Consider the following 144,179-nt stretch of genomic DNA (forward strand, 5'->3'; position numbering starts at 1 on the left):
CCATGGATGGACGGAGGAAGGGACCGAGGCCGCCAGGGCGAGCAGGAGCAGCGCCTCGCAGCCGTGTCCTCCCGTGCGTTGGGCTCAGCCGTGGCTCGGCCGACAGCTCGCACAGCTGCGCCGAGGGCTGGTGCCGCATCCTTTAGCTTTCATCCCTTATCTCTTATCCCTCATCCCTGATCCCTCGCGGCTCCCGCCCCGCGGCCCCGCTCCCACCTGCGCTGCGCGCCGGCCACGCCCCTTCCGCCGCGCGCCCTTAGCCACTGGCGCACGGGGCCCGGCGCGAGCTCCGCCTCTCCGCCAATCAGCGCCGGTCGCGGGCCGTGGGCGGGGCGGTACGCCCGCGCCGCCGTACAAGGCGGCTACTGATTGGCGGCCGGTGCGACCAATGGGCGGGCGGCTCTCATGCGGCGGGGTGCGTGTTTCCGGAAGACGTGGCCGCCGGTGCCGCTCCCGCCCGTGCCGCTCCCGCCCGTGCCGCCGTCACCATGATCTCCCTGTCCGACACGCAGAGTAAGCGCTGCCGCCGCTCCCGCCGGGGAAGGGCGGAGGGGCCGCCCGCTGCGGGGCTGGGGGCGCTGGGGGCCGGGGGTTCCCAGGGCGGCCGGGCTCGCAGCCATTGTCCGCGGCGGGGCCTCCCGGGAGCGGCCGGGCACGGTCCGGCCGGGCCGCTGGACACCGGCGGGGGAGCTCTCACGGCCGCATCCCCGCAGTGAAAGGCGCGGCGGCGGCCCCGGTGCGGCGGGAGCGGCGGCTGGCGGGGAGAACGGGTGGGAAGGGGGTGGAGAGCGGCGGGGCAGCGCTCGGCGGGACCCCGGCCCTGGGAGAGCTCTGCCAGCACGGCCGGCCTGTGTCCGGGGCTGCGAGTGCTCGGTGTGCCGTGCTGCCGTGCGGAGGGGTTGGAACGGACCCTAAAGATCATCTCAGCCATGGCAGGGACACCTTGCACTACTCAGGGCCCGTCCAGCCTGACCGGGAGCGTCCCAAGGATCCAGGGGCAGCCACAGCTGCTCTGGGCACCCTGTGCCAGTGCCAGGCTAGCGTTACAGGAGAACATTTCTTCCTGTTACCTAGCCTGGGTTTGTGGGTTTGTGCCCGTGGTACCTCGGCTGAGCGCTGTGAGAGAATGAATGAAAGCTGAACGATAAACAAAGTAACACTCAGCTACGCTCTTCTCGTATGCCTCCCTCTGGACGTCGGTGGTCTGGAACCACTGAATTACCTAGACAGTAAAGAGATTTGCTGTGCTGTTCTTGGTGGTACCACTCAAAAGTCTGCAGGTGATGCTGAGGGGGCTTCAAAGTGAGGCCGAGACACTGAAGTGGAAAAAAGCAAAAATATTTGTATGTGGCCATAGTTTTGTTTCTACCAAAGTGCTTGGAAATAGAGACCAAAGAAATGAAAGTAAAGCAGTTCCTAAGTGTGTCCTTTGCCAGGAGCACCAGTGGTGTTGAGGGTGCTCTGGACTGTGTCCAGGAGCTCAGGGGCCATCCTGCTCCTCTGAACTACCCCAGCCAGGGCACACCTGCAGGGCTGGCAGCTCAGGGGCCATCCTGTCCCCTGCTCTGCCCCAGGGCACACCCAGGGCTGGGTGCACTGCTGGACTCCCGGTACAGCAGGGACAGGGAGCTGCTGGAAGGGGTCACGGGAATGATGAGGGCTCTGGAGCATCCCTAAAGAGAAAGGACTAGCAGCTGGGCCTGTTTATTTTGGAAAAGACTGAGAGGGGATCCTATTTCTGCATGTAAATATCCCAGATGGGTGACAAGAGAGTGGGGCCAGGTATTTTCAGTTGTGCCAGTAGCAGAACAAGGAGCAATGGCCGTGAAGTGAATGAAGTACAAGGAGTTTAATCTCTATGTGAGCCATCACTTCCTTGCACTGAAGGTGGCAGAGCCCTGGAACAGCTGCCCAGGGAGGGGCTGGGTCTCCCTCTCTGCAGCCACTGGACACATTCCTTTGTCACCTGTTGCAGGTGGCCCTGCCTTGGCAGGGGGGTTGGGCTGGGCGATCTCCAGAGGATCCTTCCACCCTAACCATTGTGATTCCCTGATAACAGCTTAAGCTGCAGGGTAAAGGACAATGACAGGCCTGTGATTTAAATGACCATCTCATGTATGGGGCATTTCTGGTATGACTGCCACAGAAGGAAATGAGTCTGCCTGTAAAGCACCACAGCATCAGTTATGAAGGAGGGTGTGAAAAATCTAGAAAAAAAGAAGTTAAAATAACTTTATAGCAAGATACTGGAAATGAAGGTACTGGAGAGCCAGTTAAGGCCAAGGATGAAGACAGGGAGCAGAGTTTAGCAGCATTCAGGTGCTAAATATCTCAATATCTGAGATACTCAGATATTGTACTGTTACTGGGATGAGTACCAAGCCTTGGGGTTAACTTTTAGCTTTCTGATTGATTAAACCCTTGTGGGCTTTGCTTTTGCTCTTAACTTCCAGTCTGGAGTATTCATTGGGCAAAAAGATAAAAACAGTGAGTCTCCTTCTGAAGAGATTTTTATTTTGCTTGGTTCCTCATGTGGGACCTTCAGCTGTTTCCAGTGCTAAGACTGTTGGTTGTAACTGTCAGAGACAGGAGTACTAAATAAAACACTCTGACATTTAGTGGTTTTCAGGGCGGTTTTTTTTTCAGTTTTTCTGAAATTCTGAAGATAGTTCATTGGATATTTTAAAATTCACTGCTGTCTGGAAAAATGTAGAGTTAGCCATAGAGTCACTGGTGGAATAGTGTGAAAAATACCTGGAGTGAACCACTGCTGATGTTTGGAAAGTTAATTCTGCATCTGCAGTCTAGAAGGTAATTTTAAGTGGTGCAGTGAATGGTGTTATAAACCACCAGTAATTGCAAGAGAATTCACTTAGGTTTTCCCAAATTAAATTTTCAATACTGAAAAATACTGCTAGCAAAATAATAGTTATGCATTGAATATAAGCCATATTAGGTTTTGTCTTCTAAAAGTCTATAGCACACAATTACATTTCATTTTGCACTATATTATGCTCTATAAAAGACTTGAGATGTGTATTGTCTGCCCTAATCTTTCACAAGCAATGTATCTTAAGTTTGAATCTTAAAATCTGCTGAGCTGTTTGTACACCGTGCTGCAGTAGTCTTGCACAGCTTATGGAATTTCTGGAGAAACTGATGATGATTTGCTCCCTTGTCTCAGGAAATCATAATTATCCAGGATAAATACAACCTGACCAGTGTGTGTTGCTGCATTTCTAGGCATTGATATGTTGTATTTGACTAACGTGGGAAAGCTCTTCTGGCACAGGAGAAACCATTTTAAAATAGTTTGCTCCCTCTATAAATATTCATCGTTAGTTGTTGAAAGGATTTTCTGCAAAATGCCAGCACTTTTTCTTTTCCTTCCTCTGAGAAGTGTAGTTAAATATATTTACAAATTCTGATCCAAATCAAGGCAGTAACTGAGATGTCAGCACTGGAGGATAATAGTCCTGGACCATTCATCTTCTTCCAGCAGTTATTTTGGGATAATGAGAATAATGTTCCTTTCTCTTTTTCCCTTTTCCTCCACTAACCAGAGCACACGGGTGACTTGTGCAGTGAATCAGAGCCCGTTGTGGCAGAAGTGCTCCCAAACCGGTTTGGGGTGGTTGCAGAGGTGTCAGAGAGGGAATTGCCGCAGCTGCTGGGAGGTGGCTCTGCCTCCTGCCCACATCCACACCTTGAGCTGTGCCTGGGGAGGAGCAAATACTCACCTCCAGGACTGCTTATTTATCTTGCTGGCAGCTGGTAATTCCTCTGGAGTCCTGCCTCCAAGTGTTTTCCTTCCAGAATGCAGATTGTTTCTGCTCTTCTGAAGTAAAGAGTACTGGAGAAAAGGGCACTTGCAATTGTTACATTGCCTTCAGTCAGCAGATCCATTGAAAATACAATTTGCAATTCTGTTTTTCGTTGTAAACCAGTACGGAGAGTGCCTGTAGTAAATTGATTGGATCGAGTTACTTAGTGCTTTTAATTGTGGGGTGCTAAAATGCTCACAGTGAAAGTTTAAAGTGGCAGGCTATGCCACACAACTACAGCTCTAACAGCCTTGCTAAAGGCAAGCCCTCAGAGAAGTCTGGGGAGTGGAATGTTGCTGTAACCAATTTGAGCTGTGTTGAAATTTATTTCCAATAACTACTTAGAAGTCCTAAAACAGGCATAATTATCCTCCTTTACTCCCAAGCTCATCAAGCAACAGCAAATGACCAACTGCATCAACAGAGTGCAGTTAAAATCCATGGAGGCAGATCTGGCCTACAGCAGCAGTGAGGGATGTGATTGTGGATTTTGTGGTCTTTGTTTGTTTCAGGACAGGCTATGCAAAACTACTTGGAACTTCAAAATACACGGGCATATATACAGGCATAGTATTAGGATGGCTTTTGCTAAGCTGTTTTTGTTTTGCAATTTACAAACCTGTCAGTTACTGTGTCTGGTCACAGTGAAAACAATAATAAATGCATGTTTTTGCAGCCCTGTTGCTGCTGTTCCTGGTTTTTCTCTCCCATTCATCTGTGTGAGAGTCAAAGGAAGGCTTTAGAGATTTAAAATTAAAAGCAGGATGTATTTCTAATAGCAGTCTTCAAGATACTATTGTGAAATGGTAGTTTTAATCCTTCCTTGACGTTTGTTTATCCTACAAACCTTCCATCCTACTCTTGGCTTCCCAGTTTTTCTTGAGCATCCTTTGCAGAACTCAAAGTTTATAGAACTGTTTATACTGGAAAAAAGCCTTTAAGAGCATTGGGTCCAGCTGTTAACCCAGCACTGGCCAGTCCATAATTTAAGCAAATAAATTAAGTACAAAAGGTATTTTTAGAAAAATCTGCAAGTTAAGATAATAAAATGAAAAATTTCATAAAATGGAACTGCTATACAGCACTAGCAGTCTAGTGATATTGTACCTATGTGTAATGTAAATCTACCATTTAATTAATAAAAATTAAATATTAAGCATGAAAATTATAATTGAACATTAATCCCTCAATATTTAGTATCTACCAGTTTTGTGAAAACTGGCAATTGTCTGGAGCCCCAGGCTAGTGTTTGATAGCTGTCAGCACATGTGCTACTCGGAAAAATCCTGCAGGATTCATCCAAGTTCTGTTCCATCTAGAAAATGCTGTGCAAGTCATGGGAGATGGAACATGACGTTTCAGGAGCATGGAGAGGACCAGGGTACTTACATTACTATGGGAAAGATAATGGGATAAGATCTGCAGATCCCAGAGTATTCTGAATTAAAAGAGAAGAATGACAAGGATCCACCCCTTCAGTGAATGACCCATATGGGAATCAAACCCCGACCCTGGAGTTATTTGTACCATGTTCTGACCAACTGATCTAATCTGGAAAACAAAGTTTCATTATCAAACAATCCTTTAATTTACAAACAATCCTGTTCTCCAAGATAGCAATTAATCAAAAGGGATATATGTCTTTCCTATATGTATGTATGCATGTATGTATGTATATGGTTGCATTCAATTCTAGTTCCAAACATGGCCTTTGTTGATAAACAGCTTCCAAAGATCTGTCTGTTGAAGTAACTGGGGTCTACAAGATTTATAATATTTGTACAGTCAAGGAAGTTCCTAAATTTAAAATGTCTTTAGAGTGGATGTTCTAATTTTTTCCCCAGTTTTTATCCCTGACCTTTTCTTGGTACCATGTTTTGTTACATGCCTAAATTTGTTTCTTTTTCAGAGATTGGAATGGGACTAACAGGCTTTGGCGTGTTTTTCCTCTTCTTTGGAATGATACTCTTCTTTGATAAAGCTCTTTTGGCTATTGGAAATGTAAGTGACTTTTCTGCAGTGCTTAGAATCAAGTATGTGATCTATTAAAGATAAACTCAAAATAGAAAATCATGTTATCAGTTTGAAGCTGAATGACAAAGATTACTGTGGTGATCTGGTATAAAAGAGGAGTGCTCAGTGATAGGAGTGAATCATTTTTGCTGCTTGAGGTTAGAACAGCTCACACTGATGTGAATATCACCGTGGGTCAGGCCTGTGGGATGTTGGTAGACAAGAAGCAGCTTGTTCCACAGTTATGCTGCTGCAAATGTGATTTTTTGCGGTCCTCTGAGATCACTGTCAATTTGACTATCTATTTGGATAAAAATCTTCTAAGTACATGCTAGCAAATGTAGTTTTGCAGCGCTGTAGGAGGAAAGAAAGAAATATGAATTGCTGGCACTTCTGGCATTAGAAGAGCCAGACCTCCTTCATAAAAGAGAGATTCAGTATCTGCAGCTTTTACCAAATCAAAGTTGTCACTCAAAGCAGCACAGAAAATAAGTCCTAGTTCTGGTACAGGAAATTTGATATTTGGATTGGAAATGCCAGGGTGTTTCCTGCATGTGCCAGTCTCTGTGCCTCTGCTGTTCTCACCTGTGCCAGCCAAAGCACAGCCTGGCTGGGAGAGGTTCAGCCCTTCTTTTGCTGATGCCTAAAAGTCTGCAACCAAACTGATCAGTTTCCTTCTCAAACACTGAGATTCCCTGAAGGGAAATATAAAATTGTGTATCTGAATTTGTTGAAGCATTTTTATGAACCATCAGATCAAGTGTGCAGTGGGAGAGTGGAAAATGAAATAATGCTTATTTTCTTTTTCTAATGTAAGGTGGAAATATGAGATCCTGTTTAGGGAAAATGAAAACGTAGGTAGGAAGAGACAATGACAGGCTATGTGGTAACCAAAGATAATGCAAGAAAAGGTACTGTATCCTTGCAGAGAATTGTTTTTATCAAGAAAAAAAAAAGTTGTATCAGAAAGGGCAGGAAGTTCTAAGAAATTGTTTTACTCAAGTTTAAGTTTTGGATGCCATTTAACAAATCAATCTTGAGTAAAACCTGAGATACTATTGCTTTCTGAGCAAAAATGTTGTTACAATAATTCCAAGTCCTTTTGCTACAGGACACCAGAAGTAGTTCTAACTACTTGAGACTGGTGTTACGGTGTTCAGTCTATACTGGAACAAATAAATAAACAATAAAAAGACTCTGCACAGTAAAAAACAACTGTTCAGCTTTTTCCTTCTCTGGCTTGGCACTGTGAGTTGATCAGCAGAAGCGGTTGAAGATGTCAGTGGCACAGAGCAGAGGTGCTGTTATGTGTGGTGTCAGTTTTTAGGAACCTTTGCTGTCAGTAGGACTGAGCTTCAGCACCACCTGTGGGTAAAGCTGTGACAGGGCAGATCCTCTGTCTTGGGTATGTTAAAAGGATAGACCCTTTACTTTCAAGCAGCTGAGAGATACAAGTGCTTTAAGATGGACCTTATAAAAGAAAATCAGAAATAAATTCATTCTCACCAACCGTCTCCTGGTATTAACAGAAGTTGTGCAAGAAAGGCAGTGTAATTTTATAAAATATGTATGTGTGTGTTTACATACTGTACTTGGGAACATAATTAGTTGTTTTCTTTCTTTGGTTTGGTTTTGTCTTTTCTAGGTTTTATTTGTGGCTGGCTTGTCTTTTGTTATCGGTTTAGAAAGAACATTCAGATTCTTCTTTCAAAAACACAAAATGAAAGCAACAGGCTTCTTCCTGGGTGGTGTGCTCATAGTTCTCATTGGCTGGCCTTTAGTAGGAATGATCCTGGAAATTTATGGGTTCTTCCTATTGTTCAGGTAAGTCTTGTTTGAAAACAACTTTGTGTTAGTTTTTCAGGAATAAATGTATTGTGTAGTGTTTGTGTTAGAGTTGACAAAGCAGCATCCTTTAAATGTTCCTTTTGGACATATTTTAAGTGAAATTATTTATTTACAAGTTGGTAAGTATTTTTCCAAGACTCAAAGCTGATAATGTTGGTGAGGCATTTACCAAAGTGACTTTCATAATGCTCGTGTCTAACCAAAGAATTGTAAAGCTTCAAAATGTGTGGGAGCCCAAATTGTTAGCAGTATGAAGTTTCAATATCTCCTTATGGAAAAGGGATACTTGGTCCTCATTTCAGTAGGGAATTTGTTATTTTCTTTGACAAATGGGGCAAAATATTTAGATACAACCATCCTAGGTTTGTAACCTTACCATTTCATCACTTTGGCAGCCCAGGGAAAAGCTGTTTTCTGCCATATTTCATTACAATTGTGCCTTGGAGTCAGAACTGCTTGTTTGGGTTAGCAGTATCTAGACTGAGTTAAGGAAAAATAGAAATTCTATTTTTTTAACAGCAATCTTGAAACATGTTATAACTTTCACAATGTGTCAATTAAGTTCTTCATAAATGTACTGTAATAGTGAAAGAATTTTACCTGTTACAACCTTCATAGATATCTATATTTTTATTTTTATTTCCATGGTTGAAGTTCTATGCTTCCCTACAGAACAAAGCAAAAAATATGCAAAAAAGTAGAAAGAGAGGCTTCTGGTTGTTCTTGGACCTCTCTCCAGATGCAGATTGTTCCACTAATGGTTATTGATCAAGTTTCAGACCCTGAAGTGTTCTGTGAATGGCTGAATAACACCGGTCCTGTTAATCACAGTGAAACCATTGTTCTCATGGAGTTCTTTTTGTAACCAGTAAAATTGTATGTTAATCTGATATTTAGTTCAGATAAAATATTTATTTTAAAAGTCAGTCTGAACTTGGCTCTTACTAGAGACAGTGAAATTTCAGAAAATTAAATTAGTGGGTTTAATGTATTTCTTATTGTTCTGCTCTGTGTTATTCTGAATCCTGTCACTGTAAGTGCTGTGATAATCTCAGTATTCCACTGAATACACTGTCACTTCTTGCTTGGTTTAATCAGCCTGTACACAGCAAGTAGAATGTGTTTCCAACAGAACACCCTCCTTTAAAAGATCTCAAAAGAATTATAAGTTAGTCTGTCTAGGCAGGTGTGGTTATGGATTATCTAGTGGTGCTTGCAAGGTAAAACACTGTTGAGAGGTTTATAAAAGATCAATAATTATCCCCAGGACTGTCCCTTAGCCTGAAGGGAATCAACAAGGGATGGATAATTCCAGATATTAATGTTTAGCTGATCTGTTTTAATTTAAAGCATCTGGAGACCAGTGGTTTGGCGTGAATGATCTTAAATGTCTTTTCCAACCTTGATTCCATGATTCTGTGACCATCTTTTCCAGGACTCATTAGTTGATAGAATCTAAATCCCTTGCTACAAGGCTGACTAGTGACTACTTCAAGCAAAGCTTTTTGTTTTGCTTCAGCCTTGTTCCGTTCAACCATCCTCCTCCTGTCTGCAACTTGCTCCCTTCTGAAAATCTTACAAATGAGGTCTTTCCTCAAGCACCATTTTCTACTGTTCGTCAGGGTCCTGCTGCTTGGTTGCATAGCAGAAAACTGCCCTGCTATTATGGGACAGCTATTGTAATCTAAGGTGCTTTTGGAGCCTTGTTCAGATGACAGCCCTGCAGAGTTATGGCTGACAATATTATCCCTGCTGTACTGACTGTTCCTTATTCTTGGACACAGCAGTTGTTTTAATCTGTTACAAGTGATTTGTGGGCCCTGCCTCACAATTTACTGGGCTGCTGAAATGAAATGATCTGGTCTTAAAACAAAACAAAACAAAAAACCAACAACAAAACAAACAAACAAACAAAAAACCACCAAAACTCCAAACCCCCCTTATTGGTGGATATTACCCAGCAAATAGTTCTTAGCAGGGTGGTGAAGAGGATGATGACTTGTGAAATTTCACAGTTTCACTGTGGCTGAGGCCTCATTGCACATTAATCCTTATTCCATGCAGGGAATGCTGAGCACAGGATTGCTGGGAATGCCAACAGCTGCCTGCAGACAGCTGAGATGCTGCCACAGAAAATTTGGTTATCTGCTGCAGAGGTTAGATGGAGAGTGCAGGGGCTGCACCAGAGCATATGCCAGGGAAGATCCCCAGGGTCACCATTCAAACCACTGACTTCAGTTTGGGAAATAAATGAATGCACAACTCTGTCATGCTTCATTTTCTTTAGTTAATGTAAGAGTATCATCCATGGCTTTAATTACTCAGAACTAACTTCACTTGTTTCTACATTGGGTCTTGAATGTATTTTCTATAACATAAAGCGGAATTATCTCAAAATATGTATGCTAATTTTGAGAAATCCATTTTGCAGACTAAATTAGGTATTCTTACATGAGTTATTTTTTGATGAGTTGACTGAGAGTTGCCAGCTATGAAGAAAATTAAATCCATTTAAAAATACACCATTTCATTCCTGGTTTTCTCTTTACTCTGATGACTGTGTACTGATATATTTGGTAAACAAGTGTGCTGCTAACAAGCTGCAAGGTTTTATGTAATCTTGGTTTAAAAATTTTTTAAATTAATTTTCTTTCATGTTACAGCAATATGAGGAAAGCTTAATTACAAAAACTAATACAATCTTCTGATGTTTTACCTAAAGGGGGTTCTTTCCTGTGGTGGTTGGCTTTATTAGAAGAGTTCCAGTTCTTGGGTATCTCTTGAATTTACCTGGTATAAGCTCGGTAAGTTTGGTACTTCATGCAACAACTGCAGCATGTTCTGGTTTTCATTCCACTGATATAGCACCTGTAGAAATGCATCAAAAATAAAACAAATAGAACTTTGGAGCAATGACTTCAAATGCATTCCTGCACTGTTCTTGCACTATGCACATCCCACTCATTCCCAGGGAGACACTCCTAGAGGTAAAAGGACAAAAGGAGGCGTTGGCAGGAGCTGCCCCTGCTCGTGGGCAGTGGAGTGGGAAGAGTCCTGCATTGTGAGGGAATGCTGGGTTCTTCTGCTTCCCTCTTGGCCCTGGCTGACCACACAGGTGAATCATCCTCCTCTCCTGTTGTACCATGAGGAGGGCACCCTACTTGGTGCAGTATTTGGCTGAACTTAGGAAAAGTGGCCTCTAAAAGTAAAGAGTGGAGTTCAGTGTTATGTTGCAGCTCGTATGGTGAATCCAGAAACTCTCAGCTTGCATAATCATTCATCAGATATATTTATTGAGGTCCACTGCACCAGGCCACATCTGTTTATTACTATAGATTTGTGTTTTTTTCAAATTGAGTTTTCCATTTTTAAACCAAATGGCTGAGGATTTGAAGACAACAGAAGGATGCTAAACTAGGGTGTTTCAGTCAACTGCTTTTACTGTGCTAAATTATTTATGTATTTTAACACAAGCATTTGTAATACTAGTTTTGAAAGCAACAGTTTTAATAGCTAGTGCTGAAACTTAATAGTGGGAATAACTTAGATGCATGCAGGCTGTTTTTTAAAAATGAGTGTTCCAGATCATCTGTTCCAGTCTCACAGTTAGGCCAAGTTGTGGCTCATAATTCATGATCAATTGAATGTTTCATCTGTCAATTGATCCTAATCATATTTAATTTGATCATAACAGGGTTAAATCTTGTTTTTAAAAGAATTGTTAATGTTTTATTCAAAGCCTACGTAGGCTCAGAAGAGAATCCACAGTAATGGTCAGTTGAAATATCTTCCTTGGTCTACTAATGCATGTGTGGCTGAGACTGTATTGTTTTGTTTTAACCATTAAGCTGGCAGTGTTATCTGCATTCTTCTATTTCCTTTCTCATTCTGTTGCATCTTCATGCTGCACTCTTAATGTCTATATGAGAAAAACATGTTATGCAGAAACACAATTGCAATTGTAAGAATTTTGGTTTTCACAAACCTAAACCATGAGAGCTCGGTGAGTACTACTTGACTCTCATTTCCAGTCACATACTAACTGTGCAAGTAGCAAGCAGTATTTGAGAGCAGCTTCACTCTACATAAATGTCATCAACCTAAAACCTTTTTGTCTCCTTTTCCACAGCTTGTAGATAAAGTTGGAGAAAGCAACAACATGGTATAATGACGAGAGGGTGGAAGACTGATCTAAACTTTTACTGTATTATTTATAAAATCCCTTTGAAGAATACTCAGCACAAAGATTAAGTTGTGTACAAAGGAAAAAGCTTGTTACATTCTTTACATAACAGTTTAATTTAAAATGTATAGTCAACAGTATACATTAGAAAAGAAGCTCAGCAAGTGTGCTTCTAGAAAAGTAACTCCAGAGTTCGAGAAGTAAACTGAAGAGGGGAAAGTCATGGAATAACCCCTGTTACAACTGTTCAAGACTATTTTTGTTGGTTTCGGAAAACATGGTAGAGGCAATGAACCCTTGTGGAATTAACGGTGCCTGTTCTTTACCTCCTTATTTTGAAGGTGCAGTAGAGCAAACAGGCCTACATTTTTAAGGGTGACCCAAACTTACCCAACCCTCTGCTTGCTATCCTCAGAGTGCAAAAAAATCAAACAGGAAACTTCTTGTGTAACAAGAGATGCATCTTTGCATGAAGGTTAAGATGACTATTCATCTATAACTGTATTATGACAATAAAAAGGAAACCCTACACAGTTCTGTTGTAAACATTTTTGTAAATATGTGGCTGAAATACAGCATTGTTATCTTAATGTTTCAAAGCCAAATGTTAGTTGATTGTATTTGCCTTCCATTTTGGAATATGCAAAAGGTCAATCTTTAATAACTTTGGTCTTAAATGTTGGTTCTGAACATGCAGAGCTTATTGGGGAACTCTGGAAGCTGACTTGCAGGCCTTCCAGGTTGTTCTCCTTGAGACATGTTCCATGTGCATCCTGATGAGAATGTAGCCCCTTGTCACTAACGTGCAAACTCTGTGAAATACGCTTAGTTCACAAAAAACTGCATTAGGCTGAGGTGCTGATGTGAACCCTGTGACATGTAACTTACCAGAACCTGGAGCTTTGTTTTTAACCAGTTTGAAACTAAGCTTTCTTTGTTTACTCTGGAACTACGAATTGACTTTTATTTTTTACAGTAATAAAATGGAAACTTAAAGCTCTGTGTACGTGAGTCTGTGGGGAGAAAACTGCTGAGTGACTGGGGCTGACTACAGATCAAGTGCCAATCTCCATGTGTTTGTAACGTGTTACTGGTTAGCTGGTTATCTTCAGACAGCTCCTGGTTACAGCAGCAGCTTTGCTGTTACTGAGGATTCTTGGCTAACCTGGAATAAATGTCCCCTCCTAATGCCCAGGTCCCATTTCTGCTCCTGTTGGGGTGTTAAATGTTGTGCACTTGCAATAGTCTCAGTTACAGTGTCCTCACCTACCAATCCTTGTTCAGTGAATTGTGTTTGTGCAGGCAGGGGGTTCTGTTCTGTTTCATTTTCTTTTCCCTTTCATGTACTCCTGAAACAATTACCCAATGTAGTATTAAAGGTAGCTAGGTAGCCTAAAGGTCTAATGACTGGGGGTGTGTTTTTTGTTTTGTTTTGGTCTTTTTTATTATTATGCAGTTAAAATTGGAGTTTTCTAATGTTAGTTTTACCTTTTAAAAATCCTCGTATACCAAGCCTTTTGAAACTTGCTGTGAAGTTTATTTGTATAAAACAAGGGGTTTTTTCACTACAACTGTATAAATAGCCACAATCTGCTATTATCAATATTTAATTTGCTTCCTTCTAAAACAGGCACAAAATTATTCAGAAAGAAAACCCAACCTGTTTTTTTGCAATTAATAGCATCTGAAAAATCAGTGGGTTTATTTTATAAATTGCTATATTTTCTTGATGGCATGTGCATTACAGTTTAGAAACAGGAGTGAATACAATTGTTGGCTCTACCTCAAGAGATAAAGCATTTTAGATAACCCAATTTTAACTGCTTCTGTAGCTCTGTGGTGTGTTCCAATGACTACAGAATAACACTCCAGCAGCTTAGCCAGCTCCTGTTTGCTGTGGTAGGGCACTAGGCTGTGCTGTGGCAACCAAGTGCTGTCTCAAGCAGACAGTGCTCACCTTAGAAATCAGCTACGTGAAGGTTTTTGTGCCTCTGTCTTGAAAAATAATGTGATGGAAAAGGTGGATTGCACCACAGGACTGTGGATCTCTGGCTGCAGCAACTTGCTTGGTAAGCTGAAGTACCTTCATCAACAAGAAATGATGATGGTGTCTTTTAGAGGTGGTTCATGTGTGGCTGTGGATGATCTTTTGCCTCTGAGAAGCCGGGGTGTAGGCAGGTCATCTCAGTTATATTTAGTTCATTGTTTTAAATCAAGTCAATTTTTTGTCACATGTGAACTGTTGTGGAAAGCATCTGAGGGAACAGAATTGTGTGTTGAATTTAGCATAGTCTATCCCTCAAGGTAACGTTGTTTTTGAGATGGTTTTGCCAAGATAAATGTGGGTGGCAGCAAAGGTCAAAACAACTTAGCCTTAAAGTGTTTCTGTCCTTGTAAAAATATCTCTAACAGAAACATGCTTGGAATGTTCCCCCTTTTAAATGTAATTTATAATTGCTGCTTTAAAACTCATAAGGATGGATCTTACTGTGAGCAAATGAATACTGTAAATATCCTTGTCATACCTTGAATAAATGGGAACCTTTTTCTATAATTTGTCTTTGTGTCTTCGTGTGCACATTTTAAGAAAGTCTGTTGACAAGTGTTGGACAAGTTTTCCTTCCCAGAGTGACAGGAGTACAGGGTGTTACTGCCTGGCTATCTTACACTGTTGTGACTTTTATGGTAAATAGGAGCTTGGATTAATCTTAAATGGAAAGGTTTCCTCCCTTTTTTACAACAAACCTTTTACATAAGCATCCCCCTAATTTTTCAAGTTCCAGTTTCGGACACAGCACAACAAAATACAAAATTTCAGTTACATGGGAAACTACCTCCCATGACGAAATAACTGTGAAACTTCAGGAGAAAAAGAGCATGTGTCTAGATCCTGGAGCAGGGTTTTAGTCTAGCTCAAGGATATGACCGTGAGTTCTGTGTATCCTAGAAAGTGGCCTGATAAGCAGGTTTACCATTCCGTGGTGCTTTGCAAGCTTGTGGCTCATTGTTGAGGATTTTCCCAGGAGAGGAGCAAAGGAAAGCTTTTAAATGGTTGTTGAGGTGTTGTGTTGGTGCTGTGAACCAGTTAGTACCCTAAAAACTTAATTTGACCAAAGTTGCTTGTCTAGAAAGAACTGGCACTTCCTAATTTGAAAGGAAAAACCCCACAGCAATGTCTGGTTACATCTGTTAAACTAGGAGAGGTATAATTTTAATCTGTATGTGGCTCATGGCCAGTTAGTTTCAGTGGCTAGTTGCCATTCATTAACCAGGAGTACTTTGGCTTAGTTACTGCTCACAATGTGGTACCACACAGAGTTTAGAGAGTGTCAAAAGCAGTGCAAATAAAGTAATCTTGGCCCTGTGGCAGATGTCAAAATGAAGGGGATGGGTTTTTTTGAATTGTTTAAAGATTTCAAGGGACACACTCATCCCCTTGTTCCCTTTCTGGATGACTGATTGACAGTCAGGCTGGAGAGTAGAGTCCATATCCCTAAACCACATGTCTGTCTCCGAGCTGGCTCTTCAGAGGACACTGCTACCCCTTGGACTCCATCTCTGCTCCTCTGGCTGCCACACCTCTGGCTGCTCTAGCCTTCAGAGGGCCAGTGCCAGCTGTGACATCAGTGGCATGTCATTACCAGACTGATTTACCAGCAGAACTTGGCCCTCATGGCCCATCTGTTCTCAGTTCTGCCCCTCTAGTATTGATCTTGGCACATTAAAGCATCTCTTAGAGGAGCTGGATCTCATGCTCAGCCCAACAAAGAGATTCTGCAGCTGCTGTAATCCCTCACCAAGCCTAATTCACCACAATTATATGTTAAAGCTGCCTCCTCAAACACAGAATAATTCACAGAAAAAATCAAATGGCTACTGTGGGGTAATTTAGTGTGGAATTCATTATCTTAGACTAAGTATTATGACTGGGATTTGGAGCAATATCTATGTATGGGAATGCATTTATGTGTTGGTTACCAGTCATTAAGGGTAGTTTAATTACCAGTTCACCTGCTGAGGAAGTGCATGCCCAGAAATGTGCTTGCCAAAAAGCATCTGTGCTGCTGCATGCTTTCTAGCAGGCACCACTTCCCACTGAGTACTGCTTTTCTGGGGAATGTGGTGGATCTCCTATAGAAATATATAAGTTTGGGGTCTCTTACTGCTCACAGAAGCTCTGGATTCATAACTGAGCACCATAGGCCATGCTGGTCCTGCAGTCAGGGTCCCTCTGTGGCCACCAGGAGGAACCAGGAATGTGGGGGTCCCAGTTGCTGGGGTACTAGTTGTTGGTTTTTCTGGGTCTGGATTGAAGGCACCTGAGACAGTAGTTCATGTTTGGACTCAGGTGTTTATTATTTCTTATCAGTAAAACAGTCCCACTACTGTGAATTCAGCAGCTTTTCATTAGAAGGCACAGAATGGCCAACAATCTCTTGGTAAAAGGTCTTTTCAGACTAAACTATCCAGTTAAGAACTGACACCTGGATTATTTTCCCCTTTAGCCCAATAACTGATCCCAAAGATCTGCAATGGGGACTTTTCTGCCCAATCACTGCCCAGTTACAAAATGCCACCCAAATCCATGGAGAAGGAGGAAGAAGCAGCACGAAGAAGAAACTCAGGATGACACCCTGTGCCCTCCATCTTGCTTCCATCCATAACACGCTAAAACCCCCAAAACCTCAATTTCTCACCCAGTGATACACCTACACTGCTCTCTATAATCTATTGCACACTTTTGTGGATTCCAGTCTGTCTTGAAGTCCAGGAAGCTTTCTCCATGCATGAGGGTCAGAGTCAGTGCTGCCCTGGGGGGTCAGGGCACCCCAGAGCAGACACAGAAATATTCCCAGTGCCCTCGGTTCCTCACAGGAAGAAATGAAATTCCTCAGGTCGGGGATGGCAGCAGGGGGGTCACCAGCTGCTTGGGAGCACCAGCATGGAGCCCATGTCCCTGCAAAAGAGGAGGGCAGGTGGGGATGTCTCATGCTCAAGCACAAACACACCTTTTATTGTGTTCTTTTTGGCACCCGCTATTTGCTCCGAGTCCTATTCCTGGTGAGTGGGACCTGGAAAACAGCTTGAAATTTCCTGCCTGTTTTTGTTTGTTTGTTTGTTTTGGTTTTTGTTTTTTGTTTTTGTTTGTTTGTTTGGGTTTTTTGTTTTTGTTTTTTGGGGGGGTTTTTTGTGCACTTCTTTCTGAAGCCTTTTTAGGCTCGGTTTAATTTAGACTGGTGAACCACAGTGCAGTTTTAGAGCACAAAGAGGATGTTAAGCTTTTTATAGAGCGCTGTTGGAGCCAAAAAGCTGAGCAGCTTTTCTCTGCCCCTCTCTGGGCTGGCAGGGTTTGAGGCAGCCAGGCTGCACTTGGGAAGTTGGGAAAGCAGGATTTCCACCTGGGCACAGCCCAGATGCCTCACTGCCTCCTTTTCTCCAGGCACCCCAAAGCTATTCCAGGAACATCAGAGAAATCCAATATTTCACATCAATTCTCACCATTTAATTCTACTACTTGGAAATAAAAGGCTTTTTTGGACCCAAATGTTTACATCACCAAACCCACACAACCATTAGGTCAGTGGGTTTAAACAACAATTTTGTTTTTATAATGAAACCAAGCAGTTCTGCATTGAATCTTCCAGATGCTCCAGCTGAGTGGCTTTTATAATTCATTACATGTCAAACTCTGTGATCTAAAGAAGGGTGACAGAGCTGGGGAAGGGTCTGGAGCACAATTCCTGCGAGGAGCAGCTGAGGGATGTTAAGCCTGGAGGAAAGGAGGCTTGGGGAGACCTTATCAGTTTCTACAAGTCCTCAACAGAAAGGTGTAGCCAGACCAGGGAATCAGGCTCTGCTCCCAGGCAACCAGCAACAGGACAAGAGGAGACGGCCTCAAGCCACACCACAGCAGGGTTAGGTTCAACACTAGGCAGAATTTCTCGACAGAAAAACCGATTAGACATTGGAATGGGCTGCCAAGGATGGTGGTGGAGGCACCATCCCTGGAGCTATTTAAAACAAGCGTGGATGTAGCACTCAAGGGCATGGTTTAGTGGTGGGCTTGGAAGTGCTAGGTAATGGTTGGACTCAATGATTTTAAAGGTCTTTTCCTACCTAAATACTTCTGTCATTCCGTGAACCCCAGTGGAGATTTATCCTCCACTCTCTTCTTCCCCCCTCAATTGCACAAAATACTGTTTCCTCACTTTCCCACCAATTTTTAAGGAGGGCTGAGTGGGGGATAAAGAAGTAACTTTAGGAGCCGTACTACATGGGACAAATGGGCCAGCTAGGACTCGTGGTGCTCCCTTTTAAAGGGGAAGGATGGCGTTGATTTTGGTGAGAGGTGGGGATTCACATGAGATGCTAAAGGCTCAGAGCCAGCTGGGGTGGGTTAGGTGCTGCTGTCCGCCCTGTGCCTCCTCCACGCTCTGGAGCACCTGGACCCCTTTAAAAGCCTTTGGAAGGCTGTGTAATGATAGAGATGTCTCTTGAGGGAGGTCTGTCCCATTCTACCAGGGCCGGGCCGGGCCGGGCCGGGCCGGCAGCCCTGACGAGGTGCAACCGCCCAGAACCTTCTGGAAGCGGCCCGGAGCAGGCAGAGGTGAGGTGAGTGGCTGGAAAACAAAAGGCTGCAAGAAATGTTGGAAACCAACTCTGTTCTTGGTTAATTCCCGGAGCCCGATGTTTTTCTTGTCTCTCCGGGCAGAAATAAGTGACACATTCACAAAGCGCTTGTTTAGGAGGAATGCGTAAAATGCTGGGTTTAGGGGGTGGGAACGGAACGGGGGGAGATGTGTTTGTTTGGTTCCAATTACTCTCATGCATGCAGACCTTTCCCTTTCAGCCTTTTTCCCAGCATTTCCCCGCTTGTCAGAGGCTGTGTGGCCGCTTTCCCTTTTATCTCCTGGTTTGTGGTGTTTCTTTTTGCGAGGTTTAATTGTGCAGCCCGTGCTCTTTGTGCTGAGGCTTTCAGCCCTTCAGCATTGCCGACAAACTCTTCCTACCTCCTCCCGGCCTTTTTAGCTGGGACTTTACACCCACATTCTGCTAATGGGTTTATTTTACACCCAGATTCTGCTCATGTCTTTTACAGCAGAGCCCGCACACAGCGGGGCTGGCACGGCCGGGGAGGTGGAAAACAGAGAAAACAGAAGCGAGGAAAGGAGCACCGGGCAAAGGTGCTGCCGCAAAAAGATCCTGCTGCTCTGAAAAGCACATCCCCTGTGTGAAAAATGCGTGCCTTATGATTGGCTTTTCGTAAATATTCAAATAAATATTGTATGTGTCGTGTTAGAAAATTATGCTGTATTTTCTTAAGTAGTGTGGTAAATATACTTTTAGGTTATAACAAACTGTTAAAACAGAAACTATGCTATGTAGGGTACTTTTTTTTGAAAAAAAAGGACTCTCATTGAGATAGCAGCCACAGGACACCTAAATCTTTCAGAGAAAGAGAATTTATTGTTCTTTTATCAGGAGAAACTAACTTCTCCCCTCACTCAGCCCTGGAGACGCCGTCAGGATTAAGAGGAAGAAGCTGACACTGACCAGACAGAATCCTGTGTTTGAATGGAATGCGTATTTATACACCTCATCATGTATGAGGTGTATAAATATGCAACAGGTTATTGCTTTTAAGGGTTAATCCTCTGTTAACGTGGGTCCTTTTTTGGGCTTATTTTGCCCAGAAAGAGGTACCCAGACTGTCCATAACTCTTTGTTTCTATTGTCTCATACTGTCCTAATGCAAATTGTCCAAATTACTGTTACTCTAATTATATTGCTATTTTTATAACCCTTTTATTACTAGTAAACTTCTAAAACGTTGAAAACAAGTGATCGGTGTTTTTCACACTTGAGACCCTGCATCCCACTCCAGCTCTTCATGAGGAGTCAGACCATGCTGCTTTAATCTTTTTGTTTCTGCAAACAATCCTTCTTCCTCCTTTTCCAAAGGAAGATTGGAAACCCAGGGTACTAGGAATATTTGTCTGCTCTGGGGTGCCCTGAACCCAGGGCAGCACTGACTTTGACCCTCATCCATGGAGAAAGTTTCCCAGACTTCAAGACAGACTGGAATCCACAAAAGTGTGAAATAGATTATAGAGAGCAGTGTAGGTGTGTCACTGGGTGAGAAATTGAGGGTTTGGGGTTTTTAGTGTGTTGTGGATGGAAGCAAGATGGAGGGCACAGGGTGTCATCCTGGATTTCTTCTTCGTGCTGCTTCTCCCTCCTTCTTCATGGGTTTGGGTGGCATTTTGTAACTGGGCAGAAAAGTCTGCATTGTGGGCTCTTTGGGATCAGTTATTGGGTTAAAAGGGAAAATAAGTGTCAGTTCTTAACTGGATAGTTTAGTTGAATAGACCTCGTACCAAGAGATTGTTGGCCATTCTGTGCCTTCTAATGAAAAGCTGCTGAACTCACAGCAGTGAGACTGTTTTACTGATAAGAGATAATAAACACCTGAGTCTGAACATGAACTACTGTCTCAGGTGCCTTCAATCCAGACCCAGAGAAACTGATAGAAGAGCAGTAATTGCAACCATCAGCTTCTCCTATTACTGTGGTAGTCCTGACCAGTCTTTGAAGGACCTCTCCTTCCCCAAAATAAAAACAGTTTAAAAAATCATCCCACCCTAACATTTTGTACATATCTGAACACGTTTGTATGTATAATTACATAATAAGTTATATATACATATAATAATTGCATAATATTTTTTCTGTTAGGAAATTTCTACAGCACCAACCTGATCCTTAACCAAAGGTGTGTTTTTTCCCTCACTTTAAAAGCTTTCCACAACTATGTTTCCACATCTGCAGGGCAGCCATTTGGGAGTCTTGTACTCCAGTTACCTTCCTAATAAGAGTTTTAGCTTTGTGGCTGAAATCAGTCACAGGTTTTCCCTGGGGAATATTGTAGATGAAAGCTGATGTTTCCTTATTTTAAATATTTGTGCTAATGCATGTACATGCAGTCATAGAAGTTATGCAAGATTGAGTTTTAGTACAAAAGCCAATGTAGAAGTGAAGTATTTAAAAAGATGAAAACATGGCATTCTGGTATTTCTGGAGGAGCTATATATTTTTTAATAAGCTTTGGAACACATTTCAAAAGGGCTTATATTACAAAGAGCTTTGAAAGTTTTAAAAGATCAGTATCCAACTGAAGCACAGACTTTGTCTAAATGATACCATTTGATTGGATTGAATTTGGTATCTCCACATTCTTCTACAGGAACATTTTATGCCATTTCAGAAGAAAAAAGAAATCCACAGAATCCTAGACATTTTACATGGAAAACCAGGTTTCTACCCACCTTCTCCCTATCCTGTTCAGAGGATGTCACCAGGGTTTTAGAGGAAACTTTGCAGCCTATCAAGAAGGGTTTGTGCTCTTTATTCTTACAGAATTATCGATCTACAAGCTTCCTCTTTCAACACTTCCCATGTGGCTTTATATCATACGGCCTTTTTATTTCCACAACAGAGGTTCTTTATATTTCAGTGGCTTAAAAGTGAATTTATTCAGGTCTGGTTTGGAAAATGTATGTGGCTTAGATTCTTCCCCTCGTGGATCCCTACAACTTGTGCAAACACTTTGGACTTGGAGCATATAAATTACCTTATTCTCTCATATGTATGAAGAAATTACTCATTAAAACTTCTAAAGTTTAACAGTCCTGTCAGGCGTTCACGGAATTCTTGGTGTTAATGAAAAAACTAGTGTTGAAATGAATAATGTTTTATCAAAATGAAATACTCAGAGTGTAGAAAATGTAATTTCTTACTGATGGAGCAACACAACTGAGTGAATCACCAGAGGTAATTGTCCTTATGTCCTTTGCCTTGTAACTTGTGGAGTATTACATAAAGGACTGTAACTAGACTGAGGCAATGCAAACTAGTCCTTCAAAAATACATCTTTTTGGCCCATTTACCAGTGTCAGCTTCAGGTTTGGGGATATTGCAGCAAGATGCAGCTTTTCAAGTAAGTTCTGCAGCTTCTCTGAGTTTTGGTCTTCTTTTCCTGACTTTTACTTGCAACCTCAGGGCCAGCTTGGCCCTGAATAAAAGCAAAAGATCAATGCAAAGATTTTTTTTTTAACATCTCCTAGATATGTAGTAAGCGGTGGTTTTGCTTTGCATGAATCCTCTGTAGTTCAGATAATATTTCTTCCTTCCCATTTCCTCCTCCTATTTCTCAGTTTTGCCCAGGCCATGGATTCTGCTCTGTACCTCAGTAGTTGGCAGCAGTTTAAGGATAATTTGAAATGCATCTCTATGGTGAGCATGTTGCACAGAACTTTGGTAAAAGGCTGATTGTTCAGACTGGTAAACTGAGCTCTGGAAACAGTCAAATTGCACTCAAACAGCTTCTATTTTTGGTTTTGTTGTTTTAATTGGTTGGTTTTTTTGGGGTGTTTTTTTTGGGGGGGGTTGGAGTTGTTTGTTTTTTTTTTGTTTTTTTTTTTTTTTTTAAAGGGATTCAGGCTACTGAAGGGAGAAAATGCACAACGTGTAACGAGAAATGCACAAAGATATATGGATAAATATGCCATTGAGAGGCAGTCTCAGCATGGCTTTTCTGAAAGGATATCCTGAGCTTCAGAAGAAGGAAAGCTCCAAGGGATAAAATCAAATTGGGTCTCCAAAGCATTTGACGAAGTGCCTTAGCAAAGGCTCATAGAAAAGAAAGGTGCTTTTATGGTTATTGTCTTTAATTGGGTAAAAGATAAGAAACAGAAGAGAGGCTGCAATTGAGAGAAGGGGAAATTGAGGCAAACAGAAAAGACAAAGCTTGCTGATAAGAGTTAAAGCCTTCAGGGTAAGGGTGTTAAAACAATTCAGCCAAACTAGGGCTATCTGCAGTTCAGCCAAACTAGGGCTATCTGCAGCAGGACCTTATGAAACTGAATATACAGTTGTAAAAATAACATATAATAATGTCTGTGAGTATGAAGTTATGCACATAAAAAAAAAGCTAAATTTATATAAATGGGTGGGTTATGAATGGAGAGTTGCCTTTCAGCAAAGAAATCTTAGAATTAAGTAGATCAGAAATAGATTGGTTCACTTTAGTGCTCATGAAGATCCCAGACATGAAACAGAACTATAATGAAAAGAAGTAGAAAAAAGGCAAATTGAAATAAAATATGATGATGTCCTTTTTGAAACTGTGTAGCTCATGTCCCCATCCTAAATCAAGGATGATCAAGATTATTTAACTGTTTTATAGTAAACAAAAAAGATAGAACTCAGCTGGAGGAAGGAGATGGCTCACAGAGGGTTTGACAATTGCCTGTAAAACCACAAATTATATGCAGGGGGTAAAGTGCTCTTCATTTGTGTTTGCAGTCTCTCAGTATCAGAAAAATTGAGAATGATGTGAAGTTTTCAAGTGGCAAATTCAAAATAAAGCAAAATTATGAGGTTTCCCCCAGAACAGAGCTAAACTGTGGAACTGATGGAGCACAAGATCTGAAATCCATCAAATTTTATGTAGGAACAAATTAATAGAACAAAAAGCCACGAGGAGCTGTTAAGCCTAGAGAATTCATCTTTCAGGAAGTTGATGTGGCACAAATCATTTGAGGATGAGTGTATAGTGGAAAGAGTGTATGAAGCAAAGTGCCTCTGTGTGCTTATTTTCTTCTGGAAACTGTTCTGCAGGCATTATTACAGTGCCAGGACATTGAGTTAAATGGCCTGACCCTGGCTGTTCCTATGTGTGGTTGTAACCTGAAGATAACTCCCTGTGAATGGACTGAATTGCTTTTATCAGCACTGGGTAGCACTGCCCTGATGAGTTGAACCTATCTAAAGCTTCTTTGCTGCTTTTTCTGCCTCCTGGTTTTTTGCTCCATCTTTCTCCTCTCCTAAATAGCTGCTGAAATATCACTCTTCATGTGAAGTTCTGTTTTGGATAGTGCTGCTCAGCTGTGTTCTTTTGGAATCCAAAATGCTTGTAAATCCACTAAACAGCATTCTTACCTGGCTGAAGAGCAGCAGGAACAAAAACCTGCTTATGTAACCAATCTCTGGTTGCACTGTACAGCAGAGAATAATTCATGTACATCGTGCAAAGCAGAACCTGGCACTTGTGACAGTCACACTGAGATGAAACAACTTCCTACAGCAACTTTGAAGGAGATAAGAGAGGGAAAACCTTTACAAAAATATTAGTAGAGGAAGAAAATGTAAAATCAGTTATGATGAAAGTAAGCACTTTGTGAACATTACAGCAGCATTTTCTCAGAAAAAAAATGTGGGTTTTTTTTTCTTCTTTTTTTGTATTAGTTTCCCAGGAACGGGTAGAAGCAACACAGTGGACAGGCTGCTGTATTTATTGTGTTCGGGTGCTGGCCAGCTGCCTGCCAGGGACCAGGACTCCAAGGTGGCTCAGAGCTCTGCAGGTACATCCCAGACCTTGAGCATGGCCTGGGGCACGGGTAGGCAGGGAAACACCTCTGTGGGCCCCAGAAATCCCAGCTACAATGGGTGCTGTGCCCCTGTGTTGGGTGGCAGTGCTGGGGCACGGGTGGGCAAAGAAACACCTCTGTCAGCCCCACTAATCCCAGATAAAATGGGTGGTAGTGCTGGGGCATGGGTGGGCAGGGAAACACCTCTGGCAGCTCCAGTACTCCCAGGTACAATGGGTGTTGTGCCCCTGTGCTTGGGTGGCAGTGCTGGGGCACTCAGCACCAGGGAGGGATGATGACTGCGAGGTGTTGGTGTGTCAGCCGAGTCGGACACAGCGAGACAGAGGAAATGACTCAGAGCACGATGAATTGCTTAGTGCGGGCTGCGGAGAACGTGTCTCAGTGTGAATTACAGCACAAGCCCTGAATGTCTCCGCCGCGCACCATGCGGGGCCATTTTGGGGCGGGGGTACCCCGGCTGCAGCGGGGGCTCGGCCAGCCCGAGGCTCGGGGGGCTCGGTGTGGGTGCGAGGGGCGGTGTGGGTGCCGGGGGGAGCGGTGTGGGTGCGAGGGGCGGTGTGGGTGCCTGAGGGAGCGGCGGGGCGGGGCGGTCCCGGCTGTTCGCCGAGCTCCCCGAGCGCCCGCCGAGCGCGCCGCCCTCGCCCGCTGATGCAATCCGAGCCCAGCAGCGGCAGCCCCGAGCAGCAGCATCGGCAGGAGCCGCCTCAGCCATCCGAGCAGCCGCCACAGCAGTAGGAGCAGCCCCAGCCGGCCCCGGTCCCCCTCCGCGCCGTTCTCTCCGTCCCCGCGGCTCGGTGATCCCGCTCCATCCCGGCCGGAGCCCGGCGGGACCATCTCCCCCTCCTGCCAGCATGAGCAAGGTAAGCGGAGTTTGCTGCCCAATCCGTCCGTGTGTCCTTCCGGCGGCGCGGAGCGGCTTCGGGGCTGCTCCTCGGCAGCTCGCCGGTTCGTGCTGGCAGATTTTAGTGCCACGATTTGTTTGTGCTGTGAGAAGGGGATTTCTGTCCCTGGCGGGTTTGTTGTTTGAGATTCAGAGGCAGATTGTGTGTGGTTTTGCCTCTTTCCTTGCTCTTTCATTGCAGAGAGCACGTGTGGAAGAGAAATAATGAGGGAGGATGGGGAAGGGGAAGCAAAGGTGTATGATTTCCTCTGGGGTGAATTTTATGTTTATGGGACTCTCAATGATTTAAAAACACCCAAATAAAACTGACAAAAAGACATCAAACCGCGAAGGTTACGGTGTCCTGGCAGACATCAAGGCTTTTTGTTTTGCCTGTGAGTTTGTTAAAGCTCTTATGTCTGTCCTCGTACTAAAATAGACTTTGGGTAAAATCCGGTAACGTGTGCTGAGCAATTTCAGAGAAAACTTTGAATCATGGAAGAGGAGTTTTCGGTAGCAAACACTGACGTGGCCGATGAGCATCTATGGACACTGTCCTTTTATAAATGCCATGTTTATGTTCTTCGGCTTAGTGACCTGATCTGGGGATTAAAACCAAGTCTTGCTGGTCAAGGCAAAGGGCACGGAGTTATCACGGGCGCCTTTCAGCTGGGAGTACCAAGGGAGCATCCCAGCCGCGTTCCACCCTGTGCAGCGGCTCCAGCAATGCTCGGGTTTGAGGCTGGGAGCTGCACAGCTGCAGTCTGTGCCGGAGCTTACAGCTGAGGAAACCACGGCTGAGGTGTTTGCTTTCCTGGGTCACGTTAGCAGATGGGGCATGGGCACAGCAGGTGACTGGTAGGTGTCTCCCCAGCTCCTCTGTGCTGCTGGTGGTGTGTTCCTCACACCAGCAGTGCTGCAGTTGCTACTCCTGGCGGCAGGGCTGGCATGGGGCAGCCTTGGGATGCTGTCCCAGCCCCGAGAGGGGCACACCAGCCGTGGCAGGAAACTGGTCTGAAACTACTCAGGGAAAATACCCAGGAGCTCACCCAGCCACAGTGCTCAGACAGAATGGAGCGTCTCAAGGAAGTGCCAGACTTGTGTTTTATATCACTTCTGATGTACCTGTTGTGTGTCAAGGAAAGAAGGCAGGGTGCTGCTTTCCAGAGTGTCAGAATTCAAAATTGTGATACTGTGAAATATATAAAGGTAGAATATTAATATATACTAGCGATAATATTAATATATAATATTCTACCTTTATATATTTATAATATCCAGTACCTGCCAGGAATGCTCTGGTCTTACATAAAGAACAAGTAACAGGGAAACCATGGACCTATCAACCTGTCTGCTCAAAGCAGCACTGACATCTCATTGGGTTCTCACCTGCACAAGCCCGACCTTCCTTTGTCTTTTTCTTGTCTTTTTCTTGTCTTTTTCTTGTCTTTGCCGTAGCAGTAGCTACAGCAGTGAAAGGACCCTCTTGCCACTTGGAAGTGATGTAGCCTTGGGCAAGTCAGGGCTGTCTGAGCCCTTTACCCTTTCCTTGCCTCATCTGCTCAGACGGTCAGCCCTGCAGGGTTCTGGCTGTCACTGTGTGTTTGTGGAGCATGTGTCAAAGGAACAGAAAATTACAATTTGATTATCACCATACTTACATAAAACCTGATACATTAATAAATAACCCAATCAACAGCATCATTCCATCTCCTTGTCCCTTCATCTCTCCCTTCTCTCCCGTGCTTAGTCACAAGCATCCATTTTTCCTTGAACTATTTCCAGCTCAACCACAGCCCTCCCTTTCTGTGCTGTTTAAAGTGATGTATAAGAAATGAATTGTGCCTCCAGTTTATGCAGTCTCTGCCTTGTCCACCTCATGCACTGATTGTTACTGGCAGGCTTGGTGCTTGTCTGTGATCCAGTGGATATGCTGGTTTTTCCCCATGGAAATTGAGCACTGAAATATGCTGCAAAGCCATAGGTAAAAGAGAAGATTGCAGAGTCAGGAGATAGCTTTAACTGATATCTTATTAAAATAATCCACAGGCTGTATCCTTTGTTTAATTAGACAGATGAAAATAATTCAGGTGGATTTCATTAGTCATTTATTTGTCCCTGGGAGGATAGCGTTAGGAAGGCAGGTAAATCAGTTAATTAACTGTGTAAACACTCAGGTGCTCTGCATTTATTCAGGCATTTTAGAACAAATTAGGAGACCTGGTAAAGTATTGAAACAGACATTTTCATTGCTTCCCTGTGTTATGCCATTTTCTTAAATTAATAATCACAGCTGAATGTATAATGCTGAAAATTACCAGTGGGTTTGAGGGCAGGACCTTCAGTGTCAGAATGATGGAGCCAGGCTGTAAATTCTCCCAGTGAAATTTGCACAATCAGCCTTCTCAGGCCACAGATGTGGGGACTGGCACGTTCACATCCCCACAGTGACACACCACGGTCTCTGTGCTGCTGGGGAGGCTCGTCTCACAGAGGCAGCTCTGGGAGCTCCAGGCACTCAGCACTGATTGTGGCTTTTGCTAATCAATTGTGGCTACCCACATGCAACCATGGCTGCAGTGGAGCCCAAACTGCATCTTAAAAGCCTGGCTGTAGGTGGTGGTTGAGCATAAATCCAATAGTATGTCACCCTAATATACCATCTTTGTGGTCATTTCCATGTTTGCACCTTGATGCCTCCCAATCTAAAACAGGATGAAGTCAATGGGTGGCCCCATTTACCTTGGAAACAACCTCATTATTTTATGGCTTTACACATTAAAGGTCCAGGTAAAATTACATCATAAAACAGAGCACCTGTTGCAGAAGGGCAATTTAGGAAGTATTGCCATATGCTGTTGCAGAGCAAAATCCAGTGTTGCACTTATGGAAAGCACCCTTTGTGTGTACATCACAGCACCCAAAACTTAACATGAGAATAGTTGGAACTATCTTTAAAAATGATCAGTAAGTGTTATCCATCTGGGGCTTCTTTTGCATCTTGGTCCATCTGGGGCTTCTTTTGCATCTTGGTCCATCTGGGGCTTTTTGTGCATCTTGGTCCATCTGGGGCTTTTTGTGCATCTTTTGGAAACTAATGTCATAATGTCATTCCAACAGAGTTGCTCATTAACTTTTTCCCTTGAGGTCTGCGGTGTGTTTTGGATTCTATTTTAGAATATACCTGAAACATTAATGAAGGGCAGCATGTAACTTCTCTGCAGGTACACAGCTCCTGCTAATTCAGTGTGTCTGTTAGAGCATATCACACACCACATTAATGAAAACATTTCTAGCAAGCACAGAAAAATGTTTTGCCTGGTATACAAACAGGGTTTAATTCCACGAGGTTCTGATCGGAATAATTCCCACTAGGATTCAGAGACATCATGTCCACTTGTTTAATTTCGTTTAGACTGTTGGGTTAAGAGTCATCATCTCTGTAATAAATGTTTGAATTCACATTACTCTTACTGAAAATGGAGTTTTTTAAACCTTTAGCACTCAGTTTGAAAGAACAGAGTGTGTTCAGTCTGGAGCCGGCTCTGGGGTGCTGAAGCAGCCTTCCACAGTCTAGAGGAAGATGATGGAGGTGGGGCCAGGCTCAGCAGGGCTGTGTGGCAGGAGGGCAAGAGATTATGGCATAAGCTGAAACAGGAGAAGTTCACATGGGGTATAAGGAAAAAGCTGTCTCCACAAGCACAACTGGGAAGTGAGTTACCGAGGGAGACTGTGCAGTTTGCACCCTTGGCAGCTCTCAAGACCCAGCTGGGTCAAGCTTAAGAACCTGGCCTGAGCTCAGAGCCTGCCCTGCTTTGAGCAGGAGGTTGAATTAAAGACACCCTCAGGTTCCTTACAGCCTAGGTTTTCCTGTGGTCCTGAAAAAAAGCTTAGAAACTAAATTTTTTAAAATGCAGTCTTAGTTTTTTTAATACACCCAGTGGTGTGGACCTTCAGATATTTGTCCAGAGCCCTGAATGCTTGGCTTTTAACAGCACATAGAAGTCTGTGTAAGGGTGGTGTTAAAAAGCACCACTGTAGGCAGATTGCTTTGCAGAAGGTATATTCTTAACATGTCAGTATAGCAGTGTTATTTTCTTTATTATCTTGAGGAAATCCATGTGCTTAACAGAAGAGTGTAAGCTGTAAAACTATAAAGCACTGAATAAAAGGAGATATTTTTGATTTTCAGGAATGTGAACTTGAAATTGCTGCATCTGAAATACAGTCTATAAGGTTACCACACAAAATTGTATATTCTACTCTTATAAAGTGATACAATTGCTTATCATCATGCAATTAATTAAAAATTATAGGTAGTCCACCTAAAATCAGCAGTAACAGTACAGTTTCTTTTGATGTAGAGTTTCTCAACCTCTATTAAAATAAAGGAAATTCTTAATCAAACAACTATGGAAAAGAATCTTCAAGTGTTAGCATTTACTATGAAGTTACTGTCAACATAGCTGCCAGGTCAATTGCTATGTAAATTTCTTAGCAGATGCACGATACAGGTTTTACTTCCCTGGTTTTAAAGTTTGAAGAAACTGGTGGAGAGGCTAAGTTTTTGATCCTGGATGAAGGGAAGTTTAAGTATTTTTTAACAGGCTCCATAGTTTACAGTTTGTTTGTTATAAACTGTCTTTATACAATTATAGTTCAGAGTAACATGATTATTTTTTGAGAACAGAACATGAAGATTTATTATTGAATTATCAATATCGCAGTCCTGAATTCTGCCCTGTGGCAATGCCTGCTTAAAATTTGACAAACCTCTTCCTAATTGCTGGAAAGTATTGCCTGAAAAATAGAGGGTAAATATAGAAAAAATGAAGAAATAGCCTTAGCACAAGGTGTTACTACATGTAATGGCTACACAGGCACAGTTTTGCCACAGATGCATGTGTACATGCATGCAGAAAAAAACCATAATTCTATTGACATGCTCATGTATTTGAGGCATTTATACATCTTGAGTATGTCATTGGTGTTTTTAATATTATCCTTTATCTTTTGACAGTTTTTGAAAGACCATTTTTGGCATTTACAATTTGATTCTCTTCTTGACACCTGAAGATAGAAGTTCAGTAACAGCATTCCTTTCTGATTGTTCACTAAGCTGAAAACTGGCATTTACACTTGTTTTCTTTTGAATTTTCTATTGAGGTGGTGTGCTGTAGCCAGCAATGTTTTCGTCATGTTAATTGGGCAAAATATTTCTTAGAGCATACATATGAAATGAATATTTTTTCAGATGCAATTCTAAGCTTTTAAGGGGCTCAAGATTAGCTTCATACCTTCTGAAATGTGAAAAACATTGTTCACGTGCACCGAAGCCTCCCAGACCCTTTGCTCATGTTATAAGTGAGTCATTTGTCAGTTGAGATTTGTGGAGCTGAGCAGGACTGTTTGATCATTGATACAGGTGTTGAATTGTAGGAGGACAAGCCTAGAGTACTTGTCATAGGCCAGTTTATTATCTTCATTTCCATTTCTTACCAGTTCAAAGCTGTCATTTTTCTAACAGAGACTGCATCACTCCTGATTTATGTTTTTTATAGCTTTAACCAGGCTATGGTGTGGGCAAAGCTCCTCTCTGCATTTTGTGTGCTCTGTGTGTGCTTAGTGCTGACACTTTACAAATATCTCATCTGTGCTCGCCCTTTTCTTCCAAGGCCACTTTTCATGTGCTGAGAGATATTTTGCTCTCAAATTCCCTGGGCAGCCTCCAGTTTGCTCTGGGCACTGTCAGCAAATGATAGGGGATTTCAGATGAAGGACTTGCTCATGTTATTTATAAAGGACACACAGGATAAGGTTAATACAGCTCCAGAATTTTGCAGTTTTATAATCCATTATTTTTCCCTCTCATACAGTTGTTTCACAGTTGAATACGTATTAAATGGGTGGGATATCTGGTTCTGTCACCAGCTTGGAATGTTTTACCTCTTTTAGCAGATGATATGAAGAAAAACAGTTTCTCGGTGTTATCTTGTTATTGTACCACATTGAAGAGAGCAGTGTGTGACACTGCAGTGATGCTGTAGTTGTGCCCAGCTTTTCCTGGCTTGTTAGTAAGCATCTATCATGTTATGCTCCCTCTCTGTTATTGGAACAAGAACATTATTCTAGATGCTGTCCTCAGACAGATCCCCAGGTTCTTCCCTTTGGCTTAGCTCTGCTCCTAGTGCCCTTTACATCAAGAGGAAAGCTTCAGTTTCCTTTCTGCTTTGTTGAACTGTGTCCACTTGAAACAGACCAGGGCAGTGTTTGAGCACACAGCAAAACACACATCACACATTAGGCAGGCTTTGGAGAGCTCTCCCATTGCTTCAAGCCAATTATGGCAGGCCTGAACCCTGCTGGAGCTGGTGTGGGCAGGAGTTCTGCAGCCACCACCTGTGTGCTGTTCGGCAAGAACTGGAATAGGTTACAGCTGTGAGCAGTGAACAGCCAAACCTATTGTAAATCAGTCATTTGCACCTGGTCTTTCTTGAGAAGAGCTGGGATGGATTTGATCTTGTATTTTCTGGGACCACCAGAGAAAGGGAGGAATGATGAATCTGAGTCCATTTTCTTAGAAGGCTACTTTATTATTTTAATGCTATACTAAACTACACTAAAGAGTACAGAAAGGATACAGACACAAAGTTAAAAAGATAATAATGAAAACTGTGACTCCTTCCAGAGCCCTGACACAGCTTACCACTGATTGACCATTAAGTTAAATCAATTCACATGAAACCAATGAAACAACCACCTGTTGGATAAACAATCTCCAACCACATTCCGAAGGAGCAAAATACAGGAGAAGCAAATCAAATAATTTTTCTTTTTTTCTTGAGGCTTCTCAGCTTCCCAGGAGAAGAATCCTGGGCAAAAAGATTTTTCCCGAAAATATGACAGTGACAGATTTGTTGTTTTAGTTCCTGGGGAGCTGTGCAGACCCTGTTCTGGCACCCCAGCAGATTCCCTGAAGCAGCTGCTGAGCAGGGTGAAGTGTGCCAGTGGGACAATCCGTGCCTCAGTTTCCTGTTTGTAGAAGAAATAAATATTTCTGCCTTCTTTCACCTGGCTGTTGGGACTGTAGAGCCAGGCTTACAGTGAGAAGATTCCTTTGAAGCTTATAAATAATGAAGGTCTTCATTCTTAATCTGGAACAAGCAGTTTCAAGCCCACCATCAGAATCCAGGAGAACACAGTATTTGCAGTATTTCTGTAAAGAAATCTTTGCAATATTTCTTGCTGTCCTTCTGGCCTAACAGTGCAGTTAAAAATACATCCTGCCTAATTTTACTATAAATTCTTAAAATGCTGATTTAGAATACATGAGGAAAGGGGAAATGTTAGAGAAAAGGCTTTTAGATGTTTGTGATGTTAGGGAATGTTAGGGAATGTTAGGGAAAAGGCTTTTAGAATACATGAGGAAAGGGGAAATGTTAGAGAAAACATAATGACACAAGCTTGTGGTAAAGAGCAAAGCCCTGCTACAGTGGTAGGGGAAGGCATGCAGTAGCATTTATGGCCTTTCTTGTTGGCAGTTCGATGCAGAAGATCTCATATCAAAGAATTGGGCCTAAACACAAGAAAACTGTGGCGTCTTTCAGAATTTAATTTATTTTGAGCAATCAGTGTATCATACAGCCATGAGACACTGTCTATTTAGAAAACAGGCAGGTATATTTTTGTAAGTCAGCTGATTTCTTTAACATGTTTTCCTTCATGCCATTCTAGCAAACAGTGTGTTTGTTAAAAGCTTGATTTCTCCCAAAATTGGTCTAGACTGGGGCAATGACCTGATTAAAGAGATACAGGATAACTTCACTGCATCTCTGAACAAGAGAATCACTGTGAGCCCTGAAACTGGAGTCAGGGTCCTGCTGCAGCATGGTCCAGGCAGAGCCCACATCCGGGTGTGCAGGGTTGTGCCTGCAAGCAGGGAAATGGGCTTTGCTCAGACATTGGAGAGAAACAACAGCAGAGAAACACATTTATAGGAGCACTCTGAGCAGTGGTCTGAGCCCATTCAGATGGCTTAGATAGCTGCTGCCATGCCTTATCAGCCTCATCTGCTGGGCACTGCAGGGGCACAGCAGCCTCTTGGGAAGCAGGGACAGGAGCCACAGCCAGCACACTGCACAGTCGTGCTCCTTGTGCTTTCCAGCAGTGGCATTTGGTGATGGGCTGTGATTAAATAGGCCATGCAGAGTCACCAGGGCTAGATGTGGTGTCAGCCCTGTGCACACCAGCAGCCACACATGTGCACTGCATTGAGCCTGCTGTGTCAGTCACAGTTCTGTCATCTCTAGTGGCACTTACACAGCACTTATGGTGGAAAAAGTAACTCCTCCTTCCTCCAAAAGCTCTTCTGTTCTCTTCCTCCACAGAGCCTTTGTGTTCAGTGTGCCATTCATCTTTCCTCAGTGTCTTATGTAAACCTTTATTCCAGGGCAGAATGGGCTTAAATGGAACACAGTCTGAGCACTCTGAGAATAGCTCCAAGTGACCCCTGACACAGGCCAGTGATTCAGGGCTGGCCTCGTGCTCCTCCTGCTGCTGCTGCACTTGTGGGCTGTGTCCTTAAAAACAGGTTTTTGTCTGCTAGCTTTTTTCTTTAGCCATGTCAGTTCTCATTTTGGAATCCATCACTGTCTCTGCTGTGGTTTGGTTGGGTTTTTCCCCCCCCCCCAGCAATTTCTAGTGATTTATTTGCAAGAATAATCACTGAAGAAGCTTCGGTCTCCCACACTAAATTGTTTGCTCCCAGTTCTAAGCCCTCAGTAACTCCTCAGACAATGATTTGATTTGTTTTTGCTCTCTATGTTTTCGTGTTATTTATATTTTCATTTGGTAATTGCATAAAGCCAATTGCCTTGGTCATCAGCTGCAGAATCTGTGTGGAGTTTCAGGCAATTTCACAAATAAATTGCAAGCTACGTTTTATGCATCTTTAAATCAGATCTGTCACTTTTCTGTGCAGCTGTCTCAGAATAAAAAATATAGCCAGTATAACTGAATCTTCAAGGAAAAGAAACAAATTAGTGTTTATTGTGCATAGGCTCATCTTTTCTGGAATAACAGTGCAGTTAAAAATGCATCCTGCCTAATTTTACTATAAATTCTTAAAATGCTGATTTACTACCTGGCTTTTAGAACACATGAGGAAAGGGAAATGTTAGAGAAAACATAATGAGCACAAGCTCGTGGTAAAGAGCAAAGCCCTGCTACAGTGTTAGGGGAAGGCATGCAGTAGCATTTATGGCGTTTCTTTTTGCCAGTTTGATGCAGAAGATCTCCTTTCAAAGAACTGGGCCTAAACACAAGAAAACTGTGGTGTCTTTCAGAATTTAATTCATTTTGTTTGAGCAATCACTGTATCATACAGCCATGAGACACTGTCTAGTTAGAAAACAGGCAGGTATATTTTTAGGTCAGCTAGATCCAGCTGGTTGCTTTAACATGTTTTCCTTCATGCCATTCTAGCAAACAATGCATTTGTTAAAAACCTAATTAATGCTAGACGAGACAAACAAACCAACAAAAGAGTCACTTAGAGCACTGCTCACAGGAGTTAGAGATGGAAGAGCTCCATGAGGTCATCTGCCTCTTCCCCTCATTGTACCAGGCTGTTTTCCCAAATCAGGAGGGCAGTAAACTGTGAAGACAGAGGAAATGGCACTGGGGAGTGACAGAGCAGCAGAAGGGTCACAGGGAGGAAAACAATCAGGAGCAGTGTGAGCAGTGCCTTTAATATCAGTGTTAAAGCACACACCTCCTGGGGGTCATTGGTGAAGAGGGTTGCTTTAGAGTCCCTGCCTGTTTCTGCTAAGAAAATAGGAAAGAGAATTGTCTGGATGTGCAGGAAATGTATTAGAGCCAAGTGAGTATTGAATAAAGGGGCAGCACACAGATTACAGCTGCTTTATGTCCTGTGGTAGATGGGACTGCTGGGAGGCTGTCAGGGATTTTCACCTGGGAGGGATCACACTTCAGACTCAATTCACAGCTCAAACTGTAAATTTTTCTGAAATATGTGACAAAATAAATTCAGCCTGAAGCTGAATGGATCCCTGGTCAGGTTCTCCTTAGGGTTAGTTTCAGCAAATTAATTTGTTTTGTGCTTCTGCTGGTCTCTTTTTTTCCTTTAGTGTTCTTGATAGTTCAGCTTTATCAAGCCCATGTTGTTTTTGGACTTCAGGAGTAGATATCCTTCACTTTCCCTAGCCTTGCTGTATTTCAAGTGAACTGAGACAAGCTTTCTTCTGCACCAGTTCAGACATTACTGAGCTTACTCAAATACTCATTTAAGCACTGAGTCAAAAAATTGACATTAGTTCTAGAAGAGGTTTCTCACCAGAGTGCTGCTTGTAATGGCTTTACTTTGCAAACACTGTTCTGCATTTATTTGCTCTTGTGGAACCAAGTTTGTCTGCTTTTACAGATGTGATTCAGCTGTAAATGTTATTAGACGTGAATCTGGGGTGGACTAACTGAATATTTCTGCTTCTTGATGATCTCTGTTCCAAGGCTTTTCTAACCAGCAAGTTGTGCTCATGTAATCTGAATTGTCTTTTATTTAAGCCTCATAAAAACAGTGATGCTTGTTTTAAGAGGAGCATATTTAAGTTTTATTCAAATCAATTAAACTGGTTTAAATTAAAGCCAATGAACTGCTCAAGTCAGAGATAAGTGCCTGCACAGTTTTTCAGACTAATTTAATTACAATCTATTTCAATTCAGCCCTTATTTCATACAATGCAGCTGTCTTGTACATAAAACTTTGTATTTTCTGTGCCCCAATGCCCTCACTGTGAGGCAAAATGATTATTAAGTAGTGTGGAAGCCCTGGTTTTCTGCTACACTAGTTGCCTTGTGTTTGTTGTGTGCTGTCATTGCACAGCCTCTGTTTAACTAACATTAATGCCAGCCCAAGGTTGGACAGGCATCTACAGAGAGGTGACAATGCCAGGCTGACAGGGCATCAGGGAGGATCTGTGTGAGGAGGAACAGTCTGAAAAATGTATTGGAAGTGCAGAAATTAGCTTTGTAAATTGTGTGCCACAATTAGCACTGTGGTTCAGACGTGTTGGATATGTTCGTGTTCACATACCTGCAGTATAGGGACAGGATTGAAGTGCTTTTATGGCTCTTGGCTTCCATAAATGAGTTTCTTAAACTGTGGGAATCTTTCACAAGATTTAATAAATAAATAAAATAAAAAATAAAAGGAAATTAAAAATAAAAAATTAAAATAAGTAATAACTAACTAAAATAATAAATAAAATAAACTCTAGTTGATAGTAAAAATAATATGCTATCACTTTTCAATATGATATCACAAAATTAGCAAATTTTCTCTGACTTCGTGTGGGTTTTTTTTTTGTTGTTGTGTTTTGTTTTTGTTTTGTTTTGTTTTTTTGTTTAGCTGTGAACATTGTTAGTGGATTTTTTTCTGCAAATTCATCTTTTATGTGATGTGGCTGCCAAATTGTATTACTGTTTCCTAGGGACAGATCAAAGCTGTTTTGAAGTCACGGCAGTGTTCTTGCCTGGCTGTCGCAATACAGAATATTTGGCATTTGTGCACATTGGATTGTGTTTTACCTTGGAGCAGGGGGGCAGTTCTGCTTTGTGTGGCTGTGAGTGACAGGATACCTGTCACCACACACCTCATGTGGCTTTCCTGTGCCAGTGTGAGTCCTGGATTGGATTTATTGATCTGCTGTGTTCCTGCAGCCTGGCAAGGGCTCTCATTTCATCATCCTTCCAGTGCAAATTAGAGCATGAAATATTTCTTAGACACTTAGTAGCCTGAAGTAAAACTTAGTGTAGTTCTACTATAGTGTTCTTTAATATAATATAGGAACATAAAATACTAAATTAGCCTTCTAAGAACATGGAGTCAGACTCTTTCCTCCCTACGATGGGGGACCATGAAAATACCACAGTGAAGGCACAGGAGCAGCTGAGGCACACTCGGGCAGTGTAGGAAGCCTGGAGGGTTTAGGGAGGAGATGAGCCTGGTTTTGTAGCAGGAGGCTGAGTGATCTGACTGCACAAAAGGAGAGGAGGTGTGCTAAAGGCACCAGGGAGAGCATGGACTGCAGCACCATGGTACCAGGAGATGTAGATGTGAATGTCCAAGGCAGTCTGAGCACCAAGTGCAGCAGCTGGATGTCCAGGTTTGGGACAGCTCTAGCAGAAGACAGGTGACAACTGTTTAGCCCAAGATTGCCCACAAGTGCAGTGTTCCATGCACAAATAGCCACTGAGGCTTTTCCTGTGCCTTGTGGAAGAGTTAGGTTGGAGCTAAGTGCTGATGTGAGGAGCACTGTTATCCAGCTGAGTGCAATGGGGTTACTCTGTCAATGCTAAAGGATTAGTAATGGTCATTAGAGCATTGAGATCCTCAGTTAAAGTAATAACAGAATTACTGCCCAGCACGTCTTTATTTCAGTGGTGTTTCACAGTGATGAAATTACATATAAATCCTATTTTCCAACCAAGTTTAATCTATTGTAAGATTTTTACACCTCAGTAATGTTAAAATCAATGTGTGTTTTCAGTATTTTCAAAGGAAACCTTTGAAATACTCATCTATTTCCTGTTATATACATCACAGAGAAAACACTGATCTCTCTGCAGCACAACATAGGAAATAATGTTATGCTTGTGTGATTGTACAGCTACTTGAGACACTCTTGAGTGACTTTTGAGAAGTTGTTCACCTAGTGGCTCAAGTGTGTCTTTAGGATAACATCAGTGTTTTAATGGGGGCAGGTTTAAATCTACCATGCTATTAAACATAAAGGGCACATTTGTGTTTGGAATATCTCTCTTGGCAACATTGGCACTAAACCGGGGAGCAATTTTCCATATTGAACTTAGCAACATGTTTCAGATTTGTAGGCCATGGAGCCATTAAAATATGACTCTGTTAATTAGAAAGTAATTGTGGTATTTCTTTCTAGTGCTGAGGGATTAACTCAGTTTAATTTCAGTGTGTTAACAAAGGCAGTTAGCTACTTGCTTTAAATATGAGTTCAATCTGTAAAAATTAATAATGACTTCATGGAGAGCAGGATTGGCCCCATGGCATGTGCCCAAAATGGGGCTGGAGACTTCACTGGGTTCAGTGGTAATGTTGAACTGAAGAGACACGTGATGGAGCCCCAGGGGCTGTTCTGTAGGTGGTCTGCACTCCAAATTCACATGCAGCCTTGGTATCTTTAAGAAAGATCATGAAAGAGAATATTAAGCTGTATCCAGCTCACTCCAGTCCTCTGTGCTGATGCCAGCTCTTGCTTTAGGGCAACTCCATGGAGCAGCAACAGGAAGAAAATGAAGCATAGTGGTTAAGTACTTGTCAGTATTTGCTGTCACCAGTAATTATTATTAGCAAATCCAGCTTGGCATGCTGGAAGTTAGACAAGAGCCAGCAGTGGAGCTGGAGCTCTCTGAGATATTTTTTTTCCAGAGGTGGGATGATGGCATTAGGGTATTTTTCTTCCAGAGCTGGCAGTTCCGATCCTGTTAGCTGGGAACCAGCAGGTTCTCCATCCTCATTCATTGCAGTGCAGAGAAAAATCAGATGCCTCCATTCATCTGTGGAATGCTTCACTGCTGTCTGCTGATGGTGTCAGAAAGGATTTCTAGGATTTTACCAGTGGGTTTGGAAGTGTTTGAAAAATTACAGGTAAAGCAAGGAGCTGTTACTGTACAGTGTCCTTGGCTTTGGGTGACACTTTAGTCCTGCTTGGGTCTGCCACTCTGCCAAAGTGTTATCTTTCTGGAGTAGAAAACCCTCAGCTCTAAGGCAAATAAAACATATTTTTAATGAAGGATAAAGCATTCTGGGATATTGTAAAGAGATTTGTGATCTCTCTTGGCCCATTCTCTTTTAGTGCATAGGAAGGGTCCTGTAGCCACAATTGCCTGCCTTGCTGTAGAGAATTACAAAAAAAAGAGGAACAGTAGGGTTAAAGCTGAGAAGAGGCAGCAGGAGGGATGTGGGGGGCTCCCTGGGGGGAAGGGGAGAGGAAGTGAGATCTGCTGTGGCTGGGACTTTGCCTTTTTTTTTTTGCTGGTAGCAAGGCGATGATCTGTGGAAGGTCCACTGAAAATACTGCTTCTTTTTTCTTTTCATTTTTTGTCTGTTTACCATATTTCCAAGATCTGTAAAAAGGGAAAAGAATCATGTTATTTGCCCTCTGTGTAAGCCTGTGATCCATGTGGTGCCAGCCCTGACCCCACAGTTTGGTGGCTGCTATGTTGCTGACACTGCCATCCACCTGCCCCAGCCCTCCCTGGGAGTGAGGGTTGGGATCTCACAGGCTGACCATGAAAGGTTTTCTTTTCATCTTCTTTCCATCAGGGGATTGTACGTTTGATCTGGGGCTTTCCCATCTGGACTGGGAGCTCTCACCTGAGATGCAGCAAGCAAGTCCTCTCCATCCTTCCAGTTGTGCTCCCTAAAGCCATCATCCCAGCCATCCTCCTTCATGGCCCATCACCCCAGCCTCTTGCTCCTGGTCCTCCTTCCCCCTCCCAGGCCTCTGCACCCACTTCACCTTTTCAGCTCCTTCTTGAAGGCTGCTGGGTAACAAGGAACCTTGTTGTGGCTTTGTCTCCTTTGTTCCGTGCTGTAACTGCAGGGAAGGTGCGGGCACTGCAGGAGGGCCCACAGAGATGCTGAGGTGATGCTGTGGGAAATGGGAATCTTATTTTTAGGTAGATGGCTTCCCCCTGTCTGTTGTTGAACAGAAGGATGTCTGGAACTAGCACTCTTTTTTTTTTTGTCTTCTTTCCCCTCCCAGTTTCTTTGCAGAAACCTGAAGTTCAACAGTGCAGATTATGCAAAATTATTACTCTCCTTATTACTCTCTTTGGTTAATGAAGGATTTAACAAAACCAGTTCTTTCTTTTTTCTTCCATTCTGCCTACTCAACCTTCTCTTATAAAAGGCAAAAGCAAACCTGTTAGTTGGTTACTTTAGTAGAGAAACCTGAGTAAAAACTCAGTTTATTTATTCAGCTCTGAATGAAAAACTCATGATGTTGTCCATAACCTTCTACACTACAGAGTAATGATCTAATCTAGGGTATTACGTGTGTATATATTTGTCTCATATATGAAGCCTTGAAGTGCAGTTGCACAAAATAAAGGAACTGAAGTAAAACTGAGAGCCCAGAAGATGGAAAGTTGTGCTAAGAACTCACCACAGAGTTCTTGCCAATACATTTACTGATGCAAAGCCTGCTGATTCAGTACAGTCTGAAATGAATGAAGTGAATGTGTATCACCTTTCCTGCACTGTGCACTGGATTTGATTTGCTCTGGGTTTGTTTTTCGTAGGGTGGAGGACTCTCGGGAGAAGCAGGAAAGCAAATGACTGAATCTTTCAAGGTATGTTTCAATGGCCTTCATAAAAAAGGGGGTTTCCATTGGATCCCAAAGCTGTAGAGCTGAGGATCACAGAAGGGCTCCAAAGCTCTGCAGCTTGGGAACATTATCAGCACTCCATAACAAACCAGGCTGGGACAGTCAGGAATGCTGAGCAGCTGCCAGGAGCTGATGTGAAATTGCATCCCTCTCTTTTTATTTTAATCTTATGCCTAGAAATGAGCTCAGTTAAGATACCATTCTTTTCCTCTGTCTCCTTCCTGGATGCAGTGCTAGGAACTAAGAGCTCATTTTAAAACTGTATGGGTACAGATGTCAGTTTCCAGTTTTCTGTTGGAAGTGCAGAGCCTGTCAGCATGTGCTCCTTTGAATTCTGCATCTGTCCTAATTTCCTTTTTCCTGCCTTTTCTAAGTCCTTTGCCTTTATTCTTTATGTCACACATCTGTAATTCCTTTTCTCTTATTCCCTGATTTACAGTCTTCAAAAAAGCCTTATTTATGTTTTGCAGAAATGCAAAAGCAGTACTCAGAAAAACTCATGATTTTTCAGCAGTTCCGTTCCTGTTATTTCTGACTATTGTCAGCAGTACATGAGATGAAATTTTGATGATGTGCTTTGTAAGTGTTGTGTTCTTCCTGACTTTTTTGGGCACTGCCACAGCTGTGCAGTCTTCAGAGCTATGCTTAAGTAATTATTTCCCCTTCAGTTGTCAGGCTCTAAACAGATATGAAAAATTAATGCTGCAATAAATATTTGATAGTATTTATATTATCAAATATAATACATTTAATATTATTTGATATGATAATATTTATATTATAGATATAATATATGCATATAATATGTATGATATAATATATAATTTTATATTTATATTTAATATATATAATTGTATGTAATATATTATATATACTTTGATAGTGTTTATATTATCATATATTATTAGAATAGAATAGTCTAAAATAAAACTATATTATAAAATAAAACCATAAAAAATATAATATGATATAATATGATATAATATGATATAATATGATATAATATGATATAATATGATATAATATAATATAATATAATATAATATACAATTTAATTAATTTATTTATTAAAAATAGCTTTGGTAAGGTTTATTCTGATGTTAATCTCATTGAAAACAGCAAGGAATTCTTGATAGTCCATGACTGCAGAATTTCACTGTGTAGCAACATGCCATTTAATTTGTATTTCCTCATTCTCAGCCCTTCCCAGTTCTTCTCTTCCTCATTTCTTCGTGTTGTGTCTCTCTGGCACTTCTGCCCAAGGAGGAAAATTCAGGATGACTTTTCAGCCTGAAGGTCTGTTTTAAAAAATGCTGACAAAGTCAGGAATGCAGCCCGTTTTGAAACCACAAGAACTCACAAGTCTGGAGTGCAGGGGCTGTTTTGTGGATTCACCTTCAACAAACAGATCTCAGTAGATTCATTCAGCAAAATGTGCATGGATATTTGCAAACAAGAATTGCTGTACAGGAGGAGACCCTTGTGTAACCAAACTGACCCAAACTTTCACTCATTGAGGCAGTGTGAGGAAGGACAACAAACTCTTGTGTTTGGCTCACAGGTGAACTTGGCATGAACTAAAGCACGCTTAAGGCAGATTTAATTATACCAGCAGTCAAGCAGGTGCCTTACCAAAGCTCCAAATACCAAGTGGCACAAAGCTGGATTTAGTCCAGCTTCCTTTGCACTGATATTTGTGTGTCAGCCAGAATGGTAGATCATGGTAGTAGAGATGGTGGGTGAGGGGAAAAACACATTAACAGGTGGGACAGATGGTCATAGAGGGAATAATGCTAGGAGAAAGCAGCTGGCTCAGGCTGAAGTCTAATTTGTGGGACTTCATTCTTGCCTTATGGCTCTGTTTCTGAAGGTGAGCTGAGACTTTTGTAGAAATCTGGAGGTTTCTAGAAAATACTGTACTGTGGGAAGCGTGGGTATGAAAGTTAAGGTGAGAAGATATGTCCTGGTTGCAGTATCATGCATTATAATAATTATTTTTCAGCCTCTTCAACTTCTTGGTAAAATTAAGAAGGAAAAACTTCATAAATTAAGAAAAAAAAAACAGCAACACAAAATGAAAATAAAACAGCCTGGATTCATTCTAGGGATCTTCTCAAACATTTTTGTGGCAGACAGTTATGGGGTTACAATTTCAGAAACTATAGCTAATAATATTTCAAAGGCATGAAGCTGACCCATGGGGTTGAGCAAAGCTGCAATTTTCTGCCAGTGACCTAAGCAATCCAAGATTGTGGGAGTGCAGAAAACAGGGTATGGTTTTGGTTAAAGCTTACATAAAACATACTGTTTCCAGCATTTGAATGCCAGATTAGCCCTCTGAAGACATTTCTGTTCAGAATGCCGTGCTGAGCTTTTTAGGTGGGGTGAGCTGCTTTGAGTTCTGCTGCAGTTTCTGCCTGGCTTTCAAAGGTGGAGTTAGTTCCTGTACACTGGGGGGAAGGCATGAATGTTACCACAATTTCTGGCAGGCACTGAGCCCCTCTATCTGCTGCTTTTTCTCTGTTCTCATGCTTTTTTAAAAGCAGCAGGTCAGAATTGGCATTTCCTGCATCCTCACTGCCCCTGAGCTACCTTAGTTTGACTCAGTTCTGCAGTTAAAAGTCTCATCCTGGCAGGTTTGTAGTTACATTTAATGTATGGCATTTAGGGTTGCCTTCTGAGCAGTGATCGTGGAACAGCTAAGAAGCAGTGATTATGCTGAGAGTGTCAGATCTCCAAAATTTATCTACCAAGCTCCTTCCATGGGACTGAAACTTTCTTCCCTCCCTGTTGTATGCACTTATAAATATTTATATAAGTGCATACAACAGCCTTGACTGTAGTATGCACTTATAAATATATAAATAATTATCTAAATTATTTTGTTCATTTAATAGCAGATGGTGATTTGTGGCCACACCTAAGTTGTAGTTTTTGTCTCTAGCCAGCACTGGATCTCTGTGAGGGAGATATCACACCAGTAATGGAGAGTACAGTCATCCTTTGTGCCAGTGAGTGGTTTTGTGGGAAGTTGGATCAAGAAATGCACATATCTGGTTTTGTTCTTATACTTGCATCCAGTAATACCACAAAACAGCAGCACACAATTATGTCTAAGGCACTTAATTTTTATGACTAAAAATCTGGTAGTTCCTTTAATGCATTCATTCTGCTCATTGTGCTGTCACAAGACAGAATAAATGTTTGGAGAATGTAGCAGTCTGTTTCCATATGTAACTCTGATTTGGTTTCTTTTAATGTGTGAATTCTGACTTGGAATTCCTAGCACTTGATGTTAAGAAACTAAAGGCATCTGTGATGCCTTTTATTTCTTTCATATCCTGAAAGATGACTTAACGTAGCCTTTTATCTGGGAATTTGTCTTTGTTTTGCCTTTGAGATTGATACATGGAGCACTTCAAAAAGGTTTTACCTACTCCTGTAATGCTTCTCTGACTTTCAGTGATCTGAAGCTCTGGAAATTTGGCATTGTAATGGTGCAAAGTTCAGTACTTTTGTTTTACTTTTTAACAGCCTGTTTAGTGAGCCAAAGTGGTGCAGACTTTCTAGGAAATTTCTAGGAAATACTGGCTGGTTTGCCACATTGGAGCAGAATGGAGTAGCTGTAGCCTACAAGTGGGCCTGGATTGAGTTGCTCATGTCAAGGCTTGTGGTGGCAGAAGGAGAAATGTTTAACTCTTTAACTCCTCTGCTATATCAGTGATATGTCCAGGAGGAATGATGATGAGGACTCCATCTTATCAGAAGGCTAATTAATTACTTTATTATACTGTATTATTCTGTACTATATTACATTACGTGTAAACTGAATCTGCCAAGCACTCCACTGCACTCATCTTGTGACTGTCCTGATAGTCCTGATGCACACATCTGGATTCAATTGGTCAGTGAATCAAACCACACCAGAATCCAGTTACCAATTCCCTTCAGGTAAACAATCTTCCTCAATACATTCCACTTGTGAGCAAACACAGGCACAACAAATGAGACAAGAATTGTTTTTCCTTTCTCTGACGTGCAGAGAATGTGAATCCCAGAATATCCTTGGGAAGTTCTGCCTTGCTTTTGTCTGTGAAGAGAAATGTGGCCACAGTGCCGCTCTGAATATGTGTGAGTGCTCCCACAGCTTTCTGCCAGGCTCTGGGCCAGTGAGTTGTGAGCCCTGGCAGCTGCTTGAGCAGGGCTGTGCTGCATCCCCTGACCCCTCTGGGCATCTTGGGCTTGTTAGGGAAAGTGCAGTGCTCTGCTGATACACCTGCATGGCTTCCAGCCCAGGCTGTCTCACCTCCAGCCAGGTGAGGTGCTGGATATGCTGAATTTTCCATAGGGATGTATGCCTTATTTGTTTCTTGCATTGCTCTAACATTTTTAATCTGTGAATTAGGTGGTGCTGTGCTAAGTATTGTACAAATCTGAACATAAAGATTATTTCTACTCTACATATATAAAGCCCCCCCAAAAACTCCTACCAAAAAATCTCTGACAATTTTCCCACAGAATCTAAAGCTCCAGTGTACGTTACACGAGAAGAAACTGAAATTCTTTTTCCAATGCAGGTTCAAATTTCCATTTGTGATTCAAATTGAGGGACTGCCAGTGACAGTTTTACATTACTGTGAGCCATAATCATTTTTATACTAAGTGAGCCTGTGATTTGTGGTAAATACAGTGGGATATAGTATTCCTTACTCTGGGAATTGGGAGAGAGAGCAATCCATTTTGAGAAAATATATAGTTTTAAGCTTTAATTTAGCAAACTATATGGTATGTAAAAGTTTTCTGGCAGTGATAAACAACAAACAGTTCTCTGATCCTAGGGGTTTTTTAAATGAAAGATGAAAATTATTTTTTTATCTATCATTCTTGTTTCCCATCAAATGCAAAGATCAAAGTGTATAAAATACTGAGTAGTCCAATTTTTGAAACATCATCTTAAAGTCTAAACTAAATGACTATCACATTTGCACAGGAGTGTGACAGGGTTAAATTTCCACTTCTGGAAGAGTTTAGGAAGTACTGAGCAGTTTTCCTCTATTTCCACTTTATAGGAGCAGTAGGTAAAGTTACTGACATACTCAGAGCATATGGATCAAGGAACACTCAAGGATTTTTGGAATGAGGAAATACACAGGCATAGTTACCATATTACCCACAAGGCTAATAAATATAAAGCAATTTACATGGTTTATAGGTTTTCAAATATATATTATTTCCTCCACAGCTTGTCCTCAATTTATCATTTTCTGCTGACATCAGTAAATTATTTACCTGCCAAAGCACATGTGCACCCAGTGAGGCCTTTTGTCACATTGCAGCTGTTGATTCTTCAGGGGTTGTGAGTGTTAGGGGGGGATATTAGAAGAATGCCCTGCATTGGCATTTAAAATTCTCTATTACACTCTATTTTAAATTTTGCTTGGTGAGATAGAGCATTTCCTTTCTATTAAATTGTATGGGGAAAGATTTGTTATAGTAGTGACATCTTGATGCTGTGATGAGCAGTAGCTCCCTGGAATGTGTGTATAGAAAATCTGCTGTTACATAAACTGTCTGGAAGCAGTAAAAGAGAAACATCCCAGTGGATGTGTGTGTGTAACAGGATACAGTGAGGATATCCAAATGCTTTGGAGGTGGGGCTCTCATCAGCCCTGGAGAGGCCTCTGTGCCTTTGCTGAATGGCAGAGCTGGGCTGCTCTCATAAAGAATTCCTGTTCTCCTGTGTCTGATCCCCTTCAGCTGAAGCCCCTCAGTTCCCCTGTGGTAGCTCATCTCTGCATCACCTCTGTGGAAGTACAGAGCTGTAGCCACTGTTAGATCAGGGATGCCCAGCTAGAGGCCAGCTCTGTTATTGTCATAAAATATTTAGCTTGTGTGGGGTTGGCACTGCCTTAGAAAAGGTCGTTCTGATTTTAATTTGGTTTCAGCTGAATATGTTTGCTTTGGGTTATTGTCAACAGTAACAAAAGTATTTGGTTTTTGTAATATGTTGCATTAAAAAAAGATTGGTGAGTAATAATGCTGTTAAATCACTGTACTTTCATACAACCTGGTTATGCATCCTAGCAGGCATGTGTATGCTGCAGAATTATTTCAGGTGATTTACAGTCAAATCCATTCCCTCATCTTTACCTGCCAATAGGAAAACTTTATCCAGTTCCAGAATAAAGAGTGCTGAATGGTTTCTGTGATATTTTACATCCACGTGGGCATGGCACAAACTCTTGAGTATTACTATTAATAGGTGCACCAGGCTGACACATATCTGCTGCTCTCATTCCAGTTATTAGGAAAGAATTTGGGATCCCTTTGCAGCTCCTTTCACTGTCAGCTCGATGGGAAGTGGTTCTGTGTCTCTCTTCAAGTGGGTAATGTTCTTCAAACAGTTGCAGGCTTTTAGCAAATAGATTTTCTGAGCTGTAAGAGAGGAACTGATGGGTTATCTGGAGCTGGAGGATTTGCAAATAAAGCTAATTGTCTTCGGGTGAGTAACAGGAGCTTTTAGCCAAGATAAAAGGAAACTGCTGAAAACACAGCCAGGGGCAGTTTGGCTGAGTTGATTTATAGCACAAGAAAGCGATGCTTTATCTTTTTTTACTAGGAGCTTAAGATGTGTCTGTAAAATCACTGAAATTGCACTGGAATTTTGGAGATTGTATTTAGCTTGTATCATCTTCTCGATTTGTTTTTCCCAGGGTAAAGAGTTGATTTTAAAATGCAAGGCTTAGCACCAGTCAGTGATCAAAGAAAATTTATAAACTGACTCCAAAACTTAAAAAATCCATAGTGTCCATACCTGTTTACAGGATTTCTTAAGTTTTCATGTAATTGTGATTTCTTGTACCCAGTTTTGATAGTAAATGTTTTCTTTGCTGAGCCACTTGAATAAAAGCTGCAATTTAGGAAGAGAATTAAGTTGGTTGTTTTTTTCCATAGGATTCTCTTTTCCTTCCTGCTTGCTTTTTGGAAGGATATCCTAACTTTCCATGAATTAACAGCTTAGAGAGTTGGAAGAGGTTTATTTTAATCCTGTATTTAGTCCCTGTTTCTAAGAAAATACTGAGTGGAATGAAATGGCAAACTGTGGCATTTTCATTGGCAAATCAGACACTGAATTTCATGGCAATATTTAATTTACCTTCTGTCTGCCAGTGTGAAAGGGAAATGGAATCTGAGCAAGAGTCAGGTGTGGTTAACTGAGTGTTTGAAATGGTTCCCATAACCTCTGTACAATATAGAGACTGTACCATGAAAGCATTTTAAATTTATATTCCAAAAGGTTTTGGGTGCCTGCATTCCATGAATCCACTTTCCTGCATGTCTGCAAGCTTATTAAAATCAGGGTAAGAAGATTTAATTGCAACTGCTCAGGACTTGGTCATACGAGATTATGGTTCTATTCTTGGCTGCTCCACTCAACATGTTTGTGACTGGCCAGGCTACTTAGGCAAAACACTTCCAACTTGTCTGTCTGAAATTTAGGTTTGCAGTTCATTTCTTCCTTCGGCATGGCTACTTCTTTCAGAGAAGGTTAGATGCAGTAAATCTCATTTTTTGTTCCAGTTGCTTCATGTGAAGTACAAATGATATTTCCCAAAATAGGAGACAGAAGCGTCTTGAATCTTGGTGCAAAGATGTGTTATTGGCGAAATGTCAGACCTCTCTATTCCAGTCTTGTGTCACAGGCCAGTGTGAGGCCTCAGCTTGTGTTAGACTCAAACCTTCTCTCAGGCAAACTCTTTCTAAAAATGGAACACTGTGTTTATGCTGCTGTGCAGAAATGCAGTGGTTGTGAGGCAAGGAGCAGCACAGCATCAGCAATTGCATTAACCAAGCTGCCAGATCTTTGAGAAAAGCAGTTTGTGTTAATGCTGAACCACACAAATTAGGTAACTAGCTGTGACTGCCATTAGTGAAGAATGGTCCTAGTTCTGGTTTTATGGAAATATTTGTGTACAGACATATGAGAGGACTTTCTGCTGTTATGGAATTGTAGTCTGTGTTTCCCTAAATGGAATTGCTTCTTTCTAATCTGAATCCCAGGTGTGTCTGCACTGCAGATGTGAAGTGCAGTTGTATGGCCAAATAGAGTTTTTAGCTGACTTGCCTAAAGGCAACAGAGAGCTTATAGCAGTGTGTTTTCCACACCAGTGTGTTTTTCACACCTGTGCAATGGCTGCATTCAAGCCTGCTCACACTCCCTTCTCACCACACTCAGTTGATGGGGGCAGCTGTTACCAAAAAAATGATTCATGACCAAAATACAGCCAGTGGGTCTGGTTTTATTCCAATGTTTAATACACTCATCAACGTCTTTGTTGTCTGAATTGCATAGAGAGAACTATATTTGAAATGTTTTAGGGAATTTTTTTTATAGGGGAGATAGTAAGTGACTGTTTTTTGTAGATCTGAAAATACAAATAGCTGGAGTAGAGGAGGTAGACCCCACTGAAATAAAGTAGATTTGTTTCTTAAGATTTCCTTAATATCAGGTGGAAGGTTTCCTTAAGATCTGTAGGAACCCCATCCCAGCATCTTTCTTAACCTTAAAAATACATCTTGTGAAATATGTCAGTGGAGAAGAAACTAATCAGTAATGGAGAGAAAAAAAAACCCCAAACCTAGCAATTTTAAATCCATTTATTTTTCCTCAAGCAGAAGAAAGGGATGAGGTTGTAAAGACTCAGGTAGTTTTTCCTGCCTTACAATCTAGATTCCTACAAAGCTGGAAAAAAGGGTCTTGATTAACTTAAATTGTCTCTGGATCAAATCAGTGGGAAGTTATGCAGGCAGCATTTCAGCAACATGGAAAAACTCTTAAAATTTAGCTAGTGCCATTGAAATTAATGATATGTTTTTAGGGCAAAAGAAATTTATTTTATGCTTTATCATCTAGCCTGACTGTAGCTTTCCAACATCTTAATTTCCCTTCTGTTGTGTTTTGAGTGCTTCAGAATATATTTTCAGCTGTGCTGCTGCCCTGGGTGCCCTTTTCATTCCTTTAGGCAAGAAGTTTATGTCAATTCCATCCACTTGTCTGTTTTCTTGTCAGAACAGGTTTCCTTCCCTACCTACTGCTACAGATCAAACATTCCTGCAGCAGAGCTGGAGCCTCTGTCAGAGCAGGGGAAAGGTTAAAGGAGCCAGCAGTGGGTTATGCTGCCCTCCTGTTCTTGCAGGGTGTAGCAGAATTTCGTTCTTTGGTGAGACAGATATCTGAGCAGTATCTGTTATGAATAGTTTGGGGGAGATGCCTTGCAGAGGATGGACTGGACATGGTCCTTCCAGCCATATTTCCTGCTGTTTCCATGTCTGTCTCACAGCTGAGTCAGAGCCTTGACTCTGTTTTGCTTTGTCATTTGTTCTATGGTTTATTACCCAATGTACAGCCAACCTGATGCAATGGTTCCAGCACTCAGTCCAATTACATGTGCTGACATATCTCAGATGAAGTTTCAAGGAAGCTTTATGTTGAAAGATTTCTGTTATTTTTGATATTTACCCTGGGATTGCAGAAGACTGGTTTTTGTTTTGTTTTGTTTTTCCTTTGGTGATAGTAGTAGTAGTAATAAAAACAGGGCTTTTTTTCCTCCTCAAATCTTATTATAATATCTTGGCACACATTCCATTCTCAAGCCTCAGGCTCTGTTGTAAATTTAAAATAGTATTGATGGTAAAGGGATCATAGGATGGCTTAAATAAATATTACTTTATTAATTCTCTCCAACTCTCCTCAACTATGCTTTGTTGCCTTTCCCCATCACAGTAATTCCTTGTGCTTTTTGTAATCTGTCTCCTTCTCAGTATTTGTTCCACTGCTGTTCTCAAGTGGAAGGGCAGAACAAGTTCCTTGATTTTGCCTGTGCTTCTGTGTTTGTTGTTGCGTGAGAAGGCCTTGATCTTTCCTAGGATATGCTTACAAATTCAACATAAGATAAAAAAATTATTGCAGTAGCTTGTGATCTTGAATTAATCACCTAGACTGGAGGTCAGGGAGGTTACTGTTTTCATCAGAGGAGATTGCAGTCAGTCTCACTTGGGTGCATGTTAATGTTTTGGGGATCTCTGCTGAAACTTGCTGCTGTTTTTAGGTGACCTGTGAGTTATTTTACAGCTGGGACTGCCAGGTCTGGTTTTACTCAATTAAGTGATAGAAATGCCTGGCCTAGCCCAGCGCTTAGAAAAGTTTGGGTGTGTCAAATGAGTTAGAGCTGTTACGGCTTATGGTCTGGGATTTTCAGTGCAGTGCAAATAACTGCAGCCAAGGATCATTTGCAAACGCATTGCCAAGACTTGCTAGAAAGTGTAGGACAAAATATGTCCTTGCCATCTGCACCTACCTGAGATGGCTGTCTAGAGTTAGAAAGGAAGGAATGCAACAAGGAGAATGGCAGCTCTGGCCAGGGACTGCTGTCAGCTCCAAGTCCACTTAAAGCCATTGCAGAGGTGGGGTGGAACAAGCCTTGAAGTGACAGCTCAGCCAGGCACCAGGATGTGGTGTCATAGCCTTGATTAGAACTGACATAGATGAGCACATCACCTTTAATTGGCCCAGCTCATAATTGAGAAGATCTGTTTTGATCAAATGGTGAATTTTAGTGTCAAAATGTCACAATATGTCTTATTTACTTGGGCTGGGTAAAGCTTTGCCCTGGAAGAAGCTGCACTGGAATGAACAGGTACTTTCCAGCTGAGGGCGTTCTCAGAAGGTGTCTCCCGGGACCAGCAGCCCTGTGTAGGTTTAGTGTTGCCATAAAAGCCCTGAAAATCAACAGAATGCAGCTGTTTCCCTACCACTCCCTTGTGCCTACCATAGGCAGGGCAATTTTGGTATTTCCAATTCCTTACCAGGGAGTCCTGGGCTGGGATGTTGGAGGGACATCTTCTACATCCCTTTCTGCTGTGACATGGAGATTTTGCAGGCTTGGAACTGTGTCATTTTACTTTAGAAAACAGGTGCCAAATAGCTGCACTCAGACCATGTGCTACATCATCTTCTTTTTTTAGTCTCCCTTATCCTTTTTGTTTGGCATTTACCAGTTTTCCTTCCAGGTTAATGGTTTTATTGGACAACATCATCAGGAGGTGCTTTGAGAGCATGTTGGATAAACAAAGCAAACACAACACAAACCTAGCTGAAAATTCACCCTTGTGTTAGCAGTGCAAACAGTGGAGATCTGGATGGGTGCTTATGCCAATCCCTAATGCACCCTTAACATGCTGCTTTTAGGGCTTGGGGAATGTTTGCAAAGGAAGAGAGGAAATTGCTGTTTGTAAAGGTCACAGGTGATAGCAGAGTAGTGCTGTGATAATCGTTTAAAGAGGGATGTTAACAGAATAGGCATTGATACTTGATAATACTGTGGCATTTGTCACCTGGCCTTGCTCTGCTCCCCTTCTGTGGGATATTCTGAGTTTTTGATTTCCCTCCTGGTGCTGCCTGAACAAAGGGTTTGTGAGCCAGGGGAGGTGTTGTGTAGGGTGTCCTACACAGTGACCCAGAAGAAGCTGAGCTAATACTTCATGCAGACCACACTGTGGGAGAGACTTTCTAAGGATGATCCCCAAAACCTCCTCCCAGTGTGTTCTCCTCCGTGGAAAAAGAAGGCCAAATGCATTGCAGCACTTGATGCTGTCTTGACAGAAAAAGAATTTAGATTCTGAAAGATTGTTTCACACTGTTAATTTACACTGCTTGGTAAAAAAAAACTGAGAAAAGGACATAATGGGTGAAGGAATAGAGTCCTAGGAAAGGATATTAAGAAAGTAGTGGCCAAAAAAGTGGATCTCCAGAGAGGTTCACAGGATTATAAGAATGAGAAAATTGCCTTTTTGCCTGTTGAGTGATTGTTGCCCTGCTGGTCAGTGCAGTTCAGCATGTCTCTAAGGTCTTAGCCAGGCTGTTCCTGCTGTTGTTTGAAGGAATTGTTACGGGTCAGGTGCTGTACCTGACTCTGTTGGCTCAGGTGTTGGCACAGTGTCTGAAGGAAAGCTGGCTTGCCCAAATTCTGAAAGAACAAAGGGGATTCCTGGTCAGACTGTGCAGTTCCAGGAAGCTCTGTGGTCTGGGAGCTGTCCGCTTCTTTTCTGGATCAGGGTCAGAGTTCTGCCTCTCTGAACTTTCTGCCTTTGAGGGACTCAAACTGAAATGCAGCGAGTGAGTTTCTCCACCTGTTCAGCTTGCTGCTCCCTCTACACTTCTTGTGGATTTATGAGAAGAGCCAGGTTAAAATCCTTTCCCATCCTTAAATAAAAGCTATTGTTAACCCCAGCAAATTTAACAAACTGTTTTGAAGTGATGCCTTTCAAGTAGTTGTGCTGCCACCACTGAGGAGGCAGCAAAGGGAGTCATGAAAGCAGAAATCAGCACACTGATGGGAATTCTAGGAAAAGAGGCTTCAAATGATAATTATGGTCCCCAGGCCAGTTTATTGTACCATAATTACCCTAATGAAAGTGACCTGAGGAGCCTGGAATCTAGGGAAAGCAGTTGATACCAGGGGAAGAGGGAATTCTTTAGCAGCTGTGATTCTTTGCAGAGATAAACCCAGAGATACAGCTGTGTTCCACACACTCACTTAAGCCCCACTGACATCCCTGCTCCCCAGTAATTGTTTTCTTGAGCTGTGGATAATTGCAAACACTCCTCTGTGGTTTTTATTCTGATCCACATCTTCTCTGATACCTTTTATTCCTAAAGCTTGATAAGAGGGCTAAGAGGTTGCCAGGTAAAATGAGTTTCAGGACATCATTAGGTGGTGCTTCTCCCATTGGAGCATTCACTGTCAGAAGAATAAAGGGAAGAGTTAAGCAGAGTAATTGTTGTTTCATCAAATTATGTATTAATTCAACCAGACTAATGCACTGTAATATCTAGACAAGCCTTATAATTGGAGATAGTTGAAACAAGCTTTTAGCTATTCATGTGCTCCTGCTCTAAGTTAATTTCACATCTAAACCATTAAGCAAAAAAACCTCAACCAAAACAGCAAATCAATAAGAAACAGGTCTTTGTTCATTAAAGACATCTTGAAAATTAGGTTATTTACAGAGATGGGGGTACACTTCTTCAAAAGCTTGGGACTGATTTTGTCTCTTTTTCAAAATGCATGCAGAGGGTGAGAAGTCCAAGACACTGAGATCTCTTTGCAGAAGCACCTTTTTAGATCAAATAACAATTGTGCAAATCACTTGATCAGTATTCTGGACTACCTCTGTTCCAGTCTATTCCATATGCACCCAGCACAGAGGAGCAGGATTTCACCTGGGAGTCTGCAATAAAGGCCAGTGCTTTCTGGGTTATATTAGGAAGGAAAATGGAGCTTTGAATATGATTATTTGAACTCTCCCTGGCCTCTGAGCAGCAGTTTAAATGCCCAGAAGGAAGCACAGGAAGGGAAAGGAGAGGGAGACTCAAGGCTCTGCCTGCTTTGCAGCCCTCTCTGGTTGTTCAGCCCCTACCTGTGGATAAAAGGGGAGTGACGTGCCAGAGATCTGCATTCCTAATTTCCCTGCTGTTCTTCAGGATGATTCACACCACAGGAGCTATCATAGAGAAAATTAACTCCATCCCAGGCAGAACCAGTGCAAAACCCTGTGGCACATGTCTGCAGCTAGTTGTGGCTTATAAGAGTGTCTGCAGTCCCTGGTGCAGGGAAGGATTTAGCCTTTTTTGCTAATGGGATCTTTCTAGGGTCAGAAGTGTTTGAATGAGCAAGTTATTGTGGCATAAGTGACTTTCTGACTGCTGGCTCTGATCTCTCACATTGGTTTTATGTATTAAAGAAAAATCAGTGTGGCATGTACTTAGTTGTGATGGTGATTAATTTCTGATGATCAGCTTATGTTCTGAGGTACAGCAATTGGGTGTTAACCTAAGTGTCCAAGAAATTTCATGTGCTCATTTTCTGGGTTTGTACCTTGTACTACTTCTTCAACTTAATTCTTAAACAGAATTTCAAAATATGCTGCTACTTGTACAACAGCACTGTGTATATGTTTGTGTGCCCTTTATGAATATTTTGCCAGCTACTTAAAGGTTAGCTGCCTTTAACCATCATGTTATTAAATATCCCTACAGAGATAATATTAATTTCCTACAGAGAAAATATTAAAGCTTGTCCTTGTTCACTGATGCAGAATAATTTTAAATGAGTCTGACTTCATTATTTTGATACACTTCATTTTTGTCTCTGTGTTCCTTCAGGCTTCTGACTTGATTATCACCCCGGCCACGACATTCAAGGAGAAGCCAGACCCCACTGGTCTGGTGTTTGGAACTGTGTTCACTGACAATATGCTGACAATTGAATGGTCCTTGGCTTCAGGATGGGAGAAACCCTGTATCAGGCCTCTAGAGAACCTCTCCATACATCCAGCTGCCTCAGCCCTGCACTATGCTGTAGAAGTGAGTAGTACATTGATTTGGAAACCAAATGTTTTTTGTTTTATTAGCTATGGAAGCCACAGCTTTGTAATACAAGGAGTATTACTGCCTTTATTTCATTAATATTGAGTTACATCTTGTTCTGTTAAGTGGTGTTCTTCCAGAGTAATTGCAGTATTTACAACAGGGTTATGTATAACACAGAGGCAGCTTGGCCTGGGGATGCCAGCACACTTAAGGTCCTAGCTTAGGGAAGGTGAGCTCATTCTTGAGTGGTGATAAATTTATCTTAAAAACCATTCTTGTTCCCTGACAGTGGGTTGGTCCAGTTACTGTCTCTGATGTGTGTCAGGGCATCTCAGAGTAGCTTTAATCTGGGGGCTGAACATGCACTCTGTACAAGTCACTTGCAGCTGGTTTAAAGGTTGGTAGCTTGGATTGCAGGACAGGCTAGGCAGGTGCTTGTTTGAAACTCTGAAACAGTCCCTGGAGCTCAGAGCTGGATCTGATGCACTCAGTGTATACAAGTGTGTTTGAGGAGAACAGATAGCAGGGAACTTTGGGAAGTGGGATGTTAGGCTGGAAACCAGCGTGGTTAAAGTTTCTGTGCTTAGCTGACTGTTACCCATAGCTGCCTTTGGTGCCTGCAGAGCAGCTTGGGCTGTGCTCACACCTATGGGAGCCCCAGCAGGGCACAGAACCTGAAATGAAGCCCTCTTCTCCCAACTCTGGGTAGGTGGGAGTGTCTCCACCACAGTCTGTGGAGTTGCTTGTGCTGCTTTTATTATTATTTTTCCTTTTTTCCTTTTATTTTTTTTTTTTTTTTTTTTTTTTGTATTTTAACCACTTGTACAGGGGAGGCTTTCCCTGCTTGTTTTCCCTGAGTTCCTGCCTTCATTTTTATTTTGACTGATTTTTTCCTCATCTAGTCACCAAGCCTCCAGAGGTCCTGTGTAAATTACAGCAGGCCCTGGGCCTGAGGCTGCAGCTCTTGATCTGCCCAGGAAGTCAGAAACCACGCTGGAGTCCCAAATCTGTATTTCACTCTTAGTAGCACATTGCTTTAATGCTTGGCCTCTGGCCTGGTCTGAAATAATTGCTAATATGAATATGCTCTTTTTTTTTTTCCATTTTTTTTATTCTTTTACCCTTATTGCATCACGTTTCCTCTAGCCAAGAGGACAGAGAGAGGAGAATCTGGTGTCATTGCTGTGGCTCAATGAATACACAGTGGGTATAATGAAAGTGATGAGTTTGGCATTCCCTCCCCTTTCTCCTTGCCCTCCATGATGCAGTGTGCTAATCTGGATCTGCTGAACTCCAGATCCAGCTCCTGTGATGTACAGGTGTCAGATAGTGCTGTTCTCACCCCACTGTAGCAACCAACCATCAAGCAACCACAGCAGTTGCTTTCATTAAAGATGAACATTTCTGGAACACATCTCTGTCTCCCTTTTTTAATGAGTGGAAGGTTTTACTGAGCTCTGGAAGATGAAAAGTATTTATTTTTGGAGAAAAAGATTTAACATCTTGAGAAGGCTTTGTGTTTCAGTAATGGTGTGATTCTTACTTCTGTCAAACCATTGATCAACTCTTAGTAGTGACATTCCTCCCTTTTCCCTCTCATTAAAAGTTCTGTGAATGTGTTTGGGAGAAGGGTGGGGGGATAAAAAATGTGTTCTGGGATAAGAAAGTATCATTCCAGCCATGTGCTATCAGTTAGTGACTGGCCTGGTAAAAACCATATCAAAATATCAGCTAGATATCTGTAATATATGTAATGATATCTGATATATGTAATGCTGTTCTTTATTAAAGACTTTTTTTTTGGTGGCTACAATGTCTACCCTAGGAACAATTTCTTTTTCAAAATTGTGCCAAGCTTTTAATAAGGCTGGCATTGCCATAGGACTAAGACAGGTTTGGAAGGCAAAAAGTTCTGGGTTCTAATTCTGGTTCTGCTACATAATTGGCACACAGCCTGAGGAAAATTGCTGGGATTCCGCAACCCAGTTACAACCCAATTAAAATTTGTCATGTGGAAGGACCTAGCTCTGCCATGGAACTGCACACAAGTTTTCTAAAGATTGCATTTCAGTGATCCTTATGGAAAAGCATAGAATTTGATAACAGTGAAACCTGAAATACTCTGTTCAAATTACTTGGTCACAAATATAGGATTATTTTTTCCGAATAAAAAAGCTGCCTGTCTAGACTTCCAACCACAAGGGATGCAGTTCCAGCCACTTTTTGTGGAACAGTCAGAGAAGGAGAAGCCTGAGGAGACTGACAGCAGTGATGCACTTAAATTCATAGAAATTACACTGAAATTTAATGTACAAAGAAATGCTTTGGAAGATTAAATTCTGAGAATGTGACCTCTTGTCTGTAAGCATAAGTGAGCCTTTAATACTTAATCCAAATAAGAGCTGTGTATACATATATATTAATGTGAGCTTATATAGTACATGTGGTTTCTGTCTATAAGTATAACCAGAAATTACCAGTCTGTAGCTGAAAATAACTGGATATTTGGTGGGTGTGTTTTTTGATGTGGTTAGGAGATGCTGGGAGAGCATTGATAGGGTAAGGGTTTCTGATTGTCAACACCAGTTGTCTGGATCCTGCAGTTTGATGGGGTAACTATGTTTAAATTTCCTGTAAAGTATATAGAGAAAATATTTCCATGTATTTTATGTTTAGAGTAAGGCTGCATCTCTCTCATGCAGGCTAAATCCCATTCCACACCATAGGGGCATAAGGGGGAAATAAGTGACCAGCTCCTGCTACAACTACAGCAAGAACTTTACAAGAATTCTCTCCATTACCTTATTCTATACTTCCTAACAAAGATGTGTTTTGGCCAGAGCTGTAAAAATAATTAACATATATATAAAACAAAATTCTATAGATGCCTTATGTAAGCAGAAATGCTGCTTTGACTCAGGTATCAGTCAGTATGTGAGGGAATCGTTAAGTCAAACACATGCTACAAATTTTAATTGCTGTAACCAAATTATGAAAAAAAAATTGAGGTTCTAATGAGGAATTATTGATTTTCAGTTTTTAAATATTGATATTATTGAAGTTGATATTACAAAGATGACCTGCCTGTACTTCAGATAAATCTGTCTCACTGGGGTGTATTGCCAGAACTCACTAGTTAGCATTTTGGTGTTCGGGTGCTGTGAGCAGGAGGGTGAAGCTTTTCTTTCCCCAGCTGGCATGGATCCCCAGGGGTGAGCTGTCTGAGTCACTGTGTGCTTTCTCCCCTCCCTGGCTCGTAGCTGTTCGAAGGGATGAAGGCGTACCGAGGAGTGGATGGCAAAATCCGCCTGTTCCGGCCCACCCTCAACATGGACAGGATGGTACGGTCAGCGCTGAGGACAACCCTGCCAGTACGTACCCAGGGCAGCTCCTGCTCCTTCAGACAGCCTCCTCAGGGCAGGTTCTCACTGTCACAGTGCACATCTCTACAGCTTTTCACTGGCACTGGCAGCGTTTATCAAACGCTCTTTAGTCCGATAGCACAGTCAGACTTTGTTAACAGATCTTACTTATTGAAGGAAACCCTTTAACTGATTGTTTTAAAATCAGAACAGTGATGTTTTGCTGAAATCAGAAACAGGGTGTTTTGCTTTCATTGTTGCCTCCCTGCTGCCTCAGAGTGTTTCTGAGGTATTATTGTATTTGCAGGGTGCCCCATGCAGGAAGGAATGATGGATCTGACTCCATATTCGCAGAAGGCTAATTTATTATTTTATGATACTATATTATATTAAAGAATACTATACTATACTAAAGATTACAGAAAGGATACTTACAGAAGGTTAAAAAGAGAATAATGAAAACTCGTGACTCTTTCCAGAGCCTCAACACAGCTTGACCCTGATTGGCCAATAAGTCAAAATAATTGACAGCAGAAACCAATGAAACAATCTCCAAACACATTCCAAAGCAGCAAAACACAAGAGAAGCAAGCAGATAATTATTGTTTTCCTTTTTCTCTGAGGCTTTTCAGCTTCCCAGGAGAGAAATCCTGGGTGAAGGGATTTTTCCAGAAAATAGGACAGTGACAAGGGATGGGTGCTGTTCTGCATCCATCAGAATGGTATTTGCATGCAGGCAGCTGTCTGATTTGCTCTGGTGCTGATGTTCTCCCTTTTCTTCTTTACACTTTAGTTAAGTTGTTCAGCCTCTTGAGTGCCTTTGGTTTTTGTCATGCCAGTAACTTAACACTGCTTTTAGCAACTGTATCTTGGCCAGTGAACTTCCTCCCAGACTTGTTAGCTTAATTGCTGTAAGACCTTGGGAGCTTTGGGAGACTTGCTGGCCCTTGGAGCTGTAAAGCAGAGCACTCTCCTGTAGAAGAGGTGGTGCTGTATGCCTGGCTGAGCTGGCTGCACAGGGAGTTCTCCACATGCTTTGGAGGCAAGAAGGGTCAGTGGCTCCTTTTTGCCATCTCAGGAGGACACTGTGGAGCAGAGGAGGTCGCTCAGGATACTGCACAAAAAGGCACAGTAGCTAAAACCATGGGATATTAAATTCTGTAAGGAATGAACCCAAAGAAGATGTGAACCTCTGCAGTGTGTCAGTGTTGCATATCCTGAGTAGGTATTCCCTGGAGCATGTGGATCTGTGAGGACCACAAAGTGTTCCAGCTTTATTTCTCCATTTGTTTTTTTCCCTTTCTGTTCTTTGCCAGACTTTTGACCAGAAGGAGCTGTTGGAGTGCATCCGTAAGCTTGTGGAGCTGGAGCAGGAGTGGGTGCCCTACTCAACCGATGCCAGCCTCTACATCCGTCCTACCCTCATTGGAACTGAGGTGTGCAATATTTTCTTTCCCTTTTTTTTTCCTTTTTGTTTATTTAGGTACAAGGCAAAGCCCTCCATCCACACAGGGCAATACTCGGCAGTCAGTAGGTGACAAGATGAAGTTTGAAGGCAGATTGGTTTTGTGGTTTTACTTGAGAGTCCCCAGCACGAATTTAAGGTTGACCACAGTGCCACTCAGTGGGCACACTGGCTCAGAGCACAGAAAATAAACGGAGTTTCCTCCCACTACTCGAGGTGGGAATGGAGCAGTGCTTGTTAATTGGGGTTGTGCTAAAAGGATAGTTGTACCTGACGTGGTAATATTAAAACCCTAATAATTCAGAGAGAAGATGATGGATCACAGCTTGCTGTGTACATTTTGTAATTTCAAGTCATTTCTGAACAGAGAAGTTTTTGGAAGATTTTACCCTGTAAATTAAGATGTCTCAGAAGAAACACTTTCAACAGAGCTAAGGACTAGTCCCTCTGTCAATTATTCTTGAAAACTAACCTTCAAAGGGGCTCCTTAGCAAATAGCTGTTAATGAGTCCTCTCTGAGTTTCATGTGTGAGTCATTTCTGTAGCGTTGATAAAGAAACAGAGTTTATTTCATTAAATCCTTCAGGGTGCTTTTTTTTCAGCAGTAGCAAGAGAGAAATATACAATGGTAGAGCATAGGACAAGGAAGCTAAAGAATGTAGGTTCCAAACTATATAAACTAAACTACTACAATATCCCTATCTGTAAGTAGTTACCATAAGTGAGCATTTTACATTTCACACAGGTTCTAGGACCCCATTAATTTAATACTTTTAAACTAGTTGCAGATTTTCAGATTAAGGAATCTCCACTCAGTGACTATAAGGTACTGATATTAAAATTTGGGTGTTTACCCCAGGTTTTGTTTTTGGAAATTCTTTTGCTCTGAGCTTTGTTTCAGGACAGCCAACCCTTGTGGCCTTTCCATTAACCCAGGTTGCATGTCCTGCTAGGCTTTTATCAATCAGAAACCCAGGTACCACAATCTTTTGAATGATCACATCAGCAAAAATACCAAGATCTCAGTTAACCCTGTGAGAAGTCTTTCTGAAGCAGCAGGGCAGATAGAAACCAAAGGAGCCCTTTCAGCACCTGGAGAACTTTGGCCAGCACCAGAACTTCTTACCTGCACCTTAATTGATGATGATTTGTAGTGTGAGAACCAATCTCTGAGAGAGGAGGGGCCGAAAAAACTCTGACATTTTTGGTTATTTCCTGGGCTGTTGTGTGAGCTGTTTTTAGTAGGCAAATAATTTTAGCTCTCACTCAGGCATTCAGAGAGCCAGCACTCAGCTCTGGCAATGCCGGCTGGCACTGGACTGTTCCTGTCACTAATGCAGCTGACAGTGGTTTCTCCACTGCTGTTACTGCTGTTGTTGCCACTCCTTCCCCCAGAAGGCTTTGTGAGCTTCTGGTATGATCAATTAATATTATATTCATATATAGTATTATATTCTATTGTATTCCATTCTATTATTTTGTATCATATTGTATTATATTAATATAATTGTATAGCACTTTGTAAAGCTAATCTTTAAGTTCTCAAAAACGTTAAACTATTTGAGAGTTCTAGAATAATATATAGATAAATTGAATGGCTGCAAGTGAATGGTGACAGTATATATAAAATTAGGGTTGGTGTGCTGCTTGGATAAGGGGAAGGTTATAGAAATATTTTGTATTCATTGCAGCACTTTGCAGTGTCCTGGTAAAAGCACTCTCATGCTGCAGTCCCACTGAGAGCAGTGTTTCAGAAGCTGATGGTGCAGCCCCTGATGTTTGAAGGACACCAGTAACTTTGGATTTGTTTGCATTTCTTTATTTTCAGCCTTCCCTTGGAGTGAAGAAGCCATCTAAAGCCCTGCTGTATGTCATTCTGAGCCCTGTGGGCCCTTACTTTGCAAGTGGAACCTTTAATCCAATATCCTTGTGGGCAGATCCAAAGTATGTGAGAGCGTGGAAAGGGGGAACAGGAGACTGCAAGGTGGGAGGGTAAGAAAACATCATCCTGCCTTTTCTACACAGCTCCCAAAGCAGATTTGGTCTTTAGTGAAGTAACTAATCCAGAAAAAACATAGACGTTAAATTTAGTAGTTAAATAAACAACAGACTACAACGAAGAGTTCAAAATTGTACTTTGCTGATATTATGTTTGCAACTCACTTGCATATTTTTGTTTGAATATTACAGCCAGTTGATTTTTTTGCAGCATCTCAAGCAGAAGAAGTGCACCTGGTTGGTGTCCATGTAATACTTTGGCTCTTGCCCTTGCAATTCCTGAAGATGCTAGTTCTCTTAATATCTTTTATTAGAAAAAAGCCCCCTCACCTCTGGTGTTTTTTGTGCTCCAGGAGTTTCATCTAATGTATGTCACCCACCTGACATGAGGTAGATGAATTTTAAAAAACACCAACCAAAAAGCCCAAGAAAAACACCAAAAAAGCCCAAAACCTGGAGGGGAATTGTTGCTCCCTCTCCAGGATGCCAGCTGCTAAATAAAGATAAATAATTTCTGAGGGTTTTCAGTTGCAATAATTACAGTGTCCAGAATATGGAACAAGAGGTATGTTAATACAGTTTGGATGGATATGTTTGAGTTGTTGGTGCTGTTCAGCCCTTCAAAGTTTTTGGGTTGTAGGTACAAACAATCTAATAAAATCCTGTTGGAATATTTCTAGTGAAAATATCCCAGGGCCAAGCAGTGACTGTTGCAGAGCACTTGCTCATGAGGTAGATGCGCACAAAATCTTGTTTAAATTGAGAAGATGCCCAACCAGGTACTCATAACTCTTTGGGTTCTTTTTTCCCCTGAAGGAATTATGGTTCTTCTATTTATGCCCAGCAAGAAGCTGTGGAGTTTGGCTGCCAGCAGGTTTTGTGGCTCTATGGAGAAGATCACCAAATAACTGAAGTTGGAACAATGAATCTGTTTCTCTACTGGATAAATGAAAAGGGAGGTATGGTAACATAAAGTGTGAAAACTTTAACAGAGCAGGTGAATGGGACTGTAATCTACAAAATGATTGTTAGAATGCAGATGATAATCTTTTTAATGAGGATTGTTTAAGTTAGAGGGAATGCCCATTCTGAAAGTTACTGGGTGGCTGTTATTTGTGAGAGAGGAGATCCTGGAACAGCTGTGAGTGCTGCCTGCTGGTAGCAGACCGAACTGCTGGGCTGTCCCCATGCTCAGAAGGACAGAATTCAGCCCTGCACAAGGTCACACATCAGCCTGGGTGCCAGCAGCGTGTTAGGGCTCCAGGAGCTGTTGTTTCAGAAGCAGTGCAGACGTGCTAAAAGGCAGCTCAGGGCTGTGCAACCCTTCAGGCTCTGTAGCTTTGAGTGTGAGTGGCTCTCATCATCACTTGCTGGCCAGTCAGATATTCCTGAACCATCTCCAGAAGTATTGCACCATCCAATCCAAAACTCGTTGAAGAATTTGAAGTTCTGTCCAGTGGTGGCAGCGAGAGAAACACGTCGGTGGGTGTCAGGTATCAATAATGCTCAAAAGGTGCTTTCAAGATGGATCATCATTCTTTAAGCTGTTTTTACCTCTTTCTACCCACAGTCATCTCTGAGCAAGGTACATGCTGATTAAACTATTAAAACTATTAGAACTAACTATTAAAACCAGCCAACTATATGGGCATCTCAAAAGCACCCATTGGGCATGCCAGTATTCGGTGCTTGTGATAGCATGGGTACCTTAGTGAACTGTCAGCTTTCTGCAGAGAACAGGCAGCATTTTGTGGGGAAAGCAGTGTGCATTGGATAATTCAGTGTGGTTGGGATCCTGCTACCTGACTCCTCTTGCTATAGGACATGAAATAAACCGACATGCACGCTGTAACTTCCAAGGTAAAAAGATGGGAAGTTTTTTTTCTGACTCCAAGATTTATAGATTTTCAAAAGTGACAGTGGATTGGAGGATGAAAGTGCCACCTCTCCAACGACGCTGGACAAACCAACAGTCCATCAAATTTCTCCTCCTCCAGAGAAGAATGTAAAAACAATAATTATTTACATAAAAGTGCATGAGAAACTTCTTTACAAGAATGAAAACATCAGAAGGCTTAGAAGAACTTAACAAGGCAACATATTCCTATCTCCAGTTCTGTTACTTGTTCTTCTGCAAAACCTTTACCACATTTCTGAGAAGGGGGATAACAGTCCCTCAGTGCTAAGTGAGTCTGTGAAGCTTTATGAATGAAGTGATAAATATTAGACATGTTCTTGTTGCAGCAGCAGTTGGTTTGTCAGTGTCGATAGATGGCCAAATTGGAGCTTAGCTGGAAAAACATGAGAATAGATTTTGGCTCGTTGTGCCCAGGGAAGGACACTGAAGCAAGGACATAATTAGAATTCAATGTTCTCATTGTACTTGAAGCAGGAATATGCTGGAATGGTGCAGCTGCAGCCCTGTGCTGTTCCAAAGAGCTGCCAGGGCAGGGCTCAATGCTGCCATTGTCAGGTGGCTGTGGCAAACAGTTTGGCATTCCTGCCACCCAGGAGGGCTCAATGCTGGCACACCTGTCCTTTCACAGGACATGGGCATTGTCCCCATGGAGCACTTTGCTGTCTCCCAGGGGGCTGAGTCACTCTTCATGTGTGGGATCTTTGGCTGGGAATCACCCAGTGCCATGACATACTTGCCTGTGGCTTGGCACGGGGATTTGGAACTGCTTGTCACTGTGTTCTGTCACTTCACAAAGGACACTCACTCAGGCTGTGCTTTGGTTTTGTTCTGCAAATGCTGCAGCTGAGAGGGAACAAAAAAAGTGAGGCAGAAACTGCAGATCATCAGCAAAAGAAAATGCCCATCCTTGTGTGCTCTGAGGTGCTGCTGGGAGCTGAGCTGCTCTCCTTGGTTTATAAGCAGAGGCTTATCCCAGTAAAGCCTGGTCTAGAGGACAGCCATGAGGAGTAGGTTTTCTTGCAGCCTTTGTGCCTAAAGGTGACATCTTGTCCTGCATGGCAGGAGGAGCCTGGCAAAATATTTTGTTTGTAACATAAAGGGGGGAGTAGTGGAAAAAAACTGCTCAGTTTTTGGTGAAACAGCATGACTTGCTCCATACTGTTCATGTATTCCCACTGCTGCTCTGAGGATTATAATACAGCCAAAACTGCATCCCTGCTGTTGCAGAAATACCTCATCCATCAAATCCTATTTATGGTTTATATTCACTAAGTGAAAAATGTAGTCACCCCCTTCCACATGCCTCTTCAGAGCATGTAACTGTCCCAGCAGGCTCTTGACATTGAAACTCACTTCCTCTCACAGTGTCTGTTCTTCTGCCTAGAACATAGGCTTGGCTTTAAAAAAGCCTTAAAAAACCTTAAAATTTAAACATATGTCCAACGTGGAGATTGCTAGCTATGAAATCTGTGTGCAGTTTTGAAAAATTCCCTGCCTTCAAAATGATTTGCAAACATTTGGGCTCTGCTTCTATCTTTAATGTTAAGGCACTGGGAATAGTATTTGGGCATTATTTGATGTTTGTGTGCTGCAATTGAAATGGTGATTAAAGGTCCCCACTTCAGAATTACATAAATAAAAAGTAAATATTTTAAAAGATTCTCTGAAACAATCAGGTAAAATTTAAGGCAAGTTTGCTAAGTATTCTGTAGTTGGAACATGAGTTGTGCCACAGGAATGTCTTGTACAATTACAGTGCTAACAAAATCGGGATTGCAGCTTCTGCTCTAGTAGAGAGCCCCAGCAACAGAGTGGAGGGGAGAGCAGCAAATGCATGAGGTGGCAGATAAAGCAAAGGATGAAAAAGTACTTGTGGAAGGCAAATTAACAGACAGATGCAAAGCGGTGATTGCATGAGGGAAGAGTTGAAGAAAAGCCTGAGGGAAGTAAGGACAAAGACCCAGGACAAGCTGGTAGAAGAAATTTGCTGTTAATATCAGTGAAAACGGGGCTTTCTGGGTTGTCCTGGATCCTGAAGTTCACTTGGAATGTATCACTTTGGTAAAATACATGTTTGGATGAATTTCTTAGCTTTGTTACAGCCTGGCTAGTCCTGAAGGCATCCCAGGAGTGCAGTCTTACCTGCTCTGTGTTCATAGGCAAAGCTGCAGTTGTGTAACATGGAAGAGCTCATTTTAAAAACCCCTTTAAACTCTCTAATGGAATTCTCTTGTTAGAGCAAGCCTTTAACAGGTGTACCAGGGCACTGGGCAGGCAGTGCTGCTAGCAGAGCAATAACAGGAGGCAGCTGAAGAGAAACCCTGACATTGCCCCTCAGATGCTTTCCTTCTGCTTTTTGCAGCTATACATCTCAAGCCTATCAAAATAACTCAGAAGGCAAGTGGAGTGTGTGAGCTCACAGTCTGTTTTTTGGGAGATGGACACACTGATGTCATGTGGAGCCTGCTTTGGCATCAGTTCCCAGGGAGGATGAGCTTTGGCATGCCTTGTTGGATGGTGTTACCATCCCTGCCAGAGCAGATGTTCCCTGGCCCCAGGCTGGGAGGCATCACATGCATTCTTACAGAATTCTACAGAGCAGCCTGTTGGGAACATTCTGACACTTTCATGTCCTGTCTGCTCAGTGCTGTTTGGCAGCTGGCTTGACCTGGCACATTTTCAAACTAGCTCAAATCAATTAATATATGTTACTGAGCTTAAACAGATCCTGGGCAAGATCTGTGGCAACATCACCAGACAGAGAAGTGTAATCAGTCTTTGGTGGCAAAGTCCACAGTATCTGAAGTTTTCTGCTAAAGAAAGGTGTGTGTTAGATTGTGACTGGGTCACAAATGCAGAATTTCAGGTTTGCAGTGTTTAGAGTCAGGTGAGTCCTGTGGCTCATGGAAGCTTTTAAAGTCTTTCCCTTGTGATAGTTGTGCCAGAATACGGACCAGGCATGCATCACAAAGAGCAGTGATGGTAGGCAGACTCCAAAAAGGGAATGCTGTCATTCCTGACTGTATGAGGAAGAAGAGATGGCTGATGGAAATAGAAGTCTGGGATAGGTTGTAGAGTGACACTGGGGTAGTGAAACCAGAGCAGAGCATACAGGCTGTTCTAGGGCAGCATTTCTGTACATTCTGGCGTGGCAGGTTACACCTATTACTGGTGTGTGTGTGGATCCTCATAAAAGGAACTTGGAAGCACTGATAGGAGAGTCCAAATGAATGAATCCAGAGGTGGCTGCATTAAACAGTCACACAGTTATATATACAATACACTGGGGAATCAAACCACCTCCAAGGCATTAGGCATGTATATATTAATGTATTTAATGTTTCTTCCCTGCCCAAAAGGTGAGGAATAAACATATTTAATACATTAATATTAAAGGTTATAATAAAAGGTGAATATAAAATGTTCTAAACACTCAACAACAACTTACTGAACTGAGTATCTGTTTGTGTTCTTGCAGAACTCTGAGAAATGTCGCATCTTACAGGGCAGGGATTGTTTTTGGTGGCACAGAATCATGGAATATCCTGAGCTAGAAGGGTCCCACGTGTTTGGTGTAATATCAGTAAACTTGTGTTTGTTTCTTTGATTGTTTTTCAACCAATGCTTTTTTATTTGGCAGAAAATGAGCTGGCCACGCCACCTTTAGATGGCATCATCCTTCCAGGAGTGACAAGGCAGAGCATTTTGGAACTGGCACGCAGCTGGGTGAGTGCTTTGGCAGCAGTGGTTTCAATTGTCAGGTTATAACTTCAGCAGAAGTCAACATTTCTGGTTAAAGTTCAGCTGATTTGGTTATATCATGCAATCATACACCAGTCTGGCTTCCTAGGATCATACAAAGGCCTGGGTTGGAGGGGACCTTAAAGATCATCTCATTCCAGCCCCTGCCATGGCAGGGACACCTTGCACTGTCCCAGGCTGCCCAGAGCCCATCCAGCCTGGCATTGGAAAGGACTTTGAAGGCCATCTATTCCAGCCTCCCTGCAGTGAGCAGGGGCATCGTCTGCTGGCTCAGATTGCTCAGAGCTGTGTCCAGCCTGGCAGAAACCCTGCTTTCAGGGGTTTCATCCCCCTGGATATCCCCTCTTCCCTTCAGCCTGTCAGCCCCTCCACACAGCTTGGTGCTGCTGACAGAACTGGCTGAGCATGCACTCAGTCCTTTAACCTAAGGGAACTCAGGGTGTGCTCATTCAGGGATTCTCAGGAGCATCACCAGAACACCCACACCTGTCACACAGAACAATACCAAGCTTGTTAAGGCAGCTCCATGCAGTATTTAACACTTAGAGCAAGGAAACAAAGAATTACTGTGCATGACCATAGCTGCACTTCAGTCATCAGCTCATTATTTGTGCATTTAGTTCTCATGCTTCCAACCTTGTTTCTGCTAACAAGCATGCAGCCTGCCCAGCCACAGTCTTGCAGTCATCTGTCTGCCTCCTGTTCCTGTTCTGTAGTGCAGCAATCCAAGAGCTTATTTGGACCGGGTCATGTCTTGAAATGCAGCAAACTCTGCCTTGCTGTGTTCAGAGGTTTTATTGCAGCCTGGGTAAGGATGCTGCACAGCCAGAGGTTCATCAAGCTCAGGATCCTGTGTCCTGGATTGGGCTGGGGTTATGCTCAGAGTGAGATAACAGGAGTACCGTGTACATGAAATGAAAATTGCAAAGTCTGACATTCATTTTTTTTCTTGAAACACATCCCTTCAGTTGATTCCTATGCATTCTTCAACCCTTGTAGAAGGTAAAACACTCCCAGTATTAAGACTGCAGTGCAAATGGCTTTACTCATACCTGTAGTACAGTTAATTTTTGTATGTGACAGCTGTGTGCAGGCTACAGTGGAATGTTTCACTAGGGATTAAAAAAATACATCACACAAATTGGCTTGGCAGGTGAAATTAATCAACAGAATGTATCTTGCTTAGGAATTATCTGAGAGTGGGATGCAAATTGATATAATTTAGTGATTTTTGGACAAACTCTAACATGCTAGAGACCATGAGGAGAGAGATCCAGTGTCCCATAACAATTGTTCTTTGTTATTCCCTAATGTGATACTCTGCACCAAACCAGAGGGAAGTGCCACTTAATCATCAGCATTGCATCTGGCAAACCACTGGCACCTTTGTAGGGCATTCTTTTGATGAAAATCCATCTTGTGTGACACTGGCATGACTGAAAATGATCACAAGATCAGAGTCAAAATTTGACTTATTGTCACTAGGCTAAAGTCCTATTGGAAGTGTTTCAGAAAACAAAAACAGTAGTGTTTTTATTTAAGTTTTTCTAATTTTGATGGTTGCTGCTTTTTGTGCAGGGAGAATTCAAAGTGTCTGAGCGATACATCACCATGAGTGACCTGACAGCTGCCTTGGAAAAGAACAGAGTGAAGGAGATGTTTGGTGCTGGAACAGCCTGCATTGTATGTCCCATCTCCAAAATTTTATATAAGGGCAAGGTAAGGAAATGTCTCTTTTTTTTTTTTATCCCTTCTTTCTTCTGAATTTTCTCAGTTATTTGCAAGTGTGGGAGATTTCTCTTGCACAGGTGGAATTCCCCAGGCATTCAGGCTGTAAAGCTGATTTGGTGCTGTTTAGTCTGCACAAAGTTAGTTCAGAGCACTTGGGGCAGTGCAGCTGCATAAAAGGTTGTGCTTTGTCCACTCAACATGATAAGTACAATAAATATCTCTTAGGTGATACTTCCTGAATTAATAAAGTAGAATAAATGTATTGACGTTACCTGGTGCTAACATAATATGAGACATGGAGGTGCTGAGTGAGAAGAACTGTAAATATAAGTGTTGTATTTCTACACAATACACTTTGAAACGAAATGCTGTATATAATGTTACCTCTCCTGCCTGCACAATATTCCCTCCATTTTGGACAGATCTCTTGGAAGGCTTAGGTTGGCCTTTCTTGAACAAGAGCATAACAGTTTAACTCTTTGACATTTCACTGGCTTAGCAACACCCTCCTGTTTAAAAAAACCAACCAAAAACCCAACACAAAACCCCAAACTAACCACCCTTTCCTACTCATAAGGAGGGCTGGCCAGCATGATAAATATTTATTAAAACTTCTGGCAACCATAAGGTATTCACATATATGTAAAGCTATAAAGAATAACATGTAATAACATGTTGCTCTCTTTCTCTCCCCTTCTTCCTCTCCTTTGTTCCATGCCAGCACTTGCACATCCCAACCATGGAGAATGGGCCTGAAGTCACAACCCGTTTCCTGAATAAGCTAACTGATATCCAGGTAAGGTGTTTCCTCTTCTGTAATCAGGTAAAATAATAAAAGGTGAACGTTTGAAAGGAATGGAAAATAATATTTTTGGTAGTGCTGCTAGAGATGGCATTATATAATAGTGTAGATCCTTTGTGTAGTGTGATGATTCTGCCAGTTTTCTTTCCTGGAGAAAGTATGGTAGAGATGAAGCATAGAGATGAAGTATAGTGTGATTTTCCCCTACTCGTCTTGGAAGGTGGGTAAGAGTTGCAAGATATTACTGTTATCAGTGAAATCAAATACTGTTGTTAGAGGTTGCTTTTTAGGGGAAGAAGACAGGATTATGAAGCATCTTAACCACAATCACAAATGAGTACAGGTTAATCAGTGAGGCAGTTAAACACTCACTGGGCACAGCCAGCTCATCACCATTTCCCTTTCTCATTATCTTTCCAATCACGCGATCACTTCTTATTCTTAAAGCAATTCCATCCTCTGTCATGTGCTAAATATCAAAGTCTGTTTGGAATCTGTGCTTTATCTCCATGTCTGGGCATTTCAGAAACCATTTCAGGTGAAGTCAGTGAGCAGCAGGTGACGGTCCTTTTTATTAAAGTTTCCTGGGTTTTTTTTTCCTTATTTAGTGTAGTTTATGATGTGGGGAGTTTGGGGATAGGAGAAGAGCTTGGCAAGTTACAAAGCCCCTTTATGTAAGATCTGATAGGGGTTGCTTGGCAGTATTGACAGGATTTCTTGAAATTGACTCTGATTGTTTCCATTCTACAATTTTGGCTCCAAGTGTTCTTAGATTTGCCACTAAAATTTTTATGTTCCTGCCAGTAATCCTGTGATCTGTGTCTTTCTCCCTTGAGACAGTGAGCAGTGGAAGACAGAAAGATATCCAGCCTTTTTCCTGAGGGTCCCTCTGTGCCCTCTCTGATCACAGAGGTCAGAATGGATCAGGCTGGAAGGGCCCACCAGGGTCATCCCAGAGCACATGGCCCAGGATTGTGTCCAGTTTTGGAATATCCCCAGTGAGAGAGACTCCACACTCTCTCTGGACAATCTGTCCAGTTCTTGGTCACTGCACAATAAAGAAATTCTTCCTCATGTTCAGGTGGAACTTCCTGGGCATCAGTTCCTGTCCATTGCCTCTTGCCTTATTACCTTGGTGTTCCACCACCAGCCAAGGCTCAGGAGGAGGCTGGAAAATGTGGATTGTTGCTGAACATTATCTTTCTGGGACCTTTTCACTTCACTTGCCTGTTGATATGGACTTTTTCACATTTTAGCTGTGCACCCAGTCTGTGTTCATCAGTTACATGCCAGGAGTAAATTTGTTACTCCTGGAAAATGCTGGGCTCTTATGTCTATGCTTAATTTTGGATTCTCTTCCTTCTTTAAAAAAAAAATCAGGAGAGTTAGAACACATAATCATTGAAAACCATTTTTAAAATAATTGATTTTAAAGAGGTTGGTGGTTTCTTCCCCATTAAGAGTCAATCAGTGGTTGCTCGTTGTGTTTCTGCACCTTTCTATCTCTGGAGAGCTGGGCTCATATTCAGAAGGACCCCATGATGTTGCACAGAAAACAATGCTGTGACACAAAAAAGGGACTACATAATAACCTTAAAATGTCAGAGGAGAATCTTCAACCAAGATCTTCTATATTCTCTACCAGGAGGGAAAATAACTGATCTCTTTGCATTATCACTGGATTATTGTCAAATCATTTGGACAACCTGAGGCTGTTATTCCAAAGAATCTTCCAGTTTTGAAGCATAAAGTGGAGTAGAAATCACAGTCAAACACAGCTTTGGTCTGTGTGCTGTTCTGTGGCCTGAACTGGGGCAGTGTATCCATTTCATGTTGAACCATGGGAATTTGTAAAAAAGTGAAAATTCTCAGCACCACCACGTTCTGCATGTGAACCTGTGACCAAAGGTGCAGGCTCCATATCCACTGTTTTCATACCAGTTCCCTTGGGTAGACCGCATGCTGCTTTTATTATTTCCATATTCTCTCCATTGTTGTGTTTCCAAGTGTGGTTTCATGCTGCTCTCCTGCAAGTCTGCCCTGTTCAGTGCGATGTCTGTAGATGTGAGCAGCTGCTCAGTGGAACCAGAGCTGGAGTGACAAATTAGAACCTCATGGGCAGAACTGATTCAATTTCTCATGCCACTTGAGAGAGACAGTGGTGGCACTGCAGTGCACATTTCCCTTCCTGTCACTGAATGGATATCATGGTTACTAAAGCCTGATAAAGACTTCAAATTGAAGAACATACATTATATAAATTAATGGTGTGCTTATGAATGAATTAGTAACAGTACACTCTCCCATAGCTGTTTGAGTTATAAGATTTAGAGATGAGGTTTTTACTGTGGGAATACACTCACTGAAATACCACTCATGTTTCTGTGGGTTTGCACCTATGCTTTGAGAATAAACAAGTTTTTGCTGTGCCCTTTATGACAGGGATTAAGCTGCAACTTGGAAGGGATGGATAGAGAATATGCTATATTGCTTGTGCTACATGATATTAAATACATTTAAACACTGCAGGCAAGACAGCAGAGAAGAGACATTTAATCAAAGCCTCTTTCTTTCTCTGGGCAGTGAAAAACAACCAGGAAAGGACCATGTACGTGTTAATTTTTACAAATTAAAATTTGTTCAAGGAGTGGTGCACAGTGGAAGAGGGACTCGATTGACTAGACTGAGATCACAAAGCCCTTGACAGAATTAAAAATGGAAGCTAAATCTGATTTTATTTGCAGAAAGAAATTATTTTCATTGTGGTATTGCAGCTTCATTCTCCCTTGAATTCTGGGAGCAGGTGCAAACTCTATCAAATGGCAACTCAGACTGGTCCCTGCCACAATTTCTGTATTGGAGCATTGGATGATACTGCTGCCTAAAGATAACAAAATTTATAGATAACTGCAGCTGCAGAAAAGGAGCAGCAGAATTAATAATGAAAAGAAGAAGTAGATGTGATAATTTTGAAGGTCAGTTAGAGCCTTGCCTGGTGGAGTAAGGCTAAAACACAAACCCACTGAACACCTTTCCTTTGTGGATCTAGAAGTGCTTTTCTTCTGGCTCATCCTGACTTGGAGCTTTTGTCTTTTCCCTGCTTTAGTGACCTGTTATCACTTTTCCTGCTGATGCAGAACCGGTACTGGAGGAACTTCCTTTTTTCCACTCTGGAGAAATTAAGTGATCTTTTTGGCCTACATAAAGCCTCTAAAATCAGTTTTCATTTCTTGGTTGAAGGTGTTTTTAAGCTCCCTGAATATAACACTCTAAGGGAAAGGACTCCCATCTGCTGCTGTCCCTCACCTCTGAATTATTTACCTGCTTGAGCCCTGTGTGTGTTTTGGGGTCTCTCTGGAGCATTGTTTACAGGACTTCTGACAGAGCTTTAGAACATGGAACCAGTCTAGCTGTCAGAAGTGCTGCCTTGGGGCTGAATGCTCCCCTGGAAGTGGATGTGGCTGCATGCCATAGGTTGCCTTCATTTCTGCCTGGTGATCCCATTTGTTTGTGTACAGAAAGACAACTTGTTTTATTTTGGATTACAATTCTCCCTAATTGCACTCTGTGGTATTTGTGATGGTTTTATTTTACATTCAATCAGAATGCTGTAATAAAAAGCCACCTTGACAATAAAAAGAAATAAAATGAAATGTGTTTGTTTATTGGAGCTTGAGCAGAGGCATACTTCTGAGTGAATTAGTGAGCAGGCCTCAGGGAGTAACTGCATTAAACTGATGGAAGTGAAGCAGGGCTGTTCTGTGTCATGTGTGCTGAGTATCATCTCTGCTCCTTCCTAAATCAGCTAGTGTAATATGGGTAAAGCAAGCTGTCTCTAGTCTGTGCCCAAATCAGAGGCAGGTAAAGGCATAAAAAATAATGTAAACTACTATAAGAGCAGTGGAAATGAACATTTCTATGGATAGACCTAAAAAGTTGTAATAAACATACACTGATTCTTTTAACTTTTATTCTTAAACTTCATTTTTTGCTTTGTTTCAGTATGGAAGAGAAGAGAGCGACTGGGCAATGGTGGTGCCATGAAGGTGGCAGAGTCCAGAGCCTCCAGACACACCTGACATCTGAACAGTGACAAATTCTGTAGCTGCCAGTGTGTAGCATAGTCCCAGTATCAATTTGCTCCCCAGGATGATTGTTTCCACAATCTGGCAAACGTGAACACAATCGTTTTGATTTCTACTGTAATCCTCTTGGTAGAAGCCTGTCTTCTTGGTAGAGGTGCTAAATGTTAGCAATAGAACTTTCCCAATGGTTTTCTTAGTGCCTCCTTATATACAGTCTGGAAACTTGTAAAATGCTCTTCAACTGCTCTTCAGCTTGGTTTGTTTACTGCCTCCACCAACAGAGGATGTTGCCTGTTAGCTGCCCACAGGGTTCTGTTGGCATTATTCTGCCTTTTGCTCTGTGTTTGGGAAACAAAATTAGCCATACACTCCATCCTTTCTTACTCTGCTGCTATGGGAGATTCCTGAGTTTGCCTAGCCTGTTAGATGCCCTCCTACTCTATCCAATAACTTTGTTCTTTAGCCCAAAATTCTGCAGGATGGTTCCTGTTGGCCTCTTGCCCTTCCCTCTGTGGGGATTTGCAGTGCCTGCTAGGGCAGTGCATTTCTCTCTGAGAGTTGAGTACATCCTCCTAGGCATGATCTAAAAGGCCGTGTCAGGCTTTTAAAAATGAGATAAAAGTTCCCCTTTGGCCTAGCAGAGCTGGGCTCTGCAGACACAGTGTTACCTTACAGGTGAGTGTCCAGAAAAATGAGATTAGACAACTTTGGCTGTGAAAATTGAACCATTCTTCAAATAAGCGAAACCTTTGGATTGAGGAGTTTCTTCCATCACCCACTCACGTAATTTAGATCACAAAAATGTTTTCCTTGTCCCTTTCACATACTTACTGTATCCAGCCTCCATTGCCACATGTACTGCAGAAGGGCCTTCCCATTAAGGAGCAAGCAGTGTTGTCAGCAGAACATGTCTGGGAGGAAAGAGGCTTCATTCAAAACCTGATTTCATTCTAGTTAAGCAGATAATTCATAGACTGCTGCTTTCTCACATGCAGCCTTGATTCTTTGGAAGCAATACAGAGCATGTAGCCACAGTTGGGGAAGTAACTTCTGCAAATGTTCACCAACGACCATCCTGTAATATTTATTAGCTCTCTCCTTCTGCACACAGCTTTGTTGAACAGCTTTAAGATACCTCTTGCCAAAAAGGATAACCATATTCTCTATCAATGTTCCAAAGTGCTACTTCAGTATAAAACTGGTGGAACTTTATTGACACTTTATTGGAGTCCTATAAGAAGTAGAAGTGAAACATTTCTTGTTCTAGTTTGCAGTAGAGATGCACCAGTATTAAGGGAAACATTTAGCACTTTAATTTTTTTAAGACCAACAGTATCTCTCTCATTTGTAGTTACTGGCATTTGTTAACATAGTTAAAAAGTAAAATATAATTTCTAGTGGACCATCCATGCCTTATGCAGCTGTTAAAGAGCAGCCTTATGGCTTCCTGTTCATTTTTGGTCACATTCTGAAGACCCCTCCTTAGCCATCACTTTCTTCTGCTCCCTCAGATGATTTTTCCTGTCTTTGATTGCAGCCCAATCTGATCTTTTAATGAAGAACAGTTGAAGGTTCTCTCTGACAATGTAACTGTTGGTAAAAATTGATGGATAATTTTTTCTTTAGTCTAAAACTGCAAGCACAAAATGTTGTTTCACTCATAGTAGCCATAGTGTTGTGACGTTTGAATTTGTATCCCGTGCTGGTCTTTGTTCAGTATCTTACTATGTGTTATAAGCTGCTGGTAGTCTTTCCTTTTATTTAACTAGAAGTCTTTGCTTTTATTTAATTAGATGGCTGGAATATAAACATGGGGAATATGTCAAGGTGCAACATGGGGTAGAGAGTTTTATCCAATGAGATCAGTATTGAAATTAAAGTGTGCCTTTGACCAGAGTGTGGAGTGGAGCTCTCTGAAGATTCTGTAATGAGCAGCCATTTGTGGCTTACTGGTAGTGAACAATCTATTCCTTCCCTTAAGTTCATCTTTGATTTATCAGCAAATGGAAAAGTGAAAATTCCTAAGTTCAGATGCATGGCAAAGTGGTTGTGCAATACCTGAACATCTCAGCTTTGACAGAGCTGATAAATGATACCACATATCAGAAATCCCCATGAAGGCCTCAGTATACCAGCAGCAATCTATTCACTAGGCAGAATGAATAAGGACCAGTTAGAAAAATTACTTTACTGAAATGTAAACCTGAAAGTTGTTAAATTGGTTAAGTTGTTAAATTGGTTGCAAGTTATTTAACATGAACCAGGTGGTTTCATTTGTTGTGTTTTGCACTGTTTGCTGCACTGACCAGACAGACACCTCTGTTTTTTCTGCTAATGGAGACTCAAAATGAGGAGATTTGGTAGTGGAATGACCCACAGAAATGAGTGGCCGTTTCTCCCAGGGAAGAATGAAAACGTGGAGTGGGTGTGTGTTGTTGTCTTTAACATCTTGGTTTATTGCCTTGCTCTGTGTTAGCTCAAGGCCATGCTTGTTTCCAAGTGGAATCCAGGGGAATAGGTTTTAGATTTTAAACTTTGAAACCTAAATAAGAGAGCTGACAGATCAGTATAGTACAGGAAATTCTTCTGATGTTGCCTGCTGTCCTACTCTGAATTGTGGCAGTGCATTTTATCCCATTAATCAAAGGAAAGAAATAACATGTGTAAATAACAATCAGTATTTGGTATTGCATTCTCCTTGTTTTTACTTGTAAAATTTAGGAGGGAGCTGTGGTATTCCCTGAGCTAGTAACAGATTGTAAAAGAACATCTGCACATCTTTTCTCCATGTGCCCTATTTGTTTAATTGCAACAGATTTACATAGAAAGAGTATGGTACATCATAACTAGGCAATTATCCATTCTTCATCACTTAGTTATGGTTCTGGTAATTGATCATTTAAGACATAAGATAGTCTAACATTAGGAAAATTTGAAACTGTTAAAAAAAAAATCAACAAATTAATATTGTTGTGGGATATTTGCATAATTGGCTGTGATTATTTAATGTTTAATTGGGTTGATCAAATGAGATTCGGCCTTTCACATGCTTATGTTTTACAAACACTGTACTTTAAAATGATAATACTGAAATCTAATTTTCATATGTTCTTTCTTCTCTGCATTATTTTGATTATTATTTTCAGTATTGAGCATGTCCTTAATCTTAAGTTTGGTTAGCATGGTTCATGACTAAGAAAAAAGTCCTTCAAATAACAGCATTTTCATGAAACTGGCATTTCATGCAAGTTGTTCTGGTGCCAAGAATTATGGCTTCAGCAACTGGCATTATTTAACCAGACTGTTAACTGCAGTGAGGGCAAATTCCTTGAGAATGGCAGGGACAGAGCCAGGTGAGGATGCTGATAAAGGTTCCTGGGGTAGATAGCCTGGTCAGTCCAGAGCAGGGCAAAGCAAACAGAATTTTTTCTGGGCTATAGAAGGAAAGAGTGGTAAGACAAAAGCAAGGTAGTGAGATCTCTCTGCCCAGCCATTGTTTACACCTGTTCAACTGTCTCAAGCCAAAATCAGTTATCAGCCACTCCTCCTCTTTGTACATAACCTCTTGTTGGGTTTGCCCAATTCAACACAGAGATATCACAGATCCTTTCCTGTGTATTAGTTTTATTATTTATCCTCAGGCATGAGGAATGGTAATTTGGAAAAATATGATACTTGAAAGTCATTTGGAGTGCAAGTTATTTGAAATGTCTGTCTTCCAAGAGGTAGACAGAAAAACAGCTGGGACTGATCTCAGAGCTGCTTAATTAGAGGAGGAGCCCTCTTGAATTCAGGGGGAGGTAGAGGAGCTCAGAAGCTTTTCTCAGGTGGTCCTGTCTTGCAGAAACAGATTTGCTCAATCAAAGTGATTGAGGTATGAACATGGAGTCTTTTAAACTTTGCACCTTTTATAAAAATTTTGTTTTTTCATTTTAGAGTTCTGATGCAGTGTTTGCTGAACTGTTGTCTTACACTATCACATTGCAGTAGCTTAAACATACTTATTCTTTATGTAATCACCTTCTTTGTGTATGCCAAACCCCCCGGTCACTGTGACTTGGTCACCACTAGAATTGTGATCATTTTGGGTGACATAAGTGCACCCTGCTTGTGCTAAACTGAGTACTGAGTGCTGGCAGCAAAGACCAGAGCAGTGAGTGGAAAATCTGCTGTGTCAGGAAGAGGAGCAAGAGTGAAAATGAAAATACCCCTCAGGCCAGTGAGGCAGGAGGGCAGCAGCACATCACATCCACTCTTGGTGAGTCCACTGAGGGACACCACAGGTCTAGCAGGATCAGAGACTGATGTTGGGATTTAAGTTGGTATTAATGCTCTTCACCTGCTCAAACACCTCCATCTGTGCCTACATTTTCAGCTTGGGCCCCTGTATCTTCACTGAAAGCTGCAGCACTTTTATATCTTGTAAAACAGTGGAATATTTGGTCAAACAGCTGATGCTCCAAACCATCTAACAGGTCACTGGTGGATTCTCTTCCCATCATTTGTGTTAAGCCCAGTGGTGGACTGGAGCTGCAAGCAGGAGACAAACACACCATTAACACCATTTCCTAGTCCAGAAAGTTCACAAAGGGTGGATCTGTTCCCTTTGTCTCCTGGACTCACCTTGGCCACTGGGTGACAAAATGCAGGAAGTTCTTTGCCGTAATGAGGACAAGTTACAGTTTCATCTGAAGCTGTTTACAGACAATTTCTGTTGGAAAGCCAGAAGTCCCAACCTACTTGAGCTTTGAGGCTTTTAGGAGGGTGCAGAAGTGGTTACTGAAATTGTAGTGGGAAATTAGCAGCCTAGGGAGGGAGAAGTAAACACCTCTGAAGGGTCTCTGTTTTCTCACATGCTGAAAGTTAACTGGGTATTTTACAAGAATCTGAAGCATATAAAAGCAGTAAAGGACAGATGTGTGAAAAAGTACTGGATAAACTAAAGGAAACTCTACCTCATTCTTCTCTAAAGGTTTTTAGAAGCACAATTAAGAGCTCCTAATGGCATTGTTATGTAGTGACCATCTGGCATGAAAGAAGCACTATATTCGTGTGTCTGTACATCCTGTAAGAACTGTATTTTGCTGGCAGTAGAAACAGTCTATACTATTTGCAGTTTTCCTTCATCAGATCTGTATTCAAATGTTCTGTATTCAAATTCAATGTTTCTGTCTCCAATAAAGGAATTTAATTGGCATCTGTTTGTGGCACCTTATGAAATCATGGGTGTTGAGTGCAGCTAACTAAGTGTAATTATCCCAGAGATGGGAGCTGCTATGAAATAAATTCTTGAAGGTTGGACTAAAAGAAAAAATAAAATGTGGATGAAGTGTGGCATGTAAGGACAGCAAAGCAAGGCTGCAGTGGCAGACACGCACCTACCCTGCCAAGCCTGCAGGCTGAGCCAGTTCTCTCACTTACAGTAAAATGCTGGACAAATTAAGCAACAGAAGTGCCTACCTGCTAACCATGAAGGAGTTTTTAATATGCCAGGACTGTATAGCAGTGATTGAATGCAGCTCCCATTCTCAGGGTTTGGGGGTGATGAAGTCAAGGGAGAGAATGCCAGAAAACAGCTTTATACTTGGAGCACTTGCTTCACAGGGCATTTTTCAACAGTCATTACTCCCAAATATTTTAACCAGTGGGGAGCCTTTTGAAGATGGAAAGTACTGAAAGTGTGTGTCATTAAAACCTTGATATTTGCCATGTGTGGTGGCTATATTTACAAAAAAACTTTATGTATTCCCCCTTTCCAGAGAAGGGAATACTGTGATTAAAGGTAGTACTGATCCATGCTGTGGTAAATTAGGCATCAGGGTACATTTTCCACCTGGATTGGTTCTCAGTGATTCCAGAGAAAGCTGACACAAGACACTTTAAGGAAGCTGTAGATAGGTAAGTATGACTAATAACTGAGAGTTATTAATTAGTGCTGGGAGAATGAACCTAATATGTCAGAATAGAATCTGACTTTTTTCCTGTGTAGTAGTAAGTTGAGGACTGATATACAAGGTGCTGAGTGGGCTTCAGGGACCTTTTTTGAAAGACTTTTTGTTTTTCCTCCCATTTGAAACATCTCAGCAGCTGGCAGTAGCTCTGTCCAGTAAAGCACTTGCAGTATCACCACCAGCACTGGGTTGTTGGGGCCGCAGAGTAACAATTCTGAGGGCTTTGATCCAGGATACAAACTTGTAAAGTTGATGTGACCAGAAAAAACCAAAACCATAAAATCTTACAGTGAGAGGGCAATGCAGAAAGCAAATAACCTGCACAATACTACATAAGTAATATAATATTTTAAGTTGTCTTGTGCAGGGATAGAATGTAAGAAAATAAAGATGGTGCAGAAGGTGGTCTCGCACCTGAGGAGCTGCAGCTGCACTAATCACCAAGATTAGGAACACGCCTGCCCTTAACAGGCCACAGCTGTGCCCAATAAGAAGATTAGTGCTACAAAAGAGTGGGAGAGCTGGGCGAGGAGAGAGTTCGAATTTGTTGTGCTGTGAGGAGCTGCATATGAGAAATCACTGAGAAGGTATGGGAGCTTTGCAATAAGATGACAACATTGTCTGAGTTAACTTGTGTGAATAAGGCATGTTTGGATATTCCCAGCATAGAAGACACAGCCTTTCAAAGACAAAGCTGATTAAATACTGATTGGCTGTGTGGGATCTGTGAAGTGGCACTGTGAGAATGCCCAGAACATACCACCCATCCTCAGAAGACAGCAAATGTTCATTCAGGGTCTGCCCACAGGCAATGTAGGCAAAGCCCTGATCTGGATATGCAGCTGGAGCTGTGGCAGGGTCTGGAGCTGTGTGCTCTGCAGGGTTGTTATGTGTGAGGGAGTTGATTTTATATCTGCCCTTTATAGGTGTGCAAATTGAATACCTGCAGGGAGGCTGCCACTGCCAGAAACTCCATCCCTTGCAAAACAGCCAGGCCAGTTCTGACACTCATTGTGACAGGGCTGGAATTCATCCACTGTGTCACACCAGTCCTGTGGGGGTACCAGTTGTGGGTTTCTCTGGGTCTGGATTGAAGGCACCTGAGACAGTAGTTCATGTTCACACTCAGGTGTTTATTATTTCTTATCAGTAAAACAGTCTCACTACTGTGAGTTCTGCAGCTTTTCATTAGAAGGCACAGAATGGCCAACAATCTCTTGGTACGAGGTCTTTTGAACTATCCAGTTAAGAACTGACATCTGGATTATTTCCCCTTTTAATCCAATAACTGATTGGATTAAAATGATCCCACTGATCCCAAAAATCCTGCAATGTGGACTTTTCTGCCCAATCACAAAATGCCACCCAAACCCATGGAGAAGGAGAAAGAAGCAGTGTGAAGAAGAAACCCAGGACAACACCCTGTTCCCTCTATCTTGCTTCCATCCACAACATAATAAAAACCCCAAACCCTCAATTTCTCTCCAAGTGACACACCTACACTGCTCTCTATAATCTATTTCACGCTTTTGTGGATTCCAGTCTGTCTTGAAGTCTGGAAAAAACTTTCTCCATGGATGAGGGTCAGAGTCAGTGCTGCCCTGGGTTCAGGGCACCCCAGAGCAGACAGAGAAGTGTTCCCAGTGCCCTGGGTTTGCATACAGTCTTAAAACAGACGGGGGCTCAGCTGCTCTTTAGTGATACTTGCACAGCTCATCACCCAGCAGAGCCAGTGGAACACCAATTCCAGCAGAGACTGAACTGGTGTTGGCTCAGAAGCTCACCTGAGGTGATTTCTGTGCTCTGAGGGTGATGAAGGGAACAGCTCCCCTCCTCCCCAGCTGGCCTGTCCCTGCTGTCCCTTCAGGGTGCTGCAGATCCCTGCCTGGCCACAGGAAGCAGAAAGGACATGCCCAGGTGCCCAGCACAGGGAGAGCAGGGCTGCTCTCCTCCCCACAGCAGCATTTGTCTGAAGGACCTGCAGCCAGTCAGAAATCAGCCCCTATGACACATCAGGATTTATATCCCAGGTGCCAGACACTTTTATTATGGCTCTTAAACTTTAATGCACCAGACCTTGCTTAAGTCATTGCTGAATTCTGGGTTAATTTTTTTTTTTTTAACCTTCCTTTAGCTCATACAAACCTTGTGAGTGAAGTCTGTAACATTTGCTTTACTGTGAAGTCCCAGGTTGGATAAGAAAGGACCTTTTGAAGGTTTTGTGTCATGAGGGCATGTCTGAAAACTGACTAGAGCAGACAGTGAAAAATATGCCCATCTGTTTAGGAAACCTTAGTGCTTTAACATTTGCAGAAAAATGTCACAGATCAGCCTCCTGTCCTAGGATTTGTTGCCTCTAGGGATGGGGTTCTGACCATCCTGTTGTTCTGGATCCTCCTAAGAATCACATTGCTTTAAATGCTTAAAACCTTCATACCATCCCCACCCTCCACGGCAGAATCTATCCTTGTATCATACAAAGGACAGAAAATCTGGGAAGTTTGTCAGGTGTTCGTATTCCTGTCTTAGAAGTGCATTCCCAAATGTACCAATCTGTAAGCACAACTCATAGCACAGGTACCCTTTGCTACTCCCTCCTTTTGCAGGTAGAATATTTTTAAGGGTAAGGTTAGAAAGGTTTTAAGGTTAGAAATCCTCTCTAATCCCATTTCCATGCACGGGAGGAGTGGGTCAGTCCCTCAGCAGTGGGGACAGATCCCACCTGTGCTCAGTTTGTTGTGGTCAGAATTTTACTTTGTTTACTTTGCTGTCAGGTGGCTGCAATCACCTCACAGTTCCCCTTGCAAAGCCATTATTTTGCTGGTGGAAAGGTGCTTGGAGGGACACCCTGCCCTGCTGAGAGAAATGACATTTCCCTGGGCTCTCTTTGGTGTCTCCATCATCCATTGGTGTCTCTGTCCTGGCTGGGAGGTGCGGGTGGCTGCTCTCAGGTGAGTCTCTAATCCAAATCTGAGTCTCTAATCAAAAACCCTTCAGATTTCTCAGGGGCCTCTCAGACTGCTGGCTTTGTAGGCTCTGTGTGTGCTGAGGTGGGAAGCAAAGTGAGCTGTGTTGTGTGTGTTTTCCTCAGGACCAAAGAAACACAGTTTTGGGGATGTGGGCTTTACTTGTATTGCACACTGGAAGAATTCTGTCTGAGGAACCTTTTGGTCCCATCACATTGCTGAAATGAGGCTTCTTTTTAAAAAAGAAGTTGAAGACACTATTACCTAGCTTGGCTGCCTGTATTTTTGATGTCATGGAAGGAATCCAGTGAGACCCCAAATGCTGCATTTTTTCCCTTCTGCAGTCTGACTTCCTAAAGAGGCACAATTTGTATATTTAATTTTGTGACTTCAGGGAATCCAGATTGCAATCTGCCAGCCTGGGCAGAGGCTTATTTAACAATATGTGCATGAAAGCCTTGTAACTGAGACTGGTATTGTGCATATGGGCCATCAGCAATCAGCACAGTTTTAGGTCAGATGGCTGCCTGGTTTGGAGAGGTAATTGCTGTTGAGTTCCTACCTTGCAATTTCTTACATCTCCTGGGGTGAATCTTAGAGCTTGATGGTTCCTCTTTGGCTCTCAGGGTCCCTTGGGACATTCCCTTATGGTATATCTGAGTGGCACAAAGGAAGAGTCCTTATTCCACATTTCCTTCATATTTCAACAGCAACAAAACATCAACATCTGTGTTATTTACCCATTTTTGCACGCCTGTAATATTGACAAGCTTTTTAGTACTAACACAAGCCAGGAGTTAAGAGAGGTGTCAATAAATGAAAGTTTCAGCCTGAAAAAAGGGAAAGTTTCCCCAGTTTTGCAGGATAAGATCATATTAAAAATCCAACCTTATTTTCTGAACATGTGCATGTCCCTGCCAAGCCTCACAGCCTCTTTATGGCAACTTTTTCCTGGAAAGAGAAAGTAGCATGAACAAGGCTTTATTATCTGTTACTGCAATTTAAGCAGCATGAAGGAGAGCCAGTGTTTGACTCAATGAAACTCTCATCAAATTAGATTTGAAGTTCAGGGAAAAATTAATCTGCTGTAGAGTTGTTTAACCTGGATTTTTCTCTGAGAAAACAGATATCATCAGGAAAAATAATTTTGTGTTTGTGTAGAGCTGGTAGCCAGAAAGTGTTATGGTTTTCATTAAAAAAAAAAAAGTAATTCAGGGAAAAAATACTATTATGACCCCCAGATAATCAGTAATCAACCAAGAATATTGTAACAGTTACTACTTCATTCAGTCATCAGATGATAAGTTTGAGATCTTTCATGGGAAAACTGAAAATCAAACTGCAATTACAGTAAATTGCAAAAACTAGGATGGCTTGTAATGATTTATTTTTAAAAGACACTGCTTCTCTTGGTGTGCATAATGCACACTTCTCTGCAACCCATAATGTAAGTTTATCAGAGAAGTGATTTTCTTTAGGGAAAAATGACAAGCAATCTGGAAAGGAAAGGAAGATCAGCAGTTATCCCTGCTCAGCTCCTTCCTGTGCCTTGGAGCAGGACAGGTGACCTGTGGGGGTACCAGTTGTTGGTTTTTCTGGGTCTGGATTGAAGGCACCTGAGACAGTAGTTCATTTTCACACTCAGGTGTTTATTATTTCTTATCAGTAAAACAGTCTCACTGCTGTGAGTTCAGCAGCTTTTCATTAGAAGGCACAGAATGGCCAACAATCTCTTGTTACAAGGTCTTTTCAGACTAAACTATCCAGTTAAGAACTGACACCTGGATTATTTTCCACTTTAGCCCAATAACTGATCCCAAAGATCTGCAATGGGGACTTCTCTGCCCAGTTACAAAATGCCACCCAAACCCATGGAGAAGAAGGAGGAAGAAGCAGCACGAAGAAGAAACCCAGGATGACACCCTGTGCCCTCCATCTTGCTTCCATCCTCTACATACTAAAAATCCCAAAACCTCAATTTCTCACCCAGTGACACACCTACACTGCTCCCTATAATCTATTTCACACTTTTGTGGGTTCCAGTCTATCTTGAAGTCTGGGGAACTTTCTCCATGGATGAGGGTCAGAGTCAGTGCTGCCCTGGGTTCAGGGCACCCCAGAGCACACACAGGAATATTCCCAGTGCCCTGGGGTTTCCACAGTGACCCTCCTAGCTGCTGTTTCCAGCTGTAAAAGGGGGTAACAGCTCCCTGGAGACAGAGGTGGATGCATGGCAGACTGGGTGATCCATGAGCAGGGGAGGGCCAGATGGACTTGAATTCAGATTCCACCATGGCTGCCTTCTCCACACTAATTTATAATAGTAGGCTTATTTTTCAATTAAACCTTGTGATCACATCTCTGCCAAGTTCAGTGTTGCCTCCAGTTTCAGTAAAACTTCACAAGCTGGAGCACTGCCTACAGCTGACAGTGACATTTAAATGCGAGAAAAATCAAGCTCATGCATGGCCAAGCCTTCTAGAATTCCTTGTCAGCCTACAGTATGGATTCTGGCTTAAACAAATAAACACCCAGCTCATTTTCACCTAACCTTGGGAGAGTTTGCATTGCCTAAATGTTCTGCTCCCAGCCCCAGGTGACATCTTCTGGGATTCTGAGTGTTCAGAAGCAAATTAATGATGCCAGCAGCAGGCATCTGGACACAGAGCTATGATTTTTGCAGAAGAATGTCCATTTTAATCCCTTCTCCTTTGTGCATGGGGACCAAACATAAATTGAACCTCAGGGGAGGAAGGCAAGCTGCAAGGAGGGCTTTGGAGTCTGTTCCAGAAATTCAGGTTTCTAGTGCCCATAATTTTTGCATGTTCACTTTTCCTAATTGAGGACCAGCTGTTTTGCAAATACAAAGATCTTTTATGTCACTGACCAGCACAAAAGAATACATACAGGTGAGACTTGAAGCATTTACTGTGTTCAGCTTTGTGATCTTGACCCAAGCCCACACAATGGGGAAGCCCTGCAGACATCTGTGGGAAAAACACTTTAGCTATTGCTTCAGAGAGAAAGGATGGGCTGAGCTGCAGTTCAGGGACTTACCCAAAACCTTCCAGCTCCAGAACTGCCTGCCTGCATGTGCAGCTGTTACTGCAGGAGCCCTTTGGTGCCTGTCACTGTCATACTCTCTGAAAAATCCTCTTTGCCAGGTTTTCTTCTCCTGGGAAGATGAGAAGCCTCAGAAAAGAATGAAAACAATAATTATCTGATTGCTTCTCCCTGTTTTGCTGCTTTGGAATGTGGTCTGGAGATTGTTACCAACTGGTCATTGTTTGGTTTCATGTGAATTGTTTTAACTTAATGACCGATCATGTCCAGCTGTGTCAAGGCTCTGGCGAGTCACAAGTTTTCATTATCATTCTTATTAAGCCTTGTGTATGTATTCTTTCTCAATTCCTTAGTATAATTTCAGTATAGCATTCTTTAACATAATATAGTGTAAGAAAATAATAAATTAGCCTTCTAAGAACATGGAGTCAAATTCATCAATTCCTCCTTTATCCTGGGGACCCTGAAAATACCACAGGAGCCTGAGTGTGTTAGTGAAGAATTGGGGATTGTGGCTCTTTCCTGGCTCTGCTCACTGTGCCTGCACAAGGAGGTTATTCCATGGCTGCCTTCTTGCTCCTTTATGTGTCACCACACGTGTCCAACTGACCAGATAATTAATCTCTGGGTGTGCAAGATGTGGGGAAGTGGCTGAGATAGAGTTGTGGTATTTTTGGGGTCCCCAGGACGAAGGAGAATGGAGGATCTGACTCCATGTTCTTAGAAGGTTAATTTATTATTTTATGTGCTTATATTAAAGAATACTATACTGAAACTATACTAGGGAATAGAGAAAGGATCCTTACAGAAGGCTTAACAAGATACCAATTAAAAACTTGTGACTGCTTCCGGAGTCCCCACACAGCTTGGCTGGGATTGGTCATTAAGTTAAAACAATTCACATGTTGGATAAACAATCTCCAGACCACATTCCAAAGCAGAAAACACAGGAGAAGCAATCAGATAATTATTGTTTTCATTTCTCTCTGAGGCTTCTCAGCTTCCCAGGAGCAGAAATCCTGGTGAAGGGATTTTCCAGAAATGTGACAGTGACACAGAGTGAGACCTGTGCTTGGCCTCTTCTTTCCTGCTCACCAGTGAATTATTTTTGTGGCTTAAACACACAACGTAATGCTGGTTTGAAAGAAAAAAGGGGAAAAAAGGATCAGAAAGGTTCTTCTGTGACCTCCACTGCAGAAGCAAGAGCTGGCATCTGCCCTGGAGCCCCTGCAGTCAGTGTCTATTACATCCATGTCTGTCTTGTTCCTGCTTTTGCTTTTCCAGGTTAATGTGATTTTCTAGTGCCTGAACTGCAGGAACATTTGTTCCCTGATGGAACACTGAACTCCCAACTTTTCTTCCTTCAGCTTGCACCTAAAACCTGCCTTGTCTCCAGCAATCATGTTGTGACCCCTCTGATCTCCACAGGCAGGATGACTCTAGGTTCTTTATCACAATTCTAACTCTCTAAGCAAATTATTCCTTTCACTTGAGATGCCTGCTTGGCTCTTCTACCTGAAGAAAGACATCCATGGAAGGCTGTGTGCAGTTGTCTCCTCCCCTAGAAATTGTAGAAGAAAAGATGAAAGAAGTTGTTTCCTGTGTACAAAAGAAAAACAGGATAATCTTGCACATTTTAAGCTCACAACACAACAGCCACAAAGAGAACAGCAAAGCCTCTGTGAGGATTTTGAGACCTGCTGTACATAATCAGCCTTCAGCCCTGCTTACAGCCCGAGTGTGACATTGTGCCAGTGCTTAGGGCCATTCCATCAGTGCCCACAGAGCACTGCAGATCTGCCACTGGAGCTGCATTTGCTGTTTGCACAGTAAAGCCATACCTGGCCACAGCCCCACACAGGAAAAGTTGTACAAGGAAATGCACTTTTTTGGCTTTTTCTTCTTTTTTTTCTTTGCAAGAACAACGGAGTCATTTGGGGCTTTGGCTGGCACAGCTATGCTGGGGAAATCACAAAAATCACAATTCACCATGCTCCTAGCTGGCATGGCTGTTAGCAGAAGTTTGGAACAGAGTCCCAGTCTCACAGGGCTCTCCCAGCTCAGGAAGAACAGATTGCCTTTAAACTCACTGATCCCAGGCAACTCAGGCCTTTGGTGCTTTCCTGACAGCCCTGGGAGCTTGTGTGAGCTAGAGCAGGCTTTGCAGAGCTTTTCTAATGTTCTGTGATTTGTTTCAAACCAGAATATCTTTCCTTCATCCCTAAGTGCTCCTACCACCTTCCTTTCTGGAGCAGACTGCAGTACCTCTCCAGAAGGTCATTTGTAACCATTTTTGCTTTAACCCATAACCAATTATTTATCTGATACCAGAATTTGGAATAGGTTGGGAAATTGGATCTTGTTCTGGTTACCTTCCAGGCTTTAAATGTGGTGTAGGAAAAAAAACAGGTCAACTCTCCAAACAAAAAAATATTCTCTTTTCCTTGCCATCCAGCACCCTGTCCTCTTAAAAAAAAAAAAAAAAAGAAAAAAAAAAGAAAAAAAAAAAAAAAGGCAAAACCAAATACAGAGAACAGAGGTTGTGTATTTCAACATTAAAACTTCTATATTCGTCCTGCCAAGAAACACAACAGTCTTAATTAATTTTGTACTTATTTAAAAGCTTTAGTACTATGTTCCTTCCAAACCAAATAAAAACCAATATAAAATTCCTCTTATACTGAAATAATGTACAAAAGGGAGCATTTGAGACAGTCTACCTAAGAGTGGAGCATAAGCACCATCATCTTAACCTCCAGAGTGCTACCTTGTAAATTTATTTTCTTATACCACATTGTCTGTTTTTTCATCGCTACTCCCCAGGTTATTGCCCAGCAGCATTCAGAGTCATAACAAAATAACTTTTAATTCTTTGCTGGTTGGATTTCAGCTAAGTCCAGCCTTTCTCATGGTGTGTTCAGTGATGTTTTCCTGGTGGAAAGACATGGGGTGGGGCTGCTGCTCCTGAGCCCTCTGTGCTTGTCTGCCCGGGAGGAGGATTGGCCAAGCACCTTTGTGAGGCTGTACTGGCTGTGTGTCACAGCTGGGCCAATGTGTGGTGTCCTGAACACATCCCTGCCCTCCAGAGTCTCCTCATCCCACTGGGGTCCTGTCTAAGGACCACCACTCTCCTTGGCTAGAAGTAGCAGCCACTTAGAGACTGGGATAAAGACTGGGACAAATTTTCCCTGCAGATCCCCAGTGAAGCTGCCTTTGGTGTTTATAGAAATGCACCAAGTGCAGGTGAATGCTCACACCTGCCTTGTCCCTTGTATTGCTCCAGTTCCAGCTGTGGGTGGGTGGGATCTGCCCCTGATGCAGCTGTGCTCACACCTGCTCTGCTCCCGGCACTGCTGGCAGCACAGTCTGATTGCTGCCCCTGCCGCAGGGAACAGGCAAGGAGCTGGGGATGGAGCAGAGTCAGAGCTTGGAAAGGCTCAGCCTCAGGCAAACCTGAGCCAGGCCGTGTTCTCTTAACACATTTTGGGAGATAAAAGTGGTCTCCTACCTTCTAGGCAGCAGTGAATCATTATCTGGGCTACAGCATATAAAACTGAGGGAATCCCAGAGGCTCAAGGAGAACACACCTGAATTTGAATGATTTAATTATTTTTTTTTAATTTCTTGCTTCCCTTTCTGTTATTTATGAGGAAAACAAGTTTCACTCATTTGCAAAAAGCAAGGAGTCATTTCCTGACTTACTATACCTGACTTATTATGTGCTGATTATACAGTTTAAGTTGACTTTTGAATCACTAATAAAGCCTAAGCCTAAATCATAAGCAAGGTTTTAGAACCCTTCAGAACAACCTTGAAAATCCTAAGGATATTTTGCTAAGTAAACCCAACATCTGTCTTCCTTGGCTTCACTGTTTTTAAACTGCCTGATACAAATATTTCACCTTTCATCTCCATCATATGTGCTAAAAAATGATGTTTAAAAATAATTTATTCCCTTCTAAGGCATGTAGAGCTTTAGAAAAAAAGGTAGCAGGTATTATCGAGCTTGCAACAAACACAGCTCTTTACACTGTATCAGGGATATTTTTTTTCTAAGTTTGATGATGTCCAAACTTTATGGCTGCAGATACTTTGAAGTGGTGTTGCTCATCTTTTTTGTCATCTTTACCCTCTCCTTTTCTCAGGAATCTTTGCAGCCAGACCTATTGGAAACATCACAGAGTTAGACAACATGCTCCTGGTCTTTGCAGCTTGTGTACAGCAGCACTTTGCTTTAGTGTTTTCAGATCTCCTCCCATCAGTTCTCCTTACTTTGTCCCTACTACAAACCTTTGCACTTTTGTGCAAAAGATTGTATTAGCTGCTTAAAGTGAGAAGCAGAAATTAACAGCATAATCCTCAGTGCTAACAATTAGCATCCCTTCAGATACATTCAAAAGCTGTGAGTGAGACTCAGAAAAGATACAGCTTTTGCTTTTGTCATGCAATTCTACCCACCCTAGGCTTTTGATAGTATTTCCAGAGTTTTTGTCCTGTTGGGGATGGTTTGTAAATTATTTCATATCATGCAGGGAAGTCCCAAGACCTTTGACAAGAAAATTACCTTTGGCTTCACATTGAAGCCTTGTTACAAACCAAATCCTCCTCCCAGCAGTGGCAGTGCTGCCCACTGCTCTGTTCCTCAGCTTTTTGGAGTGCTCCTGGGCTGGAAAGAGCCAAGGAAAATGGAAGGGGAAGATGCTTGCCTTGGGGATTACTCCCTTCTTCCACTTCAGTTGCTCACAGTTGCAAAGGGGGTACAGCCAGTGTTGGGACTGCAAAGTGTTTAAAGACCAGCTCTATAGTTCACCTGTGTCAAATATAATCACCAAAGAGAGTTTCATGCCATAATATTTCAGGGCAAAAATAATGACATAGTTACACAAATATTACAGGAAAGCTGGTTCTCACAATATTTCCAGGTTGAAAAAATTAGCTAGGGACACATCCCGAATGTATGGGTGTATTTTCGGTAAAACATCAAGGCTTTAAGCATCAGTTGAGAGTGGAATTGTTTCTGGATGCTGCTGCTGGATCGCAGGAGCTCCGTGCTGCTTCTCCATCCCCAGCAGAGCAGCCTTTCCTCTCTCAGTCAGCAATAGATGGCGCTCAGTTTCCACCTGTCCCGCGACGGCAGTAGAAAATGTATTTGAAGTAATTAGGGCTGCTAAGAGATAACACTTAAAAGGGTTACTGCTGAAGTTGATGAAAGTGTGTGGGCATGGAGAGGCAGGAGCGCCAAGATGCTTCACCAGCTGGAGAAGTCTTAGGTGAGATAGTCTGGCTGCCAGAACAGGCTGCCAAGATAGTCAGAGGGAAGGAGCCAGGAACTGGAGAAGGATTTGCAAATTCTTGAGAACAGCTCTGCGATCCCCGAGCTGGCTGGGTCAGGTAATGCCTGTCATTATCAGCGATTGAGGATCCCAGGCCAGACACGTTAAAATTCCGCTCGGGATTCTCAGGCTGGCTCTTGGTTTGTCACAAACTCCTCTTGTCCTGGTGATACCTCGGGGTTTTAGCTTTTATTTTATTTTAATTTATTTTTCCTTTTCTGATTCTGTGCTGCTTCGGTGTGTGGGTCTGGGTTTTATATTAGGGGATGGTGAGCTCTGTGCATAGAGCAAGGAGACAAAACAATTCCTGCTCCAGCTGGGCACCAAGGACAAATGACCCAAATCTCAGCCCAAGAGCACAAACCCCGTGGGCTGGAGAGAGCAAAACAAGCAGGGTGGGACTGCAGGGGCTAAAGCTGGAATGGGACAATGAACTGCAATATACAAATGGACAAAACTTATAAAAATGTGAGATCTTGTGACCAAACCCTCCTTTCCTTCCATCTTGGAACCATCCAGGCAGAGCCACGAGTGTGGCTCTGGTACTGCCAGGGTGTGGCCTTTGAAGGCTCTTCAGTAAATATCCTTTCAGTCCCCTTAACTCTGTCTAGCCTCTGTTCCAGCTGTTTAAGGCACCTCTGGGATTAACCTATCCCCAGCTTGGGGGATGTGCTGGGGCTGTGTCAGCTGGGCAAGGCTGGGCTGGCAGAACCAGACAGAAGGGTTTGTGACAAAAGGGTTTTTTCACCATGAGCAGCTTTGTGACAGTCCTGCTGGCCATCACCCCCTGGCTCTGGGAATTTACAGGTGTGGCAGGCACATACAGCCCTTTTCCATGTGAAGCAGAAGGGGCAGGGAAGAGGCTTCCCTAGAGAATTTTGTATTCCTTTTTGGTGGCTCATTTTGGAGCACCATCACAGAGTAGGGCTCACAGTTTTCCTTGCCCTGTCTTTTTCTTTTGTGCCACAGCTCAGCAGCCCCAAGGTGATGGGTACAGGTGAGGAAAAGGAGAGGAGCAGCTTATTGCAATAGCAGATCGCTCTTGTGCAGGCTGTGGAAATGATATTCATGAGAGGAGAGGCTGTCCTGCTGGGACGCCGAGCACAGCTGGTGCCATATGGCCTTCCCTCTGCTGCTCTGATAGCTATTCTCACCTGGCCACTCTGAGCAGCTGCCTGCAGCCCCTCATGGGCTCCTTGCTGCTCTGCATTCTGCCCTCACGCAGGATCATGGATCCCTGCACCTTAGTACTGGCGTGGAGCTACTTATAGAGAGGTGTGGAGTGTGTTTGCCATGATTAGCTGGGGGTATACCCCATCTTTAGCCCTCAAATGCTTTGCAAAAATCAGATATATCGTGAAAACCTTTGACAAACTACTTTTCTTAAACAGTATCCCTCCCCTGACACATCTAAACATACCTTTTTTTTTTTTTTCCATCATGGAAAAATCTGTTTCTTCATTTCCCAGCAGGCTTGTCCTCAGAGCTGTTTTGCATAATGGAGTGAGCTAAGTCAGAGTGGTTTGTGGATGATGGCTGCACTGTGCAAGCTTTGCAGTACACTGGCTTCTTTATTAGGTGGGCAGGAGCTGGCACTGCAGGAAGGATGTGCAGAAAGAAAAGGAATAGCCCAAAAAACAAAATCCTGACCAAGGGTGTGAATGAGGCATGGGAGATACAGAAACCCAGTGTCAAAGCAGGAACACAGCAAATTTTGCTCAGACACACCATTTGAAAATTAAAAGCAAAATTGAAATCTTGTGTTAACTTTGCAAAATCAGCAAAACTTGTCAGATCTGACCCTGGGCTGCTCATCAGGACCAGACCAGAGCAGAACCAGACTGGGCCTTGCCTTGTCTGAGGAAAGGCATCCAGGTTTAGGAGGCTCATCTGGACTCTCCATCCTGCATCCTCCAAGCCACCTGAATATTTCAGGAGTTGACAATCCTTATTATGAATAAAGCCCAGTGTTTTGGAATCAGGCTGTTCACTGATTTGGTACCATTGAAGCAAATTTTGTGCCTGAAATGTTGTTAAAGTTTAAATGTGGAAGCTCTTTTGCCCCTCTCCTTGCCTCTTGTCCTTTGATAGTGCCTTTCAAGGAATCCAGTTCTCCCTCCCTGTTTCTCTAGCAGAACTCATCTTTACAGCAGTGGTGTGAAAATGATTGCACCTCTGTTCAAAGATCTAATTAGAGCTGGTATGGTTATTATTATTACTGCTGTTACTACTGCTGCTGCTGTTCTAATGGCAACTCTCTGCAGTACTTTGCAAAAGAAAATATTGCCATAGATTGGAGTTGAAGGCAGTTAAAGGAGTCCTCCTGCCAGCCACCCTCTGTTTCCTCCTAGTGCTTGCAAAGCTGTCTTCTAGCAACACTCCCAAAGGGCTGCCTGTCTTTTTTGGCAAAAACGGAACAGCCCCAATGCCAAAGGCAGCTCAAGGCTCTGCAGGGGCAGAGTTTTGTTTATAAAGACACCAGGAAGGCTGTGGTGCTTATCTGAGGTTGTAAGATGTTAAATGCAGGCCACTGCACATCCTTTGCTGGGCTGGGTTTGGGGATGCTCTGAGGGGAGAGGAGGTGGCTGCTGCTTTTTCTGCTTTTTCACATCACCAGACAAAAGGTGGACAGAGCAGAGACTCAGACCCATAAATCTGGTGCAATTAAAATGCTGAATATTAATTGTTAAAAGTACTCTGAATGAAAAGTCTCTGAAAGAGATATTTAAAATAAAACCCTACACAGAGTTTTCAATTACTGCTAAATGAAGCAATAAATGCACATACAGCCAGTGAAGTATTTTAATTATTATTCTGAGCTTCTGCCTTATTAGTAATGTACACTGGCTGGTGAGAGCAACAAGCTGCAAGGATCAGGAAGGATTCTCCAATTCTTCCAGAAGGTGTTGCTATTCTACAGCTCTGCTGCAGACCCACAGAGCCCTGCAGACACACTGTGGAATAAAATGTGGTGAGGCTGGATAAAAAATGTAAACCATACTGAGTATATAGAATTCCGTCACAAGGATTTCTATTATGCAGGGAAAAGAGAGCCTTTAGTGTAGTGTGCGTCCACAGTATAAATAGTTCAGCAAAATGTAAACACCAAATATTTCCACCAGAGCTCTTTGCAACCTCACATACAGTAGCTCTACTTTTCTTTTTCATTAAGGACTTCTTTTAATAAAGGGGCTTTTGTGGACTGAATTGGGGAAAATAGCAGCCACCTGTAACTTTTTTTAAACCTAACAGTACATACAGTACATCTATCAAAAGGGGAGGAATTTGAAACCTGCAGACTTTTTAAAGAAGCAAGTTCCACACATGATATAAAACAAATGCCATGTGTGCACCAAGCCAAGCAAATTAACAAAAGGGCAGGGGCACTTCCAATATTGCTTAAATAACTCAGGCCTAATAATGGGGTCTTTTCACACAAGCTCACAAAGGTTAAAATGTGTTTAAGAAGAAAAACATGCATTTTTATTGTATCATATGGCAAGAAACCTGATTTTTAAATTTATTGTTATTTTTTGTTGAAAGCTATTAGCCTGAGCACATGAATTCTCTGTGGGGTTCCGGGGGTGAGCGTAGCACCTTGGTGTAGAGCTGGGAGAAGGGGAGATGAAGGGGAGAGATTGGTTTTCCTGGAGCACTGTGTGCTGCTGGTCTGTCAGAAGTGACTCCAGGCATGACAGGAATGGAGCGAGCGCTGCTTTGTTTGCTATCAGCACCCAGGGAGAAGCCAAGAGTACGTGGGTGCAGGGAGTGATGCAGTGAGAGCCTGGCTGGTGGAGAAGCAGAGCCTGTTCTGTGACTGTGAGAGCCAGGTTGGTGTCTTTGGATGCTCAGCACTTGTGTGTCAAGCTGTGAAACGTTCCCAAAGGCAGCACCCTCGGGTCGGGGCGAGTGTGTGCAGTTGGGTTATTCCTCAGAGTTAGCAAGTGCCTTGTTTTTCACAGCCCCACATAACTCATGGCAGCCTTGGCACGACCTTTCAGCTCCAGCTCCTGGTGGTGCTGCACAGAGATCTGGAGCCACTGGGTTTCCTTACAAAGGAAAAGGAGTATTTTTAACATGGTCATGCTTTTCAGCTCGGTGGGGAGAGACAAAGACACAGGACAAAACGATACCCAAAAGTGACTAAGACAGGAAATTTAAAACTAGGTATTGGTTGGTATAAACAGTTCTTTGCATGGAGCTGTTGGGCCCCTTCTTCACTGGCTTGGAATAAGCAACAAAACATGTCACATTTTGCTTTTCCTGTTCTCCTCCATTTAAATTCCCCATTTCCTGTGGCCACATCAACATTCAAAGGTCTTGTGCATAAAATATTTGTGATCCTTCCATGTAAAAAACAAAAGATCTCTACACAGATCCACTAGAGATGGTCTTCTCTCCCCATGATACAGAATCTCTGTGAACAGAGCATTTAAAAACCCTTTTCCAGCCCTGTGTGATTGTCTCTCAAGCCAGAGATGAAATGTTGGGCATGGCTGTGCCAGGGCTGTGCTTGCCAGGTGTCTGGAGCTGCTGGTGCCTTGCTCTGTGTCTCAGGTGTTCTTGAGGCTTCTGCACCAACTGCTCAAATGCAATTGGCATTCAAGAATTCCAGAAATGCTCCAGAAACCCTCCAGGTGGCATTTTGCCAAAGCCAGGGGCCAAAGGTGTGAATGAGAGCCACCTGCACCCAGCAGAGACTGTCACATCAGGGTAGCCTTGAGCAAACAGCTGGGCTTTATTGTGGTCCTTTTGTGACAACTGAGATTTCCCCTCTAGTCAAAGCTGCTTTGCAATGCTTAACAAATAACAGCAAGATTCAAGATTTTTGTTCCCTTTGTAAAACACAGAGATATGTCAGGGAAACTGAGATGACCAAGAATCACAAAGTCATACCAAGGATGTGAATAGAAATCATTTCCCAGTTCCCCTTTTTCCAGCCATGGGGCTTTGCTCTAATTTATTCTTAGTGATCTCCTATTGTCTTGCCATAAAATTAGAGCTTTTTGAGACAGAGGACATAACTTCTCTTTTTCCCTGTCAGGCCCTGCTAATTGCTCTCTGTAGGGACATAATGAGTGCCATGAACATTACTGTGGGGTTGGACTTTCAGCTGTTTGTGATTTCAGTGCACTTCCATCAGAGTCTGAACCTCAACTCAGCCTTGGTGTACAACCAGGTCACCCTGGGCCCCCCAGTGAGTGATGCAGGGATGCTGAGGGTGATGCTGCTGCAATTCCTCAGTTTGCCTGGTCTTTTTGGCATTTCCATCTTACCTGAAGTGCAGCTGTTATGGCTGCTCCCTGCTATCATACCAAAAAGAGACTTCTCTTTATTAAGTATTTTTGGTATTCAAATTGCATCATGATGTATCTGACACATATCTGGCAATCTAATTATTTTAGTGCACTCTATGTGTTTGCACATCAGCCAGTGTAACTAAGCTGGTGGCTCTGCAGCTGGTTGGAATTTGGTTGTTTTCTCCACATGTACTTATTTTTATTTTTATCACTTTTTAAAAACAAACAAAGTTTTAACTGAGAAATAAGTGTCCCTTAGCCTCTCACCACATTCTTCAGTAAAAGAAAGGAATAAGAGGAAATCCAACAGCTAAAAAATTGCTTTAAACTGAAGACTCTTAAAAGAGCAAATAGTTATTTGCAAAATGCTCTGATTTTTAAATTAAAAAAAAAGTGGGGTTTTTTTGTTTTTTTTTTTTTTTTTTTTTTTTTTTTTTTTTTTTTTTAATAAAAGAACAGTTTTCAGGATGAAACATTGCAGCCAGCTTTCCCCTGCACTGCTGCCTGCACTGGTGCTGCTTCCCCTGACCTGGCTCCACATCACCTGCCTGCCTGGAGAGGCAAGGGGCAGCTCAGATCAAACAGGTTTACTGGCACTTTGTGACAGTCACTTCCAAAAACAGGCTGAGAATTTCAAAGTCCATTTCTGGGCTGCTGAGTCAATGGATCAGTCAATAAAAATGGGCCCTCCTGACCAGCAGGAATGGAGCAATCCCTGATCTCCAGTTTGACCAGCACAGGTCACTGCTGTCTGTCTGTCTGTCTGGTGAGGAAGTTTGTCATGCCAGCAGCTGTAGGAGCCAAAGGAAAACAATTGCATCAGGCAGGGATTTATGTTTTTGTCTCCTGTGCAAGGAAGGGCAGGCCATTGCAGCAGGCCTCAAGCCTGTAAGGTTTGGTTTTGTTTTGCTCAGTGCCTAGACTGGTGTGTTGTATTTGCAGGGAATGCCCCAACAAAGGCAGGAATGATGGCTCTGACTCCATGCTCTCAGAAGGTTAATTTATTATTTTATGATACTGCACTGCTACCCTGTTACCTGAGAAATCCTTCTCCTGCAGGGCTCCTGTGCTTTCCCTGGCCAGCATGTGGCATGTTGGCAGCTCACTCTCTGCTACCTGGGTATTTGTGCATTGCCTCTCAGCCATCAGCCACAGGACTGGTTTTTGGTTTGTATGGAGATGCAAAATTTGATTTTTGATTTTTCTGGAGATGCAAAATGCTGAGCATGCGCTGACTGGCATGGGTGGCAGAAGGTAGATGGGGAAAATAATATTGGTCGTTATCTAGAACTTCCCAGATTTTACAAACTGCTACACATTCTTTAACTTCTAGTTTTGTTCTGTAATAGCATTACTAATAAATATTTATCTTGGAACTTACTACATCAGTTTACCCTCCTTGTCCATTCACTAGGTTTATCATGTTTTGTAGTTGTCACAGGCATTTGTTTTGCCCAGCCACTGGTCTTGAAGTGATATGTCCCCAATCTGGACCCCTTACCCAGTCAGTGCCCTGGTAGAACATGGATAGCAATATTCCAAGTGACCTCATGCAATTTCCATAGGACAGAACTTTGCTTAATCCAGTCAGGAACAAAAACACAAGCAAATAAACTCCATAGAAATAATCACAAATAATTTAAAAGAAGAAAAATACACCAATACCTGTGTCATATCACCGAGTGAACATTATTCTGGTGCAACTGTCTAGTCTTCCCACTTAAATATTCCAAAAGATTGATTTTTTTACTACTAAAGATAAACATAGTTTATTCAGCACTAAAGATAAACAGGTTATTCAGTGTCCCTAGGAATACATGGGTCCTCTGTAGCAAGTAGCATTAAAAAATCTGAGAAAAGAAAATTTTATAAAAACATCTAGATTAAGGAAAGTGGGAAATTTGAATGTACAGGATAAAGAGCTGGAACCAGGAAACAACAAAGGAGATTGAGAGTACCAGTTGTAAAGTCTTAATTTATTCTAAGAGATAAATAATGGGCTTTTATGATTGCTCACTCACTCCTAACAAAAATAACTCTTGTGCAGAAGCCTGCTGGATTTGTAAAAATGGTTTGTTTAATGTACAAAGCATTTGTGAAGCATATGATCACTGTGGAATTGTGATGCTTACAAACACCACCTGTTGAGGAAAGCAAGTGTTAATGTTTCCTAATTTCACGGGGAGAAGTGGAGAATGAGGAGATTAGTCTCAGCCTGGATTGTGAAAACTCAGCGTTTCTGCTTCCTGTGCCATTGTCTGCCGGCATTGGCCCATGGCATGGAGATGTCCTTCCCTCCACAGGAAATACAGGGTGCAAAAAGGCTCCCAGAGAAGGCATTGAGGGCAGCTCAAAGAAAAGACCTGCAGATGCTGTAGGAATGACACATCCAGTGTCTGCTATACTTTGCTTTGCTCATTTATATCAATCCCATCTCTTAAGTTCATGTAATTTTTCAATACACCATGTTGACTTTGGTTCCTTAATTCATCAGAAAAGTGTGGGATCTTGACAACCCAGGTACTTGACCACCCAGGAACTCTTTCTCCTTGGTTTTTGTTTTTATTTTTGTTTCCCCTCTCAGGTAGTATATCAAGCCTTACTAAATTGTTGAAAACTCTTTTGCAGCTCAACAAATCAAACAGTTAATTAAATTATGCAGCCAAGGATCTTCTTCTTACTTGCATCTTAGTTAGCAACTCCAGTGGTTTTGGTTTGCTAATTAGAGATTTTACCAATTTTGAGTTTTCCTGGTTAATGTATTGAAGAGTGTGGTGGGTTTAGTGCTGGTTAATCACTTCTTGTTGTGAGGTAGAATTAGGAAAAAAGTAAAGTAGGTTTAAAACTTTAAAAGGGTATGAAGAAAATTTTATTAACAGTAACTAAAAGGAAAAAAGTAGTAGGAATTAAACCCTTCAGAACACTTTTTCTCACCCTATAACCTTTTTTTCCCCACTGATAATGTAAATTTATAATTTTACAACTGCTGTGAGTATGTGAAGAGCTCAGATCCTGTAATATTTAGATGCTTACTTTGTTCTAAGGGACTGTTCAGTGTGCAATCTACTGAAAAATCTGATTTCTTGTCTTCTCTGAGCTAGGATAGGTGCTGCATGGTGCTCCCCTGCCCTAGTCATAATTCAGTGTCATATTTAGAGTGACCAGTTTAGCTGAGTACATTTTCATCAAAGCTAGCATGACAATAACTATCTGTTAAGCAAGATGTCCATGATATTTTTTGAATGGTTAATGTTGGAACAAACAGTATCCCATATTGGTTCTGTAATTAAGATATGCATATGTTGGCTCCAAAGATCCCTAATTGCATCTGCTTGGGGGATGCTGCTAGAGAGAAGAAAATCCTGGACAGTTGCTGCAAAGACAGCAGAGGAGTTTAATCTGAAACATAGGGAAAGTTTAGAATAGTAGCTTTGGACCTCCATTTAGCTTGTGAGTTCTCATCCACAGAAATTACTGCAAGTGTGCTTTATCCTACATGATCTCTTTAAAAATGATAGATATTTATATTTTGGATGTAGCTTTTCTACTGTGGGCTTCCTCTTCTCAATTAAAACAATGACAGAACTCCCATAGATTTTAGTGGCATGCTCTCAAGACCCAAAAAATCCATATTGCTCTTGCTGAAAATGGCTTTAATTATGTAATTTAATCCATCATCCAAAGCACTCCAGACTAGATAACCCAAGTTCAGCATCACCAGGTATTGTTTTTTCTGGGTCTGGATTGAAGGCACCTGAGACAGTAGTTCATGTTCACACTCAGGTGTTTATTATTTCTTATCAGTAAAACAGTCTCACTGCTGTGAGTTCAGCAGCTTTTCATTAGAAGGCACAAAACGGCCAACAATCTCTTGGTACGAGGTCTATTAAACTAAACTATCCAGTTAAGAACTGACACCTGGATTATTTCCCCTTTTAACCCAATAACTGATCCCACAGAGCTGCAATGCAGACTTTTCTGCCCAATTACAAAATGCCACCCAAACCCATGGAGAAGAAGGAGGAAGAAGCATGAAGAAGAAACCCAGGATGCACCCTGTGCCCTCCATCTTGCTTCCATCCACAACATACTAAAAACCCCAAAACCTCAATCTCTCACCCAGTGATACATCTACACTGCTCCCTATAATCTATTTTTCACTTTTGTGGATCTTGAAGTCCAGGAAGCTTTCTCCATGGATGAGGGTCAAAGTCAGTGCTGCCCTGGGGGTCAGGGCACCCCAGAGCAGACACAGAAATATTCCCTGTGGTGCCCTGTGTTTCCACAATGAGGGATTTTTAGACCAAGCGTTCCACTTTGTAAAAAAGACATGTGGGTGTGTGAGTAAAAACCTCCGCCAGGAGATTTTTGTGGGTGGGATATGAGTTGATGCCCTTTGTGTTGGTGGGATGTCACACACAGGCACAAGGAGCGCAGGGACTAAAGGACAGGATTCCGTGGAGCTCCCAGCCCCAGCCTGCCAGAGGCTGGTGTCAGACTGCAGGAAAAGAGCAGTGGTGAGCTGGGTTAGACACACAAGACAAAATGGCTACAGCCTGCCAATGACTTACAGAGTCTTTTTAAAATTATCCCTGGATTGAAGCTGCCTGGAGTTGTGGGCAGCATTTGAAGGGATGCTTCCCGTCTGCGTGCTGGTACTCGTGCAAACAGCAAGAGTTAAAAATTAACAAGCTGAGGACAAGTCAAAATACACTCCCTGTCTGTAAATCAAAAAGTACTGCTTCAAGCTCAGCCAAATCTGGCTGCTCCCTTATCCCCCACAACCACCATCATAATTACAGCAGCTGATTTTCCTCACACCCACCTCGGAGATTTCTGGGGGTTTTGGCCGGGTTTGCATCCCCATATGATTCAGCCTACTTTTACTTATGTTTAGCTCATTGTGTAATAAGTGAAACTTACATAAGCTGGGGACTGTGGCTCCAGCTCCATAAACCTTGATCAAAAATAGGAGTTTGGAAGCAGAATAACAACTCGTGTCATTTTTTCCTTCAGCACCGATACAGAATCAACTGTCTCTGGACTAAATGCTCAGCTCTTTCTAAGCTGGGCAGAATCATTAATTCCTGCCCAACTAAGCTAATTTACACCTTGCTCAAGGCCTGGTTCTCATCAATAAGTGTCCCAGTGTTGAGATCTCGACAGTAACGAGTCAAAAAGAACAGGGCTGGAATTCTGACACCTTAAATTCACGGGGAATTTTCTCATTACCACCAGATAAACCCTCACCTTAGCCCAGAACAACCAGCTATTCAAAGCAAAAGACAGACCCTGCTGTGTATCTCTGCTCCTGTCCTGAAACTGTTCCCACCAGAACAGCCAGCAGTTCCTGCTCCAGCCCATTTTATCTGGAAAAGGTAAATAGAAACCGCTCGCTCCTCACAAGAAGAGGTCTGAGCTCCTTGCTGAACTGATACAAACTGCAATCACTGAGCTGCACATGCATGGAACATTTGCACAGGGAATAATAAGATTAACTGTGTTCCACTAACACCTTAGAGCCAAGGATGTGTTTCCCTATAGAAGGAATATATAATATATACTCCAAAATACGGAGTAAGAAAGCTTATGAAGAAGTCAGCGCTATCTACAGCATACCTGCTGGCCTGAATGGTGTTTTCTGAGGATTAAAATAATTCCACTAGTATATTTTGGGGAGATATTACTTCTAAAATAATATATATATATATATATATATATATATATATATACTTTCAGTTGTTGGGTGCATATGTGATGGCTGTTAGGTTGATGTAGACCCAGGACTGTGCTGCTGAAGTCAATAGTTATTGCAAAGTGATGCTCTGCTCTTGTATTTTAAACCACATGTGTGTTCTTGTAAATCCAGGGGTTTTACTTTATGAAAAGAAATTGATAAAAGCATGGCTTGTAATGAAGGAGTTAAAAAGTACAGTCCCAAAAGGGCTGAGCTACAACCCAGGCTGAGTTTCTGTATTTAAGGATTTATTTTTTCAGTGTCTCTGCGCCTTCAAGTTTTTGTTGTTTATTTTCAGTTTTTTTTTTTCCTTTTGCTTTTACAATTTAATCTTCTCCATAATGGGACAAACACAAAGCCTTGGTTGGAAATCTCCCCCTAGCCTGTTGCAATATTTATAAAGCTTTGCTTTTTAAACATGCTGAGAGATGGGCTTAGTAAAACAAAAGGCATTATAATTTATTGTTCCAAGATTATTGATTCAATAAATTAACAATAATTTCCGTGGAGGGTAGGAGCCCTGGCACTATAAAAATTTATTTATCTGCACTTTAACTAGCATTGATTAGAGTATTCAAATTTTCCCAGTACTATATAATTGCTCTTTATAGGTAGAATGTCCTCTGCTGTGCAGGAGACAGTAAAATAAACATTCAGCTAGAAGTGACAATGGCTCTTTTAAAAGCCAGGTTCTTTTTTTTTTTTTTTTTTTTGTAAGAGGACAGAAGGAGTTTGTGTCATGTTTTACAAACACAGCCAGCTTTGGCCAAGCTACCTTGCAACATTGCAAGGACAGACAAGCAAAGATTGCTAAAGGCTGCCATTGTTCTGGGAGGCACAAGGCATAACCACAGCATTTATATCTTTATATTTGACTATACCCACATGGAGAAGCCTTTTTCTGCTGCTGCTCTAAAGAGCCATTCTGTGTTGCACTGAAGTGCCAGGTGGAATTTTTTGTTGCATATGTTTTTCCCTTTCTCCCCTTTTGTTTCTAACGTGCCCACTGAACCTGTTCAAGGTAACTCTGAAGCTATTGTAGATATGTTAATAATTCAGTCCAAACAAGCCACACTTCCTGATTCACATTCACCAGGCAGGCTTGCTCAGAAAGGAACATTTTGCCACCGTGGAGAACAATAGCTGGTTTAGTTCACAAGCAATTGTGTTTTTCTTATGTAAAATACTTAAGACAGTTACATTTTTCAGACACGGAGCTCTGACAGGTCTATCTTCTGATACTTATGATAACCCTGCTTTTATTTTACAGCTCTGTTGATGGAAAAGATTAACAGCACTTTTTTCCTCTTTTGGCTTTAATAAAACATCCAACTGCTAGAAATGTCACTTAGAACCACGAGTTTGCAATAATGAAAACAAATTATGCATCTTAGTAACCCAAGGTGGATGATTAATGCAGGCTTTAAATGATTGTTTGTGTTAAATTGTTTCTCCAAACGCAATTCAGGAATTTGAAGTTGTCAGATTAACTGCTGTATTTACTGGTCTGTTTGATTAGGTGAGCATAGTTTTATATTCCCTCTTGGAGACCTAAATAGCAACCATTTCCTACCAAAACAGCACACAAAACAAAGGCCCCATTCAGAGGGCTCTTCAGAGTGGGCAATGCTCTGTAGCCCTTTGTATCCTGGAACAACATGGTTACTGAAGTGCCTCTAAAAGGTGCAACAGATTTGAAAAAGAAAATAAGAATGGCCATTACAATAATGATAATAGTTGGAATATTATGATTTTTTTAGAAGTAAATATATTCCATCATCGATTAATGGATTAATTTAACTAATGAGCTTAAAGACATCTCTCGGGGTCCTTTATGATTAATACTGTAAAATTGGGTTTAATGAATGCTTCTGCAAGGATGGCTGATATTCATTTGAAACTGTAATCCCCACTGCCAGAGTTTGTCCACTCTGGAGGCTTTTCATGAACATCCATGGAGCTGAATTTTAATAAGTATCCATAGGAAATGGCTTCTAGGCTTGGACATTCCAATTTTTAACCAAAGTGAATTTTAATTTCTTCCTCTTTGGGACTTTTGCACCAGAGACTCGTTCATCAGAGACAATCAAGGACAGCAATAATGTCACATGTCCTTTCTCTTTTTACATTCAACAAGTGCACAATGAGCACGGCTTGAACTTTGATCATCACAGTTCAAACATCAAAACAAATGAAGTGTTTGCAGTAGATTTTGATTAAAATTGCATAGTGTCTTTCTATGTCCAGATTAGATACTAAGAATTTTTCTCCTAGTTTGATGATAAGTGGTTTATGCACCTTTCAAGAGCAGCTGGCTACCAGTGGAAAAACACTGAGGAATAATAAATATTATTAATAACTTCTTGGTATTTCTGGGCAAAGCCAACCTGATTGCCACATCATTCCTGAGCAGGGAGGGAAACCAGAGGCCACAACATCCTTCGCCTTCTCTTGATGCAACTTCTTTTATTGCTTTTGTTTAAGACAGGCAGGGCCCCAGATATCTGACCCACTGCAGGGTTTTGCTTCTATTTCTCTGGGATTTTCCCTTCTAGACAAGTGGGGTCCCTTCCTCCTTCCCGTGGACACAGCCAGAGCAATGCAACATGAGCAGCATGAGATTCGGGGAGGCCAGAAAATATCTGCCTTCACAGTTACTGGTCTGAGGGACTCACACATCACATGGGCTGAATTCAGGTGAGATTCAGAGGGATTTTTATGCTTTTCCACCTCAGGAAGCTATAAAGTCTTTAGCAGCACTGAATCCAAAGTGTTCTTGGTAAGAAGACAGCTATTGCCTTTCACTCACTGGGTTTGCCTGGCAAGGCTCAGGTAGCAGGGGGCTCCACAAGCGGCTTCTGTGGGAAGCTGCTGAAGCTTCACCCTTGTCTGGTGCAGAAAATGCCAGGCTGGGGAGGCCAAGGACCTCAGGAATGGCGGTGGCACCTCTGGGATAACCTGTTTGAGAAAGGGGGGGAAAAAACTGCATGGCAGCACTCACCCAGAGCAGGGACAGAGTGAGAGAGAAGCTCTGCATCACTGGGGGCTGGGAGAGGGACAGGCAGGAGATGCTCCAGGAAACAGAGCTGGGATCCACCTGCAGCCCAGGGATGCCCAAAGGAGGCTGTGACCCTGTGGGACACCTGCACTGGAGCCGCTCCTGGCAAGACCTGTGGAGAGAGGAGCCCCCCATGCTGGGGCAGATTTGCTGGTGGATTTGTGACCCGGATTTGTGTTCCTGAAGGAACTTCCTCACCGTGGAAAGGTCCTGGAGAACTGCATTATTATTTTGCAATATAATTATTGTAAGGACTCAGGTTGGACATGTTCATGATGACTGTCTCCTGTTTGAGGGTCCCCATACCAGAGCAGGGGAAGGGGTGAGAAGTCCCCCCCCGAGGAAGAATGTGCCATAAACTACTGCTGCTCATTCCCAGAATCCTGCACCACTGTCAGGAGACAGAGGAATGGGCAGTGGAGTTAAGCCCTAGAGAAAGGGGGAGGTGGGCAGAAAATGTCTATAGAATTTGGTTTTATTTCTCATTACCCTACTCTGGTTTGATTTGCAATAGATTATGCTGATTTCCTTAAGTCAAGTCTGTTTTTCCAGTGACAGTAATTGGTGAGTGATCTTGCCCTGTCTTTATCTCAAGCCATGAACCTTTTGTTATATTTTTTTCCTAGTCCTGCTGAGTAGTGGCTTTTGTGGACACCTGGATCCAGCCAGGGTCAGCCCATCATATCTATCAAAGCATCCAGAGCTGACACAAGGACTAAGGATTTAAACCCCTTAAGACACCTGTTATGTACTGAAGGTTTTCAGTTCATTTCTTTCTCTCTACCAGGGATCTCTGGCAGGACTAAGTGCCACAAAAGGTGTCAGTCTCTAGGTCACAGGTGAAACATATCTTCAGTGTCAGAGCTCAAGCCTGTGCTCAGTGAGACCCACTGAAGTTCAGTGCTCAGCTTCTGCTGAGTGCCATCACATTTTGGAAGCTAATTTCCTTTGAAAATCCCAGCACGAAGGAACATCAAAGAGCAATGACTGAGCATCATATTATTGTGAAATGAAAGAAGTAGGGAATGTACAGTGAAGTTTTTTTTCCCCTTTTTTTTCCCGCAAGGCTCCATTAGCAGTAGAAAACATAGGCAAAAGTGCAGTCTATCTAGTATAGGTAATCTCAAAATATTTGTGTCTAAAATACTCAAAAGCTTTTTTGTTTTAACAAAGTTCAGATTCTTTTTAAGGAATAAAATAGTAATAAAAGGAATAAATAAGAAATAAATAATAATAAAAATGCTGGCCAGCAAAAAAGTCAGTCTTCTAAAACAGAAGTAACAGTGGAGGTTTTTTGGTTATTTTTTTCCTGCAAGGCTCCATTAGCAGTAGAAAACATAGGCAAAAGTGAAGTCTATCTAGTATAGGTAACCCCAAAATATTTGTGGCTAAAGTACTCAAAGGCTTTTTGTTTTAACAAAGTTCAGATTCTTTTTAAGGAATAAAATAATAAAATGAATAAATAATAATAAAATAAGGAATAACTAATAATAAAAATGTTGGCTAGCAAAAAATCGGTCTTCTAACACAGAAGTGGCAGCAATGTTTTTTTGGCTAGCTAAAGAAGTACAATTGCACATGAGGCAGGGCCAGGGGACTGAGGCGTTCCTAGCACTAAAATGGAAGGGATGACCCCTTTCTCTGGAGGTGTGAGTTGCACTGGCAGCTGCAAGAGAAGATCCTTCAGCTGCATTTTGTGCCCCTTGCAGAAGATCCTGAGTTAAGGCAATTTGTGTTGGTGGCAGGGCCTCGAGGCTCCCTGCCCAGAGTCCTTCCCCTGTGCCCATGGTGCCACAGCAGGTCTGGTCTCCAGCTCCCACAGCCCTGCCCTGCCCAGCTGTGGCTCCATCCCACACTGGAAATGCTGTCTGTGGTAGCCACGCACAGAAATACCTCAGCTACCACTCTACAGGCTGCTTTCGGCCATGCTTAGATTTGAAAAAAATATATATTATTGAGAATTTTTAAAATAAGTATTTCCATTGTTTCCATTCTACTTCCACTGCCTGAAGTGAGATTTTCCCCCCCTTCAGTGGATCAAAGGCAGGTCAGGATTGAGCACTTTGAGCTCTTGTCCAGTATTGTTGTAAGTTGAAAGCACTTGATACAGAAATCACTGAGGTCTGTTTCCACTGAAGTAGGAACAAGTGCATTGCCCCCAATATCAATCCTGCTGACACAAAAAGCTCCTTCACTATTAATATGAGTTGTCTGGCTTGTTGTGGAAAGGAGGGGGACTTTGCTGTGGTTCACACAGCTCAGCTGTTGCTAACCCTGCAGCAACTCGAGTACTATTTTTCAGCATGGCTTTTCTCACTTAAGCCTCCCTAGCTGTAGAAGTGGGTAGGCAAATGGAGCTAATTCTGTAGCAAATGTATAGCAAGAGATGGTTAATTTTACTGAATTATTTTACACCACAGCATGCTGAATTATAGCTCATGTGGCATGAGACCAGGTTTATACATTTTTTTCCCCTTAAAAATTTTAGAGTAAAAAACCCCAACCCTTGGTGCAGAGCTATATTAGAGTTTGCAAGGAGAATTACTCTGAAGAAAGAAATGATATCTGTAACTGGTGACCTTATGCTAAAAGGAGCAGACTTTGCATGGCTACTGGAATTTTTGTAGACAACTTGCAGAAATGACTGGATCAGCATCCTGCCTTGCCTTCTGCTGATCTGTTACTCATGACCAAAAATGGTTTGCAGTTGTGGAGTGCTTGCACTGTGCACAGCCCTGGAGCTTGGGAGCTGTGGGTTCACTGGTAGCCATTCACTGGGACTCACTGGTAGCCATTGAACCAGTGAAATAATTTTATTTAGTTAATGAGGCGGGCAGATCTGGCATTGGCATCCCTGAGCTCACAGCAGACAGGAATATGCAGACTCTGTGTGTATACATGCTGAAACTTAATTTGCAATCCTATTTAGAGTGGAAAAAAATGCCACACTTAAAAAAAAAGAAGTGCAAACAGAGTTCTTTTCACAGTGGGCAGAGAATACTGTTAAACAGAGGAAGCACAATATCCCTTTTCATAGCAAGAGATCAAATGTCTGCAGAAGAGTTTAATTTATACTTCTTCATGTGCCAGAGCTCTGTCTGAGACATTGCAGCGTTTCAGTTCTTTCAGTCAGGTCATAGTTTCCAGCACAGATGACTTCATCCCTTTTTAAAATAGAACAAATAGAATAAATGGAATTCCACATAATCGTGGTAGGACCTGGGATTATAGGAAATTAAACCACATATTTAAAAGCACAGGTCTGTCAGGCAAATAACCACTGGAAGGCAGAGCTGGGTCCCTTCTCAGCAGTTAGGGGCTGACAAAGGTCCCTGGCTCTGCAGCTCTCTGTGGCCTGAGGGCGTGGGTGTGTGCTGGAGGAGGATGAGGAGGGTGATGGTGGATAATGCCCAGTGTCACAGGCAGTGAGGCCGCTGCCTTTCCAGCAGAATGATTCAGGTGACACCACCACCACCTTCTCAGGTTTGGTGTTGCTGAAATGGCTCCCGAGTATTAAAAGTCTTTTTTCCCAGCCCCATGACAGAAGAAGAAGTTGAGATTCCTCAGCTCTGGTTCTCAAGGGTGTTTCTTTTCTCTTATCTGTTCCATTCTTTCTCTGGCCTGCTGAGATCTGTCCAGCAGGTCAGGCTGTGGCACAGTGACCACCCTTAGGGTGGTATTGGCTTTTTATACTAAAAACTACATGTACTTTATTTACAATAATTTTCCAATACCTATCACCTATGTTAGACACTGCCTCTACTCTAAACCAACCCAGAAGTGCAGAAGTGTCACCATCACAGCAGAAGATGGAGGACAAGAAGGAGATGAAGAAGAAGAAGAAGACGAAGAAGATGAAGAAGAAGAAGAAGAAGAAGAAGAAGAAGAAGAAGAAGAAGAAGAAGAAGAAGAAGAAGAAGAAGAAGAAGGACACACCCAGATTCCTCCATTTTGCCTCTTGAACCCCCATTCTAAATCCCCAAAATTCTACTTTTTCACCCTGTGATGAATTCACTATCATTCTACTCAAGCCCTTGCGGCTTGTAACTCTTCACACAAAGGTGGGAATTGTTTCCATGGGCTAAAATCAAAGGCACAGGTGGCTGTGACTCTGTGCCAAGGTCTCTGAGCCCCTGCCAGGGTCCTGAGCCCTCCAGGGCAGCCAGAGCAATGTCCTGGGTTCTGACAGCCCCTGGCTCCAGTGTGGTCCTGCCCTGGCTCTGGAGCCCGAGCATCTCCCACTGCCTTCCCCACTCAGGTCCTCTGTTCCCTCACTCTCACAGAACATTTCACATCTCCCAGCCACAGCTCTGCGTTGGCAGTCAGGGAAAAGGTGTTGATGAATTCTGTCTCAAATTTCTGCGTGTCTGAAGAAAAACCCTTATAAAATAGCAGCATGGATTATACTGATATCCCCCAAACAGACAAGTAGCTCACTGCAACCTGGAATGCTTTGAGCTAGTGCTGTGAGACAAGTGTTTGCAGTATTTATTACAACAGGAGAAAATGAAACTAGAAACATGCTGTCCCTTAATTATAGAATTTGCTCTACACTGCCCTCATTGTGATCCATTTTTGGCATTTAAAAAATAAAAAAGAACTATCAATAACTTACTTGTGACATGACTAAATTCTAACTCGTGTCAGAGGCTGTTTCATCAGGCAATAGATAATCATGCAGTGAAGAACAGCCTTTGCCCCCAGTGGACTGTTTTGTGCCTATAAATGCATGGAGACTAAGATGCTACATGAATCACACGTCCAAGAAGAAGAATTCAGGGGCAAGGCTGGAACTGAATTCTTCTGGAGTCCCAATCCTTTGTTATTAAAGATAAGCCCCCTCAGGTTGTGTGTGTTTTATCTATGTGTCTGTATGCACCAGTACAATCTCATCAGGCTGGACTGTGGGTCTGTAACATGCATATTTTGTATCCTTTTTTTACATCATGTCTAACTATGGTCAAGATTACCCTGACAGACTCATTCCATTTGTAGAGGTTTCTGTTTAAAAGCAAGTGAAACTCTGGAAGAGAAGGCAAATTCATCACTGGTGAGTTGGCTGAAACCAGTCACATGCTGTATAATATAACTTATCCTTAGGAATTCATGCCTCCACTGGGTCTGCCTACCAGATAAGCTACACTGAGATGAAAGTGAGCTGCATCAGATCCTGGTGCCCAGAGCACAGAGTTCAGGCTCTGCTTCTCCTTTGTTCAGCTGGATGCTGTGTAACAAACAGCATTCCCTCTCTCTGAAAAATAAGTTAATCAAGGGGGAGGAGATCTACAGGTAAAAGTTTTATGCATGGCACTCTTAATAATATCTCTGAAGGTTTCAAAGTGTATGTGAGTTACTTGTGTCGAGTCGGCTTCTTTAAAAGTGTAACCTGGATTGTTTCAGTTGCAGAAAACAGAATTCTCCTGCTTGATTCTGGTGAATGCAGTCTCCTAGTGACATCAAAGATTATAGCAACTGCAAGGCACTAGTTTGCCTTTGTAGTTCCAAGTTGCTCAAAAAACTTTTAATATATTCTTGTAGGTGTAACCATGTGTCATAAATACACCCGCCAACAAGAGATAAACCCCAACTTGAAAACAACTGTTAATCGATTACTGCAGAAAAACTGACAAACTCCAAGTGAATAATGCTAAAAGGTGTTAATTTGTGGATTTCTGTGGGCTTTGAAAAGCAAAATTGAGTCTCTATGGGATTTTGGATGTGTGACATAAACTGTGGGCCATGTGCCTGTTTTGCATTAATCAGCATCATTGCAGGGCGAGCCAGGAGAGCTCTGCCGTGCTCAGCTGAGAAAGTGGCCCTGACTCTGAACACACTCTGAGCAGCACCAGTGTGGTTCAGTTTCATTTATCTGGGGAGGGGAAAGAGGATCTAAAGGAGATTTGCTAAACTACAAGTCAATTCTGTAATAATTTTTTCCTTTTCTGCAGTAACTGCTCCAGCCTGGTGCACACTGAGTATGAGCAATGTTTTATGCTTGACTGAGCCCTAGACCCCTGAGCCTTGGGGACCCTGGCAGTGCTGCTGGGAGGTGATTTGATCCACAGCAAAATGATTCCAGGCAGGCAGCAGGCAGCAGCCAACACTGGCAGTCAAGAGGGGCAGTGCTGGCAGCTCTGTCATTGTCCTAGCCTGCTAAACAGCTCCTCTCTCTCCGTGCAAAAATGCAGGCACACACAAAACCACTCCTCTTCAGAGCGAGGCAGAATTTCTGCAGTGAAACTTCTTACCAGCTCTGCATATTTAGCTCCAGAAGAAACAAATTCACAAATCTGTCAAAAAAATTGAAATTTTTAATTTCAGAGAGAAATGTTTTGACTTCTTTTATTTGAAGTGCTTTGCTTTGTTATCTGGAATTTCATTTACAATTATAATTTAAAAAATAATTGTGTCAACAAAATGAAGGGTGCATTCAGGTAGAATGGGATTTGAGGAAAAATGGAATATAAAATTAGGAGAAGAAACTGAGTTGTGTTGTTTAGCCAAGTGAAGGATCACCTTAGTCATGAATGTCACTGCTTGTTTTCCTTTGCTACATCCTTTTCTGCATGATTTTGCAAGATTTAGAGGAAGATTAAATGAGGAACAAACTCAGATGGAAGGCAATTGGAATATTTGTTCAGATGGACACCAGATGATAGCTACTCCAGTGTCCTACAAAGTCAGGTGAACTGCACCTTGCCTTCCTGGGAGGATTGATGTGGGGAAAGGCAGAGGAGAGGGCAAACAAGAATGAAGTTGTATGTGTGTACACGTGTATTTTTTTTATTAGTTCAAGCTAGAATTGGAAAGTCTCCTTCAGCCTGCTTTTGGTTTGTACTTCCTGGACCAACCATGCTGCTTTAGCCTGCTCAGTGTAGATTGGGCATAGCCTGCAGCAGCACAAAACACCATCATGCCAAAGCACTTGTGCCTTGGGTTTTGGTCACCTCTGGACCAGGAGACAACTCCTTATTTTGCAGCTGAAATTCCCCCCCAGTGGGGAGTAATTTCAAATTACAAATGACTGAGGTGGCTATCCCGGCAAGCAGGCAATGCCTGCCCATTTCCTCATCAGCTGCCTTCCCAAAAACACAGCAAAGCAGCTCAGCCCCACTCGTCCTGCACTGTTCATTTTAATGTTACTTGCCTGGTTTACAACCCTGATGGCTCTGGGAATTTTTCTTTCCAGTGAGGAAAAAGTCTCATAGTGTAACTGTAAGCTGATCTAACACTCAAAATGTGCACTGGAAACCAAACCTTCCTACTCAGGCTTTGTTTGCACTCATTGTACTGAACCTCTCATTGTCCTGCCATTAGTGAGAGTTTTTTTTTTCCACCATCCTGCATGACTGGGACTCAGCAAACAGTAAATTTACTTTTCACAAACTGATGCAAAAGATGAGGTGCGTGCAAAGGGGCTGAGTGAATGGTGCAGGAGGAACGTGGGGCCAGGAGCAGGGCAATTATCGATTGAACCCAAGCCAGAGGCTCAGCCCCTTCACTTTTCCAATCTCTGATTTCCTGATGTTGCCTCTCCCTCTGTGGCACTGCATCAGCTCCCAGCGTGGCTGGAACCTTCCACAGCCCCTCACAGAAAAGGATCTGTGTGGGCAGGTGAAGAAGGATGCTGGAGCCAACAGGCAATTCACGGGGAGGGAAAGAAAAGAGCTGGAAAAACCAAGAAATAGAAGGAACATAAGGGGAATTGCATCTTTCCCTAATTTGAGTGGGATACTCTTTGGAATTTCTGCCACTATGAAGTGCTGTGTGAAGTTCTGTATTAGCTCACCTTTTATTCAAATAATTTAAGATGGCATTTCAGAGCAGTCAAGTTTGTTGTTACTCTCTCCCTAAATATGTATTTCTCCATCAATAAATGGTGGTGAAGTAAGTCCATTTAACACCCTTGGAATGTTGTCTGAAATCTTTTGGAATGTGGATGACATAGTTTTTTGTAATTGGTGTCTGCAAATGTGGTCTTTCAGAAACCCCTTGGCCAATTTGCCTCAGACTTTGTTTAATCAAAAGGGGCTAAAAAACTGAAGGAAAATGCAATTGAAGTGTCTAACTCCTGCCATTTTTTAAAAAGGCATTTGAAACTAGAAGCAAAAGTTTTTCCATCCTGCTCTTGTAGTACAAAATGTCTAAGCAGACTCTTTCTCAAACTTTCTATGTTACCTACCATTGAGACCACACATGGAAAACTTCAGGGCAGAATTTACTTCCTAAAATGCACAATAACAAGAGATTAGAGTGGAATTCCAGGGTATTTAACTAAAGCTTCTGCTCTTCTCCAAAGTTTTATGTCTCTCTGACATACATGTGCACACACACACAGAGAACTACTATAAAAATGTAAAAATCACCATCTGCCAGCAGACATGGCAAGTAATTGCATTTATTTCCTGAGAGGAGCCAGTGGTCTGCCAGGCTCTGATGTGTGATCAATAACGAACAGCTATCAGTTTCATAAAATGCTAAACTGCTAACTGATAGCTATCAGTTTTATAAAACAATGAGTGGGTGTGCACATGCTTCCAGAGGTGGTGGGCAGCTGCATCTGCTGTGGGATTTTGGAAGCTGTTGGTGTGCACAGAGACAGCCAGGAAGGAAGGTCATTCCCAGAATGTGTGCTGGGGGCAAAGGCTTCCAGAGAACCTCTGTGACCTCCACTGTGGGCTTGAATATTAGATGGTCACCAAGAATGGAGTGTAGCAAGGACAGAGAATCCCCAGATTTGTCTTTATAAACTTCTGATCACCGCACAGCAAAAGGTCTGCCTTAGCATGAGTTCTTCCTCTGTGAAATGGTTGGTTTTCTTCCCTACCTAGAAACTCTGGGTCTTAACTGATGCCTGTAAAACACTGTGTGCTGGGATGGGATGTGCTGCAGAAATGCAAAAATTTAATTAATGCCACTGTCCAGTAGTAGAGCTTGATCCAAAGCCCACGGACTTTCCTCAATATTGGCTCAGGTCAAATGATTTGTGAGTGTAGGCACAGGGTCAGTGGTGATTGGGGTGGGCTGTGCCCCATCAGCCCCAACTGGCCCCAGCTGTGCCCACAGGTGAGCAGCACTGACAGTAACAGCCATGCAGGGCACAGAGGGCACACAGGGGCAGGGCATCAGCAGCAGGGCATCAAAGGCTGGCCTGAGGGACAGGGAGGGCAGATGCTGCAGCCTGCTGGAGTGGAAAGGTGCTACTGTGTGTGGGGAGGTGCCTGAAGCCTCCTGAAGAGGTTTGGTGTTACTGTGTTTGGGGTGAAGCTTTCTCATGTTGTGTGGGGATGTTCTGTGTATTGTGGCTGTCTCAACTGTGACATGTGAGTCCTACAGTTGCACTGTAACACTCCCCAGACTCTCTGATGCTTTGAGCCCCAGTTAGGCAGGGGCGAGCAGAAATGCTTCAGGTTCACTGCTGAGCATCTCATAGGAAAAATATCTGTATGAGGCTGCTACTGCCCTGCCACCATCAAACCTGAGCAAGTGGAGCACAGGCCCTGGAATTCCTTTTAGTGTTTCCCATGGTGTTCTCTGCTAGCCCAGGCCCTGATGCTCTGTAACAGCACCTGGAGCAGCCAGGAGCCATCCTGCTGAGCTGCTCCAGGCAGCCCTGGCTCTTGCCAAGCCCAGGCAGCTGTGCCTGGAGCCAGGGACACCCCCTTTGAAGTGTGGCCACCCTCCCCAGCCCTGCTCCCTCCCCTCTGCTAGGTGTTAACGCAAACATCACCCTGGCCAAAAGACTTCTATTATTTATTGAGGGTACTTTTCTGCCAGTTGTGTCCCAGGCTTGAGGAGCTTTGAAGGAGCCAAACAACTGGGTGTATGTCTCCAAAGTTATAATAAAAACCTGGTAGAGTGGCCATTGGAGGTGCACACAGGGCACCTTGTGAAAGCAATCCCTTGTGTCAGAGTGCCAAGAGAAACACAGGGCGGGCCCCTCTGCAGAGAGGTGCTGATGGTGACAGCCATTTATGCTCACATTACAATGGAAACTTCTGTATATAAATTGCAAACCACTCAGACTTAATCTCCTCCCTGGTTTGTCTTTAAAAAAAAAATTTAGAGTGAAAAAAGGTGGAGGAGGGAGGTTTTCATTACTGCTGATCAGGGAGTATTGCTTGCATCTCTCCCATGGCATATGTTTGTACGCCTGTGGGCTCGCACACGGAGCTCTCATTTCAAAGCTGAACAGCTCCCTCCGCTATTTTCCTTTTTCCCATCTTTGGGACTTCAAGGAGTGAGTGGGATGTAATCTCAGAGTGAGGAGGCTTGGTTCTGTGCCAGGCACTACTGGCTTGCCACATTGTCCCTGAGTAAGTCAGCTCACCTCTGTTCTCCTTCATCCTGCCACCTGTAAAAAAGAGAATGTGATATTCTCCTTCCTTTGTTTAATTAACTGGCAGTGCTTTAAAAATTCATAGACTGAAAGCCTTCACATCACTCTTTTTTTTTCCTTTTTAATTAAAACCTAATTTACTTCAGGGCATTGTAGAAACCTCCAGAAATATGTGATTTGAGTCTTATCTTACATGATTACTGTAACCTCTCTGCTTTAAATAACTCCCATCACGGTGAGTGCCAGTCTGCCTGTTGCAGCTGTAATAAGAAGGCACTCCTGACCCAGCAGGTCTCATCACTGCCTCAACTCTTACCTGGGCCTTTGCTGAGCTCTTCTGGGCAAGTCCAGCCTCCCTGAGGGGTGTGAGAAGGAGATTTTACCTTAGGTCCCAAGAAATGGACGTATTCCCAAAGCAGCGATGGAATTTGTGCCATGTTGTAAAAGAATCCAAGTCATGGGGAAGAGGTGAGGAGCAAACCACACTGCTGCCTTCTGGTTGTTACCTGTCTTAAGGTTTAATTTGTCTGGATTTATATAATGGAAACTTAAAAATTAGAGATGGAAAAGGACACCTGGGTCTTTCAGCTTGCTTTTTTTCACTGCAATGTTGCCTCTTACATCATATCTCCTGTTTTATGTACGGGCAGAAAGCAGCAGAGAGATGACCAAAATAAGGGCATTTGCCCACCCCAGAGATCCCCATTCACACTTTTTCTGTAAGCCCTTCTTTCAGGTAGCAGCTGGGATCTGATTCTGTGATTCCTGCTCATTTGAATATAAGCCATTTTTGTATGCAAAGGATTGCTGACACCAGCAAGTTTCGCTGTAATGATTACTATGGAAACGTTTATCTATAAATATAAAATTCTTTAAAGCTTAGCCTTTTATCTTTATAGAAAAAGGCCTGTTTATGTCACTTCTAAGCTCCCAGCTTTAATGTAGACATGAGCTGTTCTCATGCCAAACAAGATAACCTCAGTGTTAGAGCTGTGTGAGCTTTGAAACATGGGAATTTGAGCTAAAACTATTATTTTTTTAATACAATATTAATAGCTGAATGGAAAAAAGTATTTTAAAATGCCTTTCTAAGCCCCAAAGCTCTAGTTCACTTGCAGTCTTATTTTCTATGTTTTATTGTAATGTTTCCTGTGTGGAGCAGCTGCTTTCAAATGCCAGTCAGTCCTTAAACTCTGTGTGAGTGTGCACTTACATGAGTGTGTGCCATGGTGAGGATGGAGGGAGAAGAGTGAAAATGGAGAAACTCCTTGCTCATGAGCCTTTTCCCTTTGTGGTTATGCATTTTGGTCTTCAAAGCCTTCAAATATGGATTATAAGTTTAGGTTTTCAAAATATGTTTTGGTTTTTTTGCTGAATGACAAAAAAAAAAAAAAAAGACACAATTTAAAGTCAATAAGATTAAGGGATTTGTTATTTAAAACCTAGAGTAACAAAGGGTCTATTAGAAAGATGAAGACTAGTATTTCTTCTTTGTATTTCTCTCTAAGAATTTTTTAAAACTATTTTTCCTTGACTTTGACAACTATGCTTGGGAAATATCTCTATTAACATAAGGGTTTTTTCAAACATACACACTAAAACCACAAACACCCACATACTCTAAAGCTATTCCATTAAAAGTATTCTCAAATAGGAGGGAATCATGGGGTTAAGTAGTACAGCTTTAGGGTCAAAACTTAAATGTTCCAAAATGTTTGCAGAATTGCGTCCCCACAGACTTTGGGAACAGAATTCATGGCATCCTCAGAGTGAAATCATAGCTGATGATGATCAGAAGGTTAATTTGTTAACCAAGGAGCAATTGACAGCAGCAACCTTGTCTACAAGGGCACAATTCATATATATGTATTAAAGCTTCTCTTTGTGTGAGTTTTGATTATTAATACTGATGATTTTTTTTTTTGGTTCCACTTTTGGGTGGAATGAGAAAATGGCCAGTTAAAGATTTCCTTTAAAATTCAGCTCTAGCCTGATGAGCTAGAACTGAGGAGTCAAGTTCAAGGATAGAGGGGGCTTCAAGCTACCTTTTGTTCTTCCAGTTTTATGGGAGAATTAGGGAGATCCTTGGCAGCATTCTGACACTGAGTAATCTTTTACATTAAAACGTCTTTGCTGGGGACTGCAGTCCCCTCCACAGCTCCTCCTGTGCAGGAATTTGTGAGGGCATTTGTGCTACAGGGCTGAAGAGGCTTCTGGCAGTGAGACATGGTCTGATCCTCCTCTTTGAGCCTCCCTTTGTTCGTCCCCTCTCCTTGCCTTTCCTCCCCAGTGCACTGTTAATAAAGCCCTCTGGAATTTTAGCTGGAAGCACAGCCCAGACAAGGCATCCCAGAGCTCTGCCTGCCCTCCCTGTGCTCTTCCAAGTGCACTCCCAGTGTCCTGCTCTGGGAAGAGCAGCAGTCAGAGGAGTCACTTGGACACTGGCAGAAACTGCACAGAATGCTGGAAATAAAAGATCTGAGAGCCAGCATTAAACTCTCAAATAGGACATGCACCAAAAGCACAACAATACACTGTGGCTCCCATAGGGCTGAGGAAAAAAAAAATCAAATTGTAAATATCTCATACTGGATTCAGAGAAATACTCCCAAATTTAGAAGCTCATTTGAAGCCTATCCCAATAATTCAAACTTGTTGGATCTGTAGAATTAGCCTGTAAATCTCACAGGAAGGGCTGTGGGGTATTTCAGCACTTTCATTTGTGCTCCTGGCAGGAGCATGAGTATTAGTATAAAAACATAAAAATTACCATGAAAGTAACTTTTAAAGCAGCAGCAGCTTTTTATTCTCTTTCAAATCCTACAGAAAGGATTAGAGTTGTGGGAAAAGATTTAGCTTACTTTCTATTCAGTCCTAATTGGCTTGCCCAGCCTTGATATATTAAACCATCCATTGTTAATGCCTTTATCACATCTTTATTTCTGCTTCAAGGTTCAGACCACGGTCATCAATCCTCACCAGGAGAGAGTCTCCTTTCCTAGAGGGTTGCCCTGTAAAGGCAGCAGTGGTTTAAACTGGGAGGGCTGAGGAACTCACCATGGTCACTGGTACCTGCACGAAGAGGTCTGGATGAGGTTCCCTAAGTCAGGAATTTCTCTTTTCTTCTCACAAGCTCTCCTCACTGTGCTGCTCCAGCAGCACCATCATCAGCACCACAATGTGGTGGAATCTTCGGGATGTTCCCTACTGGAAACCTCTGCAACTTCTCAGAGCCCACCAGGCTGTGGGGAAATCAAAAATCATTGCTTGGAAGGGACTTTGCAGATCATTTAGTTCCAGCTTCCCTGCCTGAGGGCTGGCTAGCATTTGTGGGGGATAAGTGTCAGTAACCCCTGCTACCACCAGATACACTGGTACTAGTGGGATGCCTTGTCCTTCCTTTAGGAGATGTAGACTGTGTGACAGTAAAGAAAAATCCAACAAATATTGCTGCCTCTGACAGAAATATGTAATACTGCCAGGCAGATTCTGCCAAGAAGGGGTAAAAATGCAAGGCAGGTCTGCCTTGTGTGGTCACACTGGAATATTCTGAGAAGGTTCATGTGCCTTTGGGCATCCTGGAGCTGTTCACACCGTTGTTCTGGCACTACTGTGTCATGCAGAACAAGGTGTGCATCTAGCACAGGCGTATCTGCACCTCCAGAAACAAAAGGAATATTTGGGCTGAGGCTCAGAGGCAAGAACAGATCCCAGCTCAGTCATTCCCCTTCTTTGCTGCCACGTGGTAACAAGCACCAACCTTCCTGATGTGCATGGAGCTTGAGGATTTTACCCTTCTTCATCAATGTAGAAGTGATGAATTATCTGAGGAACTAGCCCATGAGGCTGGGCAGTTTTACAAGCCAGGAGCTAAAGGTGCTCTTTCTAAATTAAACACGTTGTTGTGTTTCTTTGGGTTCTGTTTCCATGCAGCTTGTGATGGAAGTACCTGTTTCCATTCACAAATGGATAAACATAAGAACACACTTGCTCTTCCAGCTCTCTGCAGAAGTGTTGGCCAGCATGGTTGGCTGACAAGGAGGGGGCCCAGTGTACCTGGAATAATATGAAACACCTTTTTTGTGTGTATTGGTTTACATACTGTGCTCAGGAAACAGGGCACAGAAACTTCCTTAAAGCTCCAGGAACAATAGCTATTGTTGATTGTTGATGTGGCATGAGCTCATATCCAGGATACAGTGAGAAAGGAACTCCTGACTGCAGTGAATAATAGACTTCTGAACTCCCAGTGTGAAAGAATGCATTTATTGTTTTTCCAATGAGAGATGGAGAAACAGGGCTTTAAAAAGAGGGCTTTGCTTGGCAGGACAAAATCTCTGGCTTGTTTTTTTCCTCTTAAAAACTCAATTAAGAAATTTCTTATGGAAGAAAAAATTTTTATAGTCAGGTTCCCAAAGTCAGTGTTGAAATCTTTTTGAGTTTGACTATATAATATGAAAATGATAAGATTAGTGGGACAGGTCTATAAAGCTTTCCTTTCTGACTGGTTTTTTTCTTGCCTTCATCTGCAGTGGGGGTGGAAAACTCTACACCACACAGAGCTCAAAGCTCTTGGTCAAAGTTATCCAGGAATACATTTCCTTGGATTTTTACAAAGTTGATTAGGGTGAAGGAGGTGCTTTAATGCTACTCTGTCACTCCTTTAGGAGCATGGCCTCAGCTGTTTGAAAAAGAAATTTGCAGAACCCTGGCTGTTCTATCTCAAACTGACACTTACACCAGATTTAGTGGATACTCATGGCTAAATTGTGCACTACAAAAGGAAAGGCCTTGAAGGGAGTCTAATCTTTAAATGGAATGTGCCAGTTAAACAGAGCAGTGGGAGTTGGGGGCTCTGCAGCCTCTCTGATACTGTGGCACCACTCATGTCCCTTTGCAGAGGGAAAGGCTCCTGTGCATCCTCCACCCCCAAGGAGCATTACCTCCTTTCATCCCCTTAATGCTTCCCCAGAGAGCCATCTGGAGCACTTTGGGCAAGTAAAACTTGGTCACATACATCATTTTATGGAAGTGTTACCCTCTGCAAAGCTGTGCTGTGTGGGTGTGGGGGTCACAGGGAGGCCTTGCTGCAGGTCTGGGCTGTTTAACCCTGAGGCCAAATCCCCTCTCCCTGCTTGGGGTGGGTGCTCACCCCTCTGCACTCTGTCCTTTCAAAAGCACCCAGACATTGTGCTAAGGTGGAGTCCCCTGGAAAAGTAAATCACCTCTCCTTGTTCCTAAGATAAAATCAAGTGGACATTCACAGTTATTATTATTTTTTAAAAATGTCTCCTGCCCTGAAGTCTAATTTTTAGCTACCCAAATCTCTATATCAGTTGTTCTGTGCATGAATGTTGCTGTCCAGGTGTCTTCTAAAGGCAGCTATTAAGCTTTGCAGTGGCACTTCTTAAATGAAATAGTGAATTAAAAACCCCTATAAAGTCTAAGCACCAATGTCTAGGAAAAGGTTTTTTTAAATAGTGATATATATGGTCTGAGGCACCAGTTTCCTGTAGAATTATGCATTACTGGCTACTGCATTGTCTAGGTGTCCCAGAAATAAAAATGCAGTGTCATATGCTCCAATCCAGAGCTGAAAAATGGAGAATGACCTTTGAGGGTTTTTTTTAATTTCTCTTAGTCACTTGTCCTTACTAAACTGAACCACTTTTGGAATATCAAAGTCTTTTGCTATCTTTTTTGATAATTAACTCTTGGTCAGATTTTTCTTTTTAAATGCATGCACTTTGCATGTGCTTAGAAGAGAACATGGCATTCTTTTGGTTCCTTGGTTGCAGGGCTTTAAAAATAAACCCAGTGCAATGTTGCAAATGAGATAAGATGCGTGACTTTGACGTTCTTCTTTTTTTTTTCTCCAAATTTTAATGAGAAATTTAAATAACTTGCTACCAAGCATGCCTAGGAAGTTTGTGCAGCAGGTGGCCTCAAGGAAAAAGGGGTCTATTGTATTTGCTTTCCCCCAGAAAAGGAAGGAATAATGAATTTAACTCCATGTTCTCAGAAGGCTAATTTATTTTTTTATGATACTATATTATATTAAAGAATGCTATACTAAAGAATACAGGAAGGATACTTAGAGAAGGCTAAAAAGATAATGAAAACTCGTGACTCTTTCCAGAGTCCTGACACAGTTTGGCCCTGATTGGGCAAAGAGTCAAAAAAATTCACATGAAACCAATGAACAATCTCCAAACACATTCCAAAGCAGCAAAACACAGGAGAAGCAAAAGACACAAGAATTGTTTTCCTTTTTCTCTGAGGGTTCTCAGCTTCCCAGGAGTAAAATCCTGGCAAAGGGATTTTTCAGAGAATGTGAAGGCCACAGGGGTCCAGTTCAAGTTGGTCTCTCCAAAGTGGCCAGGATTTGCTCAAATCAGGCTGGAGCTGCTGGCACACGTAGGCCTAGCTCTTTTCCAGGTGAAAATCAAGATATTTTGTATGGCACTTGTTGTAGTGGTCTTTTTGACTTTCTCATTTTAAGGGCGCACAGGAAAAGGCTGAGACTCAAACCCAAATCCCTGCAGGGGAGGTTGTGAAGCTGCTCCACAGCTCAGGGTGCCAAGGCTGTGACCTTGCAGGGCACCTGGGCAGGTGCTGTGCCCTGGTTCAGAGCCCCCAGCACACACAGGACTGCTCTCCAGCCTGCCAGCAGTGAGGAAAAATCCCTCTTGCGAACCACACTCACACTTGTAATGAACCCTAGGGCTCCTGAGCCAGGGCTCCCCCAGGAAAAATCAACCATGAAGGGTTGAACCCCTTGCCAAAGGGACAGTGCCCCTTGCCAAAGCTCCCCCAGCAGAGATGTGTCAAAGCCATCTATCAGAAATGGAGCTGTGTTCTGCTGTCTGCAAGACAGGCACTTGTAAAATTAGCTTGGGTTTGAAGTGAATGATGGAACAAGCATCATCTTCTTCTATTGGTTCATCATCAGCCAATTCCCTGTGGGGTTTTCTTGTAGAAAGTTAGGAGCAGTTTGATTGGTGGTTAAAAATCACACCACTTAGTGCTGAAATAATGAAGACTCTCCAGCCTTATAGCATTCTTCAACACCACTGCTTGTAATTCATTGTTTGTAATTCAAGTATGATGGTGAGAAAAATTGTCTAGTTTGAGAAAACCCATCACACTTGACAGACAGAATTAAATGAAATAATCTTTAAGAATGCAGAAACTTTGCTTGTTTCAGAGCCCTTCTTTGAGTGTTCATATTCCATGACAGCCAGCTCATGTAGCATGAATCTGAGCAAGGAGAGGAGAAGGTTTAGAACAAATTTTGTAGGATTATGTTTGTTTGGGAAACCACAGAGATGTTGGTTTAGCAAGTTGCAGGAAGGTTTTATATTCTGCACTTGCCACTGTATAATCCAGCTACAAAAGCTGCTGCAAAGGCAGCCTCTCAGATGTCCAAGGGCAACACTGCCAGATTAGAATGACAAAACATTCCTTCCTCATGGGATAAGCCTTGCTCTCAAACCTTCTGATGTGTTTGTATCCCCTCTGGTAATTTTACAACAAAAAATAGGAGTTGTTGCACCTAAAGTGCTGGAAATCCTTAATCCTCCCATGCCAGGTTTTTCCTGCTGATCTTGTTGCCAGGTCTCTACCAATAGAAAATTCTTCTCTCCCTCTTCTGCTTAGGTTCCCATGAAAGAAATAGAGTGTAGCTCTACAAGTACCCAAACCTGACTGTTGTGGATAGCACTGAGGCAAATAAATAGTTTACAGAACCCATTTTTATTTTTAAGTAAATAGATCAAGCACTTCTATTAGCACAAACAGCTCCTGTATCAGTGTGTGGGACTGAAGGAGGACTCCATTCACTATGAGTCTCTGCAGGGCACACTTGACATCTGGGGCTGAGGCTCTGTCTCTTCAGTATGAGGATCAAGGACTGTGAAGTGCATCACGAGAAGCTTTTTATTTTTCTGCTGTACCACACAGGAGCTTTTGTTACAGGCACAAGCCTGGTGACAAATGGTACTTACTCATTATGTGTTTGCAAGCCTTCAAATAATTGTTATCCTCCAGATCCAGCAACTCACATCAGAAAGGAAAAGTATTTTTCTTACCTTCACATTCACCCTTTATTTTTGCAAGTTTCAATGAGGAGATTGAAAGTGATTTCATGCTGCAATCCAGACTGTGGTTGAGTTCTGTAAAGTTCAGAGGAAAAAGAAAGGAAAGAAAGATGTAAAAAGCAAAGTGACATTTTGTCTTCTGGGTTCTGATCCAAAGACACAGCTTAAGGAGCTCTCCCAGAAGAAATTAAAGCAGGATTGAGGGGTGCTGAGATATTAAAAAGATCCTTGTACAGGTTGTCCAGAGTTCCCAGTCCCCTTCGCCCTGACATCTACAGTAGTTATCTGCAGAAAAATGGCCACATTTGTTCTACCCTCTCTTGTGTGATTGTGTACCACAGCTGCCATGTGAAGAGGCCAGAATGAGTGCTTCTGATTTTTGTTACAACAGCTGCCTTTTTGGGCATGTTTTTAGATGTGTGTTAAATAAACATATTTGGGGTTTATGAGAAGCATTTTAAGTGTACCAGACTTTTAAATTTACTTTCTACTTTGTTGGCTCCATTCTTATGAGTACCAAAATCTTTTAATACACACTTTATCTATACTTGTACAATCAATTTTTTTAAATTCAAGAATAATTCAGCCTTCCAGACTACCTGAAGGGGCGCTTATCTACAGTATATTGCGCAATTCAGAGCAGACATCGTTTTGCCTTTCTTTACTTTTTAAAGAATACAATAGTTCCCATCGAAAAGAATCCCTTTGGTCAGCCTGGTGTGCTCCAGGATAATCCAGCTGCTGTAGTTATGAGCTTCAACCTAGGTTAAAACAGAGGTGTAGTGAGATAAGCACCAACATGAGCTGTCTCTGTTTGTAGTTTGCAGGAGCATTGCCAGGACATGGCACAAGCAGGAGGGAATTGCAGGACAGGGCAGGGAGTATTTGGATAGCAGATAATATGACAACACATAACCCAAAACTTCTCTGCCAGTCAATATAGATAAGTGAAGGGAAAACTGATAGCAGGGAGGATGCCTCCTACAGCTTGTTCTGTTTCCTTTAAGTGTCAGACATTCAGATCATCACCACCAGTGGCTGGATGGCTTCAGTTTCATCCAAGCATTGCAATTCCTCTGCAGAGCTGATGCAGACAATTCACAAGGGGAGGTGGATCCACAGAGCCCCTGAGAGGGACTGAAACCAGGTCCATTTGTGGCAGCTGCCCTTCCCAAGGCCATCCCACAAAACAAGGCATGATTTTGCTTGGATTTACCTATTCCCTTTCCTCTAGTCCCTTTAGCTTTCAGATTTACTGTTGCAAGAAACTTGGAAAAAATTTGTATTTGTGACATAGCTTTATATTGCTATACCATGTGGTTTTTGGTGTGTTTTTTTTGTTTTTGCTTTTGCTTTTTTTGTAAATGCCAAGCATTTGGAAGCTCTCCAGCATTTGCACTCTTTGCATCCAACTCTATTGCTGCTATTTGGAGCTGTGGCACTTCAATCTATTAAATTATAACCCCTTTTTCCAGAGAGAACTGACTCCATTTCAGCAATCAGGTGCCCTTCAGACATGTGAGACTGAGTCTCCAGTGCTATGAATGACTCTATAATTATGGGGAAAATTAAAGAATTTCAGAAGGAGAAGCAAATATCCTTTTCCTCAGCTTTTCTCCCACCTTTAGTTCTGCATCCACATACCACAGACAAGATCAAGCCTATTAGGAGGTAGCTTTTTCAATTACCCCTCTAGAATGGGAGCAATCCATATTAGAATTCCAGAATTTAACTATACAGAGGAAGAATAAAAATCCAGAATACTTTAAATCCCAGTTTACCACTCAAATTCAGAAGATACTGGCTGCTTTGTACAGTCAATGAGAAGGAAATTGAGATTTGGAATTAGCTGAAAACTTTCAGGTTTGTGTTGATAAAGAGGAGGATCCTGCATTCCTTGTGACTTTCCTGTGAGATTTAGTAAAGAACCTGCTTCAGGCTGCTCTGTGAGCTGATAGTGGCCAGTATCAATTTCCTTTTTATAGGGTAGACATCCCTAACAAGCAAGGGACTGGAACAGAACAGGATGGGTGAGAAATCAGCAAGTTGAGGGGAAGTTCCCTAATTTCTGGAGGTAGTTTCTGGCATGGCCAGATGGAGGAGGGCAACTGCTCTGCATAACTGTGGTCACGGCTTGGCATTATTTTTGGGTGCTCAGCAGGAAGCTGTGACCAGGGCTTTTTTTAAAATCAGTGTTTCTCAAGGCTCTCCTTTTCCCAAATGGAAGCAAAGGGACAGTTCAGCAGAGACATAAACCTAGGAAACTAATCCAAAATATTTCCTTTGCAGTGCTTTGCACTAGCAGTGTGTCAGAGCACTGGTTTCAAGTTAGGTGAGCACCCCTGTCCTTGTGAGTGGCTGTGTGTGGGGAAAATCCAGATGTTCAGAGACAAATGTTTAAGAGAATGTAGAATAAAGACCTAACTGGAAATACTTTGGCTGTTTTTTTTTTTTTTTTTTTTTGTTTGTTTTTTGTGTTTTTTTTTTTTTTTGGGGGGGGGTTTTGTTTTTTTGTTTTTTTTTGTTTGGTGTTTTTTTTTTTTTTTTTTTTTTTTTTTTTTGTTTTTTTTTTTGTTTTTTTTTCACCTAGCTGGTAATTTTATCCTTTAGTAAGAAGTGGCTCAGGTGGGGGTCCTCCTTTCAAGGTGAGCAGCTGAGTGTGGGAGAGCAGTTTTGGTCAGGTAAGGTGAGTGTGAGGAGCAGGAATGTGGGACTGGTGCTCAAAGGGCTGAGAGCAGTGTGTGAGCCCCACAGTCAGGTCTCTAGGAATGGGAATGAGTGGCTCCTAAGCACCAGAGAGGACTTTTTAACTGCGCAGTTTGCTGCAAAGCAGAGCCATTAATTTCTTGGAATCATGCTTGGAAGCAATGACCTACTTGCAGGAAAGTAGCTAACAGGGGAAGACTTGGGCATAAACCTCTTTTAATTCTGTTCTGCCTTGCCTACCCTCTTTTGAGTTTTCCCCACTTAGAGACAGCTAATTAGTTTATAATCTAATTAAATGTGTCTTTTTATTTCAGTTTGGTCATCTTTAGGGAGCTGGCTCTGAGGAGAGGCTCTGGGAAGATGGAGTTCAAAGGCAGAACTGATGAGAATCCCACTGGATTCTGTCCCCTGCCTTGTGCAGGGACACCCAGCCTGCACAGCTTGCTGCATCTTGATATTTGGGCAGAGCTAGAGCCCCATCCCACCCCGGTTCTGGCAGGGCAGAGGAAGGAGCTGTGCAGGCCAGCAGCTCCAAGGATGCTGAGCCAGGCTATGATTTTATTCTGAGCGTGAAAACAGCCCTTGAATTAAAGTTTGCAACTTGTTCTGGTTGTTCTGGGTGGAACATTTTTGTTACAAAACCTCTGAATCCCAGACTTGCCTTTCCCGATGATGCTACTGTTGCATATAATGTCATTATGGAGCTACCTGGGACCTTCAGATAGGGTGGTACCTATGGAAAAATAACCAAACCATCTGCAATACAGCCGGGCATAGGAATGCCTGGCTGACACCTCAGAAAATGAAAAGGGGATTTTGGAGGAACTCTTCCTATTAATTCATGCTGCCAGTTGGTCCTGGAATTCCTGGGGATATTAACGGGAGTCAGTCATCCAATTATGAAGGGCCTTCAGTGACCCATTGGATTCTCTCACACAATAACACCTAAAATCACAAATTTCAGGAGCTTTATTTGTCAATTCTGCCTTCCTATAAATTAACTGCTGTCCATCCACCTCTAAGAAAGGAATATTTGATATTAAAGACATTAATGCAGGTTTTATTGTTGGGCTTGCTGTTAGTTATTTATTTCTAAAGTAAACTCAAGGTTAGAACTGACTGCAGGCACTAGAGTGGTGATTTCTTATCATAACTAGTATCCAAGCAAAAAATCTCATTTTCATCTGGTTTTGAAAAATCTTGGCCTTCAGATTTTATTGTAAAGTTCTTAGTAGGTCATCCAATTAATAGATTGACCTATATTTATTTCATTTCTCTTGCTACAGGTTAATTTTGACCTCTGGAACTCAGAGAAATAAAGCACAACATAATGTGTCAGATAAAAGAAACTATTGCAATGTAGGCTGGGAAGCCAAAGCTGCTCAGGGCAAAGGTGGCAGGGAGGAAGGCACAGTACATAATTTCTGGTGCTGATATTCATGGCTTCTCACAGCAAGTGCATTCAAATACATTTCTAGCAACTCACACTCGCTTCTTATGGATGAGGGGGATTAGCAGTAACAGGAGGTAGGACTTTAAAGTGAAAATGTATTAAAATAGCCTGCTTACAAAGGAGCATGGCTCCTGCAATCTTTCCAGGGCTTGCATCTTCACTGCTCTGTGCTGTGTTTGCATCAATACAGAAATTTGTATTTGCAGCCTGGAGGAGTTTAACTTAGCACCTGCTGCCACCTTATTTAGAGGACTGTGTGTTTTGTCACTGTGTTTTTTTTTTAAAACAAAACTAGACGCTGTTCTTCAGCATATTTCCTATCTCCATAAATAAATAAATATGTTATAGGCTAATTCCATGCTGGAGGAATCACCTGCCTTTGCTCAGTCCAGGAGCAGGGCTATTGGGATGGGCTGGGGCTGCTTTGGGCACCACAGGATTTAGAACTGCAGCCATTCAGAGGCCATTAGCATTTTGAAAGGTTTAACCAACAAAAGCACACTTGTGGCTGGGGGAATAGAGATGCTGAGAAAATGTTTAAATTCATGTAATGGTTTGGATCTTCAGGACTGCTTGATTCACCCTTGCAACCTTGTCTGCAGACAGTGCCACAGGCTTAACTCACCTGCCAAGAAGTGTGAGTGTTCCTTCCAGTCTGTAAAATGCATCTGTGTGCAGCTCTGATAGCTTTTACAAGGCATAAAATTACTGTTCAGAGCAACTCCCTTCAGCTACTCTCAAGTCAAGTGAAGAGTAAATATTTCTCAGCAGGTTGGAATTCCAAGTGCCACTTCTCTTTCTGTCTTTGGAGTCTCTTTCTATTTTTGTATGCATATATTTTGTGCAGGTTCAAGCTGAGACGTTTAGGGGTCGAGGGAAAAGAAGTCTGGGAAAAATCACAAAACATTCTTGATAAATATTCACCAATATGGTAAATTCCATGAACGTATGGATTTATTTTTTTTTAAACTAAATATGTATACATGGAGTGCTAAATCCACACGGAGAACTTTTTGTGTCATGATAAAATAAGAAAAATTTACATTTACCTTGAGATTTTGTTGGTACTTATAGTACATAAAATTTCAATTAGATGTAGAAAAGCAGTCATGGATATGTTGATGAATATGGGTTTTTCTGAGAGGGAAATGAAATGCTGATGATGAGAGGGGCATTGCGCTGTGGTGAAATAAGCCTGGCAGGGAGTTGTGTGTGTGGAGCAGAGCTCCTGCAGCCAGGTTTGGCTCTGGAGGTGAGCCAGTGGCTGGGGAGAGGAACCCCATAGGGAATCCCTCCAGGGTTCTGAGAGAACCAATTCTTGCCCTGACCAGGATCAGATACAGCCTTGCTCTAACTGGGGCACAGATCTTGCCCCAGGAGTGTGGCACTGGGTGCTGGAGCATCAGCTCCTCTGTGGTTCTGGCTTTGTCTCACCTGGAAAGTGGATTAGGACTGAAATTCTGCCCAACTTCTTTAGTCAGACCATGAAAATGGTGTCCTGTTTTCCCATTTTCAGCCTCAGATCTGAATCCCTCTTCCAAGGATCAGGGTCACAGTGAGCCCAGTGCAGGTGAGAGAACTGCCAGGTAACTGCAGCTGCATTTGGATTTCTGCTTGTCCTCAGCAAACTCCTTCTCCTTTGGAGTCAGAATAATGAAGGTCAGGAAATATGAATTTGTTGTTCCTTGTTCAGAAGGTGTGCTGGCTTTGCCTCTTCTGCCTTAAAAGGAAACTTCATTATCTCATTATATTGCTCTATTCTTGTTCGTATTTCAGATAATGCTTACCTTCTTACAGATCTTTAGGTTTTGTTTTCTTTTTTTTTTGAAGTCATCTTATCACCTTGTGTTAACTGATTAACACAGAAAAGGGCTGGATGAATAATTCATTATGTATGATTAAATCAAAGAATTTACGTTTCCTTTTGTTTCATAAAATGTCTGCAAATATATCAAAGCTTTCTTTCAGCTATTTGTTTTTGCAAAGTTATTTTGCCAAATAATTGCAATAAATATTCCTTTGTGCTAAAAGTGAAGCAGTATTTGTGGGAGAATTTGACATGGGTACTTTTACAATGCTGGTAGAGACAAAGGGGAAGGTTGTTTTGGGTTGAGTTTTTTGGGTGTTTGGAGCTCCACTGCAGTAATTTTTGGGCACACCTCACTTGAAGAACCAGGGGAGGACATGACTGCCTTCAAAGGAGGAAAGGAACCAGATTTAGGCAGTTGATTATGCACTACTTACACTTCAATTTCTATTTTGGAGCTAAAAGAACTAGAAATAAGATGTTGTACACTGATCTTCAATATTTGCCCTCCTAAATCCAGATGTTTATCTGAGAGTTGTGTTATTAGGCATGCACCTTGTGATGTGAATAGAGCTGCACAGGCTGGCTTCTCCCCAAAAATATCATCCTCCTGTCTGTCCTGTCATGGATCTCTTGCAGTCTGTCTAACAAAGCTGGAAAAGGAAATGGCATTTGTTATTTGCAATGTTTCAATCACTCTCTGCAATCCACAGACAAGTACTTCAGCTGGTAGAAGTAGATTGAAAATGGCAGCAGCTTATTTGGTGGAGGAAAGATTTACTAGCTGTACAGAAAAGGCCTGGAATCTGGGGGCAGTGGATGGGCTCAGAGCACTTCTTTGTCTGTAAATGGCTAAACTGATAAGGAAATATTGATATTTGGTGGTTCCTGTCAGTTGGAGACTAAAGCATCTTTGTTGAGAATTTTCCACTACAGATTTCAGGTCTTACAGGCACTTAAAAAAAATGATAAATAAGTATCTATAAGATTATTAATTTTTTAATGTTGCCCACAATGCCTGCCTGTGTGTGTGTTTTATTTTCATAGCCATTCCTAAGGAGACAGAGGGAAGATTTGCCCTCTTAAAATAATGGCAAAAATAGCAAATCAGATGGTAGTGGGGGGGAGGAACAGCCTTGAGGAGACTGTTTATGAAGGCTTTCATTCCATCATGTACCTTGGACATAGCTCAAGTGAGGCAGAATCTGCTATGCCAAATCTAAACTTGGCCCTGGAAGAGGCAGATAAGGACCTGTGCCTAGTGCAAGCCATGGGAAGGATCATCCTTGGAGACAGGCACAGCTGATGGAATCAAAGATAGTGATAACCTGTGGATCAGGCTCTGCATCTTTTTGACAAGCATCAGCTGTTCCTTCCCAGCCTCTGGGTGACTCCTTCATACCAGATGCAGTATTTCAAAAAAACAATTGCTAGTGATGTGGATTAGGAGGGGGAAAAAACATGAATTGGAAGCGGCCCAAGTTCCGAGCGAGCATGGGTGTCCCCTGGGTCAGATGAGAGAGGCTGTTTCCCAGGAATCACAGGCCAGATGACATTTGCAGAAAATGTGGAGGGAAAGGCTCTTAGAAATGGCATTGTCTGAATGGGAGGAGGCCACATAAGAAGAATGAAAATTTGCTAATGCAGCAGCAAATGCAGTCACCATCAGCATCCCCAGTGTGGGCAGCTATCCCTGAAGTGGTGCTGTTTTGTTTCTGGAGACATCAGGAGATAACAGATCACAGTGGACAGAGCATCCAAGTTTGGTGATCCCTGGAAAATGACCAACCCAGAGGACAAGCACACTTCTTACCACAGTAGTTAAATAGGTGGTCCCATGCAGCAGGAGCAATCCAGATGTTTATCTGATCAAGGCTGCTGCACAGCTACACACTGTGTAAAGCTGGACCAAAAAGCAAACAGGATTACTGTGCAGTCAGGGGGAAAATTGGGTGTCTAAAAGGAGATTCAAAGTCATTCACAAGGGAAAGAAGACATCCACAGCTCTGGGCAGGACTTGCCAGAAGCTTCTGCTGATGACAGCTGACAGCTATACATAAGCAGTTGCTTTTACAATTTTTTTCAAAGAACAAGGTCTTTGTAAGATTGTGCTGAAATAAGGGACTGCTCAGGCAGACAGATTTAATGTCTTGTTTTTCAGGAACAGGTACCTGATGTCTACCAGGTGATTTTTAAGCCACATGTGTGCTCTGTGCAGCTGCATCCCTTCTGGCAATATCTGGTCAGTCAGTTCAGGGAAGGCCTGGATATATTCCTGTGCTACACAAAAAGAATTTACCAAAGTCCAGAAGGACTTGTTCTTTCTCCCACTCTTTCCCTCTTACTCAAATTAATTTACCTGTGACTTTCCCTCCAAGGTGACTACTGAGAAGTGTAAATTCTGTGCAGGGGCAGGGCAAGAGGCTTCTACAGTCAGCAAAAAGAGCTTTGAAAAGAGCAGGGCAGAGGGCACTTATCCTGATGGGGTCTGTTGCAGGCCGCCCAACCAGGATGGAGAGGAAGGTGAAGGGTTTTGTAAGTGCCTGGCTGCTGTTTTAGGATTGCCAGCTCTGGTTCTTGTGTGAGGCCTGACCTTGGTGGCTGTGTGCTGGAAACTCAGCACAGCAGGGAGGAAGCAGCCTGGGAAGCTCCTGGAATGTGTGGGAGAGAATTCCCAACACCAGTGGTCAGTGAGCCCTCCAGGGCTGGTGGGAGCTCTGGTGGTTTTATAAATACCTCAACAACAAAAGGAGGGCCAAGGAAAAAATCCATCCTTTATGGAGACCTTGATGTGAACCAAGCCCAGCCTGCAATGACAGCCAAGCACAACTCCTACAGGAATGGCAGAGGCACAAGGCAATTGGGCTGCCAGGCCACTCAAAAGTCACAAACCTCTTCCCCCTGTGCTTGGTCTGGGAGGACAATGAGCAAGTTGAAAGATGACAAAGATTCAAAGTGATATGGGAAGATTAACAGATGACTCTGCTCTGTGACATTCTCAGCAAATCTACTCCAACTTTTAAAGTATGCTAAAAAGGAAAGGCTGGTTTTAACATAATCCAGTCAACTGATGGCAGTCATTGCTGTGGGATGGCTATGAGGCCTGAATTTTAATGGATTAGAAAAAGAGAAGTGGGCATATTTAAAGGGATGGGAAGATTAAAAGATTTAAAACAGAACCACAGAGAGTCGCAGTCAGCATCGTGAAGATGAAATCTAAGCACCAATTGACAGGAACTGGCAGATGTTTCTTTTTTGGATGAATCTTTCTATAGTTGTCCACAAGGGTTTCTTTGCCCTTTCCTCGGAAGCTTTAAGGCACGATTCCTGTCAAAGACAGCAGAAGAAGCATTGCTATAGAAAAGGGTTTAATGCTTGAAAATAACACTGCAGTGACTGTTGGAAAACAGAAGTTCCCAGCCACAGTGGGTAACTGGTGAAAGAAGTTTAAAGCACAACTTTTACCCTTACCAAAGGATCTAGTTAAGCCTTCCATCATCAAGATTAGGCTTTTTGTTCTCCAGCAGGAGAACACAGGAGCAGAGTTGTCCATTTGACAACACTGGTGTGGGAGACGAGGGCTGGTGATGTGGAGGAGGAGATTTCAAACTCCAGCACCTTGACCCAGAATGTTTCAGGATGAGAAGTGCACTATTCTGTAAGAGGAGGGATCAGGAAGAAGCAGGTAAAGTTATAACCATTCATTCTGACATGATCCACTTGACACTCTGGGAAGTGTCAAGTGGTTCATGTCAGAATTATGGCAAAGCAAATGAATGGTTGTAACTTTCCTCATGTGAGGTTAAGGCGTATATATAAACATATCTATGTGTATCTATATGTACACATAAATATACATGTGACCTGAATTGTAGTTCTCAAGAGGCCAGGCCAAAACAGCTTCATGAAGGTGCAAATAACTTTGTCAGGTGCAAAGCCAAATAACACAGATTCTTTCCTCTCATTTGGTTTTAGCATGGGAATAGCTGATTTGAAACCCACAGGCAGTTTTATGTCCAGAAGAGTATTAAGTGAGAAGTTTTGATATGAAATCATTATCTTCCCTCTTCTAAATCCAAATACTAATTGCAACCTTGCTGTGAGCCTACAATATTAAGGCTATCATAGCCATGGCAACAGAAAGCAACATTAAATGGAATACATATCCACTGCACAAGATGGGTTTTTTGTTTTGTTTTTTTTTCTCTATTTGGGCAGTAGGCACACATTTCAGCAGCCATGATGCACAAATCAAAAGAGCTTCCAGTTCTTCAGACTGCTGAGTTATTTTCCCACATATACTTTCCTATCAGTTAATATTTTGTGTATCTGTATAATTAATTTCACTGCAGGATGGTTTGTTAATCCACAGACACAAATGAAAACACAAATGAACATTTCAGCATGGATTTTACAATGGCCCATTTACATTTCAGGATTAAACTCATAATAAAAACTTTTGTGTAGTTATAATTGAGCTGATTTTTCTTAAAATGAGGAGATAAACATCTATGTAAATAGCCTCAAAAAGATATTGTCTTGAGGAAGAGAGCACTTCAAATGAGCTGCTTAAAGTCACCTTCTATGCTTTGCATGATAATTGTAATGCAAAATAATAAACAGCACAGGGCACCAAGCACAGCACTTCAAGGATGGAGGATGATATGGTGCGATTTATATCAAGATAATTAGGCATTTAAAAGCAACCAATATCACTTTAAAACCTCCCAATTAAAATAAATAAATTAAAAAAGAGAGCGAGCGAGAGTGAAGGGTGCGTGCAAGGTAAGATGATTGGAATAAGTTTCCATTTGCTTTATTTTCCTGAGGGTGTGTGTCCATAATGATCTGCCTGACTCCAAAGCATCTGAGTACACTGAAATTAATGGCTGGGGACACTGCAGTGCACCACAGTTCTGCAGGCCACAGGTGATAATTCAGGCCTGTATGTACTTTACCTTTTTTTTATACATGTAAGATTAGTTTTAACTGGAAAAGATGCTGCCATGCCCAGATTTCCATGTGGAAATGGCATTGAGGAAAACTTATGTTAGCTAAAGACCTTATTGCTTAAATTGCTTATTCTTGTTTTCATGGAGGAAATATGTGAGAGAAAACTGCATCAAAACAAGTGTCTTTATGCAGGTATGATTGTATCCCTTCTAACGAGACCTCTCTACCAGAAAAAGCTCTAAAACATTGCCCCTTAATTCCACACTACCCTGTCAGCAAAAATTTGTATTCTGTAATGTAATATTTATGTGTGTTTATAAATGGTTAAGAAAGGGCTAACTTAGTCAGACATCATTAGTATGGGCAGAAACTACTGGGAGGCGTTAGAGATTGGCTCCTTATGCCTGTGATTTACAGCAGTTGTCCTGCTGGAACCAGTAATTATCCAGCAATTGATTATTAAAACACCCTTTAGCGAATTATTTATGAGGATGCTTTTCATGTAAATTGCACCAGAAGTTGTTGGGAGGAGAGTTTCACATTGATAAATAAATATTTCACTGCAGACAGTTGAGAAAGAGTTTTCAGCAGGTGAAAGTGCTGCTTTTAATGGTAGGAATGTGTTTGGGTGGGTTTGTGTGTAACCAGAAAAACGAGGAGCGTTTCACCTGGAGGAATGAACCTCCCATGTCCCAGGGCTGCAGCTGCAGAGGGCAGCAGTGGAGGAGGTGAGATAATCCAAGCCAGGGATGCCGCAGTGCTCAGCGTGTCCTTAGCCATTGGCAAGGGTCTGAGATGGAATTGGAAATGCTTCTCTGAGCTTTGCAGGGCTCTTGATTCTGTGGCTCTGTGCATGGGAGGGAATATTCACCTTTTCAGCTCTGCCTGGCCATTCCCTTGTGCAAAAATGTGAATTAAAAAAAGGATTTTGTGATGAGTCCCACCTGTGATGTGCTCCCAGCTGAACAAAAGATTTGATAGTGGCACAGGTTGTTCAGAAAAGGCATTTCACCTGCAAGCTCTATCTTCATGAGTGCTTTTGGGCTGCCATGGCTCCATTAGTTAATTCCATTTAACTAACCCCACAGGGACAAGTGGAGTGGCCAACTAAGTTGCTACAGGGATTTTGTTTGCTCTGGGCAGGCTCAGAACCTTCATAAGAGTTTTCTGTACCTATCCCTTGCTGTTTTGATGCTGGCTCAGTAATTTTTTCCTGTGGTAGCAGTATGACCCCAACTTTGTGTTGCAGTTGTAGTAGGGAGAGTAAAGGTAACCCCCATAAATTCAAATATGCTTAAACCGTTTTGACACAACTTGTAAAAATTAAAAGCTGATTGTACTTTTAATAGCAACCTTGTCAGTAATATTCAAAGCAGTAGGTCTTCCCATATTCTAAAAGCACAGATTACCTGAAGTGACTGAAAGAGGCTTCAAAGAATCTATAATTAAAATCAGTAATACGTGACGTAGGTTTTAAAATCCTGAAATCTATTTGAGAGATTATTTTCTTTATCTGGCACTTACAAGCACGTTCAGATATATTGATAGCACAATTGTCTTATTTAATGGCCATTCCTGCTTGGCTGAGTCCTGCCTGTGGGACTGCAGAGCATTGTGCTGTCCCAGGAGCAGGGCTGACAAAGAAACGTGTCCTGGACACAATGCTGTCCCATTCTGCAGAAAAACACCATAAAAAAGGTGCAGTTTACTTCCTCTGCCTGTCTATGGCTCCCCTGGCAAGCAGGGCCTGAGCACATTCCTCTTAGTCCCCATTCATGTGCAAAGGCACAAAAGGAGAGAACAATATCTACATTTTCCACTGCGAGCCCATACAATATCTGGGTAGGCAGTGTGGCTAGACAGGGATTTGGGGAATTGTTCCTGTGCTGGGGTCTGAATGACAAACTGTTCTTGCAGGAGCACGTTCTGCTGGTGCTGTTACACTCACCTGAGGGCTCTGAGGGTGAAAGGCACAAAAATACCCATTTATACCCCAAATCTGTGCCCTTCAGAGGGATTTATGAACCATTGGCACCACAGTGTAAATCGAACAGTGCTGACAATAAGCTTTTGGTGGTTTCACTGGCGGTTCTGTGTGGAGAACTGAGGTTTTGAGGTTTACAAAATGGGAAGGGGCTGGCCTGTATCAATCACCTGGGATCCTCTCCTTCCTCCCCATCCTCCACACACTCTCTAGGCAGAAACTGCCACAGTAGGATCTTTAGGTGTGCCACAACAAACTTCACCTGGGGACCTGGCTTGAACACCTTTAATTTACTTATTCTTTTAACTCTTTCCCCCCTAGTCTGACATTTACCCTTATTCTATTATCAATGTTAATTTTGTGGACATGTCTTGTCATGACTAGCATTCTGTGTGAAGATGACAGCAAGAAAAGGCATTGGACTGTGTCTTCCTTCTGCAATCCACTTTTTATTGTTAGATAAACAATATTCTATTGTTTATTCATTAAATAATGGAATTAGAATATTCTTTGCCTGTCCCTTCTATTGTTACCAGTAGTAGCAGTAATGAGAAAGATTTTGACTTCTTTCTTGGCAGGCTGCCTTATTACAAGTTGAATGATACTTTTCATTGTGGAGACAGGTTTTTGATTTTAATTTTTTTTAAAAATTACTTGAATAAAACTAATTTTCAGGCCTCCTCATCATCTGTTCTCAGCAAGCTTTTAGAAGTCCCCTCTTTGACTTTGAATGAGAAAGGTCTGAAAGCAAAATGGATTCTCTCTCAAACTGTTATCACTGTGTTGTTTGAAATACAGTTTAGACCAGAGAAAAAGTAGTTTTGTTGGTCTGATGGAGAATTAATTCTCCTTTCTCCTTAGTATCAAAGTCCAGAGCTAGAACCAGCAGGTCTGCTAGAAATAAGGAGTAAAGGTGAATTCTCTCCTTTTTTTCTCCTTTCATTGTGAGCAATGGGGAGATAATTCCTTATTGCTAGATTTGCTAGCTGGAGGTAGAAGGGAAGGCTGTGTAAAGAGAGTGGTGAGAAAGAAGATTTAGATTTAAATATTCATGTTTTGGGGGCTATTCAATGATATTAGGAATAAATTATCAGCTAAGGACACACTTGATTGATTTTGTCTGAATTTGTTTTATAATAATTTCACATAATTTCATTTATTCTTTCCTTTAACATCTATTAGAGGAAAAAAGAAAAAATAGACAGCATATGAAAAGAACACAGGGAAGTTTTTAATATAATATTAATAATAGTTGATATTTAATTGAGATCGTATCTTTAATCTTTTCTTCTTTTCCCCTGCCAGTGTTTCATCTCTATACTTATTATCTTGTTTTCAGTACAGAATTATCACCCACTGGTTTTCAATTACAGCGATGCCCATATTGATTCTCCTCTTGATTTTAACTCCAAGCTGAAAAATTACTCACTTAAGCCAATAAAAGTAGATGATGTGCTTAGTTTTGGGTTCCTTTTTTAAAATAATAAACGAATAAAAAAGAAGAATGAGAAGCTTATAATGATTCTGAGTTACAGCAAATTTGTATGAAAATGCATTTTAAATCATTAAACTCGGAACAGTGTCACAAATTTATATTTATCTCTTCACATTGAAGTGGTCCCTAAGGACATGAAACCTCTGTCTGTGACTCTAAGTTGCATTTGTCTGAGAGTTCTTGGGCACTGAGACCCCTGGCAGATGATGGATTCTGTCTGCACTTCTCTTGGCTCCCAGAAATGAGGTTTGTGTTTGCAAAATGCCCATTGGGAGTGGTCCATGCTAGCCCACAGAGCCTGGCCAGGAGCTGTCTGGGGCAGGGCCAGCTGGCATGGCCCAAAATCACCACTCCTGTGCCTGAAAAGAGACATGAGCACATTCCCACTCTTAGGGGTTTCCCAGGCACTGCTGAATTTGCTGGCAGAGATGCAGCAATGGGAGCATTGTCCCATCAAGAAGCAGCTGCATCCCTCCTCCAAACTCTTGTTTGCATACCTGACTATGTGATTTGTGTTGTGGATGAGAAATTTCAGGAAGCTAAAAGCATCTAAACCTTCTCAAAATAAAATTGGTGTGCAATTTACACCATGTCAGAGAAACAAGGCATTGGGTTACTTCTCCCACTCTGCCCAGAACCTTATGGATGTTGTTTCCATTGAATGACTCTTCATTGTCTGTGTTCTCTCTTTGCTCAGCTCACAAAGTGTCCCATTGTGGTGGTGTTTGAGGGAAGAGATGAGAATCCTGAGTTCATGGTTCAGAAGGCTGATTTATTATTTTATGACATTATATTATATTAAAAGAATTATATAACTAAACTATACTAAAGAGGAGACATCAGAAGGCTAGACAAGAATGATAAAATCTTGTGACAGACTCAGAGACCCTGACACAGCTGGCTGTGATTGGCCATTAATTAAAAACAATTCACATGCTGGGTAAACAACTCTCCAAATCACATTCTAAAGCAGCAAAACAGGGAGAAGCTGAAACTTTCCAGTTTCCCAGAAGAAAAGATCCTGGCAAAAGGATTTTTCATAAAATATCACAGTAACATCCCACAGTGCAATGATACCAAATTATGACTTTAAACAGTGCAGGGTTTGACTCTCCAGAGAGGCAAAGGCCATGGCATGGTGGTGGCGGCCATGTGCAGCTGTGAATCAGTTCTTGCTGATGCTGAGGAAGTGTGAGCTCAGGAGCAGCCAACATTACCTTTCCTACACTGAAGGATCTGGTTCTGCATCAATTGCTGTCAAGGGAAAACTCTTTTACTTTCTGCTGGAGCAGACTGAGAGCTGGCTATAGGGAAAAAAAATCACACAGAGCCATCGGTTTTACACACACAACCCAAAATAGGAATAGCAAAGGGTCAAAGTTACAAACTGCAAAAACTGAGATCTTTCAGAATCTCTAGCCCAACTATCACAAGGAAGTTTTCTCAAATGCTTCTGACAGAGGGAGTGGTTTGTAAGGGAATCCACACAGGAGCACACATTAAAGTATTGGCAGGTATGTGTGTAGGTGAGCTTTCTCCAGAGGAGGAGGAAGGAGGTCTCTCAACTCAGGAAGATGCTAAATATCTATAGAAGGGAATTGCTTTAACTAACATTAACCCCATTGATCTGGGATGATATTCCCAGCTGCATTCAGCTACCTGCATACACACAGTATAAAACCAGTTCTTTCCAGTCTGTCTGAAACACTGAAAAGACAAATCACACAGGTTAATATGCTGCTGGTTAGTCTGCCACATGTAATCTCTCTTTTTCTTTGAGTGTGCTCAATATTCTTGGCCATGTTTTATTGTAACTAACTTTACATTTAAGACTGCTAATATATAATGATACCTAGAAACATTTGAGTCAAGATTTTCAGGCATGTTCTTGTAGGCCCTTGCCCAAAAGGCCTATTTTGAAGATAATTTTGAAGAGCAGAGCCACCATGAAACTTTTGGTTCCATCCAGGTCCAGGCATCTCTCCTGCCCTAATCTGTGTTGTCCCCTCCTGGCTCCAGACAGACAGTCCTGCTTTCTCAGGGACCTCATATCAACACCCATCTCTCCTGCTTAGAATCACATATTTACCTTAACAAAGTTTTCCCTGTGCTTGTCACTGCACAGTCTTCTTTTTACATGTCTGATTTGTCCACTTTTTCTGCATTGTAGCAGCATTGTCCTTCTTTGGGAATTTCCCAGGAAGAACCTCTACTTACTCACTTGTAAAATGCCAGAATGGTGGGCTGTAATTTGCCAGTCCATTTCTTCCCCAAGAATAAATTAATTGAGTTGATAGTGGCAGAATTTATGGTTTTATACAGGCTATATTTACATGCTAGGGAAATATCTTAGCATTAGGATGGGGTAAATGAGTCATGACTGATTGCAGTGGAATTCCTGTCTAGGCAGCAATAAGAAGCCAAGGCTTCTCTTTCCTTTCTTTCTGGTTAAGCAGTAGCCTAACTTATCTTCTTTTTCTTTTGCACTTGGTATCACACAGGGCTGGGACCTGAGAAGGATTTCAGAAACTGCAGAAGACAAAAAAATTTCTGTAGTGGCTCATCATCACTGATGATGTTTTATTGCATTTCCTTTATTTCTAATTTCTGTGTTTTCTGTATTTCTAATTTCTGTGGTTTTTTTTGTATTTCTAATTTTTATTTCTCATCTGCCAATTATTTACATGAGGGGGTTTTTGGGGTTTTTTTGTTTTTCTTTTTAATGTGGAAAGAGCCACTAGCAGATCTGTGGCTCTTTCCAAACCTGCACAGAGGCTCTACCACCACACCCATTCCCCTCTACCCCTATAATGCTGAAACATTTCTTCAGGCTGCAGTACCCTCTATACCATCAAAAAGTTGTTGTTGTTTCCTGTGAAATAGCTCAGGTGCCAAACACAACCCCAGTACAGCCTGTGGAAATGGAGTTTCCCAGAGGGGATGCTGACTGTGCACAAAAGTGGGCTCTGTTTTCCAAGGCACCTGCCAGAACCTTGCTGACATTTTCAGCATAGGAAAATATTTGGCACTGGACAGCTGTCCAAAAAACCTTTCACCCTTGTAGGTAAAAAAAATGTTCCCCTTTTAAAAACATATTTTTATTATTTTGGGGCCTACACACATGTGAAAGGCTTCATTTTTCCCTCCACTGTGAACTTCAGGGAATTTACCTCCCTGGCTCTTCCCATTTCCTCTATCATTCCCCACTGTGTACACATCCAGCTCTTCTTTTTAGTCTCAGTCTTTCCCAGCAACCTGAATTGCAGGATGGTTTATTGCTTTTACTCTTCCTTCCAGGAATTAGGAGTCTGATTCCAGCATCTATTTATTATTTTTAGGTTCCTCTAAGAAGTGCACCTTGTTGAATGCTTGATATGTTCGGATTTCACACCTCCTCCCTCAGCAGCATTGCAAGTTATTCCTCTTCCACCTTCCTCTCCCATAAAAATGCTGAGGGCAGGATTGTACCTGCAAGCTCTGAGCTGTGCCACTTTCTACCTTTTCCATCTCCTGATGTGCACTTGGCTTGTGTCTCAGTGTGACATTACTGAGCAGCCCATTTGTTGTAATCTGAAATTTTAGCAAAGAGGAGGTTGGTGTTTAACTACTGCTCATAGGAAGGGTTTGTGAGAGTGACTGGCCCTGTGTGTCACCTTTGTGTCCTGCACAGGGTGCTGGCTCTGGCAAAGGTGCATCATTCACTCAGGACAGCAAAGAACAATCCCTTGCAGTGCCAAGTGCCAGGCAGGGTCTGAACTTGTGGCAGCAGCTCTGCAGTGTTCAGCTGCATGGGGCTTTGTCCTTCCCCAGGCATCACCTTGCTTCCCTTTTTCTTTCAAATCCCACTGATGTCTTCAGCTTTCATATTTTCCACACTCTGTGCTGCATCAGTACATAACTCTGAACTTTATATGTGTCAGCAGTTCTCCTCACAGCTCAGTCACACAGAACAGTCCTTTTCCTCTTCTCAGTCACACAGAACAATCCTTTTCCAGTCCAGAACCAAGGTCAGCACTGCAGCTTCAGCCCAAAAAGTGCAAAGAACAGGAATGGAGGAGAGCAACCTGGGAGGGTGGGACTGCATCACCTGGAGCTGGAATTGTAAATAACCCCAATATGGAAATGGAGCAAAACCTATAAAAGTGTGAAAACTGGTGACATCCCATCCATCTTGGGTGTATTCTCAGCCAGGGTCTTGAACTGCCCAAGGTGTGTCCTTTGAAGACCTTTTGACAAATCTCTACTTTATTCTTTAACCCTGTCCCACCTCTGTTCCAGGTAAACTCTTTAGGCATCAGCAGGTAAAGAGCTTTGTAATGCCTTTCAGTCCTTCAGTGCTTTGGATTTTCCATAAAGACTCCTGAACAGATCCTGTGACTGTTACCTGGAGAATATGGTGGTGGTGGCCAGGTCTTCTATAAGCCCTGGGTTATTTACAGACTTACCTGTTGCTTCTACTGTTTTGTACCTTGTTCCAATACACAGAATCACAGAAAGGTTTGAGTTGGAAAATGGATGTGCAAAGGGGCTATTTATAGAAGAAATCCCACTCCTTGCACTTGGTTAGAGATAGATAGGCTGTGGTTTAAATAAGTGAGATGAACCAGTTTCCTGAGAATGGCAATGGTGCTCACCACAGCATCCTCATGTAATCAGACTCGCAGGGTACCACACCAAGGTGCTGACCAAGGAGGCTGCTGCAGCCCTGGCTAAGTGTGGTATTTGCTGGCACGAAGGAATGAATATGACTCCATGGTCTTAGAAGGCCAATTTATTATTATATTTTATTACTATATTTTTATTATATTTTATTATATAATCTAATTATAATATAATATCAATATTTTTATTTTAATTTTATTTTAATGTTTTTATTTTTATTTTTATTTTATTTTTATTTATTTATTTTAATTTTTTTTAAATTTTCTATGCTAGGCTAAAACTACACTAAAGAACAGAGAAAGGATGCAGACAGAAGGCTACAAAGAATGATGATGGAAACTTGTGACTCTCTCTTCAGTGTCCAACACAGGCTGACCATGATTGGTCATTAAGTTAAAACAATTCACGTGAAACCAATCCAACAATCTCCAAACCACATTGCAAAGCAGCAAAAGGCAGGAAAAGCAAATGAGATAATATTGTTTTCCTTTTTCTCTGGAGTTTCTCAGCTTCCCAGGAGAAGAATCCTGGGCAAGGGGATTTTTCAGGAAATATAATGGTGACTGTTAAGGGCAGAGGGCTCTTTTCATGAAGATATAACAGGTCTTGTTTTTAATGCAGAAGGTCCTCAGCTTGTTCCCTGATCTCCCAAGCTCATGGTAGCTAACATACTTGTACTAAAGATATTTTATCTCTGGGATAAATACATCAAAAAAGAAGCAGGCAAGGAGGAGAGCTCATGGCAAGAGACATGCCCAGTAAGTGCAGTCAGCAGAAGTTATTTGAAGTTAAGTGGCTTTAAAATAATCCTTACACCAAACCCAAATCCTACCTCCTACCCTTCTATTTGCTGGTGTTTTTAATACTTTAAAAGCCTCACAGATGTCCTGTCCAGTTCTTGAGAGTGTTCAAACAATTCTGGATTTGCCAGGTTTAAACCAGTATTTACTTTTCGTTCATCTTGGACCTAACAAACTTTTTCAGTCCATGATCTCTGCCATGACCTGAATTTGCAGAGTTTTTATGTGATCACTTCAGTGCTGCAGTAGAGTTTCTTTCTTCCAGGTCTCTAATTGCCTTC

The 144,179-nt window shown here is 42.2% G+C and overlaps 2 protein-coding genes across 4 annotated transcripts; both read left to right on the forward strand.

The window, feature by feature from the left end:
* The first annotated feature begins 378 nt into the window (after positions 1 to 378).
* Positions 379 to 14,422, forward strand: GOLT1B (golgi transport 1B). The gene is made up of 5 exons (XM_059472855.1): positions 379 to 513; positions 5,734 to 5,825; positions 7,483 to 7,661; positions 10,408 to 10,489; positions 11,815 to 14,422. Exons 1-5 carry the CDS (start codon positions 489 to 491, stop codon positions 11,851 to 11,853), a joined length of 417 nt encoding a protein of 138 aa, XP_059328838.1. The 5' UTR covers positions 379 to 488; the 3' UTR covers positions 11,854 to 14,422.
* A 10,591-nt stretch (positions 14,423 to 25,013) lies between these two features.
* On the forward strand, positions 25,014 to 79,389 carry BCAT1 (branched chain amino acid transaminase 1). 3 transcript variants are annotated; one of them, XM_059471857.1, is made up of 11 exons: positions 25,061 to 25,177; positions 40,552 to 40,602; positions 54,863 to 55,063; positions 58,330 to 58,440; positions 59,748 to 59,867; positions 61,725 to 61,888; positions 62,711 to 62,853; positions 67,453 to 67,538; positions 69,153 to 69,293; positions 70,027 to 70,101; positions 74,110 to 79,389. In XM_059471857.1, the coding sequence occupies exons 1-11, from the start codon at positions 25,169 to 25,171 to the stop codon at positions 74,149 to 74,151; spliced, it is 1,143 nt and encodes a 380-aa protein (XP_059327840.1). In that variant the 5' UTR covers positions 25,061 to 25,168; the 3' UTR covers positions 74,152 to 79,389. The 3 variants fall into 3 exon arrangements, with proteins under 3 accessions (XP_059327841.1, XP_059327840.1, XP_059327842.1); XM_059471858.1 differs by lacking the exon at positions 40,552 to 40,602 and having other exon boundaries at positions 25,014 to 25,177; XM_059471859.1 differs by lacking the exons at positions 25,061 to 25,177; positions 40,552 to 40,602 and adding an exon at positions 47,006 to 47,140.
* The last annotated feature ends 64,790 nt before the right edge of the window (positions 79,390 to 144,179 follow it).

This window comes from Ammospiza nelsoni, chromosome 5, assembly GCF_027579445.1.
Source record: "Ammospiza nelsoni isolate bAmmNel1 chromosome 5, bAmmNel1.pri, whole genome shotgun sequence".
NCBI classification, from domain to species: Eukaryota; Metazoa; Chordata; class Aves; order Passeriformes; family Passerellidae; genus Ammospiza; species Ammospiza nelsoni.

Coding starts and splice junctions, on each gene's coding strand:
- GOLT1B (XM_059472855.1), top strand. CDS start 489: ATGATCTCCCTGTCCGACACGCAGA. Junction 514..5,733: donor CTCCCTGTCCGACACGCAGA/GTAAGCGCTGCC, acceptor TTTCTTTTTCAG/AGATTGGAATGGGACTAACA. Junction 7,662..10,407: donor GGGTTCTTCCTATTGTTCAG/GTAAGTCTTGTT, acceptor TTTTACCTAAAG/GGGGTTCTTTCCTGTGGTGG.
- BCAT1 (XM_059471857.1), top strand. Junction 40,603..54,862: donor AAATGACTGAATCTTTCAAG/GTATGTTTCAAT, acceptor GTGTTCCTTCAG/GCTTCTGACTTGATTATCAC. Junction 58,441..59,747: donor CGCTGAGGACAACCCTGCCA/GTACGTACCCAG, acceptor GTTCTTTGCCAG/ACTTTTGACCAGAAGGAGCT.